Source organism: Prionailurus bengalensis, chromosome D1, assembly GCF_016509475.1.
Source record: "Prionailurus bengalensis isolate Pbe53 chromosome D1, Fcat_Pben_1.1_paternal_pri, whole genome shotgun sequence".
NCBI classification, from domain to species: Eukaryota; Metazoa; Chordata; class Mammalia; order Carnivora; family Felidae; genus Prionailurus; species Prionailurus bengalensis.
Window position 1 is genome coordinate 38,710,509 of NC_057346.1, and position 104,545 is coordinate 38,815,053.

The 104,545-nt window shown below is 42.0% G+C and overlaps 4 protein-coding genes across 9 annotated transcripts; 1 reads left to right on the forward strand and 3 right to left on the reverse strand.

Moving 5' to 3' along the window:
• Positions 1 to 19,218: 19,218 nt before the first annotated feature.
• LOC122484221 (lysine-specific demethylase 4D-like) lies at positions 19,219 to 20,121 on the reverse strand (the record flags this gene model as incomplete). Its single annotated transcript, XM_043582223.1, has 1 exon — positions 19,219 to 20,121. A coding segment is annotated over one exon (903 nt), but the record flags the coding sequence as incomplete, so codon positions are not given.
• Positions 20,122 to 28,018: 7,897 nt separating this feature from the next.
• On the reverse strand, positions 28,019 to 30,698 carry LOC122484222 (lysine-specific demethylase 4D-like). Its single transcript, XM_043582224.1, has 3 exons — positions 30,654 to 30,698; positions 28,225 to 29,997; positions 28,019 to 28,129 (listed from the first exon to the last, which is right to left on the reverse strand). The coding sequence occupies exons 1-3, from the start codon at positions 30,696 to 30,698 to the stop codon at positions 28,019 to 28,021; spliced, it is 1,929 nt and encodes a 642-aa protein (XP_043438159.1).
• Positions 30,699 to 42,931: 12,233 nt separating this feature from the next.
• KDM4D (lysine demethylase 4D) lies at positions 42,932 to 77,510 on the reverse strand. 2 transcript variants are annotated; one of them, XM_043579900.1, is made up of 3 exons: positions 77,136 to 77,510; positions 75,418 to 75,511; positions 42,932 to 45,425 (listed from the first exon to the last, which is right to left on the reverse strand). In XM_043579900.1, the coding sequence occupies exon 3, from the start codon at positions 45,081 to 45,083 to the stop codon at positions 43,506 to 43,508; it is 1,578 nt and encodes a 525-aa protein (XP_043435835.1). In that variant the 5' UTR covers positions 45,084 to 45,425; positions 75,418 to 75,511; positions 77,136 to 77,510; the 3' UTR covers positions 42,932 to 43,505. The 2 variants fall into 2 exon arrangements, with proteins under 2 accessions (XP_043435835.1, XP_043435836.1); XM_043579901.1 differs by having other exon boundaries at positions 77,097 to 77,510.
• A 30-nt stretch (positions 77,511 to 77,540) lies between these two features.
• Positions 77,541 to 88,642, forward strand: CWC15 (CWC15 spliceosome associated protein homolog). 5 transcript variants are annotated; one of them, XM_043579904.1, is made up of 7 exons: positions 77,541 to 77,653; positions 78,958 to 79,096; positions 79,578 to 79,690; positions 80,559 to 80,647; positions 82,018 to 82,131; positions 86,420 to 86,538; positions 87,749 to 88,642. In XM_043579904.1, exons 2-7 carry the CDS (start codon positions 78,966 to 78,968, stop codon positions 87,876 to 87,878), a joined length of 696 nt encoding a protein of 231 aa, XP_043435839.1. In that variant the 5' UTR covers positions 77,541 to 77,653; positions 78,958 to 78,965; the 3' UTR covers positions 87,879 to 88,642. The 5 variants fall into 5 exon arrangements, with proteins under 5 accessions (XP_043435839.1, XP_043435838.1, XP_043435837.1 ...); XM_043579903.1 differs by having other exon boundaries at positions 77,608 to 77,714; XM_043579902.1 differs by having other exon boundaries at positions 77,619 to 77,736.
• The last annotated feature ends 15,903 nt before the right edge of the window (positions 88,643 to 104,545 follow it).

The window sequence follows — 104,545 nt, forward strand, 5'->3', positions numbered from 1 at the left end:
GGCGATGCAGAGACACGGCGTGAGATGCGCGCGGAACTGTAGCTCCTTGGGGGCGAACGGGCAGACTCCCCTCTGAAATCCAAGGCAAAGCGGAAGGCCCAACCGCGCGCGCACCTGTAAAACTTTGATGTCATTTTAGCGGATCAGAAGCCCCGAGACTCAAACTGAGAAATCCTGTTATAGCAAGTTCCTAACCTAGGCAGACAGTGCAGCCCTGCTGTGGTTTACTTGATGCAAGGCTTAGAAACAAAAACAAAGCCTAGAAAGGACACCAACCGACATCGTTGGTTGATGGGTTTCTTTGATTCATTGCTTCATTCGTCGCACTGAGTGCGTACACGCCAACCTAGGTTGGGCCCAAGGGTAAGCAAGAACAGGGTCCCTGCGGCAGGGAGCCTGCTCATTAATCAAAGAAGCGTGTTAGTAAAGGAATAATTAAAAACGGAATATGGAACTTTGAGAAACTGGCTGCTCCCAATTTGCTTGCTTGCCCTCCAAAGATAAAATTATAATATTGTGCTTACTTTTATAAATGACACATATCCTGACCCCAAGATTCTGCAACATACTACAGGGTGGAAGTGGCTTGATCTAACTGAGGTTTTCGCTGACTGCTCATTCCAGGGCATGGCCATTGTCAGGAGCAGCTCTACGTGTGACGCACGGTGCATCCGCTGGTCACTGCTGTCTCCCCGTTTGGATCGCCTCTGGTCCTTCTTTCCACTGACTCTCTTCTCCCAGGGTAGGAGACTTCACATCAGATCCTCTTAGACTTCTGCACCCATCCCCACATCAGTGGGGCTTCAGTTGATAGCCTTCAGCAAAAACTTGAAGAGGAAAATTGATGGCTGATGTGGAATAAAATGGCATGCTACCTACACTTCTGCCATCTGGTTGTTTTTTTCCCAATTTGAAAATAGGAGCCAGACTAGACACTTCTCCACACCCCTGCCCCCATCTCCATGCTCTGATGACAATTCACCCCCACATCACCACCTTAGACCAAGTTAGCCTAGTTGCACACCCAACTTTGATCCCTTCATCCCCTCTGATCCATTCTCCATCTGGAGTGACTTCCTAAAATAAATCTGATGATGTCACTCAACTCAGACAGCTGTTTAGTTGCTCTCCACTTGCCTGAGGATGCAGCCTGACTCCTTTCCCTGCTGGACCCGATGACCACTGAGATCTGGCCCCTGTGCTCCCTCAGCTCTAGTCTCGCAGTGACCCCTAAGCGCTATGCGGTGTTCTTTGCAGTTCCTCGAATGACAACGAGGAAGGAGCCTTTTGTCCCTGAGCCTTTGCATCATAAACTACTGTTGGCCTGGAATTCTCACCACTCACACCTCACGCATTCCAGTTCCTTCACGCCTTTCATTTACCAACGCTCCCCACCCCATCCACTGTGATCTGGCTAAACATTCCACAAATATGAACAAGCTTGCTCTCCCCACTCACCCTGCTGCTGCCCTACATGAGGTTAAGGGCCCCATCTGATTGTGCCTGGTAAGCCCAGTATTTCCCCTGTATGTAATTGCTATCTCCCCCCCTTAGAAACACACATAGTGCGGGGCCCCTGGGTGGCTCAGTTAAGCGTCTGACTTTGGCTCAGGTCATGACTTCATGGTTGGCGAGTTCAAGCCTGGCGTTGTTGGGCTCTCTGCCGGCAGCACAGGGCCTGCTTTGGATCCTCTGTCTCCCTCTCTCTCTGCCCCCCTCCTGCTTGTGTGTGCACACGTGCACATACTCTCTCTCAAAAGTAAAATAAAATATTAGAGAGAAAAGAAACACACCTAGTGCCTGTTGTAGGGTGATGATTTAATACAATCAGTGAATGAATGAATGAAAGGAAAAAAAAACCCTTCTTTCATGAAACTTTATTTGGATTCTCATTGCTCTAGTTCATTCATTCATTTTCAAATGTTTTTAAAACATCTACCACCTTGAAGTGCTACATGGGTAGTCAGGATGGAAAGCAGAAGGTAATGGATCCCAGACACCTGCTCTGCCTCAGACCAGGGAAGGCAATGCTGGGAACTTTCTATAACATGGACTTCATCCCAATGCAAGACTGACACAGACCTTTGCACCACAGAACTTAAAATAGGCAGGGAAGACAGACAAGTAATTATAATACAGTGGGAGACGTGTTCTTTAGGGGAAGCATTATATGCCCTAAGGGCAGAGAAGGCTAATCGTGAGGAGAAACTCTGGAAAGACGATGAGTACAGTGGAAAACCATACTCGATGATGAGGCACGTTGAAACAATGGCTCGCACACCAGAATAATTCATTTCCAGCCAACTTTTTGGCCCTCCTGTCTGTGGATCATCTAGCACTTGTACAAAATTGACAAATCATGAGGGTTAGAATGCCCGGTTTATTTTCCTAATAATGACTAACTCTAAGAAAGCGTGCCTGGCTCGCTACTCCGGTGAGTGGCAGAAGGCATCTGAGTCAACCGGGCTGTGGACACCCATGCCAACGGGAGGCTGAGTCATGTTCACCTAAACTTGGGGCAGAGCTGTCTTGTTTCTAGCAAAGCTAAACTTTGGATGATGTCTAAAAGTAATAACTAGACAACTTCTGTTCTCATAGAAGCAGCATCTGTGTGTGCACACACGCCCTGCCCGTTAGCCTGCACTAAAAAAATGCACCTGGCCCACGGAGCCGCTGGGCGCTTCTGGATCGTTCAGCTGCCTCTGGATATTTGTCCAGATGTTAGAGGATTACTTCAGGCAGGAATAACTTGGAATCCCTCGTGTGGAGAAATATTTCAAATAATTTTTCTGATAAACCTCCATAAAAAATAAAGAAATAAAAATGAAGATAAATGTTTCTGAAACTTTTTTTGGCTCTCCCTATCTATAGGGAGAAGAGTGTTGTGGTTATGAGCTTGCACTCTGGCGTTAGACTGTCTGAGTTCAAATGCTGGATCCTCTTACTGGCTTTGTGATCTTGGGCAAATTGTTGAACCTCTCTGTGCCTCAATTTTCTCGTGTATAAATGAGGATGATGATAGCCCCAACCTCCTAGTGTTAAGTGCTAAATGCGTTAATACGCCGTGTTTCATTGAGTCTAAGACACACACTTTTCACGTGTAACATCTCCAGAGCTGAGATGCATTTTACAATTTGTAGTGTGGGATAGTTTAATTGTCTCAGTGGTATGTAAAATAATGGTGCATCTTATAATCAGCATTGTCTTAGATGTGGTGAAATTCAGGATACAAAAAAAAAAAGAGCTTGGAAATATCCTTGGCACATAAAAAGTACTACATAGGTATTTAATAGATTATACAGACATAAAATATAAATATAACTCCTCTAACTTCATCAGAGCCAATCAGTATCGCTCAGTTTTTTTTAAATTTTTTTAACGTTTTATTTATTTTTGAGACAGGGAGAAACAGAGCATGAACAGGGGAGGGTCAGAGAGAGGGAGACACAGAATCCGAAACAGGCTCCAGGCTCTGAGCTGTCAGCACAGAGCCCGACGCGGGGCTCGAACTCACAGACCACGAGATCATGACCTGAGCCGAAGTCGGCCACTTAACCGACTGAGCCACCCAGGCGTCCCAATATTGCTCAGTTTTAAACAACTGTCTATGTTTCTATGTTGACAATGGCAGCTAATGACATGACTGACCCGTTTGCCAAGAAAGAAAGAAGTCGCTCTCAACACCTGGCTTGAGGTTGGAGGAGACATCTGGTATCCGTCCCTGTATCTCAGCAAGATCTCAGAAAAATACATAACTGAGAGCTGCTGAGACAGGTACCTTGGATGGGCTAATAATATGGTGACCCTCTGGATCAATATTCTTTATCTGATTATTTATCAGAAAGTCTGGGTGCTCTGAGACACAGCAGAGAAGTAGGATCTCTGACAATGGGGCTCAGCAATCTGGCTCTTGCCCCAAACCTCCATCCGCCAGGGAGCAAACCAAAACTGTGCAGCTAACCTACCACTTTTAGAAGGATAGTGACCATCTGGCTACTCAAGAGGGCCCTTTGGAGACTTTACACCCCTCCCCAAGTAGCTAATCAAAGTATTGTCTTCCAATCATCTACACCACTCTCCCCAAGAGAAGATTCAATAAATGAAAATTTTAAAGTATCATCACATTTCTGGTAATGCTTTAGTGAACCTTGGAGACTCATCTCATGAGCGACTCCCAGACCTCTTTGTACCAGCTGTAATTTAGCTCAACTTCTGGGCCCCAAAAGGCCCAGACAGGCATGCAGACAGAAGTGGGTGTTGTATATTTAGAGAGGGGACCAGAAGCAGCTTCTCTGGCTTTTTGTTTCTTGCCGATTACGTGTTCCCTTTTAATATTGATTCCATTGTCAATGTGAGAATGCGGAACATTCTGTATTAAACTTTGATATTTTAAATTTTCTTCAGTTTGAATAATTTATATATTTCGACTTATCTAGAACAAATGTATATTGCCTTTGTATTAAGACAGTAAAACAAACAAACAAAAACTTTCCAACAGGAATCAGTCAAGAAGAAGAAATAAAAGGCGTCCAAATGGGTAAGGAAGAAGTAAAACTCAGACTATTTGCAGATGACGTGATACTTTATTTTTTTTTTCAACGTTTATTTATTTTTGGGGACAGAGAGAGACAGAGCATGAACGGGGGAGGGGCAGAGAGAGAGGGAGACACAGAATCGGAAACAGGCTCCAGGCTCTGAGCCATCAGCCCAGAGCCTGATGCGGGGCTCAAACTCACGGACCACGAGATCGTGACCTGGCTGAAGTCGGACGCTTAACCGACTACGCCACCCAGGCGCCCCCCAACGTGATACTTTATATAGCAAACCCTAAAGACTCCACCCAAAGACTACTAGAATTGATAAATGAATTTGATAAGGTCACAGGATACAAAATCAATGTAAAAAACTTATTGTGTTTCTACTCGCTAATAATGAAGCAGCACGAAGAGAAATTAAGAAAATAATCCCATTTACAGTTGCATCAAAAAGAATAGAGTATCTAGAAATAAAATTAACTAAGGAGGTGAAAGACCTATATTCTGAAAACTATGAAACATTGATGGAAGAAATTGAAGATGACACAAAGAAATGGAAAAAAACATTCCATGCTCATGGATTGGAAGAACCAACATTGTTCAAATATCCAAACTCCCCAAAGCAATCACAGATTTGATGCAATTCCTAGCAAAATACCAATGGCAATTTTCACAGAATTAGAACAAACAATCCTAAAATTTGTATAGAACCACAGAAGGCACTGAAGAGCCAAAGCAATCTTGAGAATGAAAAACAAACCTAGAGATAACACGATTCCAGATGTGAAGTTATATTACAAAGCTCTGGTTATCAAACAAGTATGACGCTGGCACAAAAATAGACACATAGATCAATGGAACAGAGAAAAAGCTCAGATAAGGCCACAATTACATGGTTGACTAATCTTCAAACAAGGAGGCAGAATAGGCAATTGGAAAAAATCTCTTCAACAAATGGTGTTGGGAAAACTGGACAGCAACATAGAAAAGACTGAAACTGTACCACTTTCTTTCACCATACACAAAAATAAACTTAAAATGGATTGAGGACCTACATGTGAGACAGGAAACTATAAAAATTCTAGAAGGGAGCACAGGCAGTAACTTCTCTGACACTAGCCATAATGCCATCTTTCTAGACATGTCCCCTGAGAAACAAAAGCAAAAATCAACTATTGGGACTACATCAAAATAAAAAGCTTCTGCATAGCAAAAGAAAACACTAACAAACCTACTGAATGGCAATGACATAACCAAATGACATAACCAATAAAGGGTTAGTATCCAAAATACATAAAGAACTTCTACAACTCAACACCAAAAGAAACCAAATAATCCAATTAAAAATTGGGCAAAAGGGGCACCTGGGTGGCTCAGTCGGTTAAGCATCTGACTTCGGCTCAGGTCATGATCTCGCGATTTGTGGGTTCAAGCCCCACCTCAGGCTCTGTGCTGACAGCTCAGAGCCTGGAGCCTGCTTCAGATTCTGTGTCTCCCTCTCTCTCTGCCCTTCCCCCGCTCAGCGTCTGTCTGTCTGTCTGTCTCTCAAAAATAAATAAACATTAAAAACAAAGCTTTTTAAATGGGTAGAAGACACGAAAAGACATTTCTCCAAACAAGACATCCAGATGGCTGATAGATACATGAAAAGATGCTCAACATCATTCATTGTCAGGGAAATGCAAATCAAAACCACAAAGAGATGTTACTTCCTACCTGTCAGTGTGGGTAAAATCAAAACACAAAAAACAAGCGTTGGCAAAGATGCAAAGAAAAAGGAACCCTTGTGTATGCACTGTTGATGGGAATGCAAACTGGTGCAACCCCCGTGGAAAATAGTACGAAGGTTCCTCAGAAAATTAAAAGAAAAAAATTAAAAATAGAACCAAGGTATAATCCAGTAATCACACTACTGGGTATTTACCCGAAAAAATACAAAAACACTAATTTGAAGGGATACATGCACCCCTATGTTTATTGCAGCTTTATTTACAAGAGCCAAGTTATGGAAGCAGCCTATCAACTGAGCGGATAAAGAAGATGTGATAGGCAGATAAATAGGTAGGTAGATACTTATAATGGAATATTATTCAGTCAATACAAAAAAGTCACTACAAAAAAGAGTGAAATCTTGCCATTTGCAGTGACATGGATGGAGCTAGAGAGTATTAATTATGCCAAGTGAAATTCATCAGAGAAAGACAAATACTATATGACTTCACTCATATGTGTACTTTAAGAAACAAAACAAATGAAGACAGGAAGGAAAAAAGAGAGAGGGGGACAAGCAAGAAACAGACTTAACTATAGAGGACACAGTGATGGTTACCGAAGGGGAGGTGGGCGGGCGATGGGTGAAATAAGTGATGGGGATTAAGGAGGGCACTTCTGATGAGCATCGGGTGTTGTATAGAAGTGTTAAATCACTAGATTGTCTACCTGAAACTAATTGTAGGTTAACGACACTAGAGTTAAAAAAAAAAAAAAAAAAGAACTTTGCAGGAGGAAAAGAAACTGCAGTGCTATTAACATGTTTATTAGAACAAGAAAAATTAGAAACCTAGAATAAACAATCGTACACCTGGCATGACCACACTGTGTGAACGTATGCAAACCATAAAAGACTGAGGAGAGTTCAGTAATTATCTCTGCATGACAGGATAAGTAACATTTTTTCATTCTATGCTTGTCTGTTTTATTTTACTATTTTTTAATTTTTTTTTAACGTTTATTTATTTTTGAGACAGAGAGAGACAGAGCATGAGCGGGGGAGGGGCAGAGAGAGAGGAAGACACAGAATCGAAGCAGGCTCCAGGTTCTGAGCCATCAGCCCAGAGCCCGACGCGGGGCTCGAACTCACGGACCGCGATATCATGACCTGAGCTGAACTCGGACGCTTAACCGACTGAGCCACCCAGCCGCCCCAGGGGCACACCTTTTTTAAAGCAAATAATATTAAATTGAGTTGAAGTTTAGAAACCACTAAATTTAGTAAGTATAAATTTTAGAAAAAACTCTCAAGAGGATTTCCTTTCCATTAGTTGTTCATAGAACACCAGGCACTTAGCCGTTCTTCCTTATAATACAAACATGATGGGGAGGCTTTGATGGAGACAGAAGACCTAAACCCGCTTTCTATAGATACGGATAAACTGCTTGGCTTGGTTGTGTTGCACCCCTATTAATACTATTTAGTATTTGCACTAATCTGTCCGGGCGCTATAACAAAATACCACCAAAAGGTGGTAGAAACACCAAACATTTGCTTTTCACAGTTCTGCAGGCTCGGAAGTCCAAGATCAAGGTGCCAAGAGGTTCGGCGGACGAGTTTCATCACCTCTAAGACACCATTGATTTTTTTCTCAATGTTCATTTGTTTTCAAGAAAGAGAGAGAGTGCACGTGCTTGAGAGTGAGAGAGGGGCAGGCAGTGCAGAGGATTTAAAGTGGGCTCTGCCCTGAGAGCTGAGAGCCCGATGCAGGCCTGGAACTCGTGAACCCTGATCATGACCTGAGCTAAAGTCGGACACTTAACCTGCTGAGCCACCCAGGTGCCCCTAAGATACCACTGATTGTAAGATGCACCACTATTTTACATGCCACGAAGGCAATTAAGTCATTGCATATTCATGCTAAAACCCAAGAGGTTCATGGTATGAAACCACCCTCTGATTTGTCTAAAAAGGCTTTACTGACGAAAATGGAAAGGATCAGAAGAAACCATGACATTGGCCATATTCATTGAACTTTCTCCTTTGACTTGTTAGCTAGTTCCTGATTTTGGCCACCAGGGGTGATTAGATGACGTCATTTTTACCAGACAGTATTATGCTTGTCTCCGCGTGAAGATGCCCCCTCTTGATGCTTTATGCCCCTGCCTCCTCCCCCCAAGAGCTCTGACTACATTTCCAATGACATTTAGACTATGGACTCGGTTCCTGGGTCTCCCACAGGCCTGTCCTCTTCACCTTGCCCGACACTGTGTGTGCCCCCTGCTCTTCCAGCAAGTTCTGCTATTATAGTCCCTGGACATTTGAGGCCTTTGTCTTGGCACAACTCCTACGCCATCTGGCCCCAGGTCAGGCAGGGAGGTGCCCTGCAACCATAGGAGGACATGTGAGGGTGTGAGTCAGAAATAGCCACACTTAGCCTGCTTACGGAAGGCTTGTAGGGGGTCTACTGAACTAACAAGCCGCCTGGACTATGAACCTTTGGTCGCGTGACTTAGAGGACTCCGAGTATCTTCCCTTTTTTTACTGGCTCCAAAGGTAGAATGAGATCATGTAAGTTGGTCTCCATGACTGTGGCATCTTGGCAACCCAAACTGGCTGTTTACAACAGGGGGCATGTCTCAGAGAACAATGGGCCAACTCTGGCCTCCAGAAATGTTTAATTTGGTCTCCAGAAGTGTTTGATAAGGTTTTTAAGTTTTTCAGTTAGCTGCCAACATTTCAAAATCTGGAGGTTTTCTTCCTAAAATTGTAAGTTGCCAACTTCTCTGGAAAATGCAGAAAACGACAGCCTCCTTGTGACCCTCATTCCCACAAAGCGAGACAGCAGGCTGGCCCCAGGGAGAGTCCTTGGTCTTACTGTGGGGCATAAACCAACATCTCGACGGTAACACTCACTTAGATAACTCGCCTGAGCCCGGTGGGAATGTGAATTTTCCACCAGGGGTCAAAGGTCTCACAGGAAAGGTCAGGAAGTCTCTGGCCAGGTTTTCTCCAACCAAGCAGCCTCTGAGTGACATGAGCAGTGGACAGGAATGGATGGAAAGAGAAGGACCCCACTTCAAAGAAATACAAACTCCCACAGCTGGAAAGCCAAGCCCCGTGTGCACAGTGACCTGAGTGAAAGAGACAGTGGGAGCCAACACAGCCTGGACACCGTGATCCACAATAAAGAGAAGCAGAAATCTTGGCCAAGAAGCCTGCACAGAGCCTTGTCACGTGTCCTGTTCCCTGGAATGAAGGCGGGAATGGCCGGGGCGGGGGCGGGGGCGGGGAGAGAGGAATGTGTCCTCTCTGTGTCCCTTCCTATTTCCACTGGGCCCGAAGAGCAAGAAAACAAACCAGAACTCTCACTGGCACTTGCTGAAAAAACTAAGCTCCCATCCACCCCTGCGGCCTAACTCCCCATGGGCCACATGCTAGATGGGTGGTCCTCAACTTGGCTGCACGTGGGCGTCACCCAGGGAACTTTCCGGATTTTGTACTCCTGCCATTAAAATGAGGTGGGGAGCGTGGGGGCAGGGCATCCAGACATCAGTATGTTACAAATGTGCTTCCAATGCATTGAGAGCCGGTGTCCTGGAGCAGGGCTTCCTGAGCCATAGGTCTGGGCTGGAGGCTGAGCTTTTGCATTTCTAGCAAGCTCGAAGGCCATGTCCATACTGCCGATCCAGACCACGCTTTGAGTGACAGACAGCTACAGTCCTTTTCCTTTGTCATTCTTTTTTTTCAAGCATTTTAGCAAGGAAGACTGGAGGTCTGTCACCTTGACGTCTGAAATAATAGTTAATAACCAAAAACCGAATACAGGTAACAATAATGTTATTAAAGCAACACAAAATAATAATAATAAAAACATCAGTCATGGCGCGACTCTGTTGTGTGCTTTTTGCCAAACACTGTGCTGAAATTACACTTTTTTAAAAAAATAGTCAACAAGCACCTGCGAACGAATGGCCTGTTCTTCACTTTGAGCTGGTTACTACTTGGTGTTTCACTTATATTAACGTACTTGAGGTTTACAACCACTTTGTTGTTGTGGGTACTGTTATTATCGTTTCCCTTGTAGGGAAGAGGAAGCTGAAGCTGAGACGAGGCAGCTCACCAAGGTCACGGTCTGTGAGCGGGGTGCTGGGGTTTGAACACAGAATGTGTGGGGGTAACCACGCTGCTACACCGTCTTTCCAGGGAGCTGGGCCTCTGCGATGCGAGTCACCTGCCCACGGCCACGCTAACAAATGGCAGAGCTGGGCTTCAAATCTCCATCTGCTTGACTCTCCAGGCCAACCTCTGGGAAGGCAAAATGAATGCTGTGTATAAATTGCAAGTCAGCGTTCTTGGCACGCCGCACACACTAGATACGGCAGCTGTGTTTCCCCGTCTCTTTAGCTCTTTCTTTCACCTTTCTCCTGGAGTAACCGGTGGGAACTCTAGACAAGCAGGGTGGAGGGTGTCTATGTCCATTAAGGCTGCTCTAACAAAATACTATACACTGGCTGTCTGAACGTTTATTTCTCATGGTTCTAGAGGCTGGAAGTCTGAGATCAGGGCACGAACACGGTCATGTTCTTAGTGAGGGCCACTGCCTGGTTTACAGACCCTGCTGTAACCTCTCCCTGATGGTGGAGAGAGAAATCGTTGGTCTCAGATCTCTTCTTAGAAGGGCATTAATCCTCATGACCAATCCAATTCCCAAGGCCCCACCTGCAAACATCATCATATTGAGGATTAGGGTTTCAGTGTATGAATTTTGAGAGAACACATTCAGTCCACAGCTGGGGGGGGGGGGGTAGATAGCGGGAAGACAGAATGGAACACAGGAAATGGAATTCAAATGCTCCTTAAAGGAGCCATGGAACGTCAATGCCATGGGCAGAGGTCAAGGGAGGGATCTGACAGTACGGTACGCTCACTTTCCAGAGTGAAACAGCCATTGGGGAAACTCAAAGCCAGCCCCCTTCCCCCTGCGGAACTGGTGAGGAAGGAATAGAGATGTCTGGAACAGTCATCATTCTCCCCGAAAAAGGTGGCACGTATCCATTTCTCAGCCACCATAGAGAAAAAAGCAAGCAAGAAGGCTGCCATGAGCCCAGTTATAGCCAGTAACAGCTCTGAGAGCCCCATGGGGCTTGGGCCTTGAACTTAAGGCTGAGTGCTCCCCCAAAACGATACATTTCTCTAGGGGCTCTAAAACCAGTGGCTTGGGGAGAGCCTGGGTATTGTTATGGTTGCTGAAAAGCTGTGGCATGGTGAAATTGCCTAACAGCTTATCTGTGTCTCCAAGCAGATCATAAACGCCATGTTATGTCATATTCCAAGCACCTAGTACAGTGCTGGGCTGTGAGGGTGCCTAATTGATGTTCGTTGAGTGAATGAATGAATCGCATTTGGAATGTGAGAAACAGAGTGTTCCTCTGGTTCTGCAAGTCATTTCTTTCTTTCTTTTTTAAAAAAAAAAATTTAATGTTTATTTATTTTTGAGAGAGAGAGAGAGGGTGAGTGGGGGAAGGGCAGAGAGAGAGGGAGACACAGAATCTACAGCAGGCTCCAGGCTCCAAGCTGTCGGCGAAGAGCCTGACGTGGGGCTTGAATTCACGAACTGTGAGATCATGACCTGAGCCGAAGTCAGATGTTTAATTGACTGGGCCATGGGGGCACCCCCTGCAAGTTATTTCAACCCCCCAGCTTAGAGCTGGATATCTTATTTTATTTATTTATTTATTAAAAAGAATTTTTTAATGTTTATTTTTGAGAGAGAGAGAGAGAAACAGAGCATGAGCAGGGGAGGGACAGAGAGAGAGGGACACACAGAATCTGAAACAGGCTCCAGGCTCTGAGCAGTCAGCACAGAGCCAGACACAGGGTTCAAACCCACAAACCGTGAGATCATGACCTGAGGGGAAGTCAGATGCTTAACTGACTGAGCCACACAGGCGCCCCTGGATATCTTATTTTAAAACAATTAATGCAAAAGCGATAATGCTATAATAGAGACTGTTGACCTATTTTAACTGTTTCTTATGATGCTAATCCTTTTTTCAACTCTGTTGATGGTTGCAAGTCATTTATTCATTCAACCAACAATATGCATTGAGTTGTCACCACACACAGAAAACCAAGAGAGATAATAATCAATTGTATTAATCTGGTGTAATCCACAAGCTAAACCAGAGGTAAGATAAAGTACTTAGGGTCCTAGAGGGTCATGGGGAAGGACAGTCCAGGTGATATAATCACAAGAAGAGTAAGGTTAGGCCAGTTGGTTCCCAGGAGTTTCTCAGCAAGGAGAAACTCATTAGACCTCTGACATTCACAGGGGATCCTGACATCTTTGTCAATTCCTAATGACACTTTCCTGAATATTATTATCTGGACCTGGGATTTACCTGTGCATAGTGTCATTCTAATTTTTTTTTAATGTTTAATTACTTTTGAGAAAGAGTATGAGTGGGGTAGGGGCAGAGAGAGAGAGAGAGGGAGACACAGAATCTGAAGCAGGCTCGAGGCTCCGAGCTGTCAGCACAGAGCCCGACGTGGGGCTTGAACTCACGAACCGTGAGATCGTGACGTGAGCCGATGTCAGATGCGTAACCGACTGAGCCACCCAGGTGCCCCTGCACAGTCTCACTTTAAATCTACTGCCTGTTCAACTCATACCTGATCATTCGCCTGGTAGCTGTTTTGCTAGAGAATTCCTACTGCAGACTTCCCAGGAGCAAGAGGTCTCCTTCCTTCACACTAGGTTCATAGCCCTCTGCATTATTTGGCCTCATAGAATGGCGACTGCACACAGTTAATCTGAGTTGCTCATAAATAGCTGAAATGGCTGTTAACTTGGTGAATGCCAGGGACCTGCTGTGTCTGCTGGAGTCTCAGCTGATTCAGTACAAGTCTAAAGTACCTACTGTGTGTCCAAAACACGCCATGTTAGCGGATGCAGCAGGGAACCAAAATATATAGAACTGCTCTCGGCATTTGCATTTGGTAGGAAGGACAGAACCGCTTCCAGGGTTGGCTGTGAACTATGTGTGATTTCAAAGGCTCTCTGGTCCCCAAATTCCTCTTTCCTCAGCTTACCTAAAACACCAACCACTCAGTGGCTGTACAGAGCAGTGTTCATTAACTGAGTTACTGTATTTTGTGCCTCTCCCCCAGTCCAGATCCCTGACTAGGCACCCCCTCTCACACTTCCGCCTTCCACCCACTTCGCTAATCTGCAAGTGCATTAAGGATGCTCCCACCTCAGGACATTTGCACCTGTTGTCCCTCTGCCCATAACAATACCCCCTTTCCCATGTCCTCATGGCACATCCCCAAGCAGTCTTCTCAAAGTCTCTTCCCACATCCCTAAAAAGGCCACCCTATCAAATATAACAGCCCTGTCACCCTGTAACCCTTTACTGCTTATTTTTCCTCATAGCCCTTGTGAGTACTTGACATGTTACTATATGTCACTCTTGATGATGAGAATCTGAGCTCCAGGAGAGTTGAAAGTTTTCCCTTGTCACTGTTGTTTCCCTGATTCCAAGAACGGTGCCTGGTACATAGTAAGTGCCCAGTAAACATGCTGAATGAATGAATGAATGAGCCCCGAAATGCACAGACAGGATGTGAATCTTTTGAGAAGAGGCTCTGGGAGATGGGACAGAGAAAAGATGTTGTCTGAGGTCTACAGGCCTGGATATAGGGCTTGTTAGGGTGGGGGCTGAGGGCTGAATAATTAGGACACAGGATGCCAGGATACCACAGGTGAGGTATGAAAATCCAGAAACCCAGGGCGCCTGGGTGGCTCAGCCGGTTAAGCCTCCGACTTCAGCTCAGGTCATGAACTCGTGGTTTGTGAGTTCAAGCCCTGCATTAGGCTCTGTGCTGAGAGCTCAGAGCCTGAAGCCTGCTTCAGATTCTGTATCTCTCTCTGCCCCACCCCCCACCTTAAACACTAAAAAAAGAAGAAGAAGAAAGCACAGAAACTCGACCACCACGCAAATGTTAAGTTTTTGTAGACTGGCGCTTCGAGTGATAACTTCCCCCCGCAGTGCTCAGTTCTGCCTCCCTCTGTCCTCCCTGAAATTGCTTATCTCTGCAATACCCACCACTAACGTGAGAAGGGCATCACTATTACCCCGCTGTGAGGGGCACTGAGGGACAAGAGCGTGTGAGGAATTTCAGGGGGACAGGCTGGTGTGCAGTGTGGGATGGGAAAGGCAGCTGGACTGAGGGGCTGAGCCTCACCAGGGTTCTGCTCGACTCAGATCGGTTTCCTTTCGGCTTATCTCTGTCACCAATTCCTTCCAACTGTTTGTGGTTTCCTACTTAAATTTTTTTTTTAATTTTTTTAACGTTTATTTATTTTTGAGACAGAGAGAGACAGAGCATGGACGGGGGAGGGGCAGAGAGAGAGGGAGACACAGAATCCGAAGCAGGCTCCAGGCTCTGAGAAGTCAGCACATAGCCCGACGCGGGGCTCGAACTCATGGACCACGAGATCATGACCTGAGCCGAAGTTGGACGTTTAACCGACTGAGCCACCCAGGCGCCCCTGTGGTTTCCTACTTAAAATGATGAAAGGTAACACAAACTTATGGGGGGGGGAAAGCAACTTCAAGTCCATAGATAGCCACAGTCCAGTGATATAACTATCATGCTGAAGTTCTTTCTAAATATCTGGAAAGGACTCCTCACACACACAGAAACTGAAATGGTGTCATGGTTCTGAATAATTCAGAGTGGCCAGATAGCCGAATCCCTAACTGAAACATTTTGTTATAACTCTTACAGGAGTCCCGAGACCCAAACGCCAACCTCTACAAGTAGCAGTCAAGTACGGTTTCTTATGACCGTCTCACAAGTTCTGGCTTTTAAGTCATAATGATAATAGCTAATATTTATTTGGCACACGTTATGTTTGCCCTGGTCTGAACTCGTTGTGTGCAAACTCTAACAGGTGCGATGCGCTAAGGGCTCTGTTTGCCCAAACAGGGAAGTGGAGGGCCAGAGGGAAGAGCGGATTTATTGAATGATTACTCAACAAATCAGTGTAGGAGGCTGCATAAAGGTTGGGTCTTCTGGTTCCTGACTCTGTATGAAATCTTGACCTTGCCTTGGTAACATTACAACAAGGCCAAACACGACCAGGAGTGGAATTTGCAAACAAGCCTATGTGACCTTTTGTACAAATATGTGGTAGATCAGGAGGAAAAAAAAAAAAAAGTTTTCTACCAGTAAAAATAATGGGTGAGGCACAGTTGGGCATTTTCTTGCAAAACTAAATATACTTTTGCCATGTGATACAGCAAAACCACACTCCTTGGTATTTACCCCAATGCGCTGAAAGTTTCCATCTACGCACAAACCTGCCCCTGAAGGTTTATAGTAGTTGTATTCATAACTGCCGAAACTCGGAAGCACCCAAGATGTCCTTCCGTAGGAGAGAGGATAAATAGGCAACGGTATATTCATCCAATGGGATATTATTCAGCAATAAAAAGAAATGAGCTCTAAAGCCACGAGGCAGGGAGGAAACTTCAATGCCTATCACTAAGTGAAAGCAGCCCATCTGAAAAGACAACCTGCTGTATGAGGCCAACTATACGATATTCTGGAAATGGCGAAACTATGAGGGCAGTGCAAAGATCAGAGGTTGCCCGGGGTTTGGGAGGGGTCAGGGCGAACCCGTTCTGTGCAGAACTATAGGGGTAGGTACGTGCCCTTATACATTTGGCAGACCCGCAGAAGGGACACCTGCAAGAATGAACCCTCGTGTCACTAGGGACGTTGGGTGATAATGATGGGTCAGTGTGGAGTCATCAACTCTACCAACCGTACCACATAGGTGGGGATGCTGGTGGCGGAGGCTGGGGAGGGGGATGTGGGAGTCCCCGTACTTTCTGCTTAATTTTGCCGTGAACTACTCCAACAAATAAAGTCCATTAATTACAAAGAAAAAGGCACGGGGAAGCCCGTGAGGGTGGTGATGAGGGCAGTCGTAGAACTGAGCAGCGTAGAAAGAGAGAATCCAAGAGCGTGTCCCTGGCCTCGTGCTTGCCCTCGAGGCAGCTAGGGTGCAGAGAGGCACATCCAGATGAACTGAGCACCTCCTACGTGCCTGTCACAATGACACCCCACAGCACTGCCCAGAACTCTTGCACCGTAATTTTGGCTCGGAGAAAATCAACGATTTTTTGCTGCGACTAGAAAGTGGCAAAGTGCAGGTTCAAATGCTCTTCTCCCATAAGTCCACTTCTCGTCTCTGAGTAAGGGCGAAAACAGCGCCGGAAAGGCAAAAACAGTGATCACAGAAAGGTTTGCTTTGCTAACTATATCATGCCCCGGAATCAACTTTGCGCATCAGCGTGCAGGGCGGACGTATCGAGGAACCGAGTCTGTGGGTAGAAGGAAAACATAAAACCACGTCAACAGCATGATTGTTTCTTTGCCTGACCATTCAAAGTAAGAAGCTAGAGGGGAGGAGGGGGGGAAGAAGAATCAACAGGGAATCACGATCACCATCCAGACTGACGGCCTTCCTAGAATTTCCCATACTGAGGACAGAAGGCCATTTGTAGCAGACAAGCAGAGTCCGACTCTCCCGGGAGTCACCCTGGGGAGTCCGTCACTGGCTCTGTGAAGGTGAGAAAGGAAAGCCTCCAATGTTCTGGAGTCAGGCCACGGGAGATTGCCTCACAGCCGAGCGACTGTGGGGAGTGGCCCAGGCCCCAGGAAATCTGGCTCGATGGTGGTTACAGCCGCTACTGTGCAGCAGGCCCCATCGGCTGGGTTTACTGACGGGAGGGCTGCAGAGGCCACGAGGTGCAGAGATGCACAGGGGCAGGAGAGGCCAGCAGCGGGGAGAAGCCAGAGAGAAAGCTCGGCGCTCTCCAGAACTAGGGCTTAACCGCAGCGCCTCTATTTGACAGTGGCCCGGCTGAGGACCCCCGTCCAGCAGCTCTAACTTCTTGGCGCCCTCGCTGCAGTGACTTTCATCTTTTCAAGTTGTGTCTCACGTGTTGCAAGAGGTCCCACACAACTCCCAATGACTACAGGTTTCTCCACCCACAGGACGGACTGTTCTTCCTTGGCCAGCAGCAAATCTCATGATGTCACATGACCCCCTGTCCTGAGGCACATCTTCCATCAGAAGGTCCGCGAGGAGGCAGGCGGAGCCCACACAGCTCCCTACAATGGGCATTTCCAGGCACCAGAACCTCCCTCCACAGTTCCGGTTGTCCCAGATAGAGAAACAAGTCCCTCTCGGAATGTCCTGGCCAGCATTTGATGAGCAGTAGCAACGAGCCTTCGCTGTAGCTGAGTTCCCCAGACCTCTCTAGGCCCAGGCAGGCTTCCCCAAGTCACCTTTCTTGTCTACTGTGGATCCTGGGGACTAGGGCCCATCTTCCCGGCCTCTTTATGGCCACACCTATCTCCTTCTTCTATCTCCAAGCCTCGCTGGAGAAAGAGAAAATCTACCTCCCTATTTCCTTGCTGCTCCAGGAAAACAAAGGCTTCACTCCTTACAGCTGCAGGAGAACAGAAGGAAACAACACGCACACACACACCCCCCCCACACACACACTCACACACTCTTAGCACCTTACAGACTCCCCTCTTAATGTCTTTAGTCTGAGTTTCAGCTCCCTTCCCAAAAAGTAATTATAAGTCTCCTTTGGACTTTCTCTTCTATTTTTATTTTGAGAGTGCTCATGTAAAATCTTTCCTCTTCTGACCCAGACTTTTCCAAAGATTAGGCAGAGCCCATATTCCCAGGTGGCCCCTAAAGAGGCAATCAAGATAAAAATGTTAATTACTGTTGGTTGAGTATAGGGTAGTTCATGGTAGGCACTGTTAAAAGATGGTTTAATGAAGGGCGCCTGGGTGGCGCAGTCGGTTAAGCGTCCGACTTCAGCTAGGTCACGATCTCACGGTCCGGGAGTTCGAGCCCCGCGTCAGGCTCTGGGCTGATGGCTCAGAGCCTGGAGCCTGTTTCCAATTCTGTGTCTCCCTCTCTCTCTGCCCCTCCCCTGTTCATGCTCTGCCTCTCTCTGTCTCAAAAATAAACATACGTTGAAAAAAAAAAAGATGGTTTAATGCAGGGCACTTGGGTGACTCAATTGGTTAAGCGACTGCCTCCTGATTTCTGCTCAGGTCATGATCTCATTCTGGGCAAAGCTGGCTTGAGATCCTCCCTCTTTCTCTACCCCTCCCCCACTCACACTCTGTCTCTCAAAATAAATAAATACACTTAAAAAAAAAAGAGAGAGAGAGATGGTTTAATGCAGGGTGCCTGGCTGGCTCAGTCAGTAGAGCATTTGCCTCTTTTTTTTTTTTTTTCAACGTTTATTTATTTTTGGGACAGAGAGAGACAGAGCATGAACGGGGGAGGGGCAGAGAGAGAGGGAGACACAGAATCGGAAACAGGCTCCAGGCTCCGAGCCATCAGCCCAGAGCCCGACGCGGGGCTCAAACTCACGGACCGCAAGATCGTGACCTGGCTGAAGTCGGACGCTTAACCGACTGTGCCACCCAGGCGCCCCGAGCATTTGCCTCTTGATGGCAGGGTGATGAGTTCAAGCCCCAACTTGGGCGTAGAGCCTACATAAAAGAAAAAACAAAAAAAGATGGTTTCACACCTTAGCTAATAAGGTCCTCACAACAATCTGCCTAGTGTGCAGTGTCCCATTTTCCAGAGGAGGGCTCTGAAGCTCTGAAAGGGTGCATTGACCTGCTCAGGTTCCCGTAACCTCTAGTGAGTGACAGAGCTAGGATTTGAATCTGGTTGATGCCAAACCTAATCTTCTTAACCACCACAAGCTCGAGTCGCAAATGAAACCAAGGAACCGATGCAATTTACTGCCGGAGATCCAGAGTTCAGCAGCATTTGGGGAGGGCTCTACCAGAAACATAACAGCGTTTTGCAAACTCCACCTTGGCCCAGAGCTCCAACGATTGTTAACAGTGTCAAGTGGTGGCATATCTGAGGCAACCAGGAAGGACTGGGAGGGACCGGAGGAAGCAAGGTCCGTTCAAGGACTCTGAGCTGCGGAAGCCATAGCACGATGGCAGGTTGCAGGGGTCTGATAGCCAGCATTGTCCCTGGGCAAGACTAGCCTCGGGGTCCGCAGTGTGCAGCGCGTCTTGGCCCAGGCATGGGCAGTCGACTCCTGAGCCTCCTGTTCCTGAGGACGATGATGACAACTCATGTCTGCCAACTGGGTGGAGATTCCGGGCAGACCTCCCCCAAACCCAGGCGCTGAGCTCCCCCTTGTCTGGCGAGGTGGGCTCCGTGTGGTCCACAACAGCCCGGTCCTGCCCGCGCTTCCACAGCTCATAGCGCTCAGGCTGCAGGATGCGCACGAAGGCGTCCATGGAGAAGGTGACCCTGGCCTCCCCGCAGCTGCACTGAGACGCCACTTTGCCATAATCGATCCATCGCGGGGTGGCGAAGTTGATGGCTTCTGCGCAGTTGAAGCCGTGGTTGAAGCCAGAGTGGTAGCCATAGGGAAACGTCACCATGAACTCGCCAGCCTCCTGAGTGATCCGATTGAAGGGGATCCCGTTGTCCTTGAGGACCGTGGGCGAGATGAGAGCTGCCTTGTGCCGCAGGAAGGCGTCACAGGCGCGGGCACTGCCCGGGAACAGCTCGGTGGCCAGGCGCTCCAGGCGCCGGCCGTGCTCCGGGGGCACCGCGTACCAGGTTTTGGGCTCCCCGAAGTGCAGGTAGTTGATGCTGTAAAGGTCCATGTCCTCCGTGTGCCAGGCGAAGGTGGTCTTCCACATGCCAAAGTACAGGTAGGGCGTGTTGACGCCCTCGATGACCACGCCGCACTCCTGTTCCAGCAGGCCCTGGATGGTTCCCAGGTGTCAGCGTTTTGATCATGTAAAGAAGCATTGATTTCTAATGCCACAATTTGGTCATATGTATAAAGGTGTCTTCAAATATTTTCGCTCCGAATTTTATGCTTGGACCTGACACTTGAACTTTTCCCGCCAGCTGGCGGTACTCCCCACCCCCCGCAGCCGGGCCTGTTCATTTGGCAAATTTAGTAGACACGCTCCCCTCCCCCTCGCCCCCTGCTGGAAAGGAGTTGCTATTGCAGCTGTATCCGACACCCTGGTTTCCATTTCTTTAGCCAGGCCTGTTCTGTGCCTGTCTTTGGATTCCATGGAGGCAACATTATTTCCGTAATGTTAATTTTTTTTCACTACAGGATGGAATGTCATTATTGTAAAAAAACTTAGAGGGGCTCCTGGGTGGCTCAGTTGGTTAATCGTCCGACTTCAGCTCGGGTCATGATCTCACGGTCCGTGAGTTCGAGCCCCGCGTGGGCTCTGTGCTGCCAGCTCGGAGCCTGGAGCCTGCTTCGGATTCTGTGTCTCCCTCTCTCTCTGCCCCTCCCCTCCTCATGCTCTGTCTCTCTCTGTCTCAAAGATAAATAAAAACATTAAAAAAAATTAAAAAAAAAAAACTTAGATTCTATATGCCATGTCCTGAGACACTATGGTTTTAAATTAATAAGCATCGAAGTCCCAAATCCCAAGGTCTGTCTGGATATATACAGCTGAAGGGTCCACACGAAACCACAATAATATAAACATAGGTATTAATTACTACAATGATAAAACCTCTCATATATGTCACACATCATCACCAGTTCTCACTTGAACTCTTTAAGCAACTAAAATTGTAAGAATACCTCCCAGCTTGCCAATTCATTCAGGAATGGAAACCCTACTTTCAGTAGGTTCTTGCACAAAGGAAATGGGATATTTTTTGACCGGCATTTCAATCAAAACCAATTGTTGAAGGTAGACGCAATTGAGAAGATCATTTTTATCCAATCAGCAACAATATAATTCCATTGTCAGCAGGTCAATCGGACTCTAAAATGTTCTTTTCCACTGCTAGTAACCTCAGTTTGTTATCACCCCCCTAAAATAAAACCTATTTGGGGTCAAAATATGTGTTTGAAACCTGAACGTGGAAAGATGCAAAAACCCACATGCTTCCATAGTCTGAAGATTTGATAAAATTTTTAAAAATGTTTTTTAAATTGTTTTTTAATGTTTATTTATTCTGAGATGGCGGGAGAGACAGAGCGCGAACAGAGGAAGGACAGAGAAAGAGAGACACAGAATCCGAAGCAGGCTCCAGGCTCCCAGCTCTCAGCATAGAGCCGGACCCAAGGCTCGAACTCATGAAAGGTGAGATCGTGACCTGAGCTGAAGTCGGACTCTTAACCGACTGAGCCACCCAGATGCCCCCAAAATGTTTTTAATCGCAAAAATAAAAAGTAAAGATTTAAGAATTTGAAGCTCTATTTCAAATGTAAATAGTTCTTGCCTTAATCTCTTTTACATTTATTTGTTTGTTTCTAAGAACAAGGGTGGGGAAGTAAACAGGCAACTGTCCAATAATATGCGATCCTGATTTCACGTGAGCATTTTCTAAGATCCAGAAATATGTTTTCTCCCTTGAATGCAACCTCACAATGAAGCAGCATGGATTGATGGCTCTACCTGTGCCATCAAAAATTGAATCCTCTCAGCACTGTTCTTATCTACTCCTTCAGTATCCTCCAAAATCATTCATGTCCAACTCTGGTCTATTCCTTTAGTTCCCCATAAAATGAAGACTTTACCTGATAAAAATCTGTCTTTAAAACTTTGAACATGACAACATAGCAAAACTAGTTACCACCCATGAGACAATAACTAAATATATGTGTGTGTGTGTGTATATATATATATATATATATTTTTTTTTTTTTTGAGAAAGAGCATGCATGGGGTAGGAGCAGAGAGAGGAGGAGAGAGAGAATCCCAAGCAGCCTGCACGTTCTGCACTGAGCCCATAGTTGGGCTTGATCCCATGACCGCGAGATCATGACCTGAGCTGATATCAAGAGTCAGATGCTTAACTGACTGAGCCACCCAGGCGCCCCTATATATATTCATTTTTAATCAAGGAGAAATGGAAACTCTACCTATCAGATTTCCAATGTAAAAATAAAACTGGTCCCACAACTGAAAAACAGAAGCTTTAAACCTGTAACAGAGAAAGTTCTTCCTTTCTACCAACTTCACACATTTAACAAGAAAAAAAGAACAGAATAATATATAACCTATCTTACACTGATCCGAAATCCTGATTTCAAATGAGACAATCCCAGCCGCATAAAGTGCTTTCTTAATGGAGCCATCCTCAAAATGAAAAGGAATGGGCTGATAAGCCAATAACATTTTACTTATTTTATTTTTATTTTTTAAGTAAGCTCTACACCCAAAGAGGGGCTTGAACTCAAGACCCTGAGATCAAGAGTCACGTGCTCTGCTGACTCAGCCAGCCAGGTGCCCTCCAATAATAGCGTTTTAATTAAATCAGCCATATGCTAATCCAATCCCATGGCTCCTCACTGTAATTCAAGATAGAATTAAAATTGAAAGCCACAAAAAAGGTAGAAACAAGGATGTAGAGAAACTTTTAGTCAGGAAAGAGGGAAAACTAGCTAGATGATTTCACTAAATCATTGACCCAAATCAACATGAATTGAGTGACTACAATGCTGAAGTTATCGAGATAGGATTAATGGAGAACACTCCATTAATGAGTCAAGTCTTAGACCTTCCTGAAAAGATGTTTATTCCCATGGGGAAGTTAAGACAAGTGCAGAATTAGCACTAACTGACAAGCTCAATTTGAATACTGACCCTAATATTCACTAAATGGTGACTTCAAGCATTGTATCCAACTTTTCCATAATTTTATTTCTTCATCTATGCGATGAGAATGACAATACGGTGATTTTGTACATTAAATGAACCGCTCACCTTGATGCTTGGCGCCTACAGCTCCTGGCATATTGTCTGTGCTCAATAAAGTGTTACCGAGTGTTACAGGAGTTCAGAGGAGAGAGGTCTGGGATCACTTTGGAACCTTCATCAGGAAGTAGGGATTAAGGTCATCTGCCAAAAATGAGAGGAATGATAAAATGGAAGTTCTGCGAACAGCTGCAAGTTTAAAATACGGCCGACCTTTGAACAATTCGGGTGTTAGAGGTGATAATGCCCCCACACAGCTGAAATCTGTGTATAACTTTGGACTCCCTCAGAACTCAACTACTAATAGCCTACTGTTGACCAGAAGCCTGACTGATAACATAAACAGCCAATTAGCCCGTATTTTGTGTTGTTTTATGTACCGAATTCTTACAATAAAGTAAACTAGGGTAAAGAAAATATTATTAAGAGAGTTAAAAGGAAGAGCAAACTCATTTCCAGTACTGTACTGTATTTTTCGGAACGAATCCATGTATTAGTGGAGTCTCCAAGTTCAAACCCGTGTTGTTCAGGAGCAATTGTACTGGCTGCGTGTGGGCGACCACTGAAGTAAACAAGAAAAGCATAAAAGGTCGCAAGAGTTTTCTTTTCTTTTCTTCTTAAGTGTATTTATTTATTTTGAAAGAGAGAGAGAGAAAATCCCAGGCTGACAGCGCAGAGCCTGACTCGAGGCTCGATCTCACAGAACTGTGAGATCATGCATGACAGGAGCCGAAATCAAGAGTTAGACGTTTGGAGCGCCTGGGTGGCTCAGTTGGTTTAGTGTCCGCCCTTGGCTCAGGCAATGATCTCACAGTTCATGAGTTCAAGTCCCATGTCTGGCTCTGTGCTGACAGTTCAGAGCCTGGAGCCTGCTTCAGATTCTGTGTCTCCCTCTCTCTATGCTCCTCTCCTGCTCAGTTCAGTCTCTCTCTGTCTCTCAAAAATAAATAAAACAGTAAGAAAATAAAAATAAACATAAAAAAGGGTCAGAAGCTTAACACACTGAGCCACCCAGGTGCCCTGGTCACAAGAGTTTCCTTAACATCATTCAGCAAACTGATCACTCAGTTCCTTCACCTCCTCCCTTTTATTAAATGATCTTTATCCTCGCCCCAAGTTAGTCACCCTGAGATCTCACCTTTTCTAAAATCTTGACTTTAAGAATTCTTAACCAATGCTGACTATCCTTTCAGTTTGCATAATATATACCCAGCAATTTTTTTTAGCTAATTGAAAATCCCCAAATGTTGGGCTCTCTAAGTTCTCTCCTTTTTGCTACTCATTGTAGATGAACAACAAAATTTTGATTGACTTCTTGCAAGAATTAAAATCTGGGCTGCACAGAGCCCTGCTAGGGAAGAGTAAGAGGAAAAAAAAGAAAACTTTAACTAGCTTCCTCTTTGGGTTTTCCAGGTATTTAATCATACCTACTTAAAAAAAAAAAGTAATTTTATCACTTATCTTCCATCACTTACAGTTCTAATATTTTGCATTGGTTAATACCTCTAACTCTGGGGCACCTGGGTGGTGCAGTCGGTTAAGCGTCCGACTTCAGCCAGGTCACGATCTCGCAGTCCGGGAGTTCGAGCCCCGCGTCGGGCTCTGGGCTGATGGCTCGGAGCCTGGAGCCTGTTTCCAATTCTGTATCTCCCTCTCTCTCTGCCCCTCCCCCGTTCATGCTCTGTCTCTCTCTGTCCCAAAAATAAATAAAAAACGTTGAAAAAAAAATTTATAAAAAAAAAATACCTCTAACTCTATTTTAATTACTGGTAGAAATGTCTCAAATATTTCTACCTTAAGTAAAATGTTGGCTTTGGGGCTAAAATAGCTAACCAGCTAGAGACAATGTTTTCATTTTAAGGAATTGTTATTCACTGATTCTTACATGGGGGTGTGCTTAGAACAAGACTGAGGGGCACCTGGGTGGCTCAGTCGGTTGAACATCTGATTCTTGATTTCAGCTCAGGTCATGATCCCAGGGTTGTGGGATCAAGACCCATGCTGAGCATGGAGCCTGCTTAAGTTTCTCTCTCTCCCTTTGTCCCATTCTCCCTGCTCACACACATGTGTACTGTCTCTCAAATTAAATAAATAAATAAATAAATAAATAAATAAATAAATAAATAAAACAAGACTGAGTGTTGAATTTTGTCAAATGCATATCAACATTTATGAAAATTGTCATTCAACTTTTCTTCTTGGATCCATTAATTAGGTAAGTTATATTACCAGATTTTCTTAGTTTAAACTGTCATTACCCTCCTGCAATAAATCCCATTTAGTCATTGGGTTATTTTTATAATATAGTTACACTGTCTTAGCTAATTTTTAATTCAAAACTTTTGCCTAAGTGTTCATAAATAACATGTGACTATTATATATATAATATATATTATATATATTATATATAATATATATTATATATAATATTTATATATAAATATATATTATATATTATATATATTATATATTATATATATAAATATATATTATATAATATTTATTATACATAATATATATTTATATATAATATTTATATATTATATATATTTATATATATTTATATATTATATCTGACTACCCCACTCGTGCTCTCTCTCTCTCTTTCAAAAATAAATAAACATTAAAAAAATGTTTTTAAAATTAATTTCTAGTTTTATTGCATGATAATTACTGTTTGATTTTTTTCTTTGTTTAGGGAATTTATTGGTTTTTTTCACACTAATATATGTCAGTTTTTGCGATTGATCCATTGGCACTTCACAAAAGCAAGTATTGTCTATTACCAGGTTCATAAGTCTGCCTTTATTGTTAATGTTAAGTTTTCAACATCATTAAGTTTGTCCATTTTTTCTGTCTTGCACTAAGTAAGGTAGAAGGGGTCCTGAACATCCAATTACAATGTGTTCCAGTTTCCCCACACCAGCACCACCACCAATGCTCAGAACACTACCATGTCTGAGAATTCAGCTCATTTCTGAAGCTATCTACCTGGAGATAGTGTCAGGCCCTACAGGTTGAAGGGTCAAGACTGCCACGCTCCCCCACCCCCAACCCCTGCACCCCACCCCGTACTTGCCTATACTTCTGACCAACTGGCTATAAATCAGAGGCTGCCTCAACCCCTTTCTTCAGTTTGACTAATTCACTAGAATGGCTAACAGAACTCAGAAAACATTTTACTTACTAGATCTCCATTTTTTATGAAAGGATAGGACTCAGAAAGAGCCGGATGGAAAAGACGCACAGGGCAAGGTAGAGGGAACGTGTGCAGAGTTTCCTGGCCCTCTCCAGGCGCACGGCTCTCCCAGCACCCCAAGGTGTTCACGGACTTAGGAGCTCTCCAAACCCACTCTGCTCAGGCTTTTAGGGAGGCTTCATTACATAAGCCTGAATGGTTAAATCATTGGCCATTGGCGATTGACTCAACCTCCAGTCTCTCTTCCCCTCCCTTGGAGGTCAAGGGGGTGGGAGTGAAAGTTCCAACCATCCATTCACAAGGTTGATTCCTCTGGTCAGTCACATTAAGGTGACTTGGGACTTTCCAAAAATTGCATCATTAACACAACAAAAGACACCTTACCACTCGTATTTCTTAGGAGATTCCAAGGGTTTTAGGAGCTCTATACCAGAGGCAGGGATGAAGACCAAATGCCTATTATTATAAATTATTATTATTATTATAAATTATAACTATGGTAACTTAAATTCTCGTATTTTAATGCGATTCTCTCAACTTTTTTTTAAGCTATGTTTTTCAATTTACCTTTCATCTAGAAAGTAATTTATACTTTGTCAAAGTTGCATGGATATTCATGACTGCTGTATTTTCTGGGTGAAATTTAGCCATAGGCATCATAAAAAGCCTTTCTGTGTACCTTTTGCCCTTGAGTCTAATCTGTCTGATACAAAGATCTATGACCCCTATTTTCTGTTTGTATTTTACTTGGTATTGTTTTGCTTGTTCTTTCACTATTAACTCTTCTAGACACTCTTGTTTCAGACTGTTCAAAGAAAACTGGAGGCAGAGTAAAAATTGTAAAAGTTTATTTGAGCAAAAAATCAATTCGAATCAGGCAGCGTCCGATCTAGCCAATAGAAAGGAGCTCCAAGATGAAAGACTTTTATAGGCAGAAAGGAAGAGGAAGAAGGAAATTATACTAGGCAAAAAAAAATTGAGTTGATTATGGGGGTTACATTCCTTTAGAGGATGGAAGCAGTCTATCAGCAGATAACCTAACTGATACTGATCAGATGATTCCTGATTAACTGGATGAAGCCTCCATTTCTCCATTTAAACACAAATGAAGTCTCTGTTTAGTGACATGGCATTTAGCATAAGACACTCCATTTAGGACCTGTTGTCTTGTTTTTAAGAAGGTATCTCATAAATAATCTTGATACTGAAAATATATGTTAAGGATTTTAGACTTTCCTTGCTTTGCAGATGCAACTTTAAGAAAATAAAGTTACAAAGATCCCTGAGGCAGAATTGGCTGACAGACTCAATTAGGTCTAGTTTCAACATGAGCAGTGGCATGAGGCATGTCCAGTGGAAGCCAGCATCATGATTCAGAGGCCCAGATACAATATGGGGATGAAAGGGCTACGATTCTCAGCATCACCCAATGTTGCCCCAAATTACTGTGGGCGAAATATCCTTAGGGCGATATCACAAACAAGCAGCACCATGACATCTAGGCCAACGCACAGACCAAATACCTTTCCATGCTCAGGAGTGAGCTGAGATTCCCTGAGAAGTACTACAATGTACTACAACAGCTGTTGGGAGCCCCTGGGCATCCTGGTTGTCATAGCAGGAGACAGTATCTGGCATCTTTGGGGATGCGTCTTTTCTAGAAAATAAAGCACCTCTGGGACAGGCCCAGCACAGAATTGTTGTGGGCCTGAGAGCTTCTGTGGTTCCTGGGGTTGAGGGTCAGATACAGCCATACTGGGCAAAATCTTCAATAGTCATGAGCTCAAAGGCTGGAGATCTTCCATGGGTGGTGAACACATCCCAGGGCTCAAAGAGGGCAACTGCCTCAGACTTGAACCCAGAGGATCACAGTCAGGGGTGCAGGAAGGTCTGGCAACTGGAGCTGGGGTCAGATTCATAGAGGCATAAGTGTGGTCCATCATTACAACCACAGGGAGGTTCACAGGGGCCTTGCAATCCCCATCAGAGTCCTTGGGGAATCTTCTCTGAGTCCCAGTGACATTGGGGCAAGTCAGTGGGACATTTTCAGAGAAATTGATTGTGATGTTGTCCAGGGATAGCAGGCAAGGGCCAGGGTGCATCGCATTCTCAGGATCCAATGGAGGCCCTAAGGGTTGAAGATCAGGGGCACAACAGCACCCAGAAGCTTCAGCATAAAACTGGTGTCTGGGGCTCAGTGGTTCAGGATTGACCATGAAGAGTCCATTCACAGGGAGGGGCAGAGCCTCAGGGTACTGGGCTGTGTGCGGTGTTCCCACCGAGAGACGCCTCTTGGCCCGGGCCTGGATGCTGGGTCCCCGGGCCCCTTGTTCCCGAGGACGACGACTAGGACCACATCTGCCCATTGAGGGATGAACATCTCGGGCAGAGGGAATCGGGGTCGGTGGTCGGGTGGGGCCAGCCTCCTGGGAAGTGCAGGCGGGGACAAGCCCAGACTGGGCATCAGAGGAAGAACTCTGGGCCGGCAAGGAGCGTGGGGAGGCCAGGCACATTGGGGTGCGACGGCCAGTCCCACCACTAGCGGCCACAGGCCGAGGGGTGCGCGTGGCCCGGCGGGGTGGGAGGTGCCTCAGGCCCAGCAGGGCTCTCCGGGGAGCTTGGGCCTCCCTCCAGGCACTGAGCTCCCCCTTGTCTGGCGAGGTGGGCTCCGTGTGGTCCACAACAGCCCGGTCCTGCCCGCGCTTCCACAGCTCATAGCGCTCAGGCTGCAGGATGCGCACGAAGGCGTCCATGGAGAAGGTGACCCTGGCCTCCCCGCAGCTGCACTGAGACGCCACTTTGCCATAATCGATCCATCGCGGGGTGGCGAAGTTGATGGCTTCTGCGCAGTTGAAGCCGTGGTTGAAGCCAGAGTGGTAGCCATAGGGAAACGTCACCATGAACTCGCCAGCCTCCTGAGTGATCCGATTGAAGGGGATCCCGTTGTCCTTGAGGACCGTGGGCGAGATGAGAGCCACCTTGTGCCGCAGGAAGGCGTCACAGGCGCGGGCACTGCCCGGGAACAGCTCGGTGGCCAGGCGCTCCAGGCGCCGGCCGTGCTCCGGGGGCACCGCGTACCAGGTTTTGGGCTGCCCGAAGTGCAGGTAGTTGATGCTGTAAAGGTCCATGTCCTCCGTGTGCCAGGCGAAGGTGGTCTTCCACATGCCAAAGTACAGGTAGGGCGTGTTGACGCCCTCGATGACCACGCCGCACTCCTGCTCCAGCAGGTCCTGGATGGTCCCCAGGTGGCCAAGGTTCCACTGTTGAGTGTTTTCCGCAAACAAGGAGCCGCTGATGTCAGCGCCATAAATCGGAGAATCGTACAGGCGGGTTTTCCAATACTTTCGCTCCAAATCCTCAAAATCCGAGTGCGGCGGAGTCCGATACTTTCCGCTGTTTGCCAGTTGGCGATACTCCGCCACTGTCATGGCTTTCTTCTTTTTATGGTATTGAGTAAACACACCTGCCCGCCCGGAGACCACCTGCTGGAGGGGAGTTGCTATTAAGATGTCACTGATACCATCATAGGTCTGCCTGGCTTTCCATTCCTTGGGGGGAATCACCTTGGCCAGGCCTGCGTGGTGTGCCCCTTTGGATTCCATGTACGCAATATACCTAGGGAAATCTTTAAATTCTTCCGTGGTTGGGTGAAAGGTCATGATTGTATAACTTGGGTTCTTAGGCTGCTTCATGGCTGCAATGTAATAAGTAACTGACTCCTGGGGTCTCAGGTATGTTTTAGATACCCAAGGAAGCAGGGGGGTAATATAATACCTTCTCTAGTCTTTCTTTATTTAAAAAAAAAAAAAAAAAAAAAAAAGCTGTGTCATGTGAGTGAGGCAGTAGTTGGGACTTGAAATTTTAAACAAGTGAAGTGATATCTCTTCCAGGCTTGCTTGTTCACGGGGTGGGGGATGCCACTCTGGGCAGCATCTCGCGCTGGAAGGAAATAGAGTGTTTCCCAGTAGCGCACGCCCTCTGCACCAAGTCCTGGCTCAGCCTGCGGTTCTGAGGCTTCCTCAGTTGGAGCCGCGCGTCTCTGAGGCTTCTCCTGATGCACCTGCCTCAGTGCATGCGTGGCGCCTCACCTCACTGGAGCAGAGAGCCTCTTCGAGAAAGTTTGAAGGCTAAATCTAAAGGAAAGAGCACAAAATATATGAAAATAAAGGAATGACAAAAGAAACACTAACGTAGCATCAAAATAAACAAAATCAGTCTAGCGACGTTAACTTCAAATTGGAATTTCAGTGCAAAAACTGCACTGTTGGTAGGAATGTAAACTGATGTAGCCACTATGGAAAATAGTATGGAGGGTCCTCAAAAAATTCAATAGAGCTACCATATGATATCTAGCAATCCACTTCCTGGTATATACCTGAAGGAAACTGAAAACAGTATCGAAGATACGTCTGTACCCCATGCTTCCTGCAGCGTTATTCACAATAGCCAGATATGGACGCACCCCAGTACGTATCCATTAATGAATGGATAAGGAAGAAGTGGTGTATATACAATGGAATATTACTCAGCCGTAAGAAAGAATGAGATCCTGCCATTTCCAACCATGTGTATGGACCTAGTGAGTGAACTGTGGTAAAATGAAATAAGTCAAAGACAGATACCATATGATGTCACTCACATGTGGAATTTAAGAACCAAAACATATAAACAAACAAAGGAAAAAGAGATATACAAAAAACCAGACTCCTAAATACAGAGAACAAACTGGTGGTCTCCAGAAGGGAGGTGAGTAGGGAGATGGGTGAAATAGGTAATGGGGATTAAAGAGCACACTTACCATGATGAGCACTAAGTAATGCATAGAATTGTTGAGTCATTGGCTAAAACAAGCAAATCAGGAGACTCTAGATGCTGACGAGGATGTGGAGAAACAGGAACCCTCTTGCACTCTTGGTGGGAAAGCGAACTGGTGCAGCTACTCTGGAAAACAGTGTGGAGGTTCCTCAAAAAATTAAAAATAGAACTATCCTATGACCCAGCAATAGCACTGCTAGGAATTTACCCAAGGGATACAGGAGTGCTGATGCAGAGGGGCACTTGTACCCCAACGTTTATAGCAGCACTTTCAATGATATGCAAAATATGGAAGGAGCCTAAATGTCCATCAACTGATGAATGGATAAAGAAATTGTGGTTTATATACACAATGGAATACTACTTGGCAATGAGAAAGAATAAAATCATGCCATTTGCAGCAATGTGAATGGAACTGGAGGGTATTATGCTAAATGAAATAAGTCAGTCAGAGAAACACAGATATTATATGTTTTCACTCATATGTGGATCTTGAGAAACATAACGTATGGGGGAAGGGTAGGGGGAAAAGAAGTTACAGAGAGGGAAGGAGGCAAACCATAAGAGACTCTTAAATACAGAGAACAAAGTGAGGGTTGATGGGGTGTGGGGGAGAGGGGCAAGTGGTGATGGGCATTGAGGAGGGCACTTGTTGGGATGAGGACTGGGTGTTGTATGTAAGCCGATTTGACAATAAACTTATTTTGAAAAAGGATTGTTGAGTCATTGTAATGTACATCTGAAACCAGTATAATACTATATGTTCATTAATCTTTAATAAAAAAATAACTCTCAACCTCCCTATTAAAAAAAAGAAGATGTGATGTGATACACACACACACACACACACACACACACACAAGGGTATACCATTCAGTCCTGAGAAAGATGCAAATCTGGCTTTGGGGACAACGTAGACCTCAAGACATTATGCTAAGTGAAATAAACCAGATAGAGAAAGACAAATACTGCATGGTATCACTTATGTGTGGAATCAACAAATTAAAAAAAAAAAAAAGAGTGAAACTTACAGAAACAGAATGTAATAGCAGTTCCTGGGGGTTGGGGGTGAGAAAAATAGGGGGAGGCTGGTAAAAAGCTACAAAATTTCAAGTATAAGATGACTAAGTTCTGAGGATCTAATGTAAACCATGGTGACTCTAGTTCATAAAACTGTGCTGTAGAATTGAAATTTTATGAGAATAGAACTTAAACGTTCTCACCAAAAAATACATTTAAAAAAAGTAAATATGTGAGCTGATTGTTGTATTAATCATCTCGACGGGCGAATCCTCTTACAATGTGTGTACATGCATCAAATCACCACAATGTTCACTTTCAGTATTTCACAACTCTTAATGTCAATTATACCTCAGTAAAGTTAAGATTAAAAAAAAAAAAAAGGAATTGAGGGCAGCATGAGACAGAAAAAAGAGAAACACCTAACTGAACGAAGAATAATGGAGCAAGTTTGTAAATAAATGAGTGAAGCCCTGGGTGAATTAACCTCAAAGGTAAATTAAGGAAAGGAAAACAACGATATGAGCTCAAACAATTTCGAATGAAACATTTTACCCAATAGAAATGATCACCAAGGGCTTGGTGGGGTAGGTATCCTACGCTGTTTCTGTTCAGGTTATGATTCCGTGATTCATGAGACCGAGCTCTGCATCGGGCTCCACACCGACAGCTTGGAGCCTACCTGGGATTCTCTCTGTCTCTCTGTCTCTCAAAATAAACAAATAAACTTAAGTAGAAGTGATCACCAAAACCAAAACCTGATTCTAATAAAGACAACTAGAAGTGAAAAGACATAAGCATGAAAAATACAAATAGCCCACATTTTGATAAGAGGACGTACAGCAGAACATCTAGTAGAGGGGTTTTTAAATTATAATTGAATTTTATAAATAACTTGGCGCTACTAACTTTGAAAATTAAAAATGGACCATTTTCTCAAAAGTGCAAATATCCTAGACGGGTTCAAGAAAAAACTAGAATACTTATATATACTAATAAACTTAATAAAAATAAAACAAGTTGTTTAAGTATGACCCATAAAAACCTAATACGCCATTTTACAAGTGGATTCTAACTCTTGCCTCATACAAATTTTCTAGACTATGATATTCAGTTTGTTTGTGAGGCTACCAGCATAACCTGGGAGCCAAACCTAGAGGGACTGACAATGGATACGCGCTCTTTAGGGCCAACAGTATTGAGGGTAAAAGTTGCAAAAGTCTCCAATAAAATTTTATCCCATTTTTACCAGAAACGGCATTAAAAAAAAAAAAAAACCACCCACATCATGATAAAGTGTTGCAAGGATGGTTTAAAAACACTACCAGTATTACTGAATACCTTCACAAATCAAATGGAACAATTATCATCTGATGGCATGCAGAAAAATATTTGAAATAACTCAACACCTATTTTATTATTTTAATGCATATTTTTTTAAAATTTTTTTTAACGTTTATTTATTTTTGAGACAGAGAGAGACAAAGCATGAACGGGGAGGGTCAGAGAGAGGGAGACACAGAATCTGAAACAGGCTCCAGGTTCTGAGCTGTCAGCACAGAGCCTGACGCGGGGCTCGAACTCACGGACCGCGAGATCATGACCTGAGCCGAAGTCGGCCGCCCAACCGACTGAGCCACCCAGGCGCCCCAAATGCATATTTTTTTAAAAAAGGGAAAGAAGTGCCATGATAGAAGCAAAGATTTATGTAAACAACAAAATACAGAACATAAATGCTCATGTTAATTTTACACCGGATGTTCTCAACCTTAATGGGTAAACACTTGAAGCAATCTTGTTAAAACCTAATCATGTTGCATTAAAAGACAAATTATTAAAACTGATGGGTTCAACAAAGTTTTCAGACACAGGTTAGCATAGAGAAATATCTATAGCATTCTGCAACTAGTTAATGCAGGGGTAGTAGTCCAATTCTAGAAACCAGTAGCCAGTTCTAGAAGCCGTCTTAATTCTAGTGGATACCAGCCTGCTGAATGCAGGGCTTTTTCCTGAAAATCTATGATTTTTACCAAGAAGTTATTAAGAAGAATATTAACTCCACAAGTCTGAAAACAGTTTAAAAGTAAAACTGGTTTTTTTTTTAAGTTTATTTATTCATTTTGAGAGAAAGAGAAAGAAAGAGAATCCCAAGCCATCAGTGCAGAGCCCGACGCAGGTCTGAATCTCATGAACCTTGAGGTTGTGACTTGAGCTGAAACCAAGAGTCAGACGCTTAACCCACTAAGCTACCCAAGAACCCCTAAAAATAAAACTGTTTTTACTGCCTTCTTTTAACCCAAGGAAATGAGGTCCCAATGTGTAGTTCTCAAATGGAAATATATATAAAACTATAGTCAGCAACTTAAACTTGTAACAGAAAAATAACTCTTGCTCACAAGAGCAAATAGCACAAATAAAGCGACCTACCTTCCACCAACAAAATCCTGATTCCAGCTGAAGGTACTCCAGGGCCTGGAGAGACCTTGTACTACTCTTAGCAGCTCACGTCCAAATGCAGCTCACGTCCTGATGGCTCTGGCTTTATACCCGGCCAGTAGCTGATTTTAATTGTATCAGCGCCCATCTAACGGAATCCTGGGGCTGGGGTCTTAAGTAATCATCCGACTTTGTGTAATCTCTTGTTTGTTTGGTTTTTTTTAAACCAATCTTTAAACAAAGCAAACTAAGGGCTGAAAATGGGGAGTGGGAAAGTCAAACTATGCAAACATTAAACAAAAGATACCTGTAATTAACATCAAATATATTTATAGGATACAAGAAAGTTGAGAGTTATCAAAGAGAAACACTCACTAGGAAAATGTAACAGTGGTGTACTTTATGTGCCTGACCACACAGCACTGGGAAGTAAAGCACACACACAAAGAATAACAATGGAAAATGCTTTTGAATACACATAAAATACTTATAAAAATTTACTGATATAAGGGGTACCTGGGCGGCTTAGTCAGTTAAGCACCCACTCTTGATTTTGGCTCAGGTCATGATCTGACGGTTTTGTGAATGTGAACCCCACTGGTTGGCTTTGTGCTGACAGCAAGGAGCCTGTTTGGGATTCTCTCTCTCTCCCTCTTTCTCTCTGCCTCTCTCTCTTTGCCTCAAAAATAATGAAACTTTTAAAATATTACTGATATAAGACCACAAAATAAATAGCAATAACATTTCCATGGAACCAACATATTGAGCATAATCTTGACCACAGTGAAAGACAATTGAAAGTCAGCAATAAAAAACTGAACACAACTATATTTATTTGAAAATTAGAAGCCACATAACGCCTACAATAATATCCATATAAAATGCTATTGATTTGTATGTTCAACTCAGTGAAAAACAAAACGGTATTATGCAAGAGAAAAGGAAAAAAAATCAGAATAATGATACCATGATAAATAAACGAAAGGGAAAACGAACACCTGAAAAAATAAAGATGATTAATAAAACGGAAAAACTGATACTTTTAAGATGTTTATTTATTTATTTTGAGAAAGAGAAGAGAAAGGAAGTGTGAGTGGAGAGGGGCAGAGAGAGAATTCCAAGCAGGCTCATGTTGTCAGCACAGAGCCTCAAAAGGGGCTGGATTTCGGGAACAATGAGATCACGACCTGAGCCAAAATCAAGGGCAGGACACAGCTCACTGAGCCACCCAGGTGTCCCAGAAAACAGATACTTTTAGGGAAAAATTAAAAAAAAAAAAGTGGCAAATCTGATGAAGGAAAAGAAGTTACTAGGACTGGGACAGGAAACGGATGACCTGAGCCTGGAGCTTCTTCAAATCTTGAAATTAAGGACCCATTAAACCAATAAAGACATTGAGAGTCACCACAAAGGGGCACAGGAACCACAGGAAAGAGCTCCTAATGGCCAGAACTCAAACAATCTGGCCAACAAAATAATGAAAGTGCTATTGAATGACAACTCAAGGTATAAGATGAATATCTATGAGTCCACACTGGTATAAATGATTAACAAATTGAGAAGGACCAATAAATCTGTCCTGCAGAAGATTCCAGATACATTGCATATACTCCACTCTAAAGGAGGTGAGGATAACAGTCTGCTGCCTGAATGCAGGCTGTGAATACTGACTGCCTTCAGGAGTACAGAGTGGCAAGTGGGGTGGGGATAGTCATTTTACAATGGAGATCGTGAAATGAACATGGTTTCAGCCAAGTCAACACCGAGAGTCATAACTTATGTTGATAGTATCTGCCCTTGATATAGTGTGACAAAAATGGCACTTAACTCTGTAATCTTCCTCCAAGGGTAATCATAAATAAAGACGAATTCCAACAGAGAGGCAACCTGCAATATAACTGACTGCTACTCCCCAAAATTGTCAAGTTTCTATATAAGCATTTTTGTGAACAACAAGGAAGTTCTAGTAAATAACATTGGTATTCATTCATTCATTGAACTAATGTATCATTGAAATGAAGCCATTAATACTAGGGGGAAATGGGAGTGGGAGGGGTTGGGAGGAATGGGAACTCTTTGAACTACCTGCTCGATTTTTCAGAAATCTAAAACTGTTCTAAAAAAGGAAAGTATTACTAAATATAATAAAATAACATAAACAAGAGAAGACACCAATAAGTGATATTCAAATGAAAAATATTAGAAATATAATCTAGATTTTTCAAACAGTCTACAAAACACAACACAAATCAAATGATTTCATGAATCACTATAGGTCTTAATAGTTTTAGAACAGAAAGCAGGGGGGGTTTCCTTTTAATGTTTTAAAACCATGAACTATGTGCTTACAGAAATGTATAAAGCTTATATGTTCTGTTAACAAATAACTATAGAGCAAGCACCACCCAGGTCAAGAAAATAAAACCTCACCAGACACCCAGGAACGTGACTTGTCCGTCCCCTCTGGTATTACTGCCCCAACTGCCTTTGACACTAATCCTATCCTGACACTGGGCGTAGTAATTTTGGTAAACAACATAAAATTAAAATTGTGCCCATTTTTGAAAACTTTATTTAACCTTATTCATATCAATACAATCCTACTTTGTGTGCCTTAATGTACCCTTCTGTGTATTTTTTTGATCATTTTGATGTTGTCGCCCATCGCGGGACTCTGTTCTGTTTCAGGGCAGTCGTGGGTTCAGCCATATAAACGTTTACACTGTCGAGGGGCCTCTGAGTCGCCTCCACCCTTGGCCTCTTACAGTGTTGCTCCGAAAATTCTCACACACGTTCATTGGAGCACACACGTGCATTCATACCTAAAAATCACTTTCTTGGTCACAGAACGTGAATTCAAACCTTGTCCTGCCAAACTGTTTTTGGAGAGTTTTTACCAATTTACACACTCACTAGCTGCATATGAGGATGCTTGTGGTTCCTCACTTTCACAAACCTTCGATGATTTATCAGCCTTCTTATTTTAGCTAATCAGATGGCCGTGCAGGAGTATCCCATTATGATTTGTGTTTCCCAGGGGATCACTAAAGAGGGAGAGAGATTTTTTTCTTTAGTATATTGTCCAATTGGATATGCTCTTTGGTTAAGTGCCTAATCAAGCATTTTCTCCATTTTTCTGCTGGGTTGTCAGTTTTTCTTTGAAGTAGTTCTTTATATATTCTGGATATTATCTCTGCATTGGATATGAGTAATACGGTATCTGTTTCCTCTCCCTGATTTGCCTTTTCATGCTCTCTTTCATATCTTTTGATGAATAGAAGTCCCTCTTTACAACTAATAGGGCATATATTATTAAAAAGTAGCTAGCTAACGCATAGGGAGATTACCAATGCCAGACATGTTCAAAATAGTCTGCATAGAATAATTAATTTTTTTAACATTTATTTATTTTTGAAATACAGAGAGAGACAGAGCACGAGTAGGGGAGGAGGAGACACAGAATCTGAAGCAGGTTCCAGGCTCTGAGCTGTCAGCACAGAGCCTGACGAGGGGCTCAAACCCACAAACCGTGAGATCATGACATAAGCCAGTCAGAAGCTTAACTGACTGAGCCACCCAGGCGCTCCTAGAATTATTGGTTTAATTTTCATAACGACCCTTCCAAGGAAGTCCTCCTCCTCATCCTCATGTTGGCCGGGTGAGGAAACTGAGTCAAGGAGACATTAGGCAAACTTCTTAAGGTTACAGATCTAGCAAGTGGTGGAGTCAGATATTCAAAGAATCTCCGAGATTATTCCTTGAAAGGAGGACAAAGAAGTCTGACTTCTCCACTATGAGGCTGTGATAAGTTGCAATGAACAAACACATCTGTAGACGAGATAGATGAGGCCAGACACGCATACTGTGTTACTGGGAATCTCTATATAATGGGGAGGGAACACCAAACTGGGGGTGGGGGAGAATGGACTATTTTTGAGAGGAAAAAAAAAAAATAGTAGAGCTCTACCTCACACCACTTACATAAATTTGAGGTGGATTGCAGGCTGAAGAATCAAAACAGAGCTTGACGACTAACAGAAAACATACTGAAGAATTTGTCTTTTTGAACTCAGGGTGGAAAAAAAGGCCTTAAAGAACCAAAAGCACCACGGTGGCAGTGTCTGATATACTTAACTCATTCCAATGTAATGACTCTGATGGTTAGTTTTATGCATGGACTTGATTGGGCTCAGAGCTGCCCACAGTAGCTGCTAAAGAAATTATTCCTGGGTGTGTCTGCGTGGGTGTCTCAGGAAGAGATTAGCATTTGCATCAGTAAACCGAGTAAAGATCACTTTCAGCCACACAGGTGAGCTGATCCAAGTCATCAAGTGCTGGAACAGAATGAAAGAAGAAGAAAGGCCAATGCAGCCTCTCGGTTTGAGCTGACACAGCGTCTTTGCCTGCCCTGGGACATCAGACGTAGGGCCTCTGGTTCCCAGGTGTTTGGCCAGTGAAAATTGGTGGTGGAGAACCTCGCCAAAGTGGAGCTGGGAGCTTTTGGCAGGGGGAGCTCTCATGTCAATTTCGGACCCAACAGGAAGAGACAGACTCAACCTTACGTGGACTTGATCTTGCAGGTGGCTACTACTGGATAATAGCTGGAGGAAGAGGTGCTTTCCTCATCTCGGGCAACAGCTCAGCCAATGAAAAACCAGCACATTTGAAACTCCCACTTCACTGCAGTGGACATTTAATTTAAAAGAGCCTTCCCAACTTACTCCTGGTCTCCTTAAAAAAGCATATGTGTCCTTTGTTCCCCGGACTCGCGTACAGTTTTGCCCCAGCTTTTTTGTCTCGCGCACAGCGAGATCACGACCTGAGCAGAAGTCAAGAGTTAGATGCTTAACCAAATGAGCCACCCAGAGACCCTTACTGTTTTTTTTTTTTTTTTTTTTTTTACTTTTAAGTGTGATGGGACCCAGACTCAGACTTCTACCATTGGCTCCCAGATTCTCAGGCCATTGGACTCATGCTGAGTTACATCACCATATTTCTGGTTGTCAGGCTTGCAGAACATTAATCTAGAAAATCACTGGATTTCTTGGCCTCTGCAACCATGTGAACCAATTCCTATAATAAGAGCTCCTCTTATATGTATCTCTATATATTCTATTGGTTCAGTTTACCTTTAGAACCCTAATTCAACGATATAAAAACAATTAAAAATTACATTCTAGGAAATTGTCATCATGCCAAAAACAAACAAACAAACAAACAAACAAACCACCAACCCCACAATGAATTAGTATCCTGAATATCACAAAACCTCCACAAAGGCAAAAAACAAACAAACAAAAAACTACAAAAAAAAAAAAAAACAAAACAATCCCCTAGCCCCCCAAAGAGGGCAAAACCTCAGATTAGGCAATATTAACAAATTATATCCAAATGGCTAGTATGAAAATATGTGCAGAGTTCCTAGCAATCAGGCAAACACAATGAGATTCTAGTTTTTACTCATTTATATTAGGAGGCATAAATGCATGTGATTTTTAAGAATGGGCCAAGATATAGAGAAGCTAGAACTCCCTCACTGCTAGTGGAGATATAAATTGGAAGCCAATCTGACTATTCTAGGAAAGTTGAAAATGATCATTAAATACAACATAGTATTTCTATTTCTTTATACAAAGCTGTTCAGGAAAGCGTTGTTTGAATTCACAAAGATTTGGAAATAATCCTGTTGTCCATCAGAAGGGGATTGAATAAGATAAAAATTGACAACAGATCTCGTTTAATTTGTTGGACTAAGACCTATATAAAGCAAAGTCTTCAGAGCTTGTAAATGTAATATTGAATTTTTAAAACCTAACGGGGGTGCCTGGGTGGCTCAGTGAGTTAAACATCTGACTTCAGCTCAGGTCATGATCTCACAGTCTGTGGGTTCGAGCCCCCACATCGGGCTCTGTGCTGACAGCTCAGAGCCTGGAACCTGCTTCAGATTCCATGTCTCCCTCTCTCTCTGCCCCTCGCCCGCTCGTGCTCTGCCTCTGTCTCTCAAAAATGAATAAACTTAAAAAAAATAAAACATAAAAATGTGATGGGATAAGTTGATAAGACCACACACACCATATTACTTGTGGCTGCATATACTTTTGTCTATAAACTTGAATATACACTGAATTCACCATTGTTCTCTCTCAGAGGTTAAGAAATGTCTAGAAGAGATCATGGCAGTGAGAACAAAAGTGGCAATTTATGTAATTGTTATGATAAATGCCCCTTGCTTTACCAAGATTGAGCATAGGAAAACCTTAGTGGACATGAGAGACAGCTGGAGATGGGTGTCTTTTACTGAGAAGAGTAGTCAACACTGCGTGTCTACACTGAGGGTGTCGCCACGAAATGAAATAGGATTGTGAATAAAACTGCTTGCAGAAGCCCCTTCAATACCACCCTCGGCTCCCAGTCCTTTCAAGAAGACTAGTTTAGGGGCACTTGGGTGGTTCGGTCAGTTGAGCGTCAGTCTGTTTATTTTGGCTCAGGTCATGATCTCATGGTTCATAAGATCGAGTCCTGTGTCTGCTCTGCACCGACAGCTTTGACCCTGCTTGAGATTCTCTCTCTCACTCTCTGCCCCTTCTCTTCTCTTGCTCTCTCTCTCTCTCAAACAAACAAACAAACATTAAAAAGCTTAGAAAAGTTTATTGAGTACGCTGAACAACATTCTTAATATTTCTTGTCCTTATTGAGCAAGGCAAATTAAAACAAATATGTGAAAATAACTGGCTGAAAAAGAGGAATGCCAATGGGAACGATATTTTCTGGAAATCAGCTTTGTTTCTTCCCTTTTAAGACCCAACCCTTTTTTGAGCTTATGCTAAGCTGTCCGGTACATCTATCTGCCAGAGAAGAGTTTGTAAGATTCCTGAAACATAATGAGAATCTCAATTCCTAACATTTAAAATAGGAACATGAGCCAGGGATTGCCCTTGAAATTTTCAGAATTCTTGCATTCCCCTACATTGCTGTATCCACAACTGATCTCAATTGAAGGACCAAAAAAAACCCCTCAAGCTCTCAGTAATGCGTTACACCGAAGTGTCTTCGTTGCTTATGTAAGATACGCTGTGGGTCCAGTTGCTCTCTAGGGCTGCTCTCTTCCAGATGCTTTCAGTCCGCTTCCATCCGGGGCTTCCACCCCCACCCCCGTCCCCCCCACCGTCACCCACTGTACCAGGTGTCCCTGAGCTCAGCTTCCCAAGCCCAGCATTCCAGAGTCTACTTCCATTTCCTGTCACATTAGGAAAGACCAAGGTGCCCAGCTGCACGGTGTAGAATGAGACACATGTTCCTGCATCAGAATTCCCACCCAACACTATGTTCTCATTACTCTTGCCTTCGGGGGTACGTGGGGCTTCCAATGCCAGAGCTTTCGTGATGTTCTTAGGGGAGAGCTGGAGGGAGGGGAGAGGCCCTTTGCTTCTCTGAAATGTTTCCTTCTGTACCCAACCCTCACTTGCAATTTCCAAGACTGATTCTGAGTTTTTCCACTCGTGTGTATTTTCAATTCTGACATCGAAATAACCATTGACTCTCACCACTATTGTTTGGACTTTCTAACTACTCCTGCCCCCACATTGTCACACCACAACTCAGTTCGCTGCTTAAATCCATAAATCTCAGCATGTCAAGGGCTGTGTCAAACTTCCAATGCCTTCTCCTGTCAAGGTGAAAAAACCCTGATACTTTACATGAGCTACAAGGGCCTCATACCCTACACCTTGCCTCTCTCTTTCTTCCTCTGTATGCCCAGACACAAATGAGCTTCCTCTCCATTCCTGAGAAAACAGAAGTTCCATGTTGGGTCTATTCCACTTACTGTTTCCTCTAAGTGGAAATCAGCTCTGGATGCAGCTTCCTTTTTGTTAGTTGGGTCTTGGCAGAGGTCTCCTGCTCAATGAAACTCTCCGTGATTCCTCCAACCTAGGCCAGCCCTGCCCAGTGTGTTCCAGCATCCCACCCCTTTCCTGTCTTCACAGCACATGTTAACAAGTAGAATTCTCTTGTCCATTTCTTTGTGCACATGTCTCCTGGGATGAGTCAATGAATGGGCCATGCAAAGTATTGAAAACGCAGTGCAGACTTGGGGAGAAGGTCTTGGGATGGGGCACTTTGGTCCCCTGCATGCTCACCTCCCAGCAGCTGTGGTCCTACTGCCCAGAAAAGTACCAGGTGACTTCCATCATGTCACCCTTAAGATAGGGCTGCAAGCCGAATCCCCTCACCCACCCGGTCAGCTCATACCCAATAACCATCTGCCAAATTGCTTCCTCATCAACATCACGCAATGCAGCCAGCCAACAAAAATCAGCCTTGCTTGAAATGTTCTGATATAATTATCAAGAAAAGTGCAGAAAAGAAACCTCAACCCCTCAATTATTTGAACGCACAATATTTATTAGAAACAAATTTTAGATTTTAACATTGTGGTTACCTTTAATACATTTGTGAACAAATACTGGCCATAACACATTTTGAATACATCCAAGACTCAGAAAGATCATAAATTATGTTCTGAGTCTCTACTGACCCATTTGATCAAAACGGCCTTGTTTTGCAAGAAAGGGGGGAAGGGGTAGGGTTGGAGAAAAGGCAGGGAGATTGGAGGAGAATCAAAACCCAGAAGCATTGGCCCAGAGGAGTCTGGGGAAGATTATGCTCTCATGACCTCAGCAGGACCTAGCTTACAGAGACACAAGAGTGTCTAGTGGATGAAACCTCAGTTGGCAACACAGGAATTAGCAGTGTCCAAAGACACTCCAGAGTCTGGCAGGAAGAACAAACTATGGCGAACATGATAAAGAACATGGACTCAATGCATCAGTGGCAACATCACTGGCCTCTGAAGACCAGTAACCTGCAGGCTGGCCCAAAGCTCTGATGTAAATGTGGTGGGTCTCAAGGAGCCTCCACACACAAGAGCAGTAGGTTACAACATTATCCCCTGGGCTTAGGGGAAAAGGGCACAACTGTACCCAGAAGCCTCCGCAGGTTGCTGGAGCCCAGGGCTCAGTGGTACAGGGTTGTCCACTGAGGGTTCATCCACAGGACCGGGCAGAGCCTCAGGGTACTGGGCTGTGTGTGTTGTTCCCACCGAGAGACGCCTCTTGGCCCGGGCCTGGGTGCTGGGTCCCCGGGCCCCTTGTTCCCGAGGACGACGACCAGGACCACATCTGCCCATTGAGGGATGAACATCTCGGGCAGAGGGAATCGGGGTCGGTGGTCGGGTGGGGCCAGCCTCCTGGGAAGTGCAGGCGGGGACAAGCCCAGACTGGGCATCAGAGGAAGAACTCTGGGCCGGCAAGGAGCGTGGGGAGGCCAGGCACATTGGGGTGCGACGGCCAGTCCCACCACTAGCGGCCACAGGCCGAGGGGTGCGCGTGGCCCGGCGGGGTGGGAGGTGCCTCAGGCCCAGCAGGGCTCTCCGGGGAGCTTGGGCCTCCCTCCAGGCGCTGAGCTCCCCCTTGTCTGGCGAGGTGGGCTCCGTGTGGTCCACAACAGCCCGGTCCTGCCCGCGCTTCCACAGCTCATAGCGCTCAGGCTGCAGGATGCGCACGAAGGCGTCCATGGAGAAGGTGACCCTGGCCTCCCCGCAGCTGCACTGAGACGCCACTTTGCCATAATCGATCCATCGCGGGGTGGCGAAGTTGATGGCTTCTGCGCAGTTGAAGCCGTGGTTGAAGCCAGAGTGGTAGCCATAGGGAAACGTCACCATGAACTCGCCAGCCTCCTGAGTGATCCGATTGAAGGGGATCCCGTTGTCCTTGAGGACCGTGGGCGAGATGAGAGCCACCTTGTGCCGCAGGAAGGCGTCACAGGCGCGGGCACTGCCCGGGAACAGCTCGGTGGCCAGGCGCTCCAGGCGCCGGCCGTGCTCCGGGGGCACCGCGTACCAGGTTTTGGGCTGCCCGAAGTGCAGGTAGTTGATGCTGTAAAGGTCCATGTCCTCCGTGTGCCAGGCGAAGGTGGTCTTCCACATGCCAAAGTACAGGTAGGGTGTGTTGACGCCCTCGATGACCACGCCGCACTCCTGCTCCAGCAGGTCCTGGATGGTCCCCAGGTGGCCAAGGTTCCACTGTTGAGTGTTTTCCGCAAACAAGGAGCCGCTGATGTCAGCGCCATAAATCGGAGAATCGTACAGGCGGGTTTTCCAATACTTTCGCTCCAAATCCTCAAAATCCGAGTGCGGCGGAGTCCGATACTTTCCGCTGTTTGCCAGTTGGCGATACTCCGCCACTGTCATGGCTTTCTTCTTTTTATGGTATTGAGTAAACACACCTGCCCGCCCGGAGACCACCTGCTGGAGGGGAGTTGCTATTAAGATGTCACTGATATCATCATAGGTCTGCCTGGCTTTCCATTCCTTGGGGGGAATCACCTTGGCCAGGCCTGCACGGTGTGCGCCTTCGGATTCCATGTATGCAATGTATTTATCAAAGTCATTAAATTCTTCTTTGGTTGGATGAAATATCATTATGGTACAATTTGGGTTCTGAGCAAAAGTGGCCTTAGACTTCATGGTTTTCATTAATAAGCACCAAAGCCCAAACGTTTTAGATATCTTCTGGATATTCGAGGATGCTGGAAAATGCTACTTTTTCAAAAATGAATGAGTGTCTGTGTCAGCTGGAAACACCGGTGGACTACTATCACTATGCAAATTAAAGGATAATGTTTGTTAGGCTTGCTGATTCATCAGGGAACAGCACTCGTGGTAGAATATTCGCCCAGAAATGAGGGTGGCTGTGCCTGCAATTCTGTGATGCTCCTCTGTTGGCACCTGGTTCTGTCCTCTTGAGGTTTGTTGAATCACTCAGTCTTGGGTGGGTATCCTAAAGGTAGTGTCTTCAGGGCAGTGTTTAGACAAAGCCTAAAAGAAAAAATACAAAAATTTTGAAAGTTAATGTAGGAAAAGTATTAGAGAGTTACAGATAAAATACCACCATGGAACATTATTGAACGCTCAAAGAATGGCTAAAAATTTTTTTAAGTTTATTTATTTATTTTGACGGGGGGGAGTGGGAGGGGCAAAGAGAGAGGGAGAGAGAGAGAATCCCAACCAGGCTCCACTCTGTCCGAGCAGAGCCAGACACGGGGCTTGATCCCACAAACTGTGAGATCATGACCTGAGCTGAAATCAAGAGTCAGATGCTTAACCGACTGAGCCACCCAGGCACCCAAAGGGCTAAAATTTTATTTTATTTTTATTTATTTATTTTTATTTTTTTATATAACTTATTGTCAAGTTAGCTGACATACAGTGCATACGGTGTGCTCTTGGGAGTAGATTCCCACGATTCATCACTTACATAAAACACCCAGTGCTCATCCCAATGAGTGCTCTCCTCAATGCCCATCACCATTTTTCCCATACCCCCACCCCCACCCCCTTTCACCCTGTTTGTTTTCTGTATTTAAAAGTCTCTTATGGTTTTCTTCCCTCTTCATAACTATATATATTTTTTCTTTCCCTTCCCCCAGTCTTCTGTTAAGTTTCTCAACTTCCACATATGAGTGAAAACATATGATATCTGTCTTTCTCTGACTGACTTATTTCACTTAGCATAATACACTCCAGTTCCTTTCATGTTGTTGCAAATGGCAAGATTTCATTCTTTTTCGTTGCTGAGTAGTATTCCATTATATATATATACCACATAAAAGGCTAAAATTTTATAAGATGATAAAACAAGAGGTTGTGTGGATGTGGAACAATGGGAATTGTCATACTCTAATAAAGATAATGGAAATCATTACACTCACCTTGAAAAACTATTTGGAGAGTATGTACTAATAAAACTGAGCATATGCATGTGTAAAATTGAACACATACATGTGCATACATGTGGAAATATGCCTAGGTAACATGCATGACTCTGCACTAAAAGGTACCTCTGAGAATGTTCATAACAAAATTACTTCTAGTAGCCAAATACTGGAAACAACCTAAATACCCATCAACTGTGAATGGATGAACATTATGGTATATTCATACAGTCGAATATAATATAGAATGACGATAAACAAAACCACATAGAAACATAAAAAATAATTTTATAAACATCATACTGAGCAACATAATCCATGATTCCATTTTTATAAAGATGAAAATGAGGGGCACCTGGGTGGCTCATCGGTTAACCATGCAACTCTTGGTTTCAGCTCAGGTCATGATCTCACAGTTCATGAGTTTGAGCCCCACATCAGACTCTGTGCTGTCAGTGTGGAGCCTGCTTGCGATTCTCTTTCTCCCTCTCTCTCTGGCCCTCCCCCACTTGCTCTCTCTCTTTCTTTCTCAAAAAAAATAAAAAAAACTTAAAGAAAAGATAAAAATGAGGCAAAGTTAGCTATATTAGATGTCAGAGTAGTAGTTACCTTTGAGAAAGAGAGAGATTGTGAGTGGGGCATAAAGAAGCCTCTGAAGACATATTCTTAACCTAGGGCTGGTTACACAGCCATCAGAAGAGCTAATTGTGATAATTCATCAAGCTATGATGATTTTCACAAATTTCCATATGTTTATCAAAAAATAGACTTTAAGTGCAGCTCAGCCATAATGGGGGGTGCATGCAGCCCACATAGTATACATCTCTGAAGTGCTTGGTTCTGGTGAACAGGGAGCATTGTGCTGTAAGGCACCTAAGGACCTCTTCTTCATAGAGCCTCAACTTTCCAAGATCAGGAGACATAGCTGACTTTCCTAATACATAGAAACAGACACTGAGAGCTTGACAAAATAAGAAGACAGAGGAATATGTTCAAAAAAAGAACAGGACAAAACCATAGCAAGAGAACTAAATAAAACTGAGATAAGCAATATGCCTGATAAAAATTCAAAGTAATGGTCATAAACATACTTATGGACTCAGTAAAACCTTAAACAAAGAGAGAAAATATAAAAAAAAACCAATCTGAGATAAAGAACTCAATAACTGAAATAAAAAATACACTGGAAGAAATCGATAGCAGATTAGAGGAGGTGGAAGAACAGACTAGCACTTGGAAGACAGGGTAATGGTAAGCAATCAAGTTGAATAGAAAAAAGAAAACAAGCATAATAAAACATGAGAATAAGTTAAGGAAACTTGGTGACATCCTCAAAGGTAATAGCATTTGCATTATGGGGATCTCAGAAAAAGAGAGAGAAAGAATGGGGCAGAAAATTAATTTGAATAAGTGAAAACATCCCTAATCTGGGGAAGGGAACAGACATGTAGATCCAGGAAGCACGGAGAGTCCCCAACAAAATTAACCCAAAGAGGTCCACACCAAGACACATAATAATTAAAATGGCAAAATGTAGTGATAAAGAGAGAATTTTAAAAGCAGCCAGAGAAAAGAGTTACATACAAGGAAAACCCCATAAGGCTATCAGCTAATTTTTCAGCAGAAACTTTGCAGGCCAGAAGAGAGTGGCAAGATATATTCAAAGTACTGAAAGAAAGAAACCTGCAACTAAGAATACTCTACTCAGCTTTATTATCATTCAGAATAAAAGGAGAGACAAAGAGTTTCCCAGACAAACAAAAGTTAGAGGGCTCATCACCACTAAAGCAGCCTTATGAGAAACATTAAAGGGAATTCTTTGAGTGGAAAGAAAATGCCATAATCAGGAATAAGAAAATTATGAAAGGAAAAATTTTCATAGGCAAATGCAAACATATAATAAAGTAGTAGATTAATCATTTATAAAACCATAATGGAGGCTAAACCACAAAAGCAGTAAAATCAACAAAATCTATACAAATCAGTCAAGGGATTCACAAAATAAAAGGATATAAAGTATGACATCTTATACATAAAACATGGGGTGGGGGAACAAAAATTTTATAATGAGTTCAAATGTAAATGACCTGATATAGACTGCTATATGCATAAGATGTTACATCTGAACCTAATGGTAACCAAAAATCAAAACCTGTAATAGATACATAAAAAATAAAGAGAAAGGAAACCAATCACATCAAGCCATCAAACCACAAGGGAACAGAACAAGGAAAGAAGGAACAGAGAAGAACTACAAAAACAAACGTAAAATAAGTAGCAAAATGGCACTAAGTACATAACTATCATAATTACTTTAAATGTAAATGAACTGAATGCTCTAATTAAAAAACATAGGGTGACTAAATGGATAAAAAAGCAAGACCCATCTATATGCTGCTACAAGAGACTCACTTCAGATCTAGACACATGCAGATTGAAACTGAAGGGATGGAAAAACATTTACCATGCAAATCGAAGTGGAAAGAAAGCTGTGGTAGCAATATTTACATTGGACAAAATATACTTTAAAACAAAGTCTAGGGGCGCCTGGGTGGCGCAGTCGGTTAAGCGTCCGACTTCAGCCAGGTCACGATCTCGCGGTCCGTGAGTTCGAGCCCCGCGTCAGGCTCTGGGCTGATGGCTCAGAGCCTGGAACCTGTTTCCGATTCTGTGTCTCCCTCTCTCTCTGCCCCTCCCCCATTCATGCTCTGTTTCTCTCTGTCCCAAAAATAAACGTTGAAAAAAAAAATTAAAAAAAAAAAAAAAACGAAGTCTATAATAAGAGACAAAGAAGGATACTACATAATGACAAAAGGAACAATCCAACAAGAAGCTATAACGACTGTAAATATACACCCAATATGGGAGCAACCAAGTACATAAAACAACTATTGATTGACATGAAGGAAGAAATTGACACTAATACAATAATAGTAGGGGACTTTAATGCCCACTTATATCAATGGATGGATCATCCAGACAGAAAATCAACAAGGAAAGAGTGGCTTTGAATGACACATTGGACCAGATACATCTAACAGATATATTCAGAGCATTCTATCCTGAAACAGTGGAATACACATTCTTTTCAAGTGCATATGGAAATTCTCCAGAAGAAATCACATTAGGCCACAAAACAAGTCTCGATAAATTTAAAAAAGTTGTAATCATATCATGCATCTTTTCTGACCACAACAGTATGAAACTAGAAATCAAGAAAATCTGGAAAGAATTAAAATACATGAAGGTTAAATAACATACTATTAAACAATAAATGGGTCAACCAAGAAATCAAAGAGGATATCAAAAAATACATGGAGACAGGGGATCCTGAGTGGCTCAGTTGGTTAAGTGTCTGACTTCAGCTCAGGTCATGATCTCACAGTTTGTGAGTTCAAGCCTCACATCGGGCTCTGTACTGACAGCTCGGAGCCTGGAGCCTGCTTTGTATTCTGTCTCTGTCTCTCTCTGCCCCTCACTTGCTCTCTCACTCTCTCTTTCTCTCAAAAATAAACATTAAAAAGTAAAAAATAAAAAATGAAAAACTGCATGGAGGCAAATAATGAAAACACAATGGCCCAAAATTTTTAGGATTCAGCAAAAGCTGTCCTAAGAGGGAAGTTTATAGCAATACAGGCCTACCTAAAGAAACAAGAAAAATCTCAAACAAACAACCTAACCTTAGACCTAAAGAAGCTAGAAAAAGAAAAACAAACAAAGCCCAAGGCCAATGGAAAAAAGGAAATAGTAAAGATTAGAGCAGAAATAAATGAAACAGAGACTAAAAAAATAAACTGAATAGCACAATGAAACCAGGATAAGATAAACAAAATTGATAAACCTTTAGCCAGACTCATCAAGAAAAAAAGAGAGAGGACTCCAATAATTAAAATCAGAAATAAAGGAGGTGAAATATCAACTGACACCCCAGAAGTGAAAAGTATTATAAGACAATAGTATGAAAAACTATATGGCAACAAACTGGACAACCTAGAAGAAAATGGATAAATTCTTAGAAATATATAATCTTCCAAAACTGAATCAGAAAGAAATAGAAAATTGGAACACACCAATTAATAGCAATGAAATTAAATCAGTAATCAAAAAACTTCCAAAAGACACAAGTCCAGAACCAGATGGCTTTATAGGTAGATTCTACCAAGCATTTATTTTATTTTTTTTAATATATGAAATTTATTGTCAAATTGGTTTCCATACAACACCCAGTGCTCATCCCAAAAGATGCCCTCTTCAATGCCCATCACCTACTCTTCCCTCCCTCCCACCCCCCCCATCAACCCTCATTTTGTTCTCAGTTTTTAACAGTCTCTTATGCTTTCGCTTTCTCCCACTCTAACCTCATTTTTTTTCCTTCCCCTCCCCCATGGGTTTCTGTTAAGTTTCTCAGGATCCACATAAGAGTGAAACCATATGGTATCTGTCTTTCTCTGTATGGCTTATTTCACTTAGCATCACACTCTCCAGTTCCATCCACGTTGCTACAAAGGGCCACATTTCATTCTTTCTCAGTGTCACGTAGTACTCCATTGTGTATATAAGCCACAATTTCTTTATCCATTCATCAGTTGATGGACATTTAGGTTTTTTTCCAAAATTTGGCTATTGTTGAGAGTGCTGCTATAAACATTGGGGTACAAGTGCCCCTGTGCATCAGTACTCCTGTATCCCTTGGGTAAATTCCTAGCAGTGCTACTGCTGGATCATAGGGTAAGTCTATTTTTAATTTTTTTAAGGAACCCCCACTGTTTTCCAGAGTAGCTGCACCAGTTTGCATTCCCACCAACAGTGCAAGAGGGTTCCCGTTTCTCCACATCCTCTCCAGCATCTATAGTCTCCTGATTTGTTCATTTTCTACCAAGCATTTAAAGAAGAGCTGGGGCATCTGGGTAGCTCAGTCAGTTAAGGGTGCAACTCTCAATTTCGGCTCAAGTTGTGATCTAACAGTTTGTGGGACTGAGTCTTACACTGGGATCCATGCTGGCAGCACGATACCCGCTTGGGATTCTCTCTCTCCCCCTCTCTCTGCCCCTCCCCTGATCATGCTCACTCTCTCTCTCTCTTTCTCTCTCAAAAATAAATAAATAAATTTAAAATAAAAAAACAAATTTAAGTCACAAATGAAAGGATATTCCATGCTCATGGATTGAAAGAACCAATGTTGTAAAAATGTGCACATCACCCAAAGCAATCTACAGATTTAATACAATCCCCATCAAAATACCAACAACATTCTTCACAGAACTAAAACAAATAATCCTCAAATTTGTATGGAACCACAAGAGACTGAATATCTAAAGCCATCTTGAGAACGAAAAACAAAGCTGGAGGTATCACAATCCCAGATTTCAAGATATACTACAAAGCTACAGTAATCAAAATAGCATGTTATGAGCACAAAAGTAGACACATAGATCAATGGAACAGAAAAGAGATCCCATAAATAAACCCATGTTTCTATGGTCAATTAATCTATAACAAAATAGGCAAGAATATGCAATGGGAAAAAGTCTCTTCAACAAAAGGTGTTGGGAAAACTGGATAGCTATAAAAAAAAAGAATGAAACTGAACTACTCTTTTATACCATACACAAAATAAACTCAGAATGAATTAAGGACCTAAGGGGAGACCTGAAACCATAAATTCTTAGAAGAAAGCATAGACAGTAGTTTCTTTGACATGAGTCATATAAACATTTTTCTATATCTGTCTCCACAGGCAAGGGACACAAAAGCAAAAATAAACTATTGGGACTACATCAAAATAAAAAGCTTTTACACAGTCAAGGAAACCACTGACAAAATAAAAAGGCAACCTATAAATGGGAGAAAATATTTGTAAATGATACATGCAATAAGGGGTTAATATCCAAAATACATAGAGAACTTATACAACCCAACACCTAAAACAAAAACAAAAACTGAAAAAAAACAATCTGATTAAAAAATGGACAAAGACCTGAATAGACATTTTTCCAAAGACAACATACAGATGGCCAACAGACATGAAAATATTCTCAATATCACTAATCATCAGGGAAATGAAAATCAAAACAACAATGAGATAACTCTTTACTTATGTCAGAATGGTTACAATCAAAAAGCGTGGGCAAGGATGTGGAGAAAAAGGAACCCTTTGCGCATTGTTGGTAAGCATGCAAATTGGTGCAACCACTGTAGGAAACAGTGTGAAGATTCCTCTAAGGTTAAAAATAGAACTACCATATTATCCAGTCATTCCACTGCTGGGTACTTACCCAAAGAATATGAAAAAACTTACTTGCAAAGACATATGCACCCCAATGTTTATTGAAGTATTATTTATAATATCTAAGATATGGAAGTAACCCAAGTGTCCATCAATAAATGAAATGGATAAAGAAGAAATAGAATATTACTTAGCCATAAAAAGAATGAGATCTTGCCATTTGTAACAATGTGGATGGACCTAGAGGATATAAAGTGAAATGAGTCAGACAGAGAAAGACAAACACCATATGATTTCACTCAAATGTGAAATTTAAGAAACAAAACAAATGAACAAACAAAAGAAACAAAGCACTCTTTAAAATTTTTTTTTAATTTTTAAAATTTATTTTAATTCCAGTATAGTTAACATACAGTGTTGTATTAGTTTCACATGTACAATATAGTGATTCAACAATTTCTACACATTATCATGATGAGCACTGGGTAATATATAGAATTGCCAAATTATATTGTATACCTGAATCTAATATAACATTGTATGTTAATTATACCTCAATGAAAAAATAAAAATAAAATAAAGATAGAGTTTAGGCATTATGCTAGCATTAAAGACTACGAGACATATTTCATTACATTAACAGAAATAAATGAACTAAACACTGAATTAATTAAAGGGGCTAGAAAATAGAGACAAAAGGAAGAGGATTAAAGAAATGACAAGGGGGGCGCCTGGGTGGCGCAGTCGGTTAAGCGTCCGACTTCAGCCAGGTCACGATCTCGCGGTCCGTGAGTTCGAGCCCCGCGTCAGGCTCTGGGCTGATGGCTCAGAGCCTGGAGCCTGTTTCCGATTCTGTGTCTCCCTCTCTCTCTGCCCCTCCCCCGTTCATGCTCTGTCTCTCTCTGTCCCAAAAAAAATAAATAAACGTTGAAAAAAAAATTAAAAAAAAAAAAAAGAAATGACAAGGAATACAGATGAAATTAATGAAAGATAATACATACACAACCGGTATGAAGACCAAAAATGTTCTTTGAAGAGATTAACAAACCATGAGTATAATTGATCATAAGAAAAGAGAGAAGACAACAAGCAGTAATAGGAATTAACAGAACACAAATCTAATAATACAGTAGAAAAAAATTTAAGAGAATCATATCCGCATCTTGCTAGCAAAATTTTCAAAAGAGATCAATTTTCTACAGAGAAAAAATATCCAGAATGGACCCAAGAAAAACTAGGAAGCATGAACACAGAAGCATAAGAATCTGGTTCCAAGTATGACCCCTAAAAGCACAAGAGATACATCATATTATAGGTGAATCTAGCAAATTTTTAAGAAAGTTAGCTCTTATTAATGCAAATTCTTTCAGAGAAAAAGTTAGAAAGCCACTTAGATGAGGCTACAATGTCTGATAGCAAAATAAGAAAACAACAGAAAATTAAAACAACAGAAAATTATGCTATAGGCCATCTTTAAGTTATAAACATAGATGAAAGCTTAAACAGAATGTTATCCAACCAAATAAAGAAACATATTAAAAGAATAATATCTCATGACCAAATAGAATGTATTCCAGGAATATAAGGATGATTCAGTATCTGAAAATCTAATGAAGTAATTCAGAATACTAACAAAGAAAATGAAAACTATCATCATCTTGTAGGTACTAAAAAACTATTTGATGAAATTCAACACTTATTCATGATTTTTAAATTCTTTACTTGTAAACCATTAAAAAATATTTCTATAGTAAGATGAAGGGTTTCAATGTAAAAAATGAACAGCAAGTATCATTCTTAGCAGTGACATAAAAGAAACATTCTTAAGGAGAAAAAGATGCTAACTACTTCATTGACATTATCTCAAGAGGTCCCTTAATACTGTTTGCTAATCCTTTTATACTCTCCTAATTTCTGTTTACCTGCTCTCCAAATATTCTATTTTATCTTCCCTGTCTTCAAATTTGGGCATGCCTACTCCATTCACTTAGAATCCTTCAAATGTCCTAAGAGTCCCTACATGATCTGGTACCCCACTACCTCTTTTTTTTTTTTTTTAATTTTTTTTTTCAACGTTTATTTATTTTTGGGACAGAGAGAGACAGAGCATGAACGGGGGAGGGGCAGAGAGAGAGGGAGACACAGAATCGGAAACAGGCTCCAGGCTCCGAGCCGTCAGCACAGAGCCCCACGCGGGGCTCGAACTCACGGACCGCGAGATCTTGACCTGGCTGAAGTCGGACGCTTAACCGACTGCGCCACCCAGGCGCCCCAGCCCACTACCTCTTGATGCTCAGTATCACTGCTTTCTACTCTACCTACCTCTTGCTCTCTCACTTCCAACCACATCCCGGGCTGTGTCTCAGAAAAGCCTGGAGTACGCCTACCTGATGGTCTTTGCAGACAAGCAATTCCTTACCTCCCTTGAGTTTCAGTTCAAATATCACCTTCTCCGATTGGCTTGTTTTGGATAAAATTAGAGATGGTTTTCTCTCAAGAAAACAGTCTCTCAAGAAAACAACTCCCAATGAAACGTGAACTTATATGTCTTTTCAAAATTCTAATCACATTGGCCCCACCCCAAGTCCATCATCCCTAGTCCAATCACCACTGAATCCAATTAGCTATCCAACCACCTCTTCCAACTGAACTCACAATGTTCTTTGTTTTAGTAAACACCCTCATTTTCAATGTTACCAGCTGTAAAGCATGCGTGTTTTGCCTGAATTTTTTTCTTGGAGACTTCTTACAAGAAAATAAAGACGGGAAATGACGGCCAACCCTCAACAAATCTGAAATTGTGTTTAAAAATAAAAATAAAAACGATTTGTAAGCTCAAACAGCTTTCTCCACAGCCAGAGCTACTGTGACTGGAGAAACTGCCAAGGACTGAGTAAGGAGGAATGGCTGGAAGATGATATAGAGCAGTTAATGCTGGGCTTTCCAGATAAATTACCTAGATGTACCTATGGGGGGGACAAGTAAGCCTACTCCTATCTTTTTTTTTTTTTTTTTTACTGTTTATTTATTTATTTCTATTGAGAGAGAGAGAGAGAGAGAGAGAGAGAGAAAACGTGAGCACAAGCATTGGCGCATGAGTTGGGGAGGGGCAGAGAGAGAGGGAGAGAGAGAATCCCAGGCAAGATCCACACTCAGTGTGGAGCTCCATGCGGGGCTCAACTTCATGAGTGTCAGATCATGACCTAAGCTGAAATCGAGTCAGGCGCTTAACCAACTGAGCCACCCAGGTGCCCCTAGCTTACTACTATCTTAAGTTGGTGTTTGAAATCAGAGTGGACCTCCTGGAGATTCTGATTCCACTTGGAGTCACCTTAGAAAATTATTGGAAATTTCTGACTTTTTCTGGACAAATTGCCTGGAAGTTTGCCAGAAACCAAGAGCACAAGCACATTTTGTGGGGTCTGGAGGTTATATAAATTGTAGAACCCTCCTAGGAACAGAAAGATTTCCCTGGGAATACTGACAGGACGGGAAGAAAATAGTATAGGAAAGATAGCACAGTTGTTAGGGAACAAAACATATTTGGGTCTGCCCAAAAACTATAGGGAAGAAAAGAAAACCTTGCCAAAGAAATGTGGTGAGGAGGAGCTCCTGGGGAAGAGTCAACCACATTATGGTTAGAGATTGAGGCATTTTATCTCACCCTACAGTCTCCCCAATAAGACTACACAAGATCACCTCAAAATAATAGAAACTCCTCACATCTCCTGTGGTTCCCAAGAGTCTTGGCACCCTAGGTTCTTCCACCTTATTCAAGGTCCATCCAGACAAGAGGAAGCTAGGACGCATGCCCAATCCAATGCCATCCCATTCCCCAACAAGGTCACCATAGTTTGGCTTCTTTATTAAACATAAACTCTTTTTCCTTTGGGTCTGGGATCTGAAGCAAAAATAGCCAAGGAAGGGTTTGCTTTCTGTGACCTGGTGGCTTCTGTAAAAGTACCCAAACAAACATATGCTGCAGATTCAAATGCCAATGGCAGAGGCACTTTGAGTAAGCGGTGGTAGCTCTTGGCACCTCTGCTTTAGATGGACCTTAAGGCACTAAAGAATCTGCAGAGGTGGGATAAGGAGGATCAGTACACTCCTCTCTTTTTCCAACTTTAGTGTCCAAGGACGAAAGGAAGGTTATAGCTGGTAAAATAACCTCTCGGTCTTTACAGAACTTATTGCTAATAAATGTGGATGAGGGGACCAGATAACAACCTGGCTCGTCCTTGAGGGAACATGACAAATACAATTAATTTAGACTCTAAATTCTGGGTGGATGTCAAATAACATCTGTCTCTTCTTATTCCAGATATAACTGAGAGCACTCAAGAGTCTTGGGGATAGATGGTTATGAAGCAGTGTCCAAAAATGACCCCAGATGTTTACCCTAGAATGCCTCAATAATAGGCTAGTCCAAACTCCTTCCCCTAGCTGATGGGAAGTGGTTATGTACAGCTTCCCACGGGAATAATGGCTTGCTTCCCGTGGCTAGAGGACTGTACCATCTAAATGGACCCAAGGTCCCCAGCTGCCTCCTAAAGGGCAGGCCCCAAATAGCTAGTATGACATCTAGACTGATTCCCCCAGCAGTCTGTATGTACTGTTCCTGATAAAGTTGCTGCCATTGGAGCCCTATAAGAAGGAAGAACAGGGGAACGAGCCCCTCCACAAGAACAAAACGAAAGTCATATCCAGCCTGCCTCCTGAACATGAGATGCCTCTCTGTGGAAATGCTAAAGAAAAAGGGGGACTGTGTGCACCTTGGACTTGATGTGTTTCCTTAACTCATACTGTGTAACTTTGAAGTATTTATCCCCAGGCCTTGAAAAACTGGTGGCAGCCCCCACAAGGACTATCCAGCGGGACAAAAAATTTCCCCATGAACAAGAGGCATTCAAAAGATGGGGAGAAAGCAAATAGTAAGGTTCCATCAGGGTTAGGTTTTTCCAGGCAAGTATGTCTCATGCAAAGAGGGGCACTGATGGATTAGATTAGGTAGATGGAGTGATGATAATCATGGGCCATTAAATCTATCCTGGCTAAAAAAAGAAATGAGAACATGAGGGTGGTGATGGAGAATGAAATAGTATTTGACTTGTGGGCTCAGTTTCTCCAGTGGGTCAAACAATCTTGTTAGAACACTAGGAAATGTAAGCTGGAAAGAGAACGGGGATGCTTGAAATGGACTTTTTTTTTAACTTAGGTATTTTTTAACCGAGTGTCCATTTTATTGATGTCTTGAAATCCTTTTTACTTTATGCTATGAAATCTCAAACTGTCTGCCTCTACCCACATTATCTCACCCACATTTCCCTTCCTTCCTTCTCAGTCCTTAAATTCCACCCCTTCTCAAGTACATGAACTTGACCCCTTTTCTTCCTTTATGCCCACCCCCCAAAAAAAACACCATCTCTTCTCTCATCTCCTATAGTTCTCTCTTAGCACTTATCCTTCATACTTAATATACTATGAACAGCAAGAGTTACCTTTATTTAGTATCTCATTTTGCCAGGCCTTTTATTAAACACTTCCTAAATAGAGTCTCATTCAAACCTCACAACTGGCCCATGTATGAAGTTGGTGCCATCATTGTCCCCAATTTATGGAGGAGAAAAATTCATATTTAACCCAAGAACTTGTGGTCTCAATCTCCAGAGCTATTTTTGTATTTGTCTTCCATATAAAAGTATTTTGAAAGCATGGTCTGTGTCCTGTTCTTTATTATAGTTTCCAAGGGATCTTGTAATTTCTATATTGTGCACTCCAAAAATTTATTCAAGAAATAATTAAGTGAGGCTATTTGGTATATACCTGCAGCCTCTCTCCTCTTGGTCACATGCTTTATTCCTGCTCTTCTTTCTCAAGAGGACATACTCCTCTCTGGCTAATCTCTCCCTTTAAACCCCTTCAATCAATACCTCCCACTGTTCCACGATGGCCAAATTACATAATCACTATCACCTTTGCCTTTGTTAAATCTCAGTCACCTGTCTCTTAATTTAAGTTATTGTCCTTTCTCTCACTTTCCTTTCAGTACCTAACAAGTCAAAAGCACAAACAGAAACAGTCTTTGTTCACAAACCCACTTCCTCATCTCTCTCATCTTCTGGTTCTGCCCCCACTTCTCCACTGGAATTGATCTCCGTAAATCATCGAATTGCTTCCTCCCAAATGCTATTCCAGGGGTTATACTTTCTCTCTCCACATCACTGATTCACGGAGCACCCCCTTCTTCGTCCTAAAACTCTGACCTCTAGGCACTGCTAATTCCTCTTTAACTCTGGTTCTTCTTCTTCATCTCCCTGTTTCCACTTCCTCTTCCTACCACACGCAAGCAAACTAACCTCAAAGCTCCACTCTCTTAAGTGTATTACTTTCTTTCTTTAAATTCCCCATTTATGTTCATGGCTTTCTTTAGCACTGCACTCTCACTCTTCAAAGATATTATTTATTGTCATAATTTTCTATCATACCGACTTGCTCCTAACCTTTTTCTTCATCTTGGACAGCCCACTGAGCCCCTGAAAATCAACTTTTTTAGTACAAATTGATCATCTTTCTCCTAAAATTAATTTCCTCCTTTAGATGTCTTTATTTCTACAAATGATAATACAGTTACCCTAGCCACTGTCCGCCTCAGACATTAGCCACTGTTTCTGCTGGAAGTATCTAAATTCTGTGTTTAATAAAAGATTCCCTCCTGAATTATAAATTCTACTGACCACTCATTGAAAATAATTTATAACCATGGATTTGATGGTTGAATAAATTCTGCTTATGATACAAGTGACTGAACTTTGTACTATTGGACAGTTATTACTTATAAATATGTATCCTAATTTCAGTACCTTGAACAGTATGCACAGTAAAATACTGGTGAAATTAACAAAGTTCCTTAGATATGTGGCAGTGGAATGATTGCACTGTAGGATTTAAATATCTTAAGGTCCTTAACCTGTTATTTCCAAAACTCTTCAGAAAGAATGTTTCACATCCTCACCATTAAGTAACTTTACTTTGGGGGGTGAGGGGAAAGGAAAAACAAACTACTTGTTTGGTAAGCAAAAAAGTGGAGGTCAAGTTTTAATTTACATTTCTTGGAGTACCACTAAGGCTTTTTTTTTTTTCCTTTCATGAATATGAGCTATTTGCATTTCATCATATGTATTGGTTCATAACCTTTGCCCATTTTCCTAGGACCATTTTAGGGTCCTAGTGCTTTTTCTCACCTACTTATATGAACATTTTACATATTGCCCATATGAAAATTTTACATATTAAGCCCTTTATTAGATATGTTCATAGGTTTTTCCCAGTTTCCCGCTTCTTTATAGTTCCTTGATTTTATTTAATCTAAAATGTTGACACATATTTCAGTGTTTTAAGGTGAGTCTTTTGCTTTGTAATGTCTTTCACATATGTTTAAAAAGTTTACTTCCCCTTCAGAGGCAGGTTAAGTAGTATCTTACTTTTTTCCCTTTTATATGTTAATTGTACTTTTAATTCTATTTTTTTTTTAAGTTAACTTGTTTTATTGTTTTGTGGGGATGATGTGAGGAATAAGGAAGATGTAAATCTAATGCCTGGTCCTTTAAATATGTCCTGTTTGTTGTGTGTTATCTCTCTTCCTCTCAAGTTTATATTTTCTTTATCCCAGTGTTCTTAAATTTTTTTTGAGTCTCAAAATTCAGGTTCTTTAGTTTAAGGAAAAACTTTTTACTTCTTTGATGACTTCCTCTACTTTTTTCCTCTGTTTATTAACTCCTGTTATTTGGATATCAGGCCTCATGGATTGGACCTTTAACTTTTGTAACTTTTCTTCTCCCAGTTTTCTATCCTTTTATCACTATGCTCTTCTAGAAAAACGTCCTCATCTTTACCTTCCCAAACTCCTTCAGTTGTCTTTTCCATCTTTCTCAAAATTTTAATTTCCAAGGCATTTTTGATCCCTTAGCTTTTTTGTATGTAGCTTCCTTATCCCCCACCCCGTGTCTTATTGTCCTGTTCTTGTTTCATGGGTACATTTCTTCTATCTCTCTGAAAATATTAACATGTCAATGGCTTTTGAAGGTTCTTTTCCACCTGTATGGTCTGTTTCTTTGAAATTTCCTTTTATTAATTTTTTGTTTCAGTTTCTATTTTTCAGCTTTAAGGCTTTCCTCAAATGTCTGGTGATCCTTAGTAGTTGGTTCATATAGGACTATAACACAAAAAACTGTTTAGAAGCTCAGAGTGCATGGTGATTATGTTTCCCTAAATGATGATCTGTCTGGGCTGTTTCTTGGGTGAGCCTCTGATGTATCTCTGGGGCTGGTCATATTCAATAGTGACGGATCTTCTAGTCTTCCTCCTGGAGGGGACAGGCCTGACTTCCCTAATATATGGAAAAGGGGCCCTGAAATTTCTAATATCCAACTTGTAAAGTTCACTAAGCCAGTTTGTTTTCCCTATGACAGCCACTCTCTCAAGAGGTGCTGGAAATTCCCAGTCCAGAGGCCATCTTTTTCACCTACTCTAGAAAATGAAGCTTAGTCTTCCATCAGGGCAAAAGAGGAGTTTAGAAAGGGAGGGGATCTGAGGCTCTAACTGATTCTTAGATTTAGTCTTCCATCAGGGCAACAGAGAAGTTTAGGAAGGGAGGGGATCTTAGGCTCTGACTGCTTCTTAGATTTTCAAGAAATCCTCCTTAGCCTCCTTTTAACTGCCACGTTCAGAGGTATCTAGTGCCATGAAAGCCTAAGTCTTTGGGTTCTGTAGAGACAATTGCATTGCTTCTTGGCTTTCCTCATTGCCAATTTAGGATTCAACTTTACAGGGTTTGGTAAATCAGTTTCTACTTGTCTACCTGTTTTTTTGTAAGCCAAAAATGCTATTATTGTTACTTGAGTGGAGTTTTGGAGGAAACAAAGTAAGCGATTGTACTTAAACCACCATCTTTATATCTTGTTTCCTCAAATATCTCTCTCAATAGTACCTAACCCAAACCTTGGGCTCCAAATTCTTTGTCATTGTCCCTGACTTCTCTAAGTTATAATCCCTACCTTCCAGACAAACCTCCTCGAGACTCTTCCCCACCAACCCTAGGCCTCCCTGCCAGCTATTTGTCTGGGCCACGTATTTGGTACTTAGCAGAAACTGTTGAAGTGGGAGCTATCCAGAATGTTTTACTTGACAGTTAGCTTTCACCTCTAATGGGTACTTGTCTAAAGCTATAAATCCCTTCCATGAGATGTGCTTGCTTCTCTCCCCAAGATATCTGCATGTTTCTGCCCCACAAATTTCAACATACTCTTCTTTATTAGCTGCATGGAAAAGAGAAGATAAAAAAGTGATTTTTTTTCTTGTACACTTTGTGCCTCAAATGCCAATGTTTGGTGTCAGTTTCTTTTTTAGGAACATCCAAGAGTTTGGTGGTTAGTGTCGGGCATGAACAGCATAGATTAAATCGTAACAAAGATTGGGACTTGGCCTTTATTTGGTTTTACTTTGTTTTGCAGGGAGGACTTGGCCTTTAAATCTGCAATTCAAATGTCACATTATGATTTTGTTGTGACATATAATAAACTGAGCACTGGAATATTAACCTCATTAGAGTTTTCTCTATTTACTTTCCTCTGTTACATGGATACTGTGGCAGTCACGGTGATATCTAGCAGCAGAGAGAGGCAAGAGCCAGAAGTCTTTTTTGAACTCCATTATCTCCAAGACACAGCCACTGTATTGAATTGAGGCAACTTCTAACATGTGCTTCTTTGAATTGCCAATACAGTTCTTGAGTAGCATGTAAGTCTGGTTCTTGGACTTTTCCAGAGATTCTAAACTACTTAATGCTAAAAACAAACAAACAAAGAAACAAACAAAACACAAAACTCCTTTGCCTTAGACTACAGTGAATTCTAGAGTAAATTCTATAATATGCAGCTAAAAAACCCTGGCCAATAACTAATACACTTCCTGTCCCTCATTTCCACTCCTCAAAAGTAATCACTCTTAGGTATTTTAGCTGTTTCTTGTGTTCTCTTTTTCCAACATTTCTAGACTTTTCAGTTTTAGATATTGTGGACAGTCATACTATAAAAGATACAGATTTAGTTCTCTTTTGCTTCATCCCAACACAGACTTCCCCTACTCCATCCTCTCCTATAGCTGTATCAAATTTTTTGGTTAAACCACGTCTACATTTTTACCATGCAAAACTCGTTACAGCTGAGTCACGTAGTACACTATGACTGCATTTCCACATACAAAATTTTATTTATCAGGTAGTTAATAATTGTCTCATGGTTTCATTTGCTTGGTTTTATACATACTAATTCATTCCCAAATTCATTTCCAGTAGTGTAAATATCTTGTAGATACATAAAACACATCAGGTACCAAATCAGACTTCTCTCTTCAGAAATATCCTTCCTGGAGCCCTCCATAGGCTTTCTTGAATCTGGACTGGTTAGTCTTTAGGGTGCTGCATAGCCTGCAGGCTAGAGTTTTCTACTTATCATAATCCTAGAGATTCCCTTTCTCTATTATGTTAGATCCCTGATTCCTCCCACCTCAGTCTTCTTTCCTGGTTTACTCCCTTGTGTTGATGGAGCATGTCCACCAGGCGCATCCTTGGAGGTTACATTATAGATTATTAAGTAGTTTACAGAATCTTTGGAAGGACCAGAGAATAGGTTTTTAGACTGTGCATCTAGGAACAACACCCAAATTATCGAACAATCTATATTAAAGTATTCCTATACCTTCTTTTGTCCAAGGTACTAAAGACCATGGGCAACAGACATTACCAACTAGAGTCTATGCCACTGCTGCCTCTGAAAGCTCACTGTCCTTCACCACCTCCTCCAGGAACAAATCCTGTACAAAACCAACTTCCTCACATTTCTTCAAATTGAGGTGTTCCAATCAAGTGTCTGATGGGAAGAGCCTAAGTCATATGTCTATGTCTTTGCTAAAACAGATGCTGGATGATTGAATTCTGGCTTCAACCTTGGCAAGGCAGGAGACCTAATATGGGAATTTTCCTAAATATTAAAAAGGAAATTCAAAGTTGGTCATAAGTATATTAACTACCAAAGTTTGCGTGTTTGAAAATGTCTTTGTTCTACCTTTACATTTTTCTTTCAGGACCGTGAAGACATTGTTCCATTGAATTCTAGCTTCCAGAAATCCAAAACCAATGTGTTTTGTGATCCTTTTTGTGCATCGTGTTTTTACTCTCTTGACACTTTTAGGATATTCCTTTGGTCCTGATTTTCACAGATTTCATTAGGACATGATCCGTAAGTCTTTTTTGTCAACTATTGAGCTAGACCTTCTGATATAGAAACTCATGTTCTTCGTTGCTGTGAGGCTGATATCATTTCTTTAATATATTCCTTCCCACTGTATTTTCAGTTCTCTCTTTCTAGAAATACAATTAGTTGGTTATGAAACCTCTTGGACTTACCGTCTAATTTTCTTATCTTTGCTCTCCTATTTTCCATCTTTTTGTTCTCTTGTTACACTTTATTTTCCAAATCTTTTAGCAATTATTTTTAATTTCCATAAATTCTTTTTTGCTTTCTGAATATTCCTTTCATTATGGATTTCTGATATTTTCCATGGCTTCAGATTTTTTTCTCTCTCTAGAAGTATTAATTCTGGGGATTTTTTTAAGGTTCCATTTGCTTTCTACATTGTGTCTGTTTCCCCTGAATTCACTCTTCCAGGACGCTTTGGTTTCTGTCCTTCATGTTAAGTGCTTTCCTCATATATCTATTATTCTTGGCTTATGTTTAAGAGCCAGGCACTGAAGAGTTTTGTTTGCTATGTATGACTGGTAAGTTTCATTGACAGTGCTCTGACAAGTATCCAGTCATTTCCTTTGGGGCTGGGGGCAACTGTCAGTACCTGCGGGTGAGAGTATAATGAAAAGACTTTAGGGGTGCCTGGGTGGTTCAATTGGTTAAGTGTCTGACTTTGGCTCAGGTCATGATCTCACAGTTCTCTGACATGGGTTCGAGCCCCATGTCAGGCCCTATGCTGACAGCTCCGAGCCTGGAGCCTGCTTCCAATTCTGTGTGTCTCCCTCTCTCTCTGTTCCTCCCCCACTCATGCTCTGTCTCTTTCTCACTCTCAAAAATAATAAGTAAACATTGAAAAAAAAAAAGAAAAGGCTTTAGATTTGTGTATCTATTTCATTTGAAATTGGGGCTCAGGAATTTATGGTGTCTTAATTTTCTGTTTTTTAGAAACATTAAATAATAGAGAAAATTGCATATATAACAAAAACCTGCATTCCAAACAGCCAGACTTGACATTCTTAGCATTTTTTCATATTTGCTTCAAGTGTTTTTTTTTTTTAAAGAAACAGCTTTATTGAGATATAATTTACATAACAAAAATTTCACCCATTTTAAATGTACAATTCAATAATTTTTGGTATATTTACAAAGCTGTGCAACCATCACCATAATCTAGTTTTAGAACATTTCCATCACTCCAAAAAGAAACTTCATGCCCATTTTCAGTCACAACCCATTTCCACCCTCAGCTCCAAGAAACCACTAATCTATTGCCTAGTCTGGAAATTTCATATAAATAGGATCATATAATGAGTTTTTTTGTGTGTCTGGCTTGTTTCACTCAGCATGTTTTTGGGGTTCGTCCCTGTTGTAGTATTAGTATTTTGCTTCCTTTTATGGTCAAATAATATTCCATTGTTACGAATATACCACATTTTAGTTGCCCATTCATCCATTGATAACATTTAGGTTGTCTTCATCCTTTGGCTATTATGAACATTCATGTACAAGTCTATGTAGGGACATGTGTTTTTATTTTTGTGTAGATACCTAGGAGTGGAATTGCTGGATCATATGGTAACTCTTATGTTTAATGTTCAGAGAAACTGCTACACTGATTTTCTGAAGTGTCTGCAAAATTTTAAATTTCCACCAGCAATATAGGAGCATCCTTATGTTTCAACATTCTCACCAATACTTATTATTGCCTTTTTTAAAAATAGTATTTCTACTAGTTGGTGTGAATTATCTTGCAGTTTTGGTTTGTCTTTCCTTAATGACTAATTTGATGTTGAGCATTTTTTTCCCTATCTCATTGCCCATATCTTTTCTGAAGAAATTTCTATTCAAATTCTTTACTCATTTTTTGAGTCTTTTGTCTTCTCATTATGGAGTTGCAAGATGTCTTTATATGTCCTGGTGATAAGTCCCTTGTTGAGTATATCATTTGCAAATATTTTCTGCCAGTCTGTGCATTACCATTTCACTTTCTTAATTATGTCTTTGGAAGTGTACAAATTTTGAATTTTAATTAAGTGCAACTGATCAATTCTTTTATTCCTTGTGCTTTTGCCGTTGTAGTTAAGAAATTATTGCCTAGTCCAAGGTCATGCAGATATATTCCTGTTTTCTTCTAAGACATTTACAGTATTTTCTTACATTTAGGTCCATGGTCAATTTTGACTTAATTTTTGTATATGGTGCGAGGTAGGGATCCAAATTCATTCTTTTGTTTGTGGATATCCACTGTTCCAGCAACATATGTTAAAAAAAAAAAAAAACTATTCTTTAACTGTTGAATTTTCTTGAAACTTTTGTTGAAATCAACTGGCTAAGGGTTTATTTCAGGCTCTCAATTATATTCCAGTTAATTATATAGCTATCCTGATACCAGTGTCTTAATTATTACAGCTTTGCTGTAAGTTTTAAAATCAGGAAGTGTGAGTCCTCCAAATTTTTTGTTCTTTAAGATTGTTTTGGTATTCCAGGTCCTTTGTGTTTATATATCAACTTCAGCATAAAGTTTTATTTTCGGGGGGGGGGGGGAGGGGAGGGGTGAGCCGGAAGTAATTAAATAGAATTGCACTGAATCCATAGATCAATTTGGGGTATGGCCATCTTAACAAAATTAAGTCTTCTGATTCATGAATATGGAATGCTTTTGCATTTATTTAGCTCCTCTTTAACAACATTTTGTAGTTTCCAATGTAGTTTCCACTTCAAGTTTATTCTTAAACAGTTTATTCTTTTTGATGCTATTGAGAATGGAATTAATTTCTTAACTTCATTTTTAATTCACATTGCTCATTGCTAATGTACAGAAATCAACTGATTTTTGTATACTGGTCTTATATTCTGAAATCTTGCCAAACTTACCTAGTTCTAGTAGTCCTTTAGTGGTTCCTTAAGATTTTCTCTACATAAAATCATGCCCTCTGTCGGTCAATAAAGACAGTTTTAGTCCGTCCTTTGCAATTTGGATGCTGTTCTTTTTTTTTTTTTTTTTCCTTGCCTAACTACCCTGATTAGAATCTTCGGTGTAATATTGAGTAGAAGTAGTGAGAACAGACATCCTCAAGGATCTTGTTCCTGTTTCAGGTACTTTTAAATAGAAGAAATAAATATTTCAGATGAAGTGGAAGTCCCTTTTAGATGTAAACTGCAAATCCTAATCTTCTTTTCTTTCCCAGCCTCATAAACAATTATTATGAATTTGGTGCATTTTTTGATTGGTGGATGTCTTTTCATTTGTATGTGTGTTATGTGTTGTGTATCCACTAAAAATATGGACTATTGTTTTGTGTATCTACTACTTTTATTTTGTATAAATGATTTCATAATATGCTAATTTTTTTCAGTTTTTGAATTCAACACTGTCTCAACTCATAATACACAAAAATATACATATATAGTCTCTTATAAGAATATACTTTATTCAATGCATTTCTCTATTAGTGGGTATTTAGATTACTTAAGTGTTTTTCGTTTTGTTTTGTTTTTTATGAACGATGCTACACTAAAAACTTTTATGTGTGTTCTGGTAATTATATGTGAGAATTTACCTAGGGTAGATATTTTTAGGTGATACAGAAACTGTATTTTGCATTTTATTACGCAAGGTCAAGTTGCTTTACCTAGTGATTTTCCTAATTAACACATGCACTGAATAGAAGTTTCTTTCTCCATACCCCTAGATGCACTTGAGAATGTCAAATTTTTAGTTAACTATTTGCTTGGAAAAATTGTTTATTTCCTTTTATAGGATTGTGTGGATTGTTTCCTGATGAGGTGCAGGCTTTTCATTGATTATTGCCTTTATGTGGGTTTCAATTTATGAACCAGTTATACCAGGATACCAGTTATATCCTTTGCTTTTTCAATTAGTTTTTCTTTTTCTACTGATTTGTAAGAGTTCTTTAAATGTTTGTGATGCTAATTCTATGTCTGTCACAGTGTTGTAAATAGCTCACTTCACCCCATCACCTCCATTTAAATTTGTTCATGGTGTCTTTTTTAGGTATTTTGAAAATTAAATGTAATCAAACTTATCTTTTCCATTATGATCTGTTCCCTTATGTCCTGTTTAAGTAACATACTGTTCCTTTAAGTCACAAAGATTTTATTTTCTTTTGTTTTCTTTGTTTCATCCATTTAGAATGCTGTTGGGAAGCAGGGATCTATATTGTCGTTTTGGTTGTTGTTGCTGTTGTTGTTTGTAGAAATCTGTCTATCCCCATTTTCCCACTGAGTTGGAATCTTCCACTCTCACATGCCAAGTTCCAATATAAACATGGATCTCTTTCTAAACTCTACATTCAAGTCCATTGATTTGTCCATTTCTGTGCTGAATCTATACTATTTAATTATAATAGCTTTATGCTTAGTATTGGTAATTGGTAAGTCAAGTCCCTATGTGCTTATTCATCTTTTTCAGAATTAATTTGGGTAGATTAGTAGAGTTAAACTTCAGTATTAATTTTAGGATAAATTTTTCAAGTTCCACAAAAATATTATTGATTTCAACTGAAATTGCATGAGTTAAAGAAAAACTTGAAGTGGACATATCTCCCATACTGGGCATTCCCATTCACTAACTGGTATTCCTCCATTTATTCAGATCTTATATGTATTTCAATAAAGCTTCAAAATTTTATCCATAAAGATAATGTATCTGTTGCCTTAGATATATTCTTAGGAACTTCTTAATTTTTTGAGTGTATTATGATAGACATTTTTCTATTAATTTTCATTATTTATTGATCTATATCTCTTTTCAAACTTTACACCTCTTTTTCCTATTAGTTAAACCAGCCTGACCATTGATTCTAGACTTTTCCATATAGATATTTTCTGAAAAAAATACAAAACTCGTATCTCTTCTTTTCCAGTAGTCATTGCTTCTTTTTTTTTTTTTTTTTTTTTTTTTGGAAGCTGGGCAGGAATGGAAGTCTTATATAATTAGATATGATCTCCAGTAAAATACTGAATGTTGACTGATTAGTAGAAATTCTACATTCATTTCAGAATTTAATAAGAGTGGTTCTAAACTTTAAGTTACATCATATCATTTAACACCAATCTGACACACTTTTGAGAGTGACAGGGAATCAAGAAAAACAGGACCAGGACTCTACTAATTGATCAAGTATTTGTAAAGAAATATAGAATACTTGAGCAATGAAATCTAAAAATTGACCTAATGGTCATATACTGAACTTTGTACTCCCAAAAATACAGAATAGAATTTTTTTTCAAGTCCTATGGAAACCTTACAAAATTGACCATAAACCTGTGGCCAGAAAACAAGTTTTAACAAATGTTAAAGGGCTAAAAGCAGGCAGGCCATAATTATAAACAACAAAGTTAGAAATCAATATTAAAAAGACACCTAGAAAATCCCAAATTTTATAAAATTAAAAATAAATTTCTAAACAAACTTTTAATCAGAAAGAAATAAAAATGGAAATTAGGAAATACTTTAAATTAGAGGGGGGTATTCTACATTTCAAATCTTGTGGGATATAGTAAAAGGTATTAAAAAGAAGATTTATATATTTAAATAAATATCTAAGAAAGGAAAAGAAAGAAGTCTGAAAAATTAAATGAGCTAAGCATCCATTTCAGAAATTTAGGAAAAAAGCAACAAAAGTAGAAAAAAGAAAATAATAAAAATACAACCAGAAATGGATGAAATAGAAAACCAATATAAAATAGAGAGGATGAACAAAATCAAAGGTTGTTTTTTTGAAAAGTCAAATAAAATCGAAAGCCTCTGATGAAAATAGCAAAGACCCAAAATAGAAGGCACAAGTGACAACATCAGGAAAGATTAAAAGATCATCACTGTAACTGCTGCAGACATTTAAAAAATAAGTAAAGACAGAATAAATAACTTTGAGCCAATATATTTTAAAATTCAGATGAAACAAATTCTTAGAAAAACATAATAGCAAAATTGACACATGAAGAAATAGAGCACTGAGTATATCTATAAACATCAAGAAAACCGAAACAGTAGTTCAAAACTCTCTTCACAAATAAAATTCTAAGTCCAGATGGTCTAACCATCAAATTTTACCAAACATTCAAAGAAGAAACAACGTCAACCTTAGACAAATTTTCAGAGAAAAGAAAAAAGAATATTTTCCAACACATTTTATTACACGAATCTCTAATGAGGACACTATCAGAAAGGAACATAACAAGCTAATCTCACTTATGAACATAGATGCAAAAGTCCTAAATAGAATTTGAGTAAATTGATTCCTGCAATATATTCATCAGGATCAAGGTGGGTTTATTCTAAGAATGAAAGGTTGATAGTTAAATAAATACATACAGGAACACACTAACAAACTAAAAGAGAACCCCACTAGATGTAGAAGTGTTTGATAAAATTCACCACCCATTTAGCAAACTAAAAATTTTAAGGAAATTTTATTGAGTAAAGTGCATCTACCTAAAGCCTTCCCTTTACTAGTAAAAGTTGAATGCTTTCCCTTTCTGATCAGGAAAAAGATAAGGATGCCTGTGATTTCTTTATTAAACCCTGCCCAGGATGTCCTATCCAACTTAAGGTAGCAAGGAAAAAGAGAGAGGAGAGGGGAAAGATTGGAAAGGAAGAAACAAAGCCATCATTATTCACAGATATCACTGCACATATGAAAAATCCAAAAGATTTATAAATAAGCTACTTTAATTAATAAGAAGGTTTAGAAGGTCTCTGAATTTAAAATAGCAATATATAAAAAAATTTATATATATCAGCAACAATTAGGAAATCAAAATTTAAGAAAGATGCCATTTACAATAGTATTAAAAATTAAGTGGCACATAAGGCCAAAGATAACAAAATCTTGCAAGTTTTCTAAAAAGAAAATAATATAAATTTACTTAGAGGCAATTGAAGTAGACCTAAATAAATGGAAAGACATAACTGTTCATAGATTTAAAGATTCAATAGTGTAGAATTGTCAATTCTTCTTATATTGATCTATAGATTCAATGTTATTCTAATCAAAATCCCAAAAGTATTTTTGTAGAATATAACATTTCACATTTTATATTGAAGCACAAAGGGCCAAGAATAGTACAGCACTCATAAAAGAGGGTCAAGATAAGACGGCTTGCTTTACCAGATTTCAAGACCTCTCTATCACAGCATGCACAAAAATGAATTCCTAGCGGAACTGTGAAAGCTGTAACTATAAAACTTTTGGATAATATCCAGGAATTTCTTATAACTTCAAGTAGGGAAGAATTTCTCAATCAATAAATAACCATGCACAAAGCAGAAAGGAAAAGACTGATCAGCTGAACTACCCAAATACTAAGACTTTTTCTATATCAAAATATACCAAAAGGAGGAGTCAAGAAATGGAAAATACACATGTAGCACAAATAAGCAACAGAGCTGGTACCTAAGTACTAAAAACTCAGAGGAATCAATAGAAAAAAGACCTCAATTCCTCACAAAAGAAGTCCAAATGGACATTAAACATATGTATGTTGTTTAGTAATCAAGAGAATGCAAATTCAGACCTCAATAAGATACTACTATCATCTATCAGGTGAGTTAAAATTGAAAAGCTGGACAATATCAAGTGTGGTGAAAGTATGGAACTAGAACCCTCACCCTGCTGACAGGATATATATAAATAAAATGTACACACATACACCTTTGCACATTTATAAGAGTGCTCATAGTGGCATTATTTGTAACACCCACATCAGAAAGCATAGTTATTAGAATAAATAACACATATTGCGTATTTTTACACGATGGAATTCCACATAGTATACTACAGCTACACAAAATATACATTAAGTCGAAGGAAAAAAGCAAAACACAATGAACACATGATTCATTTATATAACATTTTTAACATTATATAAAGCTCAAAAATTGGCAAGACTAAATATTATCATTTAGAAATACATAAGCATTTATTGAAATTTGAGGGCTTTATATTTGATTAAAATTTGTAAATGTTCAATGTTTATTAAAAATGATGTGTATTCTCATTTTCAAGGATTTTATACACATATAAACATAATATATAAATACACATGCATATATAAATGCAATGAGCATATGTATATATGTACTCAATGCTTCAATGTTAATTTGTCTGCTTGATCTATTAATCTGAGAAAACTTACGTTAAAAAAAAATTCTCATTGTAATTATGGATGTCAGTTTTTCCTTTTAATTCTTTATTTTTGCTTTATATTTTTCCCAACTACATAGTTGCATATTCATGATTGGAATATTTTCCTAGAGTATTTTTCTTTATGATATGATACGATGGCCCTATTCATGTCCTTCTTAATGCTATTCTATTTAAAGAATACTTTTTTTTATTAAATATTTATTTTTTGAGGAGGGAGGGAAGGAGAGAGAGAGAGAGAACACACATGAGGGAGGGGCAGAGAGAGAGGGAGAGAGAGAGAGAATCCCAAGTAGTCTCCAGCTGTCAGCACTGAGCCTGATGCACAGCTTGATCTCGTGAACTGCAAGATCATGATTTGAGCCAAAATCAAGAGTCAGATGCCTAACCAGCTGAGCCACCCAAGTGCCCCCAAAATACTTTTGATAATGTTGCTACGGTTCTTTTGTTGGCATTGCTTAGAATTTGCCCAGTATGTCTGTCTCTTTATTTTCCCCACATCAGTTGTTTAGTTTTAACTGTTTTAATATGTTTGTTTTTAATTGTCTTGGTAATTATGGGCTGGCCAGCTGATGAGGTAGCCATGTGCTCATATTAAGTAAAAGGTGTTAAAATTACACTTATCCAGTAATCTAGCCTGAACCATCACAAATTTCATTCTGAAGTTGTCTCCAGAAAATCATCTCTCTGGGCTTCAGGGCATCTAGTCTTGTCAAAACAAAGGACCAGTTTGTTTTTTTTATCTTAGAAAATCGGGCATTTTCAAGTTAAACAGTTTAAACAGATGCCATTGTTTATGTTTGTTTGTTTGTTTTAACGTGATTTCTGACTTGTGACCACTGGGGGTTTTTCTTCATTTTCTTATTCAAAGCTTCAAAGAAACATTTTCAAGCAAAATTTTCACATTTTGTAACTTTGTAAAAATGAGAGGGTTTACTAGAATTGGAGGAATTGAAAGAAGGTTGGATTAAATTAGAGCTGTGACTGGATGGGGGTGGGGCTGACTGAATTAGAATTTTGATGGTGCCTATAGAGCCTGATAGTCACAGGATTTTTCATTTAGTGATTCTTTCCTGAAAAGAAATCTTTCTGGGTCTTGGTGTATCTTCATTTCAAATCTATTTCCAGACTAGCAGAATGTTAAAATTACTTTTCTCTCCTTTAAAATATAAAAGAGATTAAGGCAATAGCTTTTTATACCAAAATGTGATTTCTTTCCCTGTGAACTCACTCACTCAATCACTCATTCATCCATCCATCCATTCATTCATTAATTCATCTGTAAAAAAAATTGTGGGCATCTCTTGGTGCCAGGCACTGTTCTAGGTGCTTGGCTTACATCATTGGGATGAACAAAGATTCTGCCCTTGTAGAATTTATATACTGCATGGAATAAGTAGAGAAAGAAATAATAAACATAACTAAATTATATAGGATCACTGAAGAGGACATATGCTATGTAAAAAAGAAAAGGACAGCAGGATAAGGGAGATAAGGAGAACAGAATGCTGGGGGACCAACGGGGAGGAGGGTTGCAACTTTCAATAGGACTGTCATGTTTGGGTGACCTCATTTAAACCTACACCTGAATAAGACAAGTGAGAGTGTTCTTGGCCAAGGAAATAGCTACTGCAAGGACCCTAAGGCAGGAGATATGATCACATAACACCAGGAAGGGATGTAGCCTAGAGAGACATGAGCAAGGGAGGAAATCAATTATGTAGGGGAGAGTCTTGTAGGTCACTGTGAGCACCTTTTATTTTTACTGTGAGAGAAATCAGGAGCCAATGCCTATTGTCTAGCTGGATCCCCTTTTCTCCCAATCCCATCCAATTGTCTTGTTAATTTGTCAAAATTATTGCCAATCTGATACTATAATGTGGGAATTATTAGTTTACTTTCATCATCCTAATAGGGAGGTTGTGTGTCTTTTGTGTTTATTGTTTCTTTGGAATTGCTATCTCTGAATGGCCTGTTTATATTCTTTGCCCATTTTTTTAATTGGGTTGTTTGTATTTTGTTATGTATAGTAGTAGTAACCTTTTATGTTATAGGTATTACAAAATTCACCTGTTAATCTAGCATTTATCTTTGACTTTGTTTTAAGCACCTTCTTTAATAAAATAAAAATTTTATATAGATAAAGTTTTACATTTACTTTTTGCACAGCTCTTAGGTGTTCTGCCTTGCTCAAAAGGTCTTTGCAAACCCTAGGTTGTGCAAATAGTCTCTTAAGGTTTCTTCTTAGATATTTATGGTTTTTTTTTCCTTTTGGCTATTCAATTCAATAGGACATGGTATTTGTGTAAATTCTGAAGCTAGAACTCCACATTACATCCTGCCACAAGAGTCGGTTTTACAGTCATAGTTATTATGTAAAATATCCCTTACACATTGAATTAAAAGACTGCCTTTGTCATATTAAAATGAAGGAGCACTGTTAAAGGTTAAGATCTACTACATATATCCAAAACCTGATAAGAATGATCTACAAGGAATGGATTGATTCATAGATTATGAGAGATAAGAAATACAGCAGGATGTCAGTTACAAAGAAGGCTGGAGGGATTAGGATCCAGACCACAAAGGAGGGGGCTTAGGTCATCTCATGTCTACTAACCCATAGAGAGCTGAGGGCAATGGGCACAGTCATGGGCAGTTTGGTAGATCTGCTGGAGGGCACATGAGAAATCCTTGTTTAAGAGCTTTTGTTTTCGCAAGAAGTCAGAAGATCATCCATTCCTGGGAAAGAGGATGAGAAGGGAAAAGAGGGTGGAAAGGGTGTGTAGATTTGAAGAAAGAGGGGACTGTGGGAAATCATATCATTGCAGAGTGGAAAAATAAGCAATTAGAAGAGCATAAGAGGTTTGGCAGGCAGAATTCGAGGTACAACTGGATTTCTGTGGTAATGGGCTTAAAATGAGAACTCCTGGGAGGTTATACATGACTTTTGCCAGCAAAGGTAACTGATAAGGTATATTTTAAGTTTTTAGTAAACTTGCTTTTAGGTTTTTTTTTTCCTAATACTTTCAAACCACTTAAGTCAAAAGCTTTTGGTTCATTTATCAGTACTTTAAAATCACTTAAGCAAACACTTTTTTAGTGTTTTCTAATTACTACTTTCAGACCATTTCAGTCAAAGCTTTTAACTTCATGGACTGATGAGATTGTATGTGGGTGTTAATTACAGGGGTGGTTATTTAATCATGGTGATCCAAAGATTAGCCCACGGTGGTGGGCTAAGAGCAAAATGAATCAGGGTGATGGACTCAGGGCTGATAAGGGCAGCTGGGATATAGAAACCAGGGGTATTATCTATAATTGTGTCACCACCCTGTCATTGTTACTTCTTTCCTCCACTTCATAGTGCATCAATCATTCATTCATTCAACAAATACTTACTCAGCACCTATTATGTGCCAGGCACTGTTCTACATGCAGAGGATACACCAGTGAACAAGAGAGACAAGGTTCCTGCTTTCCTGGAACTTATGTTCTAATATAGGAAGATAGACAATAATAATAAAAATAATATTAATAATAATAATAGCTAACATTAATTTAGCAAGTACTGTTTGCTGAGACTGTTTTAAGCACTTTACAAGTATTACTTCATTTAATCCTTATCATAACAATAGGAGGTCAAGACTAGAATTATCCCCATTTTATATAATGGAAACTGAAGGCACAAAAAGGGAAAATAACTTTCCCTTTAGGGCAAGGCTAAACAGCTAGTCAAAGGCAGGCCTGGAATTTAGCACCAAGATAGGCTATAGATCCCTTATCTCTTAACGACTCTGCTATACTGCCTCTCAGACAAAAAACAAGGCGAAAAAACAATGGCAGAATAAATTTGGCAGCATTTGGTACTACAAAAAAAATAAAGTAGGGCGATGTGACGGTATTTGCATGTTCGGGGCTTGGGGGTGACAAAGAAGATGTCAGGGAAAAGCCTCACTGACACAGTAACATCTGAGCAGAGAGACTTGAAGGATGTTAACAGATGTCTTGGGGCACAGGCAACAGAGAAAACCTAGTACAAAGGAACCTTATCCTCGTTTGTGAAACAGAAACGCCCTGTTGGCTGTGGCTAAAGTTTAATATGTAAGAAGTGTCTGATTATAAGTGAAGTCAAGGAGCTAGGCAGGAACCAGACTCCACAAGGTCTCAGGTCACATTAAGGAATTTGACTTTTACTCTAAGTGCAGTGGATTTTTCTGCAGGAGAGTAACACTACCTGCTTTGTAATTTTCAAAGGTCACTCTCAACCGCTATACGCAAAATTAACTGTCCGTTGGACAAAAGTGGAAGCAAGAAGACGCATTAGGGAGCAATTACAAATGCCGGTGAAAAATAGTGTCTTAGACTTAGGGTAGTGGCAGTGGACTGAAATGTGGGGTATCATTTTGGAAGTAAAATTGGCAAGTCTTGCAAATAAACTAAATGTGAAGGGTTTAGAAAAAGGAATTCAATTAGGATCCTCAAGATTTGGGTTTAATAACTCATACATGGTAGCGTCCTTTACGGAGGTGTGCAAAACTAGGGGAGAGACACCTCCATTAAGAACTAAGATCTTCACCTTGAACTTTATAAGGGGCTTTTTTTTTTTTTTTTTACTTTTTTTCATTTATAAGTTTCAAAGAAAGAGTTCCGAAAATAAAGCTTTTTAATGTTCAATTTAATGAGCTCTTTACACTTGAAACCAAGTTGGAGGAGCTGAATTTTCATTTGTTTAATAAATATTGAGTATCTACTGTGGCCAAAAACTATGTGAGGAGATACCAATATGGGCTAAGCAAACGAGAGCCCTGCTCCCAGAGTGCTTCTTGGGAAAGGGAGGAAAGACGACTGGTGAGGTCCCCCCCCCACCCCCCCGCCTCGTTCGTTGTCTCATTAAAAGTTCACCTAACGCTTGAGTAGCCATCTTATAACTGCATCTCGTGCTTCTGGGAGTTGGGCCCACCGTTCTAAACGCTCGTAATCGGGTTCATAAATGAATCTCGAATAGTGACATCTCCCCTCCCACTAGAACTTAGACTTTTCTAAAAACTAGAAATTTTAACAAACAATACGAATACAACCTTTGCTTTTGAAGACTAATATTTTTGCAGGAATGGTACCTTTATAAAGATCGTGGTTGCCCCCGTACATATTTGTTCTTTCTTCATATCCAATTAAATGAAAACACTAGTTTTTCCGTAGCCCAACTCTCTAGGCTTGTTGGGTCTAGCTCAGGAGAGAGGAAGCTGGAGCCGTTGGATTTAAACAGTTTGGTGTAATCCTTCTCTACGCTCTCTCTCGCTAGCCGGGGACGTGGTGTCGGCTACCCGGGGCTTTCCGTCCACGCAGCACCGGAATGAAGGAGTCTGGGAGGGGGTCGGGGAAGGGAAAGACGGAAGAGACATTAAGTAATTGGTTCTCGAAGGTATAAAATGATGTTTAGGGTCTACCCTAAAGCACTGATTTCAAACGCCCGCCCCCTGGGCCGTTTCGGCCCCGCCCCTTTCTGTCGTCACGTCGACTTCCACCTTGCCTGCTGCGGATTGGTCTCCGCCTCCGCCTCTAAACTGCGACTAAAGAGCTTAGGGTTTGCTTCCGGGTCTTGGGCCCTGGCTTTGGGCGCAGAGGCTCCTGGGAGGTACGAGTCGTAATGGTGTCTGTATGATTTCCGGAGGCTGCAGCATTAGACCCCGGCCGACGTGAGCGGCAGGAGGGTAGCAGGTCGTCTCTGTTGTCCGAGAGGGGCGGGAAAGGGTGGTTGCGGCCGGAGTCGGCAGTAGAGAATCGGGCGCGGGCGGAGGAGGCCGCGGAGCAGCGGGCGGTGGTAGAGCCCGGCGAATCCCAGGCCGGCCGCGGAGCGCGCAGCGTGAAGGCAGCTTTGCAGACAGCATTAAATAGGGTCCACGCCCCTCCAACCCCCCAACCCCCTGCGAGTCCGGCCTTGGGTGAAGAGTCAGCGAGTTTCTGGTAACAGCCTGAAGGCGAGCCCCCGGGAGGTGGGAGCGACGTTGATCCGGGGATGTGTGGGAGGCGGCGGCGCCTCCAGCGGCAGACAACCCAGTTTCTCCCTTTGCATACACCCCTTTTCCCTTTTTGAAAATCTGGGACAGTATATCGGTTCCCCCAGCGTCCCCACACTCATGCTTTTCGGACCCTTAACGGGGCTTTAGGAGCCACATCTGCCAGGCACCACTCTTGGCAGCTCAAAACCAAAAGTAACGCAAGGAATGGGTCCCGGAGTTTTGCTTATCAGAATCCTTTGGCGGGGGGGGGGGGGGGGGGGGGGGAGGAGGGGGGGGGAGTGTCCTGCCTTGAGCTTTGTAACCTACAAAAGATCAGGACTTATAACGGTGGCTGTAGGAGAAAATTGGATCAACAAAAGGTTGTCGGAGAATTTTGCCCACGTAACCGTCATTAAACTTTGGCACACGTTTCTCCAGGACACTCACTAACTTTGTCAGTGATTTTAAAGTAATTTTTGTTCTTGTCGTCACTAGCCTATTTTCTGTTGTACGAGGTTTAGTTAGGGTGTCATGGAGTAATGTTGAGTTGAGAATTTTTAAAACTTAATCGTGGCAGTGCTAAATTTTACAAGACTTTGACATTTCAATTCTCATATAATAATCCTTTGAGGGATATCTAGCCCATTTCACAGAAACTTAAGCCCGGTGACTTGCCCAAGGTCACAGAGACAGGAGAACAGGAACACAAACTCAGATCTTCACGAGAGATTTTTTGCACTAAGAGCTGCCTAAGAAGCTGTATTCCTTATACACCCTGAGCTTCATAATTTGTTTTCTTCAAAATTTTGTTTGAGATTCTTTAGGTAAATTTTGGAGAATGAGTTTTGGAAGTTATTTCACAAGGATGGATATTTATGAATACTTTATGCAATGAGAGTTTATCATATTGGAATTAACTGGATACTGTTTTTCTTTAAAGCATAAAAGATGACAACAGCAGCTAGGCCAACTTTTGAACCTGCAAGAGGGGGGAGAGGAAAAGGAGAAGGTGATTTGAGCCAACTCTCAAAGCAGTATTCAAGTAGAGACCTACCTTCTCACACAAAGATAAAATATAGGTAACGAAGACTTTTCATTTTCTTGTTCAGAAAACAAGACTAAAAATGTTAAATGGCATGGTCATGAGACTGTAGCATGTTTGAGGATTGATCACTTAAGTCATCTATTTTCATAGGCGTAGAATGCAATAGAGTATTTGACATTAACATTATGCTCTGATTATAATGCACTACTGTATATTACTGATGCAGAAATTGCTGTTACTTGGGAATTTCCATATGTAGGTGGCACAGTAATAGTTACCTCAGAGGGCCTGTGCACGGTCTGCACTAATCATTATGAGATTAAAAGTGTCACGGTAATGAGCCCTGAGATGACATGGCTAACAAAAAGTAAAGACATTTTCATTCATCTGCAGCCTTATGGGAAAATATGTGTGACTCACTTTGTGCTTTTTGAAATGTTGGAAACATCACAAGGATGTAACTTGTATCCATGTTGCCTAAGTAACATTTTTGCCCTCATTTGTTTCTCCTTTAGACAAACCACTCAGGATGCCCCTGAAGAGGTTCGCAACCGTGACTTCAGGAGAGAGCTGGAGGAGAGAGAGCGAGCTGCCGCCAGAGAAAAAAATAGAGATCGTCCAACACGAGGTACTAACACTACCCCCAGACATTTGTCTCCTGAAATTAGGTCAATAACGGTTTTTCTTTCATGTTCTAATTGGAACTGATCAGTATTTTGTTTGCCTTTAAAATATTGGTGTGAACAGTTTAAAATATTGTTTGCTTTAAGACATCAGTAACACTTTCTTAAGCGATTAGATTAGTGCTGATGAGGTTGGGTTCTAATTCCACCTGTGCTTCTGTGGTAGAAGGAACAGGATGACCTGGGGATATCTAGCAGCTGTTGTTTCAGTTCACATAAAGGTGTTTTTTGTTTTTTTTTTTTTATCTTTTTTTTTTAATGTTTATTTATTTTTTGAGAGAGAGACAGAGCTCGAGAGGGGAAGGGCCAGGGAGAGAGGGAGACACAGAATCTGAAGCAGGCTCCAGGCTACGAGCTGTCAGCACAGAGCCCGATGCAGGGCTCGAACTCAGAAATTGCGAGATCGTGACCTGAGCCGAAGTTGGACGCTTAACCGACTGAGCCACCCAGGCGCCCCTCACATAAAGGTTTTTACTGTTGAGAATAGCCACACTCCTTGAGCCCCATAAGTTTCTGTCTATGAGGGTCTCTTAGTTTTGTCGCTAGTTTTTGGCAGGCATTTACAGGCATCAGTTACAGTAGCTTTTTTATATTTTCAGTATATGTAAACTATTTCCTCAATTTCCCGAGAGGGGCTATATAGTTCTCCTATTCAAATCAATACTTTCATTAATTCATTCAACAAATACTTAACCAAGGGCACATTCCAGGCACTGTGGTTCCTGTAAGCTCTTTGTGCCCACACGTCCCTAAAATGTTACAAGAAATGCAGTGTTTATTTTAGTAAGCTAAATGATGTTTGTTTTCCCCCAGAACATACAACGTCCTCATCAGTGTCAAAGAAACCTCGGTTAGACCAGATTCCTGCTGCCAACCTTGATGCAGATGATCCTCTAACAGATGTATGTTTTATTTCCTCCATTGATCTCCACGTGATCATTTTTTTATTGTGTTTTCTGAAATGCTTTTTTTGTTCTTTGACTTTGAGAAGTGACCTGTATTTATTTACTTCCTGTTATTCACATGTAGCCCTGACATCAGTGTTAAGCTTTATGGTTGATTTTTAAGTGTATTTATTTATTTTGAGAGAGTGAGAGCGTGAGCAGGGGAGAGGCAGAAAGAGAGAGGGAGGATCCCAAGCAGGCTCCGCGCAGAGCTGGACACGGGGCTTGGTCTCACGAACCGTGAGATCATGACCTGAGCCAAAATCAGGAGTTGGACACTTAACCGATTAATCCACCCAGGCGCCCCATGGTTGATTCTTAAACAAAAAGTATTAATCACAAGAGTAATCAAACTTCAAGGGCAAGTTTGATCTCCAGAGAACCACATAAGGAAGTGCTCTATTAAAGAATAAGCTTCCCTAAAAAAGAATTCTCTGTACTAAATCCTGGAGGTTGACCATGTTTTCTGTACCCCCAGAGGGCATTCCTCATCCTAGGGTGTCTGTCAGCACCCACAAGAGTTGAACCCAGGAGACTTTCCACATTAGATACCAAAGGTGCCCTCTCTAGATGTGCACTTCAACTTAATGGCTTCCTCTGCTTAGGAAGGGAAGCGATCTAAGTGGAAGGTTTTTAGAATTAGTGCTTCAGTTAACGTTAAAATTCAGTGGGGCCCTATAGTCTGTAATTAACTTGCAGTTTTCTACATACAGTGGGAAAACATGAGTGGCCTTTCGTGGGGAGCATCAAACTAAATGTATATGTCAACAATTAATTCCAGACCTGACAGACTGAATGCAGTAGTGAAGTCAGTAAATAAAGGGAACCCAATTTTAAATGGGATTTAATAACTATTTGTTTGAAATTATTCTGAGAATATAGCACCCTTTTTTGTACTTTTGATTATCCTTACTTCCTAGCTTAAAAGTTGTTTTGAGCTAATAAAATTATTTGACTCTCAGGGTGATACACCGTGTACATATGTACTGCGTATATCAGTGTAGTGTTTCTTCTCTGATTTTAGAACTATTTTCATATGTAAAATCTCTTTTGACCCTGTAAATTTGAAAGATATTTTGTTACCCTATTTGAAGTAACAATCTCAAACATGAGGGATATTTTAGTAAGTATTCTGTAAGCTTGTTTGTGGGGTTTTATTTTATTTTTTGGTTGCTTGTTGATTTTAATTATATTTAAGTACATTTATCTTCCCCAACGGGAAACTGACCGCTGCCCCAGAGATTTGATAAGTGTGATTTTTATGGAAAAATAAATGAATAATGTGCATTTTCTTTCCAATCTCCTGGGCCGTTGTCATTCTTTTTCAGGAGGAAGATGAAGATGAAGATTTTGAAGAGGAGAGTGATGATGATGATACTGCAGCTCTTCTTGCAGAGCTAGAAAAAATTAAAAAAGAAAGAGCTGAAGAGCAGGCCAGGAAGGTAAAATGGAAATACTAAATATTTACATCTTTCTCCATCTTCTGTGCTAAACTAGAAATATTTTTTGATGTAAGTAATATCATCTTGTATTAGAAATCATGCCATGTCTAGATATTACAGCACTTGTAGGTCTACAAGTCCTATTATTTTTATGACATCCTAACTTCCTTGGTTGTGTCAAAAATTCTTTCCAGGGGCGCCTGGGTGGCTCAGTCGGTTGAGCATCTGACTTCGGCTCAGGTCATGATCTCACAGTCTGTGAGTTTGAGCCCCGCATCGGGCTCTGTGCTGATGGCTCGGAGCCTGGAGCCTGCTTCAGATTCTGTGTCTCCCTCTCTCTCTGCCCCTTCCCTGCTCATGCTCTGTCTTTCTCTGTCTCAAAAATAAAATAATAATAAAAAAAAAAAAATTCTTTCCAAATAGCTCAGACATGCCTAATAATACTACCAGTTTGCTCTTCGTTCACATACTTGTTCATATGTTCAACAGACATTGAGTCATTGTCCAGTAAGTGTCAGAGGAATCAAAGTTGAATACGATATAAATCATGGCCTACCGAGAACCCATGGATATAATGAGGCTGTCTTTGTCTCCTCTTTGCAGCCTTCTTTCCAGGCATATGTTGATATAGTCTGTCAATAGGTTTTATATAACTTAGGGCAATTTACCTAACTTCTGGGTCCCCATATTCTCTCCATTTATACAGTGAAAGAAAAGAATGTCTGTCTCAGTGAGAGTTACAAGGATTACATAGGATCCATAGTACATACTTTTTTTTTAATTTTTTTTTTACATTTTATTTATTTTTGAGAGAGAGAGAGAGACTGAGCACAAGTGGGGGAGGGGCAGAGAGAGAGGGAGACACAGAATCCGAAGCAGGCTCCAGGCTCCAAGCTGTCAGCACAGAGCCTGATGTGGGGCTCGAACCTACGAACCGTGAGATCATGACCTGAGCCAAAGTCCGTTGCTTAACCGACTGAGCCACCCAGGCGCCCCCATAGTACATACTTGTAAACTTTGGATGAATTGGCCATAGTAATAAAAATAAGACAAGAAACAGGTGAGCTCGAACAGGTCACAGCTTTAGTGGTTCACAAGCCAGCGCTAAAGGAGTTTGGACTCGGGTTTTGACGGCCATGAGGAGCTAGTTGATTTCAGCAGGAGATCGATAAGGTTGGATATGCATTTTATTTTTTTGTTTATTTTATTATGAAATATTTCAGTAACACCGGGAAACATGAATAATAAAATTATTGGATACGCAGTTTGGAAAGACTACGCTGGCAGAGGTATGGAGGTTGTATTGAGAGAACTGATTGAGGAGGCTGTTCCAGTAATCCTCACATGCAATTATGATAATTTTGCACAGTAGGAATTGGAATTGAGAGACGCAAGTAGATGCTGATAGAGCTGTCGAGGAAGAAAAATTGACCAGATAAAGTGGCTGATTAGATATGGCAGCCACGATGACCCCCCAGTTTCTGGGGAGATGTTGCTGCCAGTCACTAATACAGGGGATGGCAGAAGGATGAGCGTGTTTAGACGGAGAGAAAAGAGATGACGAACTCTGGAACAGGTTGAATTTGATTCATTACGAGACATTCAGATGAAGATATCTGCTTCCACTTTTAAACAAAACAACTCAGCTTTTTTTAATGAGCCTCTCTCTGTGCAAGCTTGAACCAAGCTTGAACCAAGAATTTGTTCTGTTTAAAGGGGGGAAAAAGACTGACATGGGTTCATGTGAGGAGTCTAGGGAAGTAGAACATTGCTGGATTTCAAATTGGAAGAAGAATTTTTTTTTTAATTTTTTTTTTTTTTAACATTTATTTATTTTTGAGACAGAGAGAGAGCATGAACAGGGGAGGGTCAGAGAAAGAGGGAGACACAGAATCTGAAACAGGCTCCAGGCTCTGAGCGGTCAGCACGGAGCCCGATGCAGGGCTCGAACCCACGGACCGTGAGATCATGACCTGAGCCGAAGTCGGATGCTTAACCGACTGAGCCACCCAGGTGCCCCGGAAGAAGAATATTTTAAGGATAGTTCTCATCAAAGTTTGGCATAATTCCCATAATAGCCTATAATTGTATCTAATTTTTAAAAATCAAAGAATTATAAGAACTTTCCTGATATCACTTGCACACCACTAGAGGGCAGTTGTTCTATTCCAGAATCTTTCAGCTTGCCTAACAGCTCTAGATATGTAAAGAGACATAGAATTCAAATGCATTTGGTTGACCTTTAGGAAAGATAAATGTATTTCATTTCATTTATTTTTTTAACGTTTGTTTATTTTTGAGAGAGAGACAGAAACAGAATGCGAGCTAGGGGAGGGGCAGAGAGGGAGGGAGACACAGAATCCGAAGCAGGCTCCAGGCTCCGAGCTGTCAGCACAGAGCCCCACACAGGGCTCGAACTCACGAGCTGTGAGATCATGACCTGAGCTGAAGTCAGACGCTTAACCAACTGAGCCACCCAGGCACCCCAAGAATAAACATTTTAGACAAAGATCTTGGAATTTTGTGGGGCTCATCTACTGTCTTTGTACAAAAAGGTATTGATGTTTCTTGGGATTGAATGACAGTTATTTCTTTTTTTCCTGTTTGCCTGTCTGGTTTTCTAGTGGCTGGTTTTTGAGGTGTCCCAAAATAACATTTTCAAACCAGTCACCCTATGTCAGGGGCTAGGAAGCTTTCTGTAAAGGGCCCGATGGTAAATATTTCAGGACATTTTCAGGCTTGCAGACCATGCAGTCTCTAGTGCTCTCTGTAGCACAGAAGCCAGTGCAAACAATACCAAAATGAATGAGGTTGACTATCCATGTTCCAGTAACATTTTATTTATAAAAACGGAGCAGTTTGGATTTGATATGCAGGCTGTTACTCATTGTTAGCCTATGTTTGGGAACCATAATGTGCCTGGTACTTGAGTATGGAAAGGGTGGGCACCTTTGTTCCAGTGCTGTGTTTGGCAATCAGCCAGGACTCTGAAAGAAAAAATAATGCAGATATAAAATGGCCAGAGCTTTATCATATCACATACATTATTATTATAAGTTGGATACATTGTATATTTGAGCTCTTATTTTTATTAGCATCTCAGAGAAATATCTTTTCACTTTCAGCATCAATATAATTTGTTAAAAATACATAGTTTTTAGAAAGCTGTCTGCTCTTAATCTATGATGGATTATAGATAATATAATTAATTTTGTTTGCTTAAGGTCTGAAAGTGACCTAAAGTAATTTCCCTGTTTATTTCCCTGAAAGTTGCATCTTGTCACTTCCCAGTTATTTGGCCTCTTAAAAATGAAATCTGTTGTTCACACTTGGATATTAAAATGAAATAATCATTAGCCTGTATGAAAAATTAGGTTATTTTTTTAAAGTGATATAAAACACTATTAGGTTCATTTTAAATTGAAAGTCTCTTTTTCCTTGATCAATTTTTGTCATCCCTAAAATCCAATAAAGTGGAATTTATCTTTGGTTTAAAATAGCCTGAACAGATAGGTCAGCAGTTACTATCGCTAAGAATTCTAGGCATTTTATATTTTTAAGAATGAAACAGGCGGATTTGGGTTTAAAGAGGTTAATGCTAAATTAAAAGTGAAGAAGGACGAGCTTGTAGCTGATGAAGAATGAGAGGTGTAAAAATGGAGATTTAGTAACAATAAATGATAAGAACAAAATGGAAAAACCTGCGGTGAATTAGTAGAAATGCATGTTAACTGAATATAAGATTGTACATGATAGTTTGTTTTCTTTTAGGAGCTACTTGGTTAATAATAACTTGTCACTAACCCTGGAGCTGCAAGTTTACATTGTTAAGGTTCAAAATAAAATTATCTTTTAATTGTGGTTATATATAGCCCATCTTTAAAAATAAAGGTAATAGTTTTGCTAAATGTGTCTTTTTGATGTTTAATAGATTCTGAAATTATTAGAATATATTTATTGATGTATTCTCTTAGAATGAGCGATGAATTTTGTATGTACTTCAAGAAAGAAAATAGGTTTAAATATGCATTCTAGAATTTCAGAGTCGGACTAATGAATGCATGATGACAAGCATGAAATATTTATAGTAAAAAAGCCAAATTGTTTGGATTAAGTGAGACTTTTCTGGTATATCTTATGTCTTTTAAAAAAAAAAAGAAAAAGGCTACCTTGATTCTTACTCCAGCTCCCTCATAAAAATCCTAACAGTCTTTTAAAATAGGAGTTATGCAAGAAGATCGATCCCAGAATTAATGTAAGTAAATGAGCCCTCCTCTGTCATTGACAGGAACAAGAACAAAAAGCTGAAGAAGAAAGAATACGTATGGAAAACATATTGAGTGGAAACCCTCTCCTTAATCTCACTGGCCCATCCCAGCCTCAGGCCAACTTCAAAGTTAAAAGAAGGTACTTTACACTAACGAGTTGGGTATATATTGCAGATTGGGAGTTTTATACCAAGCTATATTATGTGAAGCCTCTAAAAACTCCTTTTTCACTGGTCATCTTCTCCGTCAGATATTAGAATGACAGAAGGAGAAGGAATGAACATGTACTTACTTTCAGTAGATATTTCTGATAACTAGCTGTGTACCAAATACTGTTGTTTTTTAATTTTTTTAGTGTTTGTTTATTTTTGAGAGAGAGACAGAGTGCAACCTGGGGAGGGGCAGAGAGAAAGGGAGACACAGAATTCGAAGCAGGCTCCAGGCTCTGAGGTGTCAGCACCGAGCCCGCTGCAGGACTTGAACTCACGAGCCGTGAGATCACGACCTGAGCTGAAGTCGGCTGCTTAACCGACTGAGCCACCCAGGCACCCCCAGATACTGTTCCAAGCGCTAGGGATGGAGCAGTGCATTGAGCCGTTGGCCCTACAGAGGTTACATTTTACGTCTGTGTGGGAAGAGTCCCAAGCTCCCCCTTCACATTCAGAGGCTCGCCAGAAGGACACAGAGGACTCTGCATATAGTTGTCCTCATACTAACAGAGCCACAGCCAGGTCATAAGGGGGAAAGCTACAGGAGGAATCCATGTGCACACTTCCTCATGCTCTGTCCCACTTCAGAGGGTCACCCAGAATATTCTTTACTCTAGCAGTGACAGGTGGACATGGGCCAGCACATGAGCCTTACTGGTTATACCCCAGTAGTTTCTTCTTTTGTTGCCATAAAATGCACATACTATAGTGGATGATTACTAAGTGGTAACTGATCAAAGAGCATAAAATCTGGTAATCCGAACTATAGTAAATTGACCAGTTATTATCATCTAGAACCATCTACAGTCACCAGGGTAATACCAGGGCTGCCTCTTTGTTTCAGACCTGAAAACATTAAATATTTATGCAATTAAGCCGGTGTATTTCTGCTTTTTAACTCAGAGTTTCTCATACAGGAGAAGTCATAAGAATGTATGTTCTAAATAGGAATTGCCTTTCCTGCTGTAATAAAGCAAAATTACAACCTATTAAGAATTACTTTATTCTTTTGGGTGTAATTGCTGTATCAGATGATGTATATGTTGAGCATATTTCTGGGGAATGACTAAGCTTTGCAACTCACTTTTTCATGTCTCCTGATACAGACATGTAAGCGTTCTGTTTGCTTCTTTCCTTTAGGTGGGATGATGATGTTGTTTTCAAGAACTGTGCAAAAGGTGTAGATGATCAGAAGAAAGACAAAAGATTTGTAAATGATACACTGCGATCTGAATTTCACAAAAAGTTCATGGAGAAATATATTAAATAGTACAGTTTTATGTGCTTAATTAAAGACTGTAAAATGTAAACGATCATTCTGACTTTGTTCTGTTTTCTCTTTCCCCATCTACATTATGCATAGGCTTCCCTAATTTTAAGTTCCAAAATATACTCTCCTTTATGGATCCATTATTTGATAAGGACTTGGGAATTGGTTTAACCTAGTTTCCATTCTTGGAATAGTTCCAGTCATATGTTTTCCTTTTAATATGGGAAAGGGAGCCTTCTTATAATAAATATTTTGAAAAATCTATATAACCAAATCTGTGTCCCCAACTTTTTTGTTGAAATGTATGCAGCTTTTAAAACATTGCATATTTTGTTTTGTGAATTGTATTTCTTTGTGCATTAATTTTTTCTCCTCATTTCTTTGACATTGATTTAAGGTCAGTTAATGTGTGATGTCTTCTCTGCTTTTTTAAAAGCGTGATGGAAGATGAAAAGAATTCTGTTTTGGCCCACATGTTGGTATAGAAGAGTGTCCTCAACCTCTAAGCTCCCTGAGTGTGTGTCTGAGGGTGCATGGGGTATCTTTCGCTTCTGCAAGCACTCCTTTCTTTTTCTCTTGGCCCAAAACAGCTCCTTAAGCATGCCCAGTAAGCATGTGGCACTCACCTGTGTTTTCCTGGATACTCAACGGCCATGTCTGTTTTGAATGAGATAGAGTTTGCACACTGATCGACTTTAGGATGCAGAGCGTAGGAAAGTTCTAAACAGCAAACAGTACATGAAATAAAACCTTTGGAAATAGGATTTTGTTTGTTTGTTTGTTACCTTTGAGGATATGCACGTGGGAAGTGGGAACGTCTCTACACAGCTGGGAAGTTAAGTTTCCCTAAGCCTGGGCTCTGATTTAAGGGTGTCTGTCACTTTGGTGGAAAAATTGGGATCAGAAATGGAGCCATTTACAGAGACTCCGTCCTAAGATTCCTCAGTTGTAACTGATAGCTTGATAAGGTTAAAGATAAAACTTAGCAAAAATAACATGCTTTTATCATTATTCCAACCCTTTGAGAGCATATTCAATACTCCAGCATTTCCCCAGTGGAAGCTTGGACACGGGTTGTATGTAGCCTGAGCCAGGAGTAAAGCTGGAAATGGGGCCCAGGTTTCCACATTCATGCTCTGCATTTTTTTCCAGTTGATCTATTTACACAAAATTTTGAATACTTCAATTAGTGGGTTTTTTTAAACCCTTTATTAATATTTAAAGCCCTATTTTTAAAATACCTCCAGCTTTACAATTTACAAAGTGCCTTTACATTCGTTTTCAAGTTTCTAAATAGCACCACTGTCACATACGAAGGAAGTCCCGGGGGCTTCCAAATGAAGATGAAACTTAGGCCAAATGACTGCATCAAAGGTAATGCAGGTATGAATGCCTTCAAACTCCATGAAAATGTGCTTTTAGATGTGATGTGAAAGACCTTAGATTCCCAAAACTAGTCTTGGGACTGGGCAAAGTGACGGAAAAGAGGTGGGGGGCACTGAATCATAAAAAGCTTTAATTTTTTAGCATCTGAAAGGCGGATCGCGCACTGGGGCTGATGTAGGTGCACCCTTACCACAGCCTGCGCTGACTTCAGATTCCCTGTTTGGTTCAGGAAGAATCCAAGTAAAGGTCATTTCGATGTTTTCATTCCCCTTTTGACTATAGTTTTCCAGCGTAAAACAGGTTGTGTAACCTGAGTCGGATGCAAGAAACCTAATGTTCCGGTGTCAGCTCTCAGATTTACAGAGCAGGGAACAGTCTTCTTAGTTCTGATGCCTTGCAATCTTGGAAAACATTGAGGGACCTTTTATCCCTCTGAGGGCCCATGCTGAGTGCGGACCAGGGCTTTGAAGCCAGATGGAGCTAGACGTGAAGCCCGGGTCTGTCACTTCAGGCTTTGACATGGTTTTCACGAAGGTTGCTTGTACTGCGTTCATTTAATAGACACCGCTCCCTGTGAAAGGTAGGCATTATTTTCCCTGTTTTATAGACAAGGAAATCGAAGCTTATAAGAGAAGTTTAAAAGCAAAGTCCTAAACCTTTAAGGGGGTAGGGGCGAGATGCCAACCTAGAACGGTCTTTATTCTTAAATCCCTTCCTCTTAATTACTAGGCTCAACTGCCTCGTCATGTTAATTAGTCCCGACTTTCCTCACCTACGAAATAATAGCAGTGAGACAGTCATAAGGGAGTTTGGGGGGAACTGAGTAATGCTCTGAGGTGTAGGTATCTGGTAGGTACATAGTAGGGATGTCTTACATGTTGTATATGCTGGCATACAGCAGGGGTCGCTAAAACTTAGAAAGTCTATTGTTCTATTCATGGTCTCACTTTGAATTAAGAGACTCCCTAACTCATCAGAGCTTGGGTTGGGCAAGAGATACGGTAATTGCTTTTGCTTGGTTGCTAGGATCAGAAACCTAGTGACAGATACTCCAGTGGAATAGAGGCTTATCTTAAGAATACTTAAGGACACCTGGGTAGCCCAGTCGGTCAAGCGTCTGACATTGGCTCAGGTCATGATCTCACCATTCGTGAGTTCAAGCCCCGCGTCGGGCTCTGTGCTGATGGCTCAGAGCCTGGAGCCTGCTTCGGATTCTGTGTCTCCTTCTCTCCCTCTGCCCCTTTCCTTCTCTCTCTCTCTCTCTCTGTCTCTCAAAAATAGGTAAACATTAAAAAAAAAAAAAAAGAATAATGAAAAGTCACCTCCTCTGCTCAGCTCTGACTCTACCTCTGTCAATTCATGTGCCCCACTTCCTTAGCAAGACTAAATTTCTGCACCAAAATACTAGAGGCCGTTCATTCATGCTCCTGGCTTCGCAGGAGCAGGCCCTCCTGGGTCCGTGTCCCCTGGAGACTGGAAGCACCAGCACCAGGGAGCAGGAGTGGGGTGGGGTGTGCCCTGTCTCTGAGACGGCTACTTAGGAGGACTCCTTAGATGATACCACTCTGAGGACGAGAGGGTGGAGCAAGGGAGAGGAGGTCAGCCGGCCTTTCTGATGACCCACGTGTTAACCCAACCCCTCTTCACGGGGCAAAGTCTGCGGAATATGGAAGATGGGACCCGCCTTGGGCTCCCCCTTCGATGAATGTTGGGTGCCATTTTGTTTGTGGTATTGTGGGGAGGTGGCTCTCACACCTTCTCTAAATCACACTCCCGTAGAGGCCTCTGCTACATCTTAGCCATAGGGATCTTTCTATATCAAAACTGTTTTAGGTGTTTTTCTTCATTTGAGAATGTCGGGCTCTCACCTGGCCTAGCTGTCAGAGGCACATGAGGAGGGGGAGGAAGGGGAGGGAGAAATCTGTCATGTTCACTCTCCCAAGAGGGGCATCTGCCCTGTTCTCTCTCCAGGGTGATCTTTTCATCTAACCATACTTTTGAGCCGCCTCTCTTTTGAGAGAGAGGCAAAGAAATAGCTCTTAAAGGCCCCAGACTACTTGGAAGCAGCCCTCCCGGAGCTCAGCCATCTCTGTATGTGCCAGAGTCCGGGGAAGAAGGTAAGAGGAACAGGTGCTTCAATAACCTTTTGACTTCAGAAGAAGGGTTCTAATGCATCCTGGGATTTCCTCAACACACACCTGTCCTTGAAAGTCTAACTCCTTGGGGCGCCCGAGTGGCTCAGTCCGTTAAGCGTCTAACTCTTGATCTCGATTCAGGTTTGTGGGTTCGAGTTCTGCATTGGGCCCCCTGCCGATGGTGCTGAGATACTGTCTCCCTCTCTCTCTCGCTGCTCCCCTGCTCGCTGTCTATGTCTCTCCCTCAACATAAATAAATAAACTTAAAAAAAAAAAAAACGAAACAACACAAAAAGAAACTCTAACTCCTGGTCCCAGAGGCCTATTTCCAGAAGGTGAGTTAAGTAAGTGCTGGGACTTAGTCACTCTCAGAGAGCGTGTACTTCGAGGAGACCACTAGGGCACAAAAGGCTGGGGATGAGGAGAAGAACTGAGACAAGGCCCGCGGCAATGCTTGGGCAGTGGCCCCACAGAGTCACAGGCCCAGCCCCACCAGGCACCCCTCTCCCGTCCCCCAAAGAGTCACTGGCTACCAGGTCACTTCCCTACTTACCCCCTTCAGCAAACCATCACCATTTATGAAATAAAATGGAGGGGCGCCTGGGTGGCGCAGTCGGTTAAGCGTCCGACTTCAGCCAGGTCACGATCTCACGGTCCGTGAGTTCGAGCCCCGCGTCAGGCTCTGGGCTGATGGCTCGGAGCCTGGAGCCTGTTTCCGATTCTGTGTCTCCCTCTCTCTCTGCCCCTCTCCCGTTCATGCTCTGTCTCTCTCTGTCCCAAAAAAAAAAAAAAAAAAAAAAGAAATAAAATGGAAAACAATCCCATTCATGAGAGCTACACAAAATCTAAGGCATATAGTCACACACGTAAGCAACGTGCAGGACTTCTTTGAAGAAAACTCTAACACTCTACTGTGGGGCGTTAGAAAAGGTTAATACGTGGGGAGAAATAACCTATATCTGGATGGGAAGGCTCAACAGTGGGAAGATACCAGCCCTCCACCCAAAAGAAATGATAAAATTCCAGGAGGTTGGGATGTTTACGTTTATCTCATTATCATTTACTCATTTTTAATTGAAACACTGTGGACATGCAAGTTGGGATTTTATTTTTAACGAATGCTTTGACCAAATTGTTGAACACTTGCCTATGAACATAAATTTGTACAAACGGAACATAGTGAAAAGTTCAGAAACAAATGCAAGTACGTGAAAAAATTTTACATGTAAGAAAAATTTTTAAAGGTAAAGAAGCAGGAAAAAGAAAATCTATGGGGAAAGCGTAAACGATTCAGTAAATGGTGTCAGGAAAGTTTCCCAACAATGTGGTAGAAAATACATTGCTACCGTTGAGCACAAGGGCAGTGTAAGACTCATCGATTTGGCCAGTCAAGAAAGGAGAGGCCATCTGGGGCACCTGGGTGGTTCAGTCGGTTGAGTGTTTGACTCTTGGTTTCGGCTCAGGTCCTGATCTTGTGGTTCTGAGATCGAGTCCTGATCTTGTGGTTCCGAAGTCAGACGCTCAACTGACTGAGCCACCCAGGCGCCCCAAGGCTGCTGCTAATTTGCATAGCTTTCTGCTGTACCCCAAGGGAGGTAGAAAGCCACAAACCACATCAGTACCAGAAGGCCATGGGAAGCTGTCCCTGACAGAATCCTTAGGAGACAGCGATTTGCTCCTGGCAAATCTCCCGTTTTCCCCAGTCCAGAAAGATCCCAAGGCGTCCTGCCAGGATTCGCATCAGCTGCGTTCAGCTCCTGTGCAGGGGGCCGGTGCAGGTGCCTGTGAGGTCTGGCTGCCCGCACAGAGCTGTTCCCTCAGAAGTCCTCTGGGGGACATTTCCTCTCCTTGAAGATTTAAAGGAAAAGAATAAATAAATATACTAGAGAAACATATAGGTAAATGCGTGTTTAATCCTGAGCTGGGGTGGCCTTTCGGAGCATGATAGCAAAAGCAGAAAATAACAAAAGAAAAAGAAAACAGATAAATTGATTCTATGAGAAGATTTTGTAGATCAATGAGTTTAAAATACCAATATTGTGATTCAATTCCTTGGCTGACACAGCTTTTTTATTTTCTTAGAGTTTCTGATTACCTTTCTCTTTTTCGTTAAAGTCTTTATTTATCTTTATTTTTAAAAGTTATTTCATTATATGAGATTAGCAGGCAAGTTCTCTCTATACCCTTCTAGGTGAATAGTCTCAGCCTTTAATGCTCTCCCACATGGAATCTCCCATTTTCAGGGTCCCGTGTCTTTCTCCTCGATTTGTTTGTCTCTCAGAATACACCCTGCAGTAACTTCCTAGGGAAGGATGAATGAGAGGTAGCACGTCTGGGTCCTTGTATGTCTACATCTAGCTTTAGTCTATCCGCCCCCACCCGCTGACTCACCCCCACCTGCCCCCTCAACCTCCACCCCACACACACCATTGAGAGTTTTCCTGAGTGTGGGTTTAAAATAAATGTCTCTTAAAATTTAAAAGGTTTGCTTCATTTTTTTCTAAATTCCAGGATTGCTGGAGTGCCTGGGTGGCTCGGTCAGGTTAGTGCTGGACTCCCGATTTCAGCTCAAGTCGTGATCTCACAAACCGTGAGATCGAGCCCCACGTGGGGCTCTGCACTGACGGTAGGGAGCCCGCTTGGGATTCTCTCTTCCTGTCTCTGCCTCTCTCTCTCTCAAAATGAATAAATAAACATTTAAAACAATGTTCAATAAATGTCACTATTGCTTCTGAAAACTTTGATATCAATCTCCTTTATATTCCTTTATATATGTCCTAATATTTTGTTTTTAATGCCTGCGATCTTTTTGGCATGTTCTCTCTCTTTCTCCATCTCTCTCTCTGGCTGGTTTACAAGTTCATAATGATAGACCCGCTGTGAGTCTATTACCATTGTATTTTGTTTGATTCTCAGTGCGTCCTTTGATGGTGATTCCCAGCCTTGAATTCTGGTAAAAAATTTCTCCCCTCTCTTTCCTCTAGTCTCTGTTCAGAACACCAGTTGATTGGTAAATTACCCTTCCATCTTTTTTTTTTTCTTCATATTTCTCTTTTTGTTCTACTTTCTAGAGAATTTTTTGCCCCCTTTCAATTATTTTGCTGAATTTTTGTGTAATTTTGGCAATCATATTTAACATTTTCCAATCTCTTTTTTATTCTTCTAACCTCTCTCCTGCTCCCAGTAGTTTTCAACCTTGGCTGCACATAAGAATTACCTGGAACCTCTTAAAAACATCGATGCCCAGGCCATATCCCAACCAATTAAATCAGAATCTTTGGGACATCCGCATTTTCTAAAGCTCCAATTGATAGCAACCGTTATCCTAGTTTGAGAACCGCTGCATATACCCGCAGTATCTTTTTCTTCAATATTATATTAATATTGGGTATTCTTTAACATTATTAATATCTAATATTCTGTGTATATTCCATGTATATGTACTAGCTAGCTAGATAGGTAGATAGACTATCTACTTAACTTAATTCCTGCCCTATATAGAGTAGATATAATTCTCAGGCTACAGACTCAGATATGCATAAATATATATTGTTTTAATTCAATTTAATTCGGTTTAATTTCTACTCCCAGCCCCTATCCTCACAGATAGAAGAAATTTAATCTTAGGCGATGCAATTTTATTTCAGACCTGGGTTTATACATGCAATATCTTTTGACTCTTTCTTAAGTTGCTTATTTGGGAGAGGAGAGAAAAGTGCTTGGTCATTATTTTTAAACTGAGGCACCTCATTGAATAAATTATTCAATGTCAAAATGAAATGGGAGCACCGCCATTTTGTTCTTCCTCTTAGCTTCTGTTATGCTTAGAAGTGATGTGTCACTCGTTCAGATACAGCACAGTTATTAACACATATATTCTGTCTTTTATAAAAGTTTATTTGTGCCTTTGTCTGATCCCTCCAGTAGACTGTATTTTTCCCTCTGGAAAGGAGAACTGCACATCATGCATGTCAAGTTCCCAGCATGGTACATTACACAGTCATTTCCTCTAAGCTGAAGTCTGTGTGTTTCTGTCTAGATATCAGGGCAGGTGTTAATGGGCAAACTAGTTATAAAATGTTTTACAGCCAAACGCACACACACACTTGCTCTCTCTCACACACACCTGTGTGTGCACACACCCTCACAGACATGTCTGCACACGCAGGCACACATCATCTTTTTTCCTCCACCTGTTCCAAATTTCCACCGTGCATGAAGCTGTCACCATCCCAGCTGCCTCTCTGTGATCTGGTTTGCACACGTCATGGCCGCGCTAACGGCTCCCTAAGAAAGGGCAGGGAGAAGGGACCCGCCAGATCCCAGGACAGAGGATGAGGTTGCCCTTGGTGAGTCTAAAACCAAACGCAGCTCTCTGCCTTTCCTTCCCCCAGTTCAGGCGCCTCTGGTATTTATAGCCTATTTTCAGAACGGTGAGGATGAGGTGCCCCATCATGTTAGTAAAACGTACAAGTTCTGGTCATATTTTTAATCCACACTGAGGCGTTCTTCAAGCCGTTTCATGGGTTAACCCCCGTGTAGGCTGGCCAGAGCTAAGCTAACTACGTCTGGTGCCGGAATTCTAGATTCACCGAGAAGCCCAAAGGTGTTGGGAGTTCTATGCTTCTGACCTTGGGAGACTGTTCTAATGCCGGGGGAAAACAACTGCTGCTGTGCTGTCTCGCTCAGACTGTAATTAAGAGATCTAAATTCCAGGGGCGCCTGGGTGGCGCAGTCGGTTAAGCGTCCGACTTCAGCCAGGTCACGATCTCGCGGTCCGTGAGTTCGAGCCCCGCGTCGGGCTCTGGGCTGATGGCTCAGAGCCTGGAGCCTGTTTCCGATTCTGTGTCTCCCTCTCTCTCTGCCCCTCCCCCGTTCATGCTCTGTCTCTTTCTGTCCCAAAAATAAATAAACGTTGAAAAAAAAATTAAAAAAAAAAAAGAGATCTAAATTCCAAGAAGTTTGGCTCTTGAATTTCGTGATTCTCTGACTACATGGATTGATTCTTCATATCCACAAATATATGTTTAAATAATGTTATGGTGCATTTAACAGTGTACAAGTTATTTCCTGGCAAGTTGGCTAGCCTGGGTGGTAGGACCCCTCCTCTCTTTGGCCACCCTTGGGGCAGAGGAAGTCAGCGTTTGTCTTACTGCTTCTCCAGGAGAGCAACCCTCTGTATACGTATCCTGTCCCCACCTGGTGGTCCACTGTGAACACAAGGTCAACATCCATCAGATGACAGAGTTGTCCACTCCCTACTTCCCTGCTTACTGTCCCCTTATTTCCCAAAGCGGAATACACATTTTCACCTAATGAGAAAAAAAAGTTAATTTAAGGTACTATTTTATTAATGCATAATTTATTTATTCTTCCTTTTCAATAATTATCATATAAAGTTTCAGCTTATGTCAGTATATATATACTGTTCACCACTGACCACGTTTACATTGCTTTTGCCTCACTTTGCCACCGTTCTTAAAAATTTTTGATACGTATATGTAATTTCACGTAACATGAATTTCATTTTATTTCATATATTATGTGTGCTTTTTACTTAAAAAAATTTTTTTTAATGTTTATTTATTTTTGAGACAGAGAGAGACAGAGTGTGAACAGAGGAGGGGCAGAGAGAGAGGGAGACACAGAATCTGAAACAGGCTCCAGGCTCTGAGCTGTCAGCACAGAGCCCGACGTGGGGCTCGAACTCACGGACCATGAGATCATGACCTGAGCCGAAGTCGGATGCTTAACCGACCGAGCCACCCAGGCACCCCGCTTTTTACTTTTTTAAAAAATTTGTTACAGTTTATGTTGAGAGAAACAGAGACAGAGTAAGTGGAAGGGGCATAGAGAGAGGGAGAGAGAGAGAGAGAGAGAGAGAGAGAGAATCCATGCTGCCAGCACAGAGCCTGACGCAGAGCTTGAACTCATGAACCATGAGATCATGACCTGAGCTGAAACTAAGAGTCGGACACTTAACTGACTGAGCCACCCAGGTGCCCCGTGTGTGCTTTTGAAAAACTAAGATAAAGAGACTCAGCGTTCTTCTACTTTGTATCTTGCTTTCCTTTTTCTCTCTTTCCCGGCTCCTTCCATGTTAGCGCCCACGAGAGAACCCATATCAACAGCCTAATGTGTATCGTCCATGTTCCTCTCCTTCGCTCCTATGATCACACACACGCTTGCACACGAACACTTACTCGTTTTACGTAGATGGGATCATACGATCTAATTCTCTGCCTCTGTTATTCTTACTCAGCAAAACTGCATAGAAATATTTCCAAGATAACTAGTATAATTCTAAATCGTCGTTCTTAATGGAGATGGGCAAGATTTGGTGGGGTTCTGGAACCATCTCGGATTTAGTACTCACCTAAGAGCTAGTATTTCAATATCCAGAAATTTTGTAGGCTAGTTATAAGTCATAAGTAGCTTGAAATTGTCCATCGCGGGAGAATTTACACCACAGACACCGGCAAACGGTATCAATCAGGGCCTTCTGGTGACAGTTCACAATAACTGATACAAGTATGATCACCTTTTGACTGGCTGTTCATATTATTTCTGTCTTCTATTTGTTTTCTGTTCCCCCCACTGTGAACCATGTTATAATAAACTCCGAGGATTTGAGCGGTGCTGAACAGGTTGGGGCAGCTGGCCCACAGTCGTTGAGTCCTGGCTGGACAGGGTAGCAGGGGGGGTGTCGGGCATCGCACCCCAACTGCAGCTGCCTCGCTGTTCCCTTGCCGGCTCCGTTTTCAAGAACGCCCTATGTGGACACTTCCTCTGAGGCTCTTCCGTGGCGTTGACTCTCATCCTGGCCTCCATTTCATAGACTCCTCTACTTACACCCTTCCTGCCTGTTGTCCTTAGCCGCCTCCTCTAGCCTTTACATCCTGAGGCAGACCCACATAGAGTAACAAAGGCACAGTCCCTTGGGTTCTGCTCCCTAAGGAACTTGTGGATGGCGGGTAGTGTGGAGACCGGGTAGAGGCGGGGAAGAGCTGGTTTCGCTTGCTCTTTCAGAAAGCAACGGTTGCTTCATGTTGCTGATCTCCGGACTCTGTCTCCGGCCCCAGCTTCTGGATGTTTCCGTGTCTGCTGAGCATCTCCACCCGCACCCCGCGCCCCCCCCACCCCAGCGCCTCCCGTTCAATAAATATCTCCAGTGTGGAGCCCCTTCTCTTCCTTCCCCGCCTTCTGCCCACACCATGACCTTGGCCGGCTGCCACTTCTCCCAGAGCCATTCCTCTCCGTGGCGTTTAAACAAGGTGCATGTGGAAAGCCTGGGTGCCAGGGCTTACTGGTTCCCTGTCCTTCCTTCTCTCTTTTCTGGAGGAAGAGCAGCCTCGATGAAAAAGGAGCGTTCATAGAGTTGCCAAAGGGAACGCGCTTGCACGTAAAGGTACGAGTGTTCTCTAAGGGCACCTGGGTGGCTCGGTTGGTTAGGCGTCTGACTTCCACTCGGGTCATGATCTCATGGTCCGTGTGTTCAAGCCCCACAGCACAGAGCCTGCTTCGGATCCTCTGTCTCCTTCTCTCTCTGCCCCTCCCCAGCTTGTTCTCTCTCTCTCTCTCTCTCTCTCTCTCAAAATAAATAAATAAACCGGGGCGCCTGGGTGGCGCAGTCGGTTAAGCGTCCGACTTCAGCCAGGTCACGATCTCGCAGTCCGTGAGTTCGAGCCCCTCGTCAGGCTCTGGGCTGATGGCTTGGAGCCTGGAGCCTGTTTCCAATTCTGTGTCTCCCTCTCTCTCTGCCCCTCCCCCGTTCATGCTCTGTCTCTCTCTGTCCCAAAAATAAAAATAAAAAAAAAGAAAAAAAAAAAGAAAAATAAATAAATAAACTTAAAAAAGAAAGAAAGGAAGAAAGAAATGTTCTTTAGACAGAGAAACCAAGCATGGGAGCCTCCAGAGGAAAGGGACACTGGGAGTTGACGTTTTACCACTTTTTTTATTGACCACGATTTAATGAGAAACGAGATGAGGTGGGTGCCGAAGAAGGGGGCAGCCCGGGCTCACTCTGGCTTTGCTGTCACCAGCCACGAGGGGGGCTCTAGTCCAGAGCTCACCAGACCTGCTTAGTCGCCTTAGACCCCTGGCCAGGCTGAGGCAGAGGATGCAATTTAGCTGAGAGCATCCAAGTCAGAGAAAAAAAAAAAAAAAAAAGTTTCCTTGAGTTTCTTCTCTTCCACTGGAAAATTGCCCAAAGCAGGCGCATCCATCAACCCTGGACGAACACTGCTACATCCATCCTCCCATTATCTCCTGAGCGGGGTCACTGGAAAAAGCTCATAAAACATGTGAAGACAGAACATAATTATTTAATAGGCTGTCAGAAGCCCGAGTACCCCGGTCCAGCAGCATACCAGGAAAAATGAAAGATCGCTCATGTGGAAAAGTTTGTGGTTTTTGAAGCCAAAAAAGAAATTGGAAGAAATAAAGCTAGAATGTGTTTTGCTTATAATAGTGAGTCAGTGCCTTTAGCGGGTGGGTCTAAACACGTGCTTAACACTGAGCACCTACTCTGTGCAAGGCACTGTTTTGTTCTTACAAAAATTTTTTTTTGATGTTTATTTATTTTTGAGAGAGAGAGAGAGAGAGAGACAGAGACAGAGACAGAGCACAGCAGGGGAGGGACAGAGAGAGAGGGAGACATAGAATCCAAAGTAGGCTCCAGGCTCTGAGCTGTCAGCATAGAGCCCGACCCAGGGCTCAAACCCGTGAACCGTGGGATCATGACCTGAGCCGAAGCCGGACGCTTAACTGACTGAGCCACCCAGGGGCCCCGGTGCAGGACACCGTTTTAAGGTTGGAGGGGTCAAAGATGCTCAGGAAACAGTGCTGACCTTTTGACATATGAGTCTGCCAGTCTGGGGTCAGACAGAGGCCACTTACTTGACTTTGCTTGAGTCATTTCGTCTCCCTGAGCCTCAGTTTGCCAATCTGCAAAATGGGGATAATGATCCCATTTTGTAAGAATAAGACATAACACGTGTAAAGCTCTTGGCATGATGCCTGGCACATAGCAAGTGATCATTAAACCTTAGTTCCCTCCTGCCCCCACCCTCACGTTCTCCCACCTCTTGTATCAACAAGCTATTTTCCTCACTGCCCAGAGGGGTGCACACTGGCACACGGGGAGGACGGGGGATTGGCAGGGTGTCAGAGTGCGCAGCTGTGCTCTAGGGGAAATAAATGCCCACATTCAGCACCGAACAAGGAGAAACAAGAATGGTGAGGGGGAACCGTTGAAAGAACCCTACATTTAGTCCAGATAAGAGAAGGTTTGGTGTTTGGCAAGGAGGGGTGGGAAGTCTGTCTTCATCCGTGCAGAAGGGTCTTGCGTGGGTGAGGAATGAGCCTCATGAGTCTGGACCTACACAGGCTCCAGCCGGGTGGGAGGACTCTTCTGCTGGCAGAGCTGTGGAGGGCAGTGGGGGGTTGCGGGAGGCAGCGGCGGGGGGGGGGGGGGGGGGGTGGAGCTAGAGCCCGAGTTCCGGGAGGGGAGCTGAGGCGCCACATGCTGGCAGGGGGGAGAGACACCCTCTCCAAGCTTCCAACCCTGAAGGCTCTGATGTTGAAACTCTGCTCTATTAGAAACTGTCACCAAGGGGGGCGCCTGGGTGGCTCAGTCGGTTAAGCGTCCGACTTCAGCTCAGGTCATGATCTCGTGGTCCGTGGGTTCGAGCCCCGCGTCCGGCTCTGGGCTGATGGCTCAGAGCCTGGAGCCTGCTTCTGGTTCTGTGTCTCCCTCTCTCTCTGCCCCTCCCCCCGTTCATGCTCTGTCTCTCTCTGTCTCAAAAATAAATAAACGTTAAAAAAAAAATTTAAAAAAAACCAAAACAGTCACCAAGGGGCACCTGGGTGGCTCAGTCAGTTAGGTGTCCGACTCTTGATTTTGGCTCAGGTCGTGATCCCATGGCTCGTGAGTTTGGGTCCCCGCGTCGGGCTCTGTGCTGACAGCAAGGAGCCTGCTCGGGATTCTCTCTTTTCTCCTCTCTCTCTGCCCCTCCCCCACTCATGCCACTGCACGCACACGTGCTCTCTCTCTCTCTCTCAAAATAAATAAGCAAACTTAAAAAAGAAAAAAGAAACAGTCACCTAAGGGCGTCCGTGGTTGTCACTCAGGGCCATTCCAAGCCTCATTTGCAATGTCGCACTCCTTAAGTAAGGGTGCGAAGTTGGTTGTTCAAGATAATGATAAACACCGCCAACCTCAGCCCCTATGCTGGTCTGCCTGTAGTGTCTCAAATGTTCCAGCACTCTCCCTGCTTCTCCCCCTCCCACACCGGCCTTCTGGTTTCTGCCCATCCCTCCTGGGCCAGCTTCAGTCCGCCAGGAAGCTTCCCGGATCCCCACAGGCGCAATCGGCACTTCCTTCTTCCTCTTTCTGCAGTGTCTTCCTTCTAGGTGTACGAGATATCTCACATCTCACGGGAACGACTCTCCCATAAGAGATAGGGGCCTCTGCCCTCTCACAGAGGCTTCGTGCGATTTATTCTCGCTTCCTCCCACCCTCAGAAAAAATAATGGGCCCTTAATACCTGATTTTTAATTGCTTGAATAAGGCAAGGTACTACATGTTACCCTCTCCCCCACCAAAACAAACAAACAAGAACAGAAGAAGACAAGTGAGCAAAACCCAAAGGCAACTTGAAGCAGTTTCTGTGTGTCTCCCACGGCCTCTCCATACTGCGGGTCCACCGGAAAAGAGCTTTGCAAGTATGACTTATGTGATGACTGACTGTGGGCCAAGGTTTGGCCACAGTCTGAGCTCCCCAAGTCTCTGTCTTGCTCATTTGTTCACGATAACCCCAAAACATCTCCGGTAGTGAGGAGCACGATTTTGAGTATTTGGGTTCAAGTTCTAGCCCCAACATGCTAACAGGGCAACCTTCAGCAGGGGGACAGGCCGTGGGGACTGGGCTCAGTCTCTTCGGCTGTGACACGGGGGGGACGACAGCTCCCTCTCAGGATGGCGTGCGAATCCCATCAGATGCAAAGTGCTCCACAAGTGTGGAGCCGATGGAAGAGGCCGATGGAAGAGGCATCTGGTGTCATAAAGTCTTCCCTGTGAAGCCCTCAGGGCCCCGAGAAGGGCAGGAGTGGGCTTAGCCCGCTGCCCCTGGTACCCTTAATGGGGCTCAGAAAGGACCCTGAGGTTGCTGACCCACCCTGCCCCCGGGGACCTGCCACTTCCACAAAGCCTGTTTCCTCTCCTGAGGTTTCTGGCTCTGGGAAAGAGGGGAAAGCATGTGTCCTGCAAAGCCAGGCAATCATTTAAACTCCCGCTTGCATCTCCTTCAGTCTTTACAGAAAAGAAGGAGCTGTCAGTTTTCCGTCGCTAAAACACGAAAAGAGATTAATGACAGTAACGGTTCGTGTGGAGATAATGTTCCATGAAAACTACCCTCCATTCGAATTCTCTCCGTTCAGAGGAGTGGGGCCTCAGAGGCAAGTAGAATTGATATGATTACGAGTCAGACGCTTCAGGAGATACAGCAATGACTCAGTTGCCCCAGGAGGCCCCTGCTTTCCTTCCCTGAGTTCTCCACTAGGCTCAATTTGCTCTTCTCAGGTTAAGCCAAATTTTTAGCGGAGACTTCAGCTAGTCTTGAAACGTGAGCCCACAGCATAACCTAGAGTGGTGGGTGCCTAAGCTTATCACTCAGATGAACGCAGTGGAAAGAACACTGGCCAGATGTCGTGTCTGCTCTGTCGTGTCTGGGGGACCACGGGCGGCACATGGCCGCTGGGCCACCGTGAAAGCAGAAGGGTAATCATGAGACCAAGGTTGTCGGAATCAGTGCCCGTGGGCGACAGGGGTGGTTTAAGTTTTCTCCCTTCCCTTTTTCTTCTCTTCACATCCCCCGGAATCGTAATTCAGTTCTTATTTGGAGATTATCTCCCCTTGCTCCACTTGTGGCTCTTGGCCTGATTCAGCCCCTTAATTTTCAAAGGAGAAATTGGACCCTGCCCTCTCCCGGTCCTCCCGAAGGCTACAACCCGCAAACTCTTGATTCCAGTCATTATAAGAGCCTGGTTTATGAGAACCGTGGTTACTGATGGACGAGCGACATCGACGTGTTATGGGTTTTATCGCTGGATCGGCCAGATCGTGCAATAGCTGTGCTGTTGACCCCCGTAGACTCACTTTCATCAAACAGCTGCTCTGAATGGGCCATTCCCCGGGCAGAGCGCCATGAGAAGCAGCCCTCAGTGACACCCGATGGCAGCTTTTACAGGGAACTGTTTCGCACGGTCCCCCAAAGCTCATCACAGTGAGCCTCCTTGCCAGGAGCCGCGGAAGCATTCCTCATGGCACCCGGGTCTTGGCAACTAGAGAAGCAGTGAGTCTTCTGGAGGAGCCGGGCTGGTCTCACCTCAGACTTGGTGAGTCCCGTGAAGGCCAGGAGCTCCTCTGTGGTTGGTCCCTGGAGAGTTCGGAGGCAGATCTGCACGCCTTTCCTCTCCTTGGCTCCGCGTTTCCTTTGCTAGTCACTCTCCAGACCTGGGTTCCCTTTGCTTGGATCCCTTCCACACTTTACTTTTTTCCCTTTGGGTGATAGGTATCTTTGTAAGCCCTGCATAACGTTTCTGGAAAAAAAAAGAAGGGGGGTTGTAAATACACTCCAGAACTTATAGGATGCCTTGAATGGTTTCTTGACCATTTCTTGTCTGTCCGTATAATCTTTGGTAGATTACAGCCAGACGAAGAGGAGGAGGGTGATGTGGCTGGATGTTCACATGCCTCCAAAAGTCATCTGTTGAGGCTCTAAGGCCCAGTGCGAGGGTGTTTGAAGGTAGGGCATTGGGGAGGTGATTCGGTCATGTCAGTGGAGCCCTCATGAATGGGATCAGTGCCTTTATAAGAGACATGAGACACGAAGTCTAGGTCAAGGTAGCTGTTGCAAACCAGGAAAGGGGTCTCCCGCGCACCAAATCTGCCGGCACCTTGCTCTTGGTCTCCCAGTTGCCGGAACTGTGAGAAGCAAATGTTTGTCGTGTAAGCCAGTGCGTGGTATTTTGTTAGGGCGGCCCAGGCAGACCAAGGGTAAGTTTTTTCTTACTTCTTCTATGTCTCTCAGTGGGTCACTTTGGGTCCTCTGAGAAGCAAAGGCCAAGACGTATTCGACATGCAAG

Bases quoted from the DNA above. Each gene is read 5' to 3' on its own strand.
- LOC122484222 (XM_043582224.1), bottom strand. From the start codon at position 30,698: ATGGGGTACAGACGTATCTTCGATACTGTTTTCAGTTTCCTTCAG. The intron at 29,998-30,653 runs GTATATACCAGG...CTGAGACCCCAG, and splicing joins CTGTTTTCAGTTTCCTTCAG to GAGTCAGTTACTTATTACAT. The intron at 28,130-28,224 runs GTAATGATGGAC...TCTGGGTTCAAG, and splicing joins CTGTGAACCTCCCTGTGGTT to TCTGAGGCAGTTGCCCTCTT.
- KDM4D (XM_043579900.1), bottom strand. From the start codon at position 45,083: ATGAAAACCATGAAGTCTAAGGCCACTTTTGCTCAGAACCCAAATTGT.
- CWC15 (XM_043579904.1), top strand. From the start codon at position 78,966: ATGACAACAGCAGCTAGGCCAACTTTTGAACCTGCAAGAGGGGGGAGA. The intron at 80,648-82,017 runs GTATGTTTTATT...ATTCTTTTTCAG, and splicing joins CAGATGATCCTCTAACAGAT to GAGGAAGATGAAGATGAAGA. The intron at 86,539-87,748 runs GTACTTTACACT...TCTTTCCTTTAG, and splicing joins AACTTCAAAGTTAAAAGAAG to GTGGGATGATGATGTTGTTT.